Below are 104,370 nucleotides of genomic sequence, written 5' to 3' on the forward strand. Positions count from 1 at the left end.
ATACCTACATTTTTCTAGGCAAAGCTAGCAAAGAATGGTACAAAGAAGACCTTTAAAATCCTCTGAGTGCTTTTTTCCAGCATGGAGTCACCAGGTCACCACACAAGATGGTGCTGAAAAATGCAAGTGCCAGAGATCCCAGGCGCTCAGATCAGCAGAGGATGCAGAAACTCACTCAGCATCACCTTAGAGGGACAGAGAGTTTATCACTGTTCTTCTCCTTTGCTATTCATTGTGTGTTTCCATGAATGAACTTTCTGTATAAACAGCAACTGTCTTGGTTCTCAGTGAGCACAGCCTGCTGAAAAACATCCTACAGAGCTCCATTCTTACAAGGGGATGTTATTGTTCATTGTATTCCTTACACATCCCTATTTGAAAGAATGAAGTTCCATTTCATCTGTAGAAATGTTTAAATGCAACCACCTGCTTTTAAGCATACCTAGCATTAGACATAATGCCAATATTGTGACTCTCCCATTTTAATTGAATCAATTAAAAAGTATTCAAAATTTTAAAGTGTTATATCTCATTACATTGTGTTATCTTAAAAGTGGAATAATTGCACTGACCATAGACAGTCAATAATGAAACAGTAGTCATATTAGAAGTGTGTTGCAAATGCATTGAGAATATTCTGAAAAACTATAAATCTTCAGCATTTGGCAGAGATGAGTTTAAGAAATGAACTCAAATAAAGCACTCCCACTGATTTTAACAGCGTCAAATTTTGATCCAGATCTTATCAAGATTGGGTCCTGTACACATCACACACAGCTGAGCCAGAGACACAGACAGTCCTGGTCATCTTCCAGCCACATCTGAGGAAACATGACTCCTGCTTCTACAGAACAACAGGCACTCACAACAGCTTGCCTTGACTTGGTTATCTGAGTGAAAGACCTGGTTGCTACTGCTGCAGTAGGAAAGCAAACTTTGAGAATACAGTTTACTCCAAGTTTAGGAACAGCCTTCCACATAAAGGGCCTGCTTTGGAGGCTGTTTGTTATCCTGTCTTTCAGACAGCTGTTCATGAACCAAAATTTGGGAGCCTGCCTTACCATGCTGATCAGATCTGAATTAGCAACCTAAGGTTGCAAGGCCACATACAAAGGGATTTTTTCCACAAGGATTCTTAAAATTAGATCACAAGAAAAAAATGCAGCTTAGTGCTTCAAAAGCTGCAATTTGCTAAGGCCCTGAGGGCATTTTGGCAACTTCATTCAAATACTATCTACCTCTCTGTGCTGCCAAATTGGAAGATAAACTTTTTTTCCATGGGCTCCTTAATTTCAGTACAAGCTTGGTAGTAAATGTGCAGTGTGCAAAGGTCAGATAGCTCAGGTTCTCCTATGAAGGAACCACTCAGGTCAGGGCTCAGAAGAAGACAGAGACTTCTGGTGATTCCATAGAGGCTGCAGAGCTGGGGTATGTAGATGTCCAGAGTTCAGCATTCAGGTGTCAGGAAGCTTGGTTGCCTCTCAGAGCTCTGCTATTTCACCAGGCAGTTCTTGTCCTTCACACTCACTAGTGCTGGTTTCAAATTCAAGAGCATTTTGTTGTGCTCTGTACAATGAAGAGCTCCCTTTATCAGAGGGACAAACAGGGGGATATGCCCTTCTACTTTACTCAGGTTTTCCACACAACCCCATTACACCTGTGATTTAGTGCTTGTTTTATGGCAGGAGCTTAGGTGTTCTCCACATCTGTTCATCTTTCTGGGACCCTGGAAATGCCCAGGAACTAAGAAAACTCTGGAAACATAATTCCTTGCTGTATGATTCTCAACTTTCACAAACTTTCCAGTCTCATGCTACTTCTCCTCAGGTTCTATTGTGAACCTCCAATTTTTGTAGGTAATTAGGATTAACATGAAATTCATTAAGACTTTCGCTATGATAAATATGTAATACAAATGGTTCCCTTTTCCTTTCCAAATCTCTCATTTGAAAATGAATCATTCAAATCCAATTTCTGTAAGCTGCATTCCAAGTTCCTCATGCCTCTAGTATTGTTATCTAATAAAACTGCATTGGTTTTGCACCAAACCCAGACAGGAATATGTTAATAAATTTCACACACAAGAATTTCAGTTCTTAAATTGCCCTTTGTGTTCCTTTTAGCTTTTATAGTGACTATAATTCACTCTACATGAAAAGAAGATTAAAATGGCCAGTTCACACAGTGGGACTTGCTCTGGCCTGAGACAGCTTTGGAAATTATATGAGCACAGAGCAAGAGTCAGCTGTGAAGATAACAAAAAAGTGAGGCTGTATTAGAAGTGGCTGTAGCTTCTTATTGGTAAATCCCACTCCTTTTTTCTTGATAAATGAAGGCTGCTTCTTTCTATCAAATTGTCACTGCACAACCAAACAGTGACAGAGCAGCTCTGAAGCTTCCTCTGGTTCCCCCTGACTTGTCTGAAGGTTTTTTTGAAGCAAAGGGGGAGGAGGTAAACATATCCAGATCTTTACATCTTCCCTAAACACGTGTGTAATGTGCAACCCCAAGACATATGCATGCTCTCACCTAATCCGCAACATCCAGAGAATGTGTTTTTATTTTCTCCGCAACCTATTTTCCAAATGAGGGAAAATTTAAAGTTTCTAATTTTTTCCTTTTCCTCAATGAAGGATTTTCACTTTCTTAACCTCCTGGGAAGGCAGAGTCACAAAAACAGCAGCAGGGCACTGTAAATCTTTGAAACTAATAATTATTAAACACATAAATCTATGTAATACATAGACCTTCCAAACACACTGACTGGATAATATGAGAGAGAGAGAGATCCACATGTAGCAAAAGGGCCTTACCAGCTTTCCAGACACCAGGCTGGAACTGTATTTCTGTGACAAGGCTCCATTTGCCAGAACAGCTACTGGGCAGGAGCCTTGGGAAACCTTGAGCTTCCAGCTTTTCATTCCACAGTACCAGCAGCTCAGCTGGAGTCCCTGGCAGGGAGCTGCAAGCAGAAAGTGGGAACCAAACCTCCTGAGTTGCTCCAATGACCACAGCTCCCCCTCCCCTTGCCAAGCCATTGGGCCCCTGAATGGGAAAGGCCATAGCCAAGGCAATAGAGACACTCAGCTCAGGGCTCTACACCAACTGCCTGCTGGAAGCTTGGGTCAGATCTCTGTCATAGGAACAAATCTGTATCTCTACAAGGCAGATTTAGGTATTTTTGGATGGTTTTCTGTTCCTTTCTTTATCTGTGTTCCTTTAGAGTTTCTCCTCAATTCTGAATTCCCTTGATATATTAATGCACATTTCTGGGATGATATACATTGCAGTGTTTTAAATTACTGACATACAATGTGAACTTTGGCTCCATCTTAGCACAGACCTGTCCTGTGATTATGATTCTGAATGTAGATTCATATTTTGCATTTGAAGGCTATATCTTACTATATGCAATAAAGAGAAATGTCAAGAATGTGAGACTCTCTAAGCAAAACTGCACTTAGAAAGAAGAAAAGAAGAAAGCTACTCATGGGATTTTGGTAAATGTTGACAAAAAAAAGAAGTATAGAAATGTGACAGGGAGGTCTAGGATATCAAAATTCAAATACATTTGATGAGGAATTTGAGGACAAAACTGGACAAACCACCTTCATGGTTTCCTCTAACTCAAAGTATTCAATGATTAATGAGAATATCTTTTATTTTGGCCATTAAATCATTCTGATTTATGTATTTCTCTGCCTATCAGTCCTGTTACCTCAGCAGATGGAAACCAATCAAATGTCCCATGTTGCTCAGAATGGCAGCACTGGAGAAGCTGTAGATGGTGTGGCCTGGGCACTTGTCCTGTCTGTGATGGAAACATGCTGCACATGCTGCAACTGCTGCACTGTGAGCGTGCACATCAAACACAGTGAGTGACAGGTTGAGCAAATGGAACAATCATCTCCATATTTTGTTGTAGGATTCTTTTTCTAAGAAAATATGAAAGGGAAATGTGGTGGACAGGTCCAAGGAGATTGAATTTAATCTGCTTTTGAAGTTTTTTTGTGGATAACAAGAAAAAATGTGAAAGGGATTTTTGGATGGATCTCCTTCCATTTTGCAGGCTAATGGAATTTGCTGAAACAAGACCACCAGCTGCTTTGCTTATAATAGTTTGCACTAGATTTCAATATATTCATTTCCTTCTAATAGGTGCTGACACGAATCCATACTGAAGATGGGCCTTTTCCAGTGCTCCAGATGCAAACAACCCTTTACCCTAATGGTACTCCAAATTAGAAGTTACATTTTTCAATATGGAAAGTTTTGATGAATCAAATAATTCTTCAAATCAATGACTGCTGCCTTCTGAGTGAGTATAATGAAATCTTGATTAGAATTGTGTGACCTGGAATCCTGAAGAATAAATCATGAATTTCCTGTGTAGGAAGGGCAAGATAAGAAAGATATTTGATTTTTATTTTTTAAACCATTTCTAGTGTCTAGCTTTAAGCAAACATTTCTTGGAAGTTTGAGAATGTTCAGTTCCTTCTTTCCAAACTATCCATTACTTATCAGCTGGTTTCCTGAGAAAACAAATCTTACACAATCTTGCTGTATGTTTAAGTATGTGTTTGTCCATGTCTCCCCATTAATAATTGTGTGATTTATTAATATTTAGCATGATATCATACCCAACACTTTGTTGAGTAGTTATAAGTCATTGGCCAATGTCAACTAAATTTGACAGATATGGAGATCTCAAACATACTTACATTTGGTTTTAGCAAAAACTGGTTTTGCCAATTCTGCATAGTTTTGCACATAATTACTTAGCATTGTTCATACATTTCTCTTTTCTGATTCAAGACCATATTGTCCATGAAAATACCAAGGGATGGGTCTGTCCCCAAGCTGTTTTCCCAGTGAGCTATGAGCAAACCCCCCCAGAGTGTGTGACTGGAGCATCCAGTTTAGTTTTCATTTCTGCTACATTTCACTTGCAGCACCACAGATGCACAGAACCATTTAGGTTGGAAAAGATCTTTAAGCCCAACCATTAGCAGAGCACTGCCAAGTCCACCACTAAACCACATCCCCAAGCCCTGATCTTCAAATCTTTAAATACCTCTGGGGACGGTGATTCCACCACTGCCCTGGGAAGCCTGTTCCAGAGTATGACAACCCTTACAACAAAGAAATTTACCCTGATATCCAATTGAAACCTCCTCTGGCACAACCTGAGGCCAGAACCACGCTGTAACAGGAACACAGTGGGCCCCGTGTTTCTTGCTGCGATGGGAGTGAGCCCGAACTCTCAGCCCTGCGCGGGTACCGCAGGCTCCGGCAGCGAGGGCGCTGCAGATTCTCATTTTGCACATCGAGATGCTGCCACCCCCCGGCCAGACAGGGCGAGCGGCGCCCGCCTAAATCGCCGACTGCCATTTGCAGGCTGGCAAAGGCTCTCCGGGCTTCTCTTGGCACACGCAGAAGATGCCTTCAATGTACCCAGACACTGCCGGAAATGCCGCGCACTTTTACCCCGCTGCTGCGCCTTCTAGCGAGCACAAGGATCTTTGAATACCGGCCTTCCAACACTGTTACTTACTTGTCACACAGTAAATTCCTGCCTCCAGCTCTGTCCCTTCCATGCATCCTGGCCAGTAAAACTTCCACTGCCATGTCACACACACATTAAATATCCATCCCTGTGATCCACACATGATCGATCTCCCCATCCCACATTACAGTCATGATTAACCTTCTCCCACTACGTCACAGATTCAATACACCTCCTTTGCCTCCTTCACTCAGACAAAATGAATCTCCTTAGTATTGTCAATAATAATTTTCTTTATATCTTGCATAACAACGCAAGGCAATCTGACAGAGCACTCGGGCAATAATTCAATCTTAGCTTCCCACCGACATTCATTAAACTGAATATAACTTCACCAGAGCTGCCATTGAATTGTACCCTCATATCCTTGTGGGAATTGTATATTATTCCTTGGGGAATAGCAGCAACGCAGTTGAAGATGAAATAATTTGTTTTTAAAACCCCAGGATTGTATCTGATAGCACATTATTTCTTCATCTTGTTACTCACTTTGCATATCAATAATTAGCAGAAGTTATTTCCTCCATTCCCCCCACCTTTTTGTTTCATTTCATGTCTGGTAACATTAATCCATGTGAGATAAGATGCAGCAAGATTTTAATATAACTGAAATGACTGAGATCTTCACTGGAGGCAGGCAAACCCTAAGAAATTCAAATTTATTTTGGCAAACAACAAAACACTCTTCACCACGCCCTCCTGTATTTCAGCATCTGTCCTTTCCACTTGAGAACAAGCCTCCCCTGGCCCTGCTGTGCAGTTGGATGGAGCAAAGCTCAGGTGGTCTCTCTGCAAACACTGTGGCTGCTGCTCCTACTGCTGCATCTCCAGTTCAAGTTTCTCATTTGTTTTTGAAGAGAGGTCATATAATTCACCCAACCCTAATGATAAGCACAAGATTCTTCCCAGTCCATGGTGGCTCCTTATGATGGCTTTGGAAACTATTCTGTAATGCTGCTGTGCTGGGGATGGGGAGAGTTGTGATGTGCCTCAGAGGTTGTACCAGTACACAGAGAAGAGAAAACCAAGAAATGCAACTGCAGTTTTCTTCTTGCCTTGTGCTGCTTCCTCTGATCTCCCTGGCCTTTGAGGAGTTTCCTTTAGCCAGCACAAAGGACCCCATTTTCTGCAGTGGTTCTATGTTGCCTTCAGCAAGATGGCCACTGGTCATAGAGCAAGTGAGAGCCACTCTGGGACGTGAGAGCTGGCCTGAGCTCTGATCACAGAGCTGCCTCCCAGTCCCAGCAGAGCACACAGGCTAAAGAGCCATCAGTGCCTGTGCTGGGCCATGAGCAGCAACTGCCAGGCTCTGCCTTTCACTTCTTTTTCACGGGCTGTCTATTCCTGTCATGTTTGGGGACAGAGCCCAAACATTCTCCCCCCACGTCACTCTCCCGCTCCTGCACAAGTTGCCTGCTGTTAAACCTTATCCTGCTGAATACCATGTGTTTGATATTAATTACATGTCCGAGCCCCATGAAAGTCATTGAAATTTAATGAGATGCAGGGATGGAACCACTGAGCCAATGGCATTCATTAAGGGTTGCCATGGAGATCAGTTTGCCAGGCTTGACCCACATTAAGTGCCACTGGTCACCTCCCAAACAGACAAAAACATGAAATTAAAAAAAAATTGCAGCCAATTCCTGAGGGGTATGAGCACTATGGGGCTCTGACGGCCTTTACCCAGAGCAGCTGGGGCTCAGCTGAGTTCAGCACATGGCCCGTGGCCCTGCCAGGGAATGGGGCTCTAACAGAAGTCAGGAGGTGCTCGCTCCTGTGTGGCATCTACAGAGAGGAGAAATGACCCCACCAACCCACTGACACAAAGAGGCCAGGGAGCTCTTTCCAATTCCCTTCCACTCCTTAGAAATGGTGCAGCTGAACAGAGCCATCATTCTGTTCAGCTGCACCAAAATGTATTTTGTGCTGTTTCCAAAATGATGCTGCTCACAGCAAATACCAGAATTGTGACTCTGAGTCTAAGGAGATGGGGTGAGAGAGTGAGAGAGCAGGAAAGGTGCGGACATGGGTGGAGAAAAGAGGTTGTAATTCAGCATGGAAACACTAAGATAGAGAAAATTTAAAATCAAAAGCTTCAATGAGAGCCAAGGATGGCCTGCACAGGGGTAGGGAAAAGCTGGTATTACATCCTGGCTCAGCCAGAGTCACTGCGCAGCCTTGGCCAAATTGCTTACTTTCCATCTGCCTCATTCCCTCTCTGCAAAATCAGGGTCACAATATGCCCTTCTTCCCTACCCTGCTCTAGCGAGATAGAAACCAAATCAAAGTCCTGCCCAAGTGCTTTTCTAGAGCCTAGTGAATGGGGCAGCGTGACCTCTGACAGCTCTTTGTAGTCTCTCAGTATAAATAATAATATTAAACAGAATTCATTAACCAGCTCACCAATCTGCCCACTTTCCAGCCCACCAGTAATCTGTAAGAATCTGCCTATGATGCAGCTGCAGGAGTGGCTGGGTGGCAGTGGGGGCCCAGGGGGAGGCAAAGCCTGGCTGTGCAGAGGTACACACACAGCTCTGACACCCAGGCAGTGTCTTCATCTCCCAAGTAAACTAGGTCCCGTTACAGGGCAGACCCTTACAGCAGGTAATACAGTACAGCAGCAGCAGAGCTGCCTCTGATTTCCAAAATATTTTAATATTTTCTTTTTCATCCTCAGTCCAAGTACATACCAGCAAACACATGCAACTATTACATCCCAAGTTCTAGAAAGGAATCTACAAGAACATGATAGTTTAAGCCAGGTTTCAATGAAATGAAAAGTACCTTCATCACAAAGGCAAAAATGTAAGTTACAATTTATAAGGCAACTAACCCCTAAGCTCAGAGGCCATCCTTTGAAGCACAACTCAAAAACCAGAAAGAAATTGCAACAAACTTATCTGAGTACATCTGGTTCACCTAACCCATCTGCAGCCCTGGGAAAGAACCCCATTGCCAAAAATGGCTGAAACCTTATCCCCACAGCCTACGGGGGTTCAGATAATTATATCTGACATGAAAACTTGTAGCACATACAGAAAACTGGAGGGGGAAGAAAAGGTCAACTGTATAAAGATGCAATCACTGTGGAAGGGGCCGAGTTACAGCATGGTGAGCTGTTTAAACAGCCAAGATAAATAAGATACAATTAGGGTTACATTGGCTCACCCTTTTGAGATCCCATATGTGGGTGTATGAACCTTGGAAAAAAAGGGCCAAGTTATCAGGACTTGCTGTTTATTTAACTTGGCCCATTTCAAGGCTCAGCCTGTTCTAACTTCATCCCATTTTTTGCAGCAAACATCCCATTTCCAGTATTTTTGTACTTGTAAAGTGCTTTCTGATCACATCTCTCTTCTTTTTATTGTTTTCTTTGAAAAGAGAAAAGTGCTGAGAAAGGGATGAGAAGCTGAACTCAGGGCCTCCTACACCAAAGTCAGCAAACCTTATCCCTTTGTGCCAGCCAGCCTAGGGTCTTTGGTCAAAAATGAAAGCACAAGAGTTTCCAGCATGTTTAATTACCAACCACAGGGAGCCTGGTACAGCTTCACAAATGGAATAACACATTGAAACTAGCAAAGAAAAGTCAACTGAAAATACTTTGTAGAAGGGCCACAGAGTTGAAGCCCACTTCTGGAGGATGCAGAATTTCATGGGAACATGAAGTTGGCAATCAAAGACTGATTCCTGCAGAGTTCCTCAGACTCAAGCCTTGGGATCAGCAATCCCCAGCCTCTGCAGAGGTTTAGAGACTAATCTAGTATTTTACATAGCTACCACACTGAAAGGGGCTTGTGTGCAGCAGTAAGGTTAATTCAGAACACTTGTTACAGGTCTGCCCTCCTCAGTACATGTTAGAAACTGTTAGAAACTCTGGTTATAAATTTATGTAGTTGTTACTAATCTGTGTATTTGAGATGTTTCCTGCTATCACAGTGTTACCTATACCATCTCTGAAACAAACAGGAGGCTGACCCCATCACCTGCTTTAGCCCCTACATGCCACTCCTCTGATGCATTTCTGTAAATACTCAGTGTTCTCATACCCATGTGAAAGAGTACCTGGTTACATGATGGTGGGAGGAGCAGCAGGGTTAATTAATTTATACAGAGAGCTGTGTTTCATTGCAGAGCAGGTCTGCCTCCTTCTCCAGCATCCACTGGCACCTGTTCCACTCCATGGAAACTTGCTCCTTTACCAGGTCTGTGTCTCAGCATTTTAAGATGCTGCCTGGTGATTGAGTACTTTCTCCTGCCTATAAAAATGTGTTGGCTTAACACAGTGGTCTCTCTTCTGGGTGAAGGGGAAAATTCTCATTGCTTGTGCACCAATGCAATCCTGTGGGAGTCTGTGCTCACTGAAGCACAGACAGAGGACAGGCAAACTGGGGAAAGCTCCTGGAGCTCTTCAGAGGGCACTGGCTGTCCTACTCTCTGAGCTCCAAGGGGCCTCAGCCTGGGACTGCAGCTAGGTACACACCCCCATGAGACTCCTCTGTACATGGCACATCTGGGCTCACCCAGTTCATCCCACAGACCATCCCACCTGGCAGGTCCAGGTTCAAGTGGTCCTTGATAAATCAGATATTGGCCATTGCTGGGAGCAGAAAAACAGAGATAAAGGAGCTGAAAGGGTCTGTGGCAGAGGGTAGTGTAGGGTGAGGGCCATCTGGCCCTAACAGCAGCACCAACCTCCCCCCATACACCCCCCTCCTCCTCCTCTGGCAAAAAGGCCTGCTCCTTGCAGTTGTGGGGAGGGGGAAATGCCATATGGGCTTGTGGCTGGGAGACTGGAGGGACATTCAATACAGCAGAGATGAAGGTGGAGATAAAGCCAAGTATGCTGGGGAAAATTTATATATCCTCCCCACCTCCCTGCCTCCTCTGCCAGATATTTAGGAACCAACATCTCTGCTCTGTTTTACTGAACAGAAGAGACCTATCCTATTGCCAGCTGGCCCTGCCCCATGCCAGACAGGCATTTTTCTTCTGTTACGTTCCCCTCTTGTGCCCAGCACTCCCCAGAGCCATCGGCACAGGGGTGCAGCTCAGACCAAGCAGAACAGAAGTACCCAGAGGATGAACCCAGCCATGCAGCCCCTCTTCCCTTCTCCATTCATCACTGTCAAGCTGCAATAATTGAACATTTGCATCCCCAATTTCCCACAGCCATCTCCCCATGTCCCTGCAAATCAGTCCACCCATATTTACAGACACACGTGTCTGCTGGATATCTGCCTGTGCTGAGGGCTGCAGAGATGGGGGAGCAGAAGAATGAGAGTTTTCTATCCTGCTGGTGCATAACAAAATGCTCTGGCTCTGAGGCTGGCCAGCAATCCTGTGCTTTATTCCTTATGTTCTTCCATCCCATCTCACAGTATAACACATCCACATGGTACTACTGCTGTTGTTTGGAGTTTCTTCTGTTTGTTTGCATCATTTACACTTTTATCTCCTTCCCCTGTGAGCCCTCATGGAGGTGTTTTCCTTTAGTATGCAGGCCTGGTTGGCCAGTTGCCATAGCAATCCATTGCAGGCCTCATAATATTGCAGGAGGCAAGATCAAAAAGGCAGGATTGTAATATAGAAAAAAAGAAAAAAAAGAAGAGAGAGAGGGAAAGAAGACAACGGTATCTTTCCACTCTTCTGCTCTACCACACACAGGGGCACTTTGCAAGAGTCCATCATTTTAGGACTAGAGAGAAAGATGAATACAGTTTCCACAGCCACACTGCCAAAAAGCCAGATACTGACAGGGGAGAAGCCATTTAGAAGGTTGGCAGAATGCTCAGCATGCACACAGCCTCCATTCCCTACAACATTTTGTATACCACTTTTTCTCTCTCTGCTAAATTCTGCACTATTTGCCTGGTGACACAACTCCTTGCTCTAATAACAGCTAATGCCTGACCCTAGAGTTTGCAAAGGCTGACACTGTTCCTCAGTGACTGGAGGCCAAGCTAAGCCACATTCTCCCTTTATCTGACTACAGTAATCTCATTTGTTGTTTTTTCTGGATGTGTTTGAGATGCCCATTTGAATCCAGTGTATTCTATTGTACAAATAACAATCTGTACTAATCCAGACCTTTACACAGCCACCTCCAAAGTGGTCCACAGACACAGCAGCCAAATCACCATCATGAACAGCTGAGTCCCAGACAAACAAGCCTGTGCAATGAAGGAGTTCAGCACAGGAATGCAACATAGACACCAAAACATCCAATTTGACGATAGTCCCAAAACAAATATTAGTGTGCCTGGCCTTGGGGTTGCTGCAGCTCATGGCCATGTGAGCACAAAGGCTGTATTAGTGTTGTTTAGTGTCTGTTCCAACATTTGCTCCTAACCACACTTGTGCCATGGATTTGTGAGGCTATAGGTACCTAAGAGAAAGGAGAATACAGCCAGTGCTACCTGAAAAACAGTCCTGGACTCGTCACCAAGACCTGGACTCATCTCAGCCCTGCCTCCCCTGAGCCCAAAGCTGCCACCCATGTCTTCTCTCACATTTCTGCTCCATTTTGAACATTTTGATTTACTTAAAAAAATATTAAAAGGAGAGGTTTTTTTTTAATTTCACATTTTATGAGCAGCTCTAGGAGGCAAGGAGATGAAGAATCCATCCCCAGTGGAAAACACGTGGCTAACGGGCAGATTTCATTTATATGAAGCACACCACTCTCTCATAAGCTCTGCTTGGCATATTAAACTGGTGTCTACATCTCCTTCCAGTGCCAGAAATATTCATTTCCCACATCATAAAGACCCATCCATGAATAATAATATTAATAATTAAGCACCTGACTCTAGGGCTATACTTAGAGCATCATAACACTCTAATCATTTGCTTATCCCATGATAATTACACTCCTCCATCCTATTTCTATGCTTTGCCTTATTGGTTAACCATTTATTTGCTAGGGTGTCTCTTGAGACCCCACCCAAGTTTTCAGAGCCCAAGTCTCACCTTCCTAGCAAGCTGATGAGGTATGTGCTCAGTATTAGCCTCAGTGTTCCCTAAGACATGCTGCAGCCCCAAGGTTCTGACTGTCATTGTCACCAGGCTCACAAACAGGGGTGGCTCAGCAATGCAGAGCAGTATGGATGTCCCAGCAACCTGTGCTGGCACAAAGCCACACTCATTTCATCTCTTCCTGAAAGGAGGAGTAACCAAAGCAGTGGGAAGTGAGGAGGATGAATCTCTGCCCCACAGAGCCAGGCAGATCATTCTGGCCAAGCTTGCTCAGCACTAGCAAGGAGCTAGGAGCAATGCAGCTGTGTTAGCATGGCATTCTGCCTGGGCCAATTAGCTTTTCTGAGAAGTGTGGTCTCTCCTGCACAGGCTCACCTGATGTGGCCATTAGGGCCTGTTTGGCTCAGTGCTGGTTTTTTTGAGCCCATTACTGTCAAAATTATGGTGCCAGTTCTGCCATCTTTCCCATGCCATGTATAAATTCACTTGCTACTGCACTGATTTCAATTTACTAGAAATACTGTTACATGCAACTCAAGACAAGAAAAACCCTACTGCCTGCTTTGACACACACACTCCTTTGCCATGGTACTCACCTTTCATGTTTTCCCCACCAAAGCCTGCAACTGCAGCACAAACATCCAGGATTCTTGACTACCTCCTTATCCATAACATTCCTGCAAACCCCAGCCACAAATTTCTCCCATGGAGATAGAAACCTCTAGGCAGGCAAAGGTTCCTCATTACATGCAATCTCACAATATATAATGCATCATTTCTGAAGGATCTTCAGAAAGAGAGAAGGTTCATAAAAAGCCAGTGGACCGAAGTCTGTGAGACCATCAATAAGAAAACAACAAGCAGAGAAGCCAAAACAAAATAGGAAAGAATAGCTAGTACTTCAAGAGCTGAATATATAAAAAAGTTTAGGGTCAGCAAAGAGGGCTTATGAAAATAACATGAAAGCAGCAAGATCACAAAAAAGTCTGTTAATACAAAAAGGCTGGTGTGTCCGAAAAGATCTCTAATATTGGAGAAAACTACTTTTGTGATTGTTTCCAACTCCACACAACAAACACAAAACTCACAAACACTTTTATGGCTAAGTTAAATCAGAGATTGGTGCTATGGCTTGTTTCCTTTGTCTGTTAAATAAAGCACCAATAAAACCCTGTTTCTTGCTGATATCTCAAAGCCAGGGAGCAGGAACACATACTCCAAATGTGATGGGATTCTCTATACTTACTTGGGTAGAACTTTATTTATCAAAGAGTAACCAGTTACATACGGATGAAGACAAGTCAGATCCTGCAAACTTCAGCAATACAAAGAACGTCTTCTGCAAAGTCTGTTGAAATCAAGAACAGCCAAAACCACTGGATGCAGTGTAGGATGATGCATTTGAAGAGACCATGCTTTCATCAGCAATGAAACAAAGCAACAAAGGGAAGAAAAACTGATTTTTCAAGAAGTCATGAAAATAAGGGAGGCCAGTTTATAAAACCGTGACATGCTGGACTCCAGCACTGGTACCAACACCAGCATCAGAGCTTGGTACTGGTACTAACACTTCTCACCAGATTTTAGTGCCTTGAGGTACTGATATACATGGAAATGATGAACCCTGTTCATTGGTGTCATGCAGAGCACATCAGGTATCATGAAGGAAGCAAATGCCCCAGCAGCTTGTGGTTCCCATATCTCCAAAGCAAACAGGAACACGACAGCTCCTGTCTGGAGCTGTGCCTGGGGCTCAGTCTGTGCTGCAGAGCTGCACTGCTTTGTTCTACCAAGGTACACACAAACCTCCCCAGCCAAGCAGACCTTGGCTAAAGGCATTCTATGCAGATTTCCCTATTCCTTTAGGGAACACGGGGCAGTCACCTCTTGCAGCACTGCCTAAAGCACAGCAATATGCAGAGGCAGGTTCCCCTTCCTTTTTCCCCCTTTGCAACACTGCTATGCCAGCCCTCCCCTCTTTTTAGTCAGACAGCTGCACGTGAAATGCCTGGAAGGACCTCACAGGGGCTGCAGTTTCACACAGAAGCAAAGCACCACCCATCAGCTGCAGGAAGTGAAAGCCCAGAGGCAGGAGCTGAGCAGCTGCTCATTGGAAGCAGCTGATGGCAAAATCCTGCCTCCCTGCAGGGCAATTCTTCCTGGCTCTTCTTGAGCTCGGGCAGGATCCTCACCTCCTTCTGCCTGGCTTGGAATGCATCCTGTTAATAACCATTGTAACAATCACTGCACCTGCTTTTGTGCTGTGACTTCTTAGCACTGCAGTTGTACCAACTAAAAGTCATATTGCCTAACCACAATTAGTTAAATCATTAAAACTGCACGCCCTTCAAGTCAAAACCATTTAAAAAACCCCAAAAAATAACCAGAAACAGATACTTCCAATCATCATTTAAACAGTGTAACATACCCTTATCAGATAGATGATTTATGCAAACACAATTCACACCAGAACACTTGCAATACTTCCTGAAATACCTTACTTATCTGGAATATTTGCCAACAACTTGCCACAGCTTTGAGTGGTTTTTGTTGAATTTATTATCTGCCCAGCATGACTAATCTGTACACCATGTTTCTGGAGTTCCTGCTTGACTAGTAACCTCCCAGAAACAAAATCAGTCTTCATAGTAGCTGTTCACCAGTTCAGTGTGAATATTTCTGTATGTCTATAACTCTTGGAAGCACCTGCAAGTCTCCTTTTCCCAGCATCTCCATGAACTGAACTATGTTGGTCAGAATAACCACAGAAAGCCAGCAGAGGAAGCCAGCAATATCACAGGGATGATATTGTGATAATTCATACCAGATTATGTAATGAATCTGGGTCAGGCAGTGAAAACCATCAATTAGCCATCAGTGGCTACTGTCAGCAGCCATTTAAGCTCTATCTGGCACAGGGCAGTGTCCCACCAGTTATCTTAGGCTCCTTGTCTGATTCAAGCTCTGCACTAAAACTATGTTTTACATTGTTTAAACACAAACAACATTTATACACTTGTATAAGTGATACAAAAGCAGCTCTGCCCCTGCATCCTGGAGAAGGCAACCCAGAACATAACCACAAGACTTGAGAGCTGTGAGGACCTGAGGCTAAAACCCAGCTCTTGCTTTATACTTTTAATTGTCCAACAATATGCATTCATTGCAACAGCCTGCTGTCTCATGTATGCAAGACTGCAAGAGCTTCAGGGCAGAGGCCATCATCACTTTTTGTATGTTTATACAGTGCCTACAACAACACAGTAGCAACCGGAAATCTAATAATTAAGTTATTATAGTAACAATGACAGGGCTGAGCAGCAGTCATTCTGGCTGTGTCAAAGCTGCATAAATCCATTTAATGCTCACACAGATATTCTAACCTCCCTGGCCTGTTACAGAGCCCAGCTCTTGAGAGCAGAAAATCGGGAGAGAAACGAATGCACTGAAGGTTAGCAGTCCTAGTGCACAGCTGCTAGTCAGGGTGAAACAATGGGTCAGTCAAGGGAGAAAACGAGTCTGCTTCCAAATCCCACTCTGAATGCTGTGGGTTAAATTCTTGTGGCCTACAGAGTGTAGAAATGAGAATGAGTAAGATGAATGTGATTTTCTTTTCATGAATGCAGAATCTGGTAACAGAAACTTCTCAGATCTGCAAGCAAAGTCAGCCTTGGTACCCTCACCACTGCCATTGCACGACAGCTTTCCTCTCTATGATGTTAAAGCCTTTACACTTCCTTGGGGGGCTCCTTCTTTTCAGTTACAATCAATAGCATTGGGCTCCACATTGCTGTCCTCCAGAACCACAGTGTGAACACAATTAGTTTGCAGACCAAGTCAGTGAGGCAAACTCAGCCACATGGACATCTCTGAGTCTGACTGGTGCTTTAACTGCATTAATAAAAGATCCTTCAGTCTAAGGTACCACAAGTGTGTGACCCCATCACTCTCAGTGGGACTCAGGCCAGAGAGCACAGACCCTATAATCTACCTGCTCATAATTTTAAAGCAGAGCACAGCCCAGATTCATAGATAATGCAGAGATGAGAAGAGTAAAAACTTCTGTTGCTTCTTTTAGCTGGTATTGTCAATAATAGTAGTAATATGCTGTCTGTTATGCCAGAAATTCTATGAACATTTATGTCTGCTTTTTAAACAACAACTGCTCTGAAGTGATGTACTCTCAGTTAATGACAGGCACAACAGGTGGGTGGAACAGAAGGAGACAAACAATGAATAAAATAAGAACATTTTGCATTCTAAGCAGTTACCACATTTCTCTACATCTCAAGAGTTAAGGCATCCTTTCTGCAGTGCTCCTCTGAGACCTGTTCATCATTTGTATGGCAACACCTGCAGACATGTTAGAGAACTGCTTGCTGCAACATTTGGCACTGTAAGAGATATGGATTCACAGGACATGGTATTTTAAAACAAACCAGAGAGGGCACCAAACACTGGTCCCATTTGCACCTGACCTAAAAAGTCCAAAGACTAAAGCCCTACCTACCCTATTAGATGTCACACTATCCTGTCACTGGCTTTGGCTCTGGAATCTTAAAATTTCACCAGACAGGTAGGGAACAAGGCATTCAATTGAGGAGTTAAGGCAATAGAACAGATGAAATATGTCTGGGAAAGAGCTTGAGACTCCTGTGTTCTAGCTCAGGGTTTTGCCAAGACACCACACAAGGGGAAGATCATATTGTGCTTGCCTGCACTGCTTTCTCCAATCAGTCCAGTGTTTTGGCATTGAGTGCCTCTAGCAAATGGAAAAGGAGGCAAGTCCTGTCCTTTATGAAGCACCAGGGAACATTAAGCATTAATTATCAGGTCTGTGACTGTTGTTTCAATAGCTGGTCACCTATGGGAGGACCAAGTTCTCAGGATGAATCAGCAACTTATACAACACTGAAATTCAAAGACCAAAAGATCACAAGGCTCAAAGAAAGACTGTCTCCTGAAGGGGTCAGATACAGGGCCCAGTAGCCATCCAGGTAAATTCTGGTACATTCATTATGGAATCATTAGTCAGTGGCTGTTGGCCAACCTGGCCTTCCACAGTGTAAAAAGCCCAAGGCAGGATGCAGCCAGAGGTACAAAATCCATGTGCAAAAGTGCTTCTGGGAGGTGACAGGACCCTGGACACAGGTTTAGACCCTGGACACAGGTTTAGCAGGGCCTTTACTTGTTCCTCTGTGAGCCCCAGCTTCCCACACTGCCACCCACGCTGCCAGGGGGTGCCAAGAGAGGCACTCATTCCTGGCTCCTTCCACTCAGGAAGGCAAAGCACTTAGCAGAGCTGGAGGACAACAGGGCAAAGGTTGCTCCCCCTTGCAATGAGACATCTGTCTGTTCCACATCCTTACCAGGAGCCTCTCTGCAACATTTGCTATGCAAGAGAACCGCAAGGTCAGGTGGAAGGTGTGAGAAGAAAATTGGCATTCCTCCTTGAATGAACAAGCATGAAATTCCTGCAGCCATCCAGAGTGGCTGCAGGTGAAGCTGGCATACCCCTGTCACTCAGAGCTGCTTTAGCAGCTGCAAATTTAACAAGAGTAGTATTAAAATAGCCTCACTTATTTATCAAAGCAGGCAGGCTGAGCGACATTTCTATTGCAGAGCACACAGCACCAGGAGATTCCCTGACGCTGCAGCACAGCAGTGTAATGTGCATTCCAGTGCACTGCTCTCTCTGCAGCACACACAGCCTGGCTGTGCTCTCCCAGCAATCAGCTCTCCTCCCCTAGAGCTGGGGGAAGATTTGTTACAGGCTTTGGTGGTAGTAAGATCAAGTCCTAAATCCATGAGTAACAACTGATGTTAGTTGTATTCACTACAGCCTATTCATCTTGAATAATCAGCATTATATATCTTGTGCATCATTCTGTCTCTGCAGTCCTGCATCATGTTCACACCCCAGTCAGAAATGGGGGCATTATCTTTCAATTGTTGTATAAAACTGAATTATAACATCATTTTTACTTTATGGCTGAGATGTTCAGACACTTTAACATGGGATAAGTAAAGTGAAGGAAAGGCTCACATTGGTTATTTGGACTCCTGCAAAAATCTTAGCAACGTATTGGAATCTCTTTTATAGATTCCTGTCCTACCCACTACAAAGACTTCAGCTGTAAAGTATCGTGTATATTAACAAACACAACAGAACAACGAGGTCAGATGCCCTTAATTACACCAGTTTAAATCCAGAGTTACTTTGATAAAATCAATTGGATTATTGATGTTTACAATGCTATACTGGGGAGTAGAATTTGACACTTAATCTCTCTCACATGGGTTGCTGCCCTGCAGCAAACTGCAGGTCCTAGTAATCTGTTCAGATGCCCTCAATGTAATCTGTAGCAACTGCTCTGCATCCAGCAAATTAGGATAATGATCTAACACTGAGCACTAACAACAATTAAGCCAAGGCATGCACTGTTCTCTAGAGCAGTAGAACATGCCCAGATCCTCTGCAGTACATTGCACAAACCAGCTGTATATCAATAGAAGCATCAAAAGCAAGGTCCTGTCCCTGCAATACCACTGGCTTTATTCTGCCTCCCAGCATTCACTGGGCCTGATTCTGCCTGTCTCATCTAAGGTATGGGCACGATGATGCACTCTCTTCTCTCCAGCTGGACCATCAGAGCTGTCCTGGAACACACTGCTACCCACGGCTGTGGAATCATGCACACAAATGAAAATTGTGAAATGCATTCATCCACCTTTTGTGTCCCTTTCTAGTAATGTCATTTACCAAACTTTCTGAAATGTTCCTTGAATGTACATAGGCTTCATCTGTACCAAAACTGCTTTTTTTCACAATGACTATAGATTTTGAAACATAACACTTTCTTGCCTTTTTCTAAAAACAAATTATCAAAAACTCCAGTCTTTTCACTGTGACTCCAGAGAGAAAAAAATGTAAATCAAAGCCACAAAGAAAAAAAGTACATTCTAATAAAGACACTAAGTTCTACTTTAGATGCCTATGGCTTCTGATTGTCCCCATACCAGTACAAAGATGGCAGCAACATGTGTTCAACCAGAGCATACTTTAAAGCCATTCTGTGCCACAGTAAAAAGGAATACATGATGTAAATCATAATCCCAAAGACTGATGCTGAAATTGCCTCAGATGTCTCACAACTGGATATAGCTCAGCTATTACATATTAATTTGGCTAAACCCCTTGCTTTCCTAGTATTCAAACTGCAGGCAAAATGCAGGGGGATGACTTTTATGCAGGTAGGTGGGCTCCTTTTTCATCCTGGACCTCTGCTGAGTTAAAGGTTTATAAGCCACAGCAAGCTTGCCACTCTCACTATTCAAAACTGATGCCATCTTAAAATAGCACAAAGGCAGATCTCAAAGAAAATAGCACTGTTTCCTTTCCTGCAGTCAGCTGGGTATATGCCATTCTCATGTTACACAGATGGACTGAACAATGCTCTTGTCATTTATCCACAGATACCACTGCTGTACCTAAATGCTGTCACTACTTGGCTGCAGTGCCTCCATTGTAGCAGTTACCTTTTCAGCCCTTACTCATCATAAATTACTCCCTAAATGAGAATATGTTTGTTTAGTTTGTATGCAAGAGACTTGTGCTTTGAAAGAATCCTTCTCTAAGATATTTAGGTACTGGAAAAGGCTGCTCTGGGTCAGTGCAGATCTGTTTCGCTAATTATTGGAGAAGAAAAGCTTCCAGATATTCAAGTATTTATCACAAAACATAAAAAATTAACATCAACATTCTAACAAGTTCAGAAAAATAATTTCTCCTTCAAGTACTCTCAGCTTTCCTTCCCATTCCAAATCCAAGTCAGAGTGCCACAGACAGTGCAGCACAGCTCCACCTGTGTGCACAGTGGTGCCTTTGCCACACTTCTGAACGAGTGAAGTTCTGCTCAGCAGCTCAGGATTTCATTCATTCCGAGATTTCAGTGCCTCATAAACTGGATTTTTGTTTGATTGTTTGTTTGTTTTCCTTTTTGCTAAACAATCCCTTGCAAAGATGTAGATGTGTGGAGCTTCAAGGTGGGCAAATTACAAACTCCTTCCTAGCAGGCACAAGGCAGAGGTTGATGACTTGACATTATCATTATATTTCACTTCATCCTTTTTTATCCAGCTCTTGATGTTCCCAGCATTTAAAGACAATGAGCAGGTATCAAGTACTGCAGCTTCAACATTCAATTGACTTACACAGGGAATTTGATGCCCACCTTGGTTTTCCTGCCTTAGAAACTTCTCTTTACTTTGGATCCTGCTGAATTCCTTGCCAAGTGCTACATTTTGTCAAGATGTTCTGCAACACATGACTCTGGAATATTTTCTTTAGCTGTTTTAAAGATGTTACCTATCAAATATAGGTTTATAATCAACATTTAAAATCCATTATCTCCTTCCTCTTCTACTGTAAAATGCAGAGGGGGGGTTCCTTACCATCATCATACCAGTCCTTAATTTCACATGCTTCTGGATTTTTTTAAAATATTCTCTGCAATTGAAATAATTCTCCACTATTGCCCCCGTCTCCAACTTAAATAATCGTTTTTTGTGTAAGGTGCCTCATGTTTCTAAGAATAATCATTTCTCCCTGAACATTTTTAATTTTATAATGTTTTCTGAACACAGAATGCCTGAGAACAGACCCAGAACCCCCTGTGAAGGCTGGAGAGGAAATGGCCAGACCTTAACCAGGGGCAGCTCTGGCTGCTGAGACTGCTGACACTCTAAATCAGCAGTTATCAACCTTTTCCAGGTTGCAGATGCAAAAAAAATCCCATTGGCCATCCCAGGCTTTTTTAGCAAATCTAAGCACACTGTCAACAGGCTCACTTTCCTTTTGGCGCTTTCAGAACCTCTGGGAGCCTCCAGACCGCAGATTATAAATCATTAAATCAATTGTCTTAAAAAGAGGTGCAAGTTTCTCATTCAGCTCAACAAGGTGTTAACAGCACGGTGCAGCAACAGCAACCCAGGTGTCAGCACTCCCAAACTGCCTGACACAATGATGACCAACAGAGACATTAGATAATTTTGCCATTGTGCAAGGATTTGAGGATCACAGCTGGCATCAACATCTGTATTTTTCAGCCCAACCTCTGACACTGGTGTCCTAATTCAAAGCAAAAAGTTTAGCGAAATTCTGTTTCTCTTCCTATGTCCCTGATTAGCATTAATATATGTAAATTTTTATGCAAATACATGACATTTAAAGGTAAAAAACTCTGCTCTATATAATAATTACATACACTTTTAAAAGAGGTTTTTAAAGACCTATAATTATGAGATAGAAGAGAGAGCATATAACTGTTATACTTACACGTCCTACATAAGTTCAAATGGATATTGTAGCTAAGATAGATAAGAAAAGATTTATCTTCTTAAGTTCTGATTCAGCAAGACACTTTACCATGTAAGTAATTTTAAACATATAAATAAAACTGAGAAATACTGGTTCCTTTTCTAAAGAAAATTTTAGGGAAGTTTTTAATTTCCAAGAAAAAACTTTATTTCACTAATGATAAATCAGATATTTAAACAAAGAATTTTCAAAACGATCAAATTTCTTTCCCACAAAAGGAAATTTTCTTTTCATTTTTTGCCTTCAAAAGGGAAGAGACAGATCAGAAAGTTTCAGCTAATAAAAATACAATACAAAATTATACTTTTTCCATTTTCCCCCTGCAAGCACAGCAGTAAACGTGAAGCTTAACCATGCTGAAATGCTGTGCTGAAACAAAGGCTGGATGGGTTTCCTCAGATGGGCGCGTTCGGGCAGCTCCCCGCGGTGCCGCTCTGCAGCGCAGCATCCCCGGGGCACTCGGGCACTGCCGGGAGCTGCAGCCCGGCCCCTGCGCGGGGTCCCGGCTGCTGCCCCGATCCATTCGTGCCTGACCGAACCCGCGCTGGGCTCGGGGCTCGCTCCCTTCACCGGGCCGTGCCGGAGCCAATGCCCCGTGCTGGGTGTCACACGGATAACGGGGGCAGACACGGGGGCACACCAGGCCCAGCCCAGCTGCAAATAACTTCGATTTGCCTAAAAGGATCAGTAAATCCATGGCCAAATCACCAAGTAATATCCTAACAAGAAGAGAATGATGATGAGATGGATGTGCTAAAGGCAGTGGAGAGTGTGACCAGCCTTGCCCCCATCGGCCCCAAGGAGCCTCTGTGTTTATTTGGGCAGCACAGCTGGGGCACCAGGCAGCCACAGAGCCGGCAGGCTGCAGAGGCTTCAGCCAGGTCACTCATCTTCCCTTCCTGGTTTAACACCCACCAGGCTGCTCAGTTTTGCTTTAAACTTGAGCAGAGAATTAGGCCATGCCCTCCTCAAGAAACAGCACGGGAAAGAATATGAAAAACGTACACAAAATTAATCCAGGCCAGTGACAACCTGAGGATGGGGGGGAGGGAGAAGGATTTATTCATTTTCATGACAATAGCCATAGAGAAAAGAAATGCTCTCTTGCCTCTCCCCAGGGACTTGAATTGAATTCCCAGGGCTGCCAATCAGATCAAGAATTTAACACGATTTATTCTGTGGGGAGCCTGTCTGGAGCCAGTGTGTCAGCATCTGGATGATGCCCTGAGCCTGCACAAGCAGAGCAGCCAGAATCATGGATCTGCCTGGCTTGACATGCAGAGAGAGATTCTGGACACATGCACAGAGAAACAGCTTCTCCCTCGTTTATGGCAACATAAAGCTGGAGAGTCAGAGAAGCCTGTATTATTTAATTAAAACTCAAATGGTAGAACACAAGTTGCAGACCAGAAATCATTGGTAGTGCTGTAGATGACACTCCCACAACCCAGGATCTTGGCTCAGGCTCAATGACTGGCAATAGACTGCTCGAAGTGGTTCCCATTTGGAATAGTGTTTTGGTACCAAAGAGGGCAGGAGAAGAGACCCAGCACATGATGAGGCTGACTTTTCTTCTGGGACAGTTTGCAAAGAGTTAAACTGCAGCTTATGTGACTTTTAGCCACAGCTTGCAAAATTAATTCATGTTTCAGGCTGCAGAGCACCATGAACCACTCAGAGTGCCATGGGGATGATAAGCTCTTAGGTCAATTACTGCACAGATGTGCCCCAGTTTGGCTGTCTCTCATTTTAGTAATAATGCTACATATATATTCCTATATATTTAGCCTATACAGATTCATTGCAGAGAAAGCTGTAATCTATGACCCAAATATTCCCAAGTTTGTATATTTATTATACAAAGTTTGCATGGCTGTTTCTACAGAAACAAACAGGACCATATGGGTATTTCTGTCACTAGCAGTTCAATCTTTCCCTCACTGCAGTTTCATTTCTTCTACTGTGGTTAAATGCTCAACAAGAAAACATAACACTGCAAAGAATGCCAAGTCCCCTTTTGTTCTTTCCTTGGGCATTTCTAACGGTGGCATTTTCAGATGATGCTTAAAGCATGGCACAGCACATGCAAGACAGTATATTCTACCCAAAGTCCTGGAAAGACTTCCTGCCAGTCAGAGACTGTTCCGAATTTCCTCAGAAACTGAAGAGCTGAGGGAAAGGATCTCCCACTGCAAACATGAAACCCAGTCTTGGACTGCAAAACACTCATCAGAATTTCAGAGACAATTGGTTATCAAGAACTGGCTACTACAGCACACAGTGAATGACAGATGCATCATGTGCAAAAGTACCATTGGTGCTGCCTCATCTTTCCAGTGCATCAGCAAGAATACAAGAAGAATTCATACTCCATCTGTGCAGGAAACATTTCAGCTACTACCAAGGACTGCAATGAGTAGTACCAGTGATGAGAAGAGATGCCATCACTTATGTTGCTTATTTGCCTACATTGAGCTCGAATTATTTTGATAACATCTATAAATGGATGCATACCATCCATTGGGAAATCCTCATCTTTCTTTTTTAAGGGAAGAATGTTTCTCTATAGAAATTAAGAGTTGGAGGGGCAATGTTTCATTGAAAGCACCATGGAAAAGATTATGCAAATAACTGCCAGAAAGGCAGGCTGTATTTTCCTGCAACTTACAGATTGATCCAAACTGAGAACTCTGTATTATTGTTATTCACCCATTTAAGGTCCTATTTTCACTTCAGTTTCCATAGAAACCTGTTGTCCTAAATCTGCAGCACTTATAGCCTTTTAGTGTCATGGGTTCTTTCTTTACAGCTCTAATTACACCATCATCCACAAGGGGAAATGGCTGGGATGCTTTTCCCACCACAGAAACATTCAGGAAGTGCTGCTCTGTAGACAGAGGGAATATAAAACCTAATCATAAACCTTCAGACATCGTCCTTTTTGGACAATCCCCCTATGTCACAGCTGTATGTTTTATTGTTTGCGTTTTGAACACGGGCCATGGCAGAAATAAGAATTGAATTGGCAGAGAAAAAAAAAAGATTTGGGGTTTTGCCTTTTTTTCTGTCTTTTCTGGTCTATATTAAAGAGCAATTATATACAACTGAAGAAAATGGAAAAAAAACACTTGTAAATTAACTACACTGGTGTCACATGGATGTTAAATACATAAGGTTGAACAAAGCTGTCAAGGCATATGGTCCAGAAAGACCTCCCACTGCCAAAGGAATGAAGCTCTGCCCTTTTAATTTACTTCAGCTCTCAGGTCTGCATATAATTTTCTTCTCAGCATATGAGGGGTTAAGGTTCCCACCTATGCATTCCAGATAGACTCAATAAGAGTTTTTCACTGTGCTAATATAAAACACACAGAGACCTTTGTCTTCCTGCATGCTGGTAAAATGCCCGTTGTGCTATGCAGATTATTATTGTTATTATTATTTCTGGCACTGTCACTTCCAGCTATGGTGCTTCAAAGCAATGATATTAAAAACATAAAGGCAGGCAGCCCTTTGGAAATAAGGAATTGCAACAGCAATACAAAGAACTTTTTATAGCACCCATTATTGAAACATCTGGAGGAAGTATCATCTAATGGCTAGTGAAGAGAGCTAAAGAGCCAGGACTCCTATGCTCTGTTTCTAGGTCTGTCACTGTCACTGATTTCCCATAGCCCTGGGCAGGTACCTTAAAAAGTTCTATAAAAGTGGCATCGACTCAACCTTTCTCCTTTATGAGAGGTAAAGAAGTAATCCAAGATCTGCTGGAAGTTTCCTTTATTAGCAATGACAAAAGATGTGTGTACCTGCAGTCAGTTTTCTGCTGTCACTGCTGAGGTACTGCAGGGGACACAGTGGCCATTATCACCCAGAGGCAGCACTCACCTCCCACACCTGCTACTGACTCCTCCCATCTCTTCTGTCTTTACTGGGGCTGTGTTTCCACCAGTTTGCAAAAGGAACACTTCTTGTGAGCATTCCCCAGTTTTCTCCAACACCAACAATTTTGCTGTGGCCAACAACTGAAACTGTTTGAACAGACACTCAGCTTAGCCTGGGGCTCTTCCAGTGACCAGTGTAGGGACTAACATCAGTGGGTGAGGTATTATCTTTTACTAGAACAGCTCAGTTTGGGGGTTTTTTTGTATTTAGGAGGTGCTCAATGCTCAGAGTGTGCCTGCTTCAGGTGAAAAGCAGGACAGAAAACAGAAGACAAAAAAAAAAAAAAAAAAAAAAAAAAAAAGACATCTGTGGCATTATCTGTGGCATTCCTGACATCAAAAATAGTAGCATCATGTATGGGGCAATTGCAGTTCTGTTTACTGGCTCCATAGCAATCAGAAAACTGCCTAGATTTCCAAATCTTGTTCACCTGGCATCTCAAATAAAATTGTTTTAAAATAGAAGCTGTTGAGACAAAGGTAATCCTAAGGTGGCAGGTGGAGAGGATACAAAACACAACTCTGTTTTTTTGCTCTATTCATAACACAGTGTGGTCCTCACTTACAGTTTATCACTGTACAGACCTCAAGGGAAAAGAGCAGAAACACAAAAACCATGACATCCTGGCCATACACACACTGCTCCAAGCAAATGCAGCAAAAGAAACATCAGGAATATTTATTTGGCTCCTTTTGTCATTGCTGTGCTTTTGCCATAATTTCTGGGAATAATGAAGCTTCATGCTTTCCATGCTTGTCTACATCAGCAAAAAGCCACTTGCCTAAGATTTTTACAGAAACAGAACAACAAAACTAATCCCAGCAAAATCTGCACCACAACTATTTTCAGTGTTAGGGAATGTACAACATTAGTCATTTAACCACAGTGACTGCAGTTTACCAAGTGCAGGCAGCTGTTTAAAAGACAACCTACAACAAAACAAAAAATCATTCCCTACCCTTCAAAATGGTATAGAAATTCAGCTTTTGAAAAATGAGCAGATTCAAGAAATTTACATGGATGGAGTAGAGCTACATTTGTCAGGTAAATTATCTTTTTGTTTGGTATTCTACATCCTGACACTCTCCAGAAGCAAGGAGCTGCCATGTTTTACCAATATTTCCTGAACAAAAGGAGCTTCCAAGCCAAACCAGAGGTCATGCTGACCCCACTAGCTAAGGCTTTTAATCCTCACAAGCCGTGTGCAGTCTGATACAACTTTGCCCTCATCAAACTGTTACCTGTTCCAAGTGTTTGCAGATGTTTTCCAGCTGTGTCAGAGGCTACCATTATGACTTTGTTGTTAATGACACTTGAATGGCTTCCTTTAAAAATAGTTCAGGCCCACTTACACTCCAGCTCTGGGGGTGAAGCAGAATGCAGGCTCAGTGTTCCCAGCCTGCTCTGCCAATTGTTGCCATGCAAAACAAAAGCAGCTCTCACATAGGATGAGCAGGATGTGGGAACCAAATCACTGCTTGAGCACTGGCAGCCCTTGCAAAGATATTTCCAAGCTATGCCTGGTGAGAAGAAGAGGCCACCAAATAGCTTGTTTCCAATCAGCTTATGCTTCACCATTGAAGCACTGTGCTGTGGGGTACATGAGGATACATCTACAGGGATAAAATACTGGCTGGAAAGCACTCAGGAACAAAAGAACAAAACATGCCTGTTTTCTCTTGGGAAAAGCAAGAATATGGTAGTAACATTTAATGCAGGAGAGGTGATAGATAAACCAGGTACTACAGGTATAGACAATAGCTCATCCTATAGAGAGAGTGTGGGGGAACCCCTTGTCTCTTGTTGCTGGAGGGACAATTAACAAAACTGTTCTCCTTGGGGTCAATAAGTTCTGGTTTTACCCATGCTGGGTGGGGACATTAATCCCAGAATTAACACAAGCATGGGAGAGTTCTCTCCGCTTCCTTGGTCAACAAGTCAGCCTGAGCCTGAGCTCTGCACTGCACTGATCTTAGTACTGCATTCAGTGTTTGTGCCCAGGCAATGGGCAAAAGACCAGTCACAGAGACTCAGTCTTCTTTCATTTGGTCCCATTTCCTGACATGACACACTGTGGAGAACACGGCCATGGACAGGGGTTAGAGCATGCAGGAGGAGCTGTGCTGTGGGTTAGAAGTGTATGTGAAAACATCTAAGCTCACAAGAGAAACTCAGCAGGTCCAAGATGGAGTTTCTCCTTCAGAATTCAAGTTAATTATGGCTTACCTCACTTCTCCCCTCAGAAATCCCCTTTGTCCTTTCCACTGCCGTGCTATTAAGTGTATCGTGCTCAGCACTGACAGGTGACAAATGAAGCCTAAGCTGGTTCACCACACTGACCCTTCTTGGCAGCGTTTACCCAGCTGGGCCTGACCTTTTCTTGCCAGCTAAGCAAATTTCCCTTCTCTGAAATTCTGCTCACAGGGTGCTGCTTTGTGGCAAAGAACCAGAGTATAAGCTACTCACTTCCCACTACGGGGTTCAGAGGAGTCCTCTTCTAGCACCTCAGTTAAAATCATCAAGAAAGCAGATACAGCAGAATGTGAAGAATATTCTTTTGATAAATGAATTATAATGATAAGATTTTTTTTTCCAGGAGAAAGGGCCTGAGGGGAAAACGGACAATTGCTGCAATGCCATCCATCCCTCCAAGCCAAGGTAGTATGTCTCTCATTAAAATACTGAATTTTCTGTACAGCTGTCAGCAAGCACAAGTTTTCCAAATGAACTGGTCAGCAATAATCTGCTTTCATGACAATGTGCAAAGAAGGGAGCAGGAGGGGTGATTTGTGCCCAGTACAAAAATAAACCACAAAGACATCCCATGCAGCAGACACACAAAGCTGAGCTCTGCACATCAGAACGCTCCCCAGAGAAGGAGTCAAAGAATCAAAGCAAAGAAGCAGTGATACAAATAGCCTGACTTTTTCAAACACATCAAAGGCCAGAAAACAAGCCCCTCTCAACCCCAGGGACCAAGACAGAAAAGATCTAATAAAGAATTCAAATGCTATAATCACATAATCCAATAAGCTACAGTTAAACCAAAACACCTCTTTAGCAAACGTCTGTAAGTGGGACAGGAAAGGCTCCGAAATGCTCGGCATGGATGGCTCCCTTCACTTCTCCCTGTTAACACATCACCTCCTGTCACTGAGACAGATGTGAAAGGTTCATTCTTGGTTTCAAATCCCTGCACAGGAAAATGGGAAAAGGGAGAAGAGCATCTCAACAAAAACAGCCAGCACAGACTGACCAGTCACTGTGAGCTGAGCAGTATAGAATGTGTGCTGGACTGACTTGCCACAGTGAAAGATGGTTAAGGTATCTGTGTGGGAAGGATGAGAAGGGGTAGAGGTTGAGACAAAGAGAAAAAACCACCATGCCCTCCAGATTTCTGGGGACATGAGTCCCTTTCTCTATCTTCCAACAATATTCCACCCCTTGTTTTCATTTTATTCTGGATATGTTCCCTCCTCTCTTCCAGTCCCACACAGTATTTTCCTCCTTGTAATCTCTGAATCTCTCCCTCTTGTATTATCTAGGACTCCATCAGTCATTCAGCCCAAGTACCTGCTTCCCCAGGTGCGTCTCTTCCATCACCTCCCTGCCAAGTCTGGCAAACAGGGAAATGGCTCACTTCACCATTGTACAGCAGTGGCAGCTGCACTGATTATTGTGAGTCTGAGGCAGGCTGACTCTGATGCTTTCATACAGCAATCACACATGTCACAGAAAGAAGCTTTCCATTCCACTTTGGCGTCAGTCAGGAACTCTGTCCCTCCTTTGACATGCTGGGTAGGTCTATCCCCTTCTCCTTCCACGCTCAGACATGTGGGCAGGAGTAGACTTAGGGGACAATTCTGACCTCATCTGAATAAGCAGATCCAGACTCACAAACCTTTCTTTAACAGAAGGGCCATCCTTGGCCTGACTGGAGTAATCAGGAAGAACAAGTTTTGCTGACGTATGCATCCCTTAGGTATTTGCTCTTATACCAGCCCCTGAGTACAGTCAGTGAGCAGAGAGCAGTAAATCTCTCTGAAACACAGCAGGGGATGGCAGCACCAGAAAGGGTCATTTCCTCTTGCAGAGACTAGAGCAGGCAAGTGCTGTTCAGTGGGGATAAAGGCAAAGGAAAGGGGCCCCCGGCTCCTCTGATACACTTGTACATACAGATGCTTCTGCAGAATCCCAATGTTGCCTGGTGAACCTGTACTTTAGTAGAACTAACATTTGCAAATACATCAACCTTTTACTGGAAGAATTCCACTCTCAGGACTTTCTTTCCTGTGCAGCCTCCTGTCATTAGCCTCTCTTCTACAGCATAAGCCTTGTGCTAATCTCTGTTTTTTCTGAGCACAGTATTCCTATGTGATACCTTACAAAGTGCTTTGCTAAAATCTAGCTAGATGATGTCTGCTGATAAATCAAGACAGTTTCGTTTTCTTATTAAAGAAATACATTAAATCAATTGTAGACCTGTGAACAGTATAGAACTGGTAGACTCAAATGTTGCTGTCGAGTCTTAGAACACAACATGTATGCTCATGCCAGCAGCAGTTTTGGATATGATGCCTCAGTTTTCACAGCAAGTATAAAGTGTAGGCACCTACACAAAATTCTGGCAAGGCATGAGGAAGAATGCTGGAGTTCAGTGAAAAAGCACTTTTTCTTTTCTATAAGTAATCATTATGGAGAAGAGCACAACTCACTGTAGCCATTACAATTTGAAGAGTGGGAATCAACTTACTGGAAAAGGTTGGGCACTAACCCAGACATGACTCCCATCTGGAACTAGGCCAAAAAGGGTCATCAGCTCTTTTGAACTCCTTGCTTTATGCTATATGAAATCACTTTTTGTTGATGCAAAACATGACAGTACTTGCTAGGGTATTCAAGAAAAATCCATTACCTTGATGTGCCACATACACATCTCTGCCACAGAGCAGAATGTGTGAGCACGCTCGCAGCAATTGTACAGTGAATTTCAGAAAGAGGGTTATAGCAGAAATGGGAGGGAAGTGCTGAATAGTTGTATATGATCTTTTACATGGTGAGTTATCAGTTGATTTCTATAGCAAGTGCAACAGAATTAGTTCATGATAAATTCATGAGGCATGTGCTTTTGATCATGCCATGCTCTTCTCACTGCCATTTTCAGCTCCCTCTATATTCACCTTCTGGAGACATTATTCTACCTCACGTGGTGAACTAGTGCTACGGACAATAAGGACTAGTCTGCATTGGTTGCCTCTGCTGAAATGTCACATTCTGGAAGGGAAGAGGTACTTCAAGAAGTCAGAAGGCCAGGAGATGTAAGTGCAAGTAGGCTGCTTGGAGGGGCTAAATCTCTCCTAACATGCTCAAGCATGCACATTCATATAAGGAAAAAAGAGCTGATGGGGACAAGTTTTCAATCAGCTGGCTTTAGTCAAAGGTGCTCTGTACTCGACATGCACAAAAGTACTCCCAGCTTCACAAGGCACTTCCTGGGCAGATGACCTTCCCTGCTAAACTGGGAGAGATGAACTCTTTATTGAAAGAGAGAAGTCGATAGAAGTCTATAGATTTAAAAGCTCTTGTTTAAGCCTCAGATGTCATAAATTCTTCAGTCTACATTCATTCCCAGTTCATGATTACTCTGAATAAATATGACTACACCTAAGGCACTGCAGCCATGGCGTCCTGCACAGGTGGGCCATCAGATACCAACCAGACTTTGGAAAGGTTGTGCAGCCCACATAGTGGAACTGTACTGCTTTGAATAGACACCTTTGGATCAACATTAAAGATGATTAGGAGCACACTGAGCATTCCCCATTCTCAGCCTTAGATCTGCTCCCACTGAAGCCAGCAGTAATTCTGGTGAACATTACATGTGAGCTCCATGGAAGCAGGGAAGATAACTCTATTCAAGTCAAATACTGCTTTAGAGTTTGGAATTGCTCAGTATCCAGAAATAATGTTCCATAGCTGGTTTTAGGGCACAAACGCATCCCTGGGTTATTTTTACTGGGACAACTGCACAGTAGGAATAGTCAGGATGGCATTGCTACAGTGGCATGACAGTAACAGTTGCATGACAAAGTGATGCAACCTAGAGAGCAGCCCAAACCAGCATATCTACAAATCACAGTCTGCTTCTTCACCTCAGCAAATAGTGACCTCTGGGAAGATTGCTGCTTTTCAGCACAAACAGAACTTGATAGGAAGAACAGAGTCATGGAAAGATCTCTGGCATCTGAACCAACTGCTGTGGTTTGAAGAACTGTCATGAGAGCACGTTTCAGAATCAAAAGGCTGTGTCCACTATGGAGTAAGGAGCACTGGCTTGGAGCAAGCAACCACACTGGAGCATGCATGCTTTAGTGAGAGAGTACCCAGATCTGATTTGTCACAGAAAGGTCTATGTCTCATTTTCCCCATCTGTAAAACTAAACAGCCCAGACACGCAGTCAGGCAAGGAATTGCATGAGCTAAGGATTGTGTGTTAAGCTTGCACATTCTTGCTGGAAGGGATAGGCCAACCAGGAGGCGTTTCCTGACATCAAATATATGGAACACCTCCGTTGGTAAAGTGAGTCCAGGTACTCAGGTTTGGTTTAGTGTGTACAGTATAAGAATCCCTGTACTTTTAAACATCCTCAGTAACGAAGACACAATAATTAGCATAATTGTCAATTCAGCCTCTAATAATGTACAATGTGCTCATTAACCCAATTAACCCCACACAGCACAACAACCATCACAAACAACACAACTGATGCAGTGAAGGGGAATGGCTGCTTGACAGCCCTGCCACATCCCAGCACGATGAGATGACACTGGCAAGGGCTGAAGGCAACTCCCAGAGGCAGGACCCCCAGCCAGCCTGGAGATGGGGCACGCTGCCACCTGAGCTGGTGCGTCAGCCGTGTGCTCTGCTCCCTTCAGCCCTGTCCCAGGGCAATAGAGGAGTTTCTACTCCCACAAGGTTTTTCCTGATACATTTAATTAAGCAACACCCACATATGCACACCCCACTTCTCAACCCCCCCTCTTGCTGAAAGAGTCTCAGGTGGGATTCACTCGCCTGCTTTTGCTGCTGCTTAATTCAGTCAGGTTGGTAAATAATTCAGCAAGCACTCAGCCAACAAACAAACAGGCAGGCAGCACAAATGGCCAGACAGGGAGATGAAAGAATGAGAGACAGAAAGAAAAACCAAATGGGAGAGTGACAGCTTTTGCTGGAGCTCTTTTTCTACAGGCAGTACTTCAAGTTGTGCCTACTTGTTCATCCTCTGTGCTTACACTCTCATCCCATGAAGAATCAGGCAAGTTTGTGCAACTGACACTGCCATTACCTACTGACTGCTCACTGGTTGGGGCCCCACTGAATGACCACACAACCTTGTGATTAAAGTTTAGGAAAAGCTTCAGTAGTACCTTGCTTATGCTCTTCAGCTTTGAAACCCTTCAAGAAGGGGCCAGCAGCTCTTGGGCTACAGCTGGGCATGTAGGAGTCTGCATCACTGACTCAAGTCTTTTTAGGCCTCTGTTTTCCCAGCTGTAGAAGAGAAGATGAAGATCATTCCCTACTGGCATCCCAGCAGGCCTAACAAACAGAAGCAATGCTAGGGGTCTGAGAGTCCTTCAGATGAAATGCCAAGGCTTAGCAAAACCTTTAGAATTCTCTGACTGCATCAGTGAATATATCAAAAGACAGTATTATCAAGCACCAAAAATATTAATTCCAGCCTTCCATAAAAACTGATAACCATAAAAAATATATCCCAATCACAGCAAAGGTTTGGGATGATTCAAGGTAAACACTCCACTATCTGTCTATAAAAAACAAACAGTAAACCAAAACATGTGGAGTAGAATTTTCTGTGGTGCTTAACCTTACAATAATAAGGAAGCTTTAACAAATGGTATTTTGAAAATGTTTTCTACACACATAATAAATTAGCATAAGACAACCTTATTAACACAGCTAGTTTGTTTGAGCTAGATATGTGAGCACTCTGTGAGAAAATAATTTTATGAAGTGAATAAGGAAACGTCTATGCACCACAAGTTCACTAAAACAGAATCCAAATCACAAGCACTATTGGGAGCCACAGTTATAACAAGACCACCCATCTCTCAAACTGCTGGGACACCTCTAGGCCAGGACTAGTGAGAGACACAATGACAACCAGATTTAGGGGTAGCTTGCACACAATGTGCTCATTAGGTAAATGTCCTGAGTCTTGCTGACTCCTTGCTATAAGGTATTTAACAGGTTTGCATGTGAGGATTGTCCTGAAGTGGTAGTGGAAAGACGTGAATTTCAAAGGAGACAAAGCATTGTACAAACATCTCTTAGATTATCAATTCCCTCAATCTATGCTCGGAACCACATAATTACATGATAGTTGTCATGTTTCAGTATGCAGAAATGCCCTTGCAAGAGCATAAGACAAGCAGGTTGGTTTATTAACATGCTTCATGTGAACATACTCTGAGTCTCATGGAAAGGGACAAAAAAGAGCAACAGAAGGATAACCTCAGTAGGTGTGCACAGAAAGTAATTACAGCAGAATTAAATGTTTTCAGGCTGTGGAATAAAAAAGCATTTCCTCTACCAAAATAGAGAATGAGGTAGCAAGCAAGAGCCACAGCTCAATGACCAGCTGCAGAGATTTACCTGCTACACCCTGTGCAATTTAGGGTGAGAGCCCAGAAAGATGACCCAGGGAGAAACAGGTCCCTTCTGCTGGTGGGTAGGAGCAGTCAGTCAATGGTTAGAAAGCCACATGCTCCTGGAAAGAAGGCTGCCCAAATAGTGGCTGAGCCACCATTACCCTGTGGTGACTGTTAAGCCAGGTATGACAGCAGCATGGCAATGTGTGCCAGCCAACTCCCTGGCAGCTCTTTAGTTACCTACCAGCCACAGAGAAAATGGGTTAAAAGAGAAGTGGGGCTGCTGCTGACCAGGTCTGGATACTGTTCTGGAGTTCATGCCCAGATCCACTTGGGGTAAGCTCTCAAGTCATGTGAAACCTTCTTATAGCAGTTCTGCACAGGGTTAGGCAAACCCCTTCTGGTTTTGACTCAAGGAGGCTCCTATTGCCCAAATCTTGCTCTGAGATTTTGTTTCAAATACACCAAGTGTAACTATGGCCAAAATCAGCCTGGTTGCAAATCAAATGTTTAGATGGTTTCCACCCCAAATCATAAATCCCACTCTGTCATCTGGAAATGAGCCCATTCCGCTCAAACCTCAGCTTGCAGGGAAAAGCTGACTCCAGTTCACAGAAAGGGTCGCAAATCCAGTCCGTGTTCTGGGTTTGTAACCCCCGAAACAAACAAAATCGCCTTGGCTTTGGGTTCATCTGGACCTTGTTGCCAGCGTCATGGTGTCATCTAGTGGTGACAGCTTGTATGGGCACACACACTGTACCCACCTCCACAAACATCCCCACGGAGAGTAGTGCAATTGCAGTCCGGTAAATGTCTTCCAAAGTACACCACCTTTTCCAAAGGCAGAACAGCTCCATCATTTCAGTAAAAGCACCTCGAGGAGAGCTTTTTTGCAAAGGCTCCCAAATAAAGTGAAGGGCAAACTTTGCATCAGTTCTACACAACTAGAAGACAACCTCCTGGGGAAAGGTCAAGCCACAGTAACTTTGAGGGACAACAGCCAGCAGCAAATTCAGTTGTGAATATGTTTGATATTCAAAAGTAATTTTCAGTATAGAACTTGCATCTCTTGAAATGTCTCTTTTACCTACATTGTAATAATGCTCAAAAATCTTAGTAATAGATACAAGTGGAAAAAAGGCTCCAATTTCAATTTGTACTTTGAGAGCTCTCTTGCACAGGCAGCCATACCCAGGTATCAAGAAAGGGCAGCTGATTTTTGGGCTCCAAGTTTATGTCATACAAGGGGCAAGCTCAAGAACAGTGCAGCTGAAGCAGCTCCCAAAGTCACAGAACATCTTTTTCAAGAGGTCAAGTGCCTTAGGTCTCACTTCAAGCATTTCTAGACCCACCATATATTCTGTGTCAGAGTTCTGGCAACATGAGTTCCTTCTCCTCAGTGAAGCTTGGAACTGATGTACCTGCTCTTAAACCTTGTCTCGTTTTAATTCAATGAAATTTAAGCCTAGGAGTTTTACCTTTCAGCTAAAACAAAGTATGAACACAAACAGGTTTGGTTTTCCAGGCTCAGCTGATGAGTAGGAACAGAGACACCATGAGCCCTTGAGTTCCCATAACCTCAGGCACTGCACTGAGTCACTTGTCCCACAAGCTGATAAGAGCTGCATCTCAAAGGAAAGAAAGCTCTATTCAAATTGGAAGAACGATCACAGTGTCAGCAGAGAGGCAAGAAAAAATTGCCAATTTCAGCACTACCCTGGAAATGAAGTGGGTTTTCAGGTTCCTGAGGTCTATCTGAGGTTTCATCATGGATCCAGCTCAAGTGCTTCCTTGGCATGTTTGTCTTCTTACCTAGAGCTTAATCCTTCCCTCTGATCTGGTCTTTCTGTCTGCAAGCTAATGAGCTTGAAATTACTGTATATTCATGTGTCCCTCTGAGCTCTGATCTGTGACACAACCATAGCTACAGCTGGATTTGCTTCTTTCTTTGTTGTCTAGAGTTGCAGCCTAAAGGACAGGCTTGATGCAAAAAACAATGACATTCAAATGGCAGTTCACATGTGGGCTAAGAGGGAGAAAGCACTTTTCAGAACCCTGGTTTCTTTTGGGATCTATCCTGAGACACTGAATTTTAAGCTTGGTACCAGCACAGACGAGGGCTATCCTCATGGCAGAGGACTCCACACACCCCATTCCACCTTGGTCACAGACAGCACTGGGAAGAGATTTAACTACTACATGCCTGGACTCAAAATGACCACAGGAATTATCCAAAACCAATGAACTCTTTATAGCTGCACCAAAGTGCTTTCTTCTCTTGGATCTGTTTTCTTCCCCCATCCTATTACCTGCGTTCCACTTAATCTATGAAGCTGGAAGACTTCATTGTGCCAAGGTGAAGCCCAAGGCAAGTTTCTCAAAGGTAAGAGAGAATGCTCAGCTACTGTTATGTGTGGCAGGTTTTAATTTTTAGTAAGTACACCAACCTAGAAATAACAGATAACTTACATCAGAGCCTGCATATGGAGTACCTTTCACTCCAGAGCTTTCCAAAATTGTGCATGCACAGCAACACAGAAATGCAGCCACCTCTGGAGCTGATTACAGCTGCTGCTTGTCCAATACAGTGTGGTAGCAACAAGGAGAGCCACCACAATAAACCTCTGGGTTTTTGGTAAATGCACTATGGATTTCTGCACGTTTGTTATACCAGAGGACACCCATATATTTAAAGGCTTCACCTGACAGAGCCAGCAAAACACATTTCCTTTTTGTCCCTTGGAAGGTCAAAAACCTCCCCAGCAGAATACGCTGGAATACAAACAGCGAGGCTCTTGAGCAATTTCATATCTGATATTCAGGCACTCGCTAGCTCTACCACTCAGTGCGTGCCGTGACAGATGTGTCACAAGGAAAGGTCACGGCAAGGTTTTTCCTGCCAGACTTGCCCGCTTTACAGGAGCGGCAGCTTTGTGCCTGCTCGGTTGCTCTGTCCTGTGCTCCAGGCACGGTGCCTTGTTTGGGAGCGCCCTCTGCCGCCCGGCCCGCAGCCCCGCGAGCCCGCAGGGAGCGAGGCCGGGCCCGTGAGCGCGATCTCGGCTAAGGACGGGCAGCAGCCGGCGCCATTCAGCTGCACGCGCCTGTCAGAGGCCCGCGCCAGAGCCGGGCCCTGCGTTCAGCACCTGGGTCTGACTGCAAAGCACTGCCACCCACCCGGGCTGCCGAGACAAAACTCTACCTCAGCTCATCTCCCACACTTCACAAAGCTCTTGCCCAGTCCTTCTCATCTTGGATCTGAGGCAGAAAAAGCAGCATGTGCCCCTTGCACTGGAACTGCTGGGACTCTTCCTTTGCAGCCATGGGAGGCAGCTTACTCTTCACTTCCACCCAGCCCACTTCATCTAAGAGATGGGTAACTCCTGTCTCCAAAGGAAAACAGGAAAGCTGACTAGTCCAAGATCTGGGGAGCCAGAAATGCATTTGGGGGTCAGCAGGCCTCTGAAAACTGCACCGAAGGAGTTTCTATTTAGGTGGTAAGATATCAGGTATTCTAGAAGGTTCTATTAACTTACAATCAATATACCAGGCAAATTTCTTTAGTCACTCCATCATCTTCACAATTGCAAAAATCCTGATCCTACCCTTACCCCTTTCTGTTCAAGCTGGTGCAGGCAGCCAAACCTGACACCAAGACTGAAGTTTCTGACTCCCAATGCCAGAACATAATGTGATTTCCTACTTACCTAGGTTAATAATACAGTTCTTCCAATAGAGTTCTTTTAAGCACAACACCCCTAAGTATCTTTATTAGATCACTCACTCATGTCCAATCAGCTCCCACACAGGCTCAAGGAATAACTTTGCAGCATGTACAGGATGCTCTGTGCAGTGAGCTCAGGTACTGCAAAGCTGTTTGTTCTGTGCTCCAGAGTCCTGTGAAGCTTTCAGCAAGGAAATGGTTTGCAGGTGTGCATGCCAGGATGCACACATACAGCCTTCACCTGTGTGCTAACAGCAAGCATCTTAAAACTTTTGAGATGGTGCATCAAAATGTAACTTGCACTGAGGAAGAGAACTACATGAGAGTAATATATGATTTTACCTCTTCTTTTTGTCATCCAGACTCAGATTCTTCTGTGAGATGCTGCTCATATACAAGAGTAGAATTCCATGACTCTTCCCTCTTACATCTGGACAGAAGTTACCACTTCAAGTGCTCACTCCTAATCAATACATACAGCTAGAATTGTCTCCTAGATTTGCTACAATTCAGACATTTTCTCCTTTCTAAGGCAGAGCACAATTTATTTTGTCAGGCTTGTCACTGCAAAGCTGGGACTACTTGCTTAAGAACAGACTAAGACACAATCCTAGCTCTGCCAGGAAGGGTTTTTAATTCCAAAAGGTGTATATGGAGCATCAGGGTATGTAGCAGTCTTTGTGTGGGAACTTATTATTCTAACTTCCAATTCTCTTCCCCTTTTGGCTGCCATGCTTTCCTTGAGAAGAGATACCTGAATACAGTCAGGTAACCTCTCCCTTCAGTGAACTGCCAGCCTTTGTTGTTTGCCTGTGTGATTACTGTGATCACTTATCTGTGTCACCCTCCTGTTCTGCTCTCCTGTCAGACAGCAGAGCGACGTGGAACATTTCTCAGTGCCACAGTAAGCACTGAGGCTCCCATGGCTCTGCTGACCCTGCAGATGTCTGTGTTGGAGTAAAATGACTCCCAGCAACACTATCACTGCTGTTAGGCCACTGATATTGTACCAGAAATAAACACAAAGGCATCACCTACAACTACAAAGCTTTAGACACAGGGCTGCTGCAGTGACAAGGGCCCAGCAGAAAGCCAGTTCCTTCTAGGGAAGCTGTACTAGCTACTAAACCAGCTGTGCCAGGTCTGCAGGTTACCAGAGCTCATCTGCTCCTGCCAGCTAAGCAGCTTATCTAATAATCACACCATGTCACCCTACCCATCTTGCTTCTTTGGGAGCAGAACCCCTGTGGCCTCCCAAATGCAGAATCCTCACAGAAACAGATGAGGCACCAAAAAACTCAAACAAACCAACCCACAAACTCTAGGTAACAGTGTGAGGCAGAGATCCTTTGCATCCTTTGCACATGTCAGTAACAAGGTTCTATCAGAGAGCCTTCATTTAGAAAGGGTATCTGTGCATGCTCTCATTTCAGCAGATTTTAGTCCTTGTTACATGAAACAAGCAAAACTGCCAGGTCTTAACACCAAACAGCACAGGCAAAATATTTTTCAAAAACTCAAAAAATTAGTCATGCTTGAATCTGTATGTACATTCAGGACAAATTGTTTTGTTTGCTGCCGTGTTTTTTTGTTTGATTGGTTTGGTTTCTGTTGGGTTTTTTGTTTGTTTGTTTTTTGGTGGGGTTTGGTTTTTTTTGGTTTTTGTTTCTTTGTTTGTTTTGGATAGCATTCATGTGGAAGCAAAGGGAAAAGATGGACATATTTATGATACAAAGGGAAAAAAAAGAAAAGTGTCATGCAAACCATTCCATTGGCCACAATCCCTTCCCCCTTCTCCAGCATTTTCCAAAAGGAACTGTGGCTTCTCTTCCTCTGTTGACTCATTGCATCGGCTCCTCCACCGCTCCCATCCCTGCCCACATCAGCCCTGATGCTTTGCAGCGTGCGCTGGGTGCCTGCAGGGGGTACCGCGACCCCGCTACCAGCCAGATCACACAGGCGCGTTGTGCTAACGGAGGTGCATTGCTGCGCTTCCGTCTCTCACACACATCATGAGATTAGCATTTGAATGGTGCTGATCAGGTTACCAGTGGCTCTGAACCCCGGGTCCATCAGATGCAAATGAATCACTATAAATTTTGCTCCTTTCCTAAAAGCTCTTTATATGTGTGGCCAATGCAGAAAGAACTGCAGCGGGTATTGGCCCAGGAAATGCCTCTCACCATGACTGGGGATTTCTGAGAGTGGACAAACCACAGGAGCATCCTTCCCTAGATTTTTAATTTTTTTTTTTTTTTTTTAATGAGCAGTTCCCCCCCCCCCCCCCTTTTTTTTTAATATGTCTTTTCTCCCAAGGCTGCACAGGCATCAGGACATATTCTGGCATAAAGTTCAGAGACAAAATCCTTCACAGTACCTTCATGTAGGTCTTAATGCTATCTGGTTTAATTACCTGAGTAACTTCTGAAGTCCTGGCAACCTCCATGTGCTGAGAACATGTCCTTCCCTGGTGGGAGGATGAAGGTGAGGTAAGTCTGGGGAGTCTCCAACTGCACTGATTCAGTGTCTCAGAAGCACTTGCAGTATTGGGGGGGGTCTCAGTATTCTCGCCTCCTCAGTCTCCCTGGAGGAAGATACAGCACACAACCCACTTAGGAGGAATCTTCAGGGTACTGCCTTGCATGATTAAATGTAAACAGCCAAAACTCCTCCAAATCTCAGTGGACACTCAATTACAGGGGAGTTCTCCCATGTCTGTGCTGCAGGAAGGAACCCTGAGGGGAAGGGAAGGGAAGGGAAGGGAAGGGAAGGGAAGGGAAGGGAAGGGAAGGGAAGGGAAGGGAAGGGAAGGGAAGGGAAGGGAAGGGAAGGGAAGGGAAGGGAAGGGAAGGGAAGGGAAGGGAAGGGAAGGGAAGGGAAGAAGGTGCAGTCAACTTGAGAAAATGAAATCTGCAGATGTCAGGTGTGCACCTGACACTGCAGTGAGAACAGAAGTCACAGGAGCCTATAATTTCTGCTAACATAGAGATTTAACACATTCACAACATTCTGCAAGGTTCATAGCAGTACAAAATGATGCATCCAGATCTCAAATGCAGCCATTTGAGTATTTAGGACCATACTGCAAACAAGTTTGCTCTTAAGAGTAACTATACTCAATTGTCTTCAGCAGCTTTCATTTCTCTGAACAAACTTAAAAGAAACTAAGATCACATCAGCTCTCCAGACAGCCTGACTGAAGCAAGCAAGCACTGTGAAGAACACTCAAACTCATTCACTTCCTGATCCAAAACCCTGGATGGCCTTAATTGCATTCTGGCAAATTCTGGGCATTCTATGCTAGAATACACACAAATTGCTATGTGGTTTGAGATTTGCAACTAGGAGTGACTTTCTGATTACCAAAGGTCCATTTGTTATTTCTAATGTTATTATTCACCAGCTAACTACTCACTTCTAGCCCTAGATATTTTTAACATGGTACATTGATTTGGAGGTACAGGAAAGCACATGCACATAAGCACTGACTTGAATTAACAAAATATTAGAACTCCTCACCACCTCCCCTGAGAAGAAGCCTTCACATCTCCTCACTCCACCTGTTCCTCGTTAAAGGAAAGGTGTGAGGAAGTTCACCACATTTGTAGTGTCAATCAGCTCCTTTCCTATGGAGCATAAATAGGTTCAAGTAGCCGCAGGCACAGAGCACCAAAATTACTCCATGTCCCAGTTGGTTATATAATAAATCTGAATTAAATCAATAATTAAAGCAGTCCTTGCATGCTACTTCTCCCTGATGAGCCTCCAAACCTTTTTAGAAAGCCAGTGGCACTTCCCCATAATGAGAAAAGGGGCTCAGAGCCCGCTTCACTGTGAGCCACCCACTGCACGGGCAAGAGACAAGACCCACTTTAACACCCATGGCAAAAGCAGGTGTAAATTCTGAATGCAGCCCACAATGGAAAAGGGACAGGCCCTCCACTGCACCATGCACAGGACGCACCCTGAAGGCAGAGCCAAAACACGCTGCCCTGGCTGCCCCCTCTGAGGCTCCCTAAGCTGTGAGCTCCGTGACGCTCCCTTCTCTGCAGGGACCTCCTCAGTCACCCTGGCTTCGGACTGAGGAGTTCCCCCTGAGCAACTCCTGCTGCCTGGGCCCCAGGGACACACCGGGAGACTAAAACCTCACTTAAGAGGTGCTCAGAAATGCACACTCCCAAGGGGAAGCCGAGGACACAGGCATATCATCAACCTACCATCCCCTCAGACAGAGACCACCCTGATCTGCCGCAACAGCCCAGCTTCTGAGGAACCCCCCGGACTGGGCAACTACAGCCCCAAACCATGCTCCTCGAGGTCACACCGGCGTCCCAGAAGCGTGACCCTCAGACGAATGGAGCTGGGCGTTCCTCACACCACAGAGCCCCGCCTCAGGGCTGCGCCCACCGCAGGACAGAGCCCCGCCTCAGGGCCGGGCCCACCCCACGGCAAGGCCCCGCCTCAGGGCTGGGTCTCCCTCACGATACCTCCGCCCCTCAGCGCTGAGCCGTCTTCGGAGCGCTGACCCATGACCCGCTCACCCTTTATGCTTCGGGATCGTGTGTCGCGTCCCCTTCAGCCCTCAGGGCTCGTTCTCCCTCGCGACGTCTTTATCCTTCACCCCTGGAGGCTGTGTCTCCCTCAGCCCTCGGGGCCATAACCCGGTGTCGCCCTCGCCCCTCAGGGCTGGGTGCTCCTCAGGGATGAGTGCCCATAAGGGCGAGTGCTCCTCAGGGCTGGCTGTCCCTCAGGGCCATGTACCCTTCAGGGCTGGGTGCTCCTCAGGGCCGTGTACCCCTCAGGGCTGGCTGTCCCTCAGGGCCGGGTACCCCTCAGGGCGGGTGCCCCTCATGGCTGGGTGCTCCTCAGGGCCGTGTACCCCTCAGGGCGGGTGCCCCTCAGGGCTGGAAGCCCCTCAGGGATGAGTGCCCATTAGGGCGGGCTGTCCCTCAGGGCTGGCTGCCCCTCGGGGCTGCATACCCCTCTAGGCTGGCTGTCCCTCAGGGCTGTGCGCTCCTCAGGGCGGGTGTCCCTCCGGGCTGGCTCTCCCTCAGAGCTGTGCGCTCCTCAGGGCGGGTGTCCCTCAGGGCTGGCTGTCCCTCAGGGCCGGGTACCCCTCAGGGCGGGTGCCCCTCATGGCTGGAAGCCCCTCAGGGATGAGTGCCCATTAGGGCGGGCTGTCCCTCAGGGCTGGCTGCCCCACGGGGCTGCGTACCCCTCTAGGCTGGCTGTCCCTCAGGGCTGTGCGCTCCTCAGGGCGGCTGTCCCCCAGGTCTGGCTGTCCCTCAGGGCTGTGTCCCGCTCAGGGCTGAGGGGGCCCCCGTGCCCCGCGCGCCGGTGCTCGCCCTCGCGCAGCAGCCGCCAGGGGGCGCGCCGGGGCCCTGCCTAGGCCAGGCCCCCCCTTCCTTCCCTGAGGGCACGATCCGGACAGGCGGGAAAAGCACCCAAAAGGGGAAAAAAAACCCCTAAAGAGGGGACAGCCCCTGTGTTGAAGAGCCCATGTAGAAGGACAAGCATGTAGATAAGGAAAAAAACCCCAAAAGACCTATGTCCCAGCCCAGGATAGAGGCCCTTAGCAACACTGGGGAGCTTTACCTTGATCCTACATTCCAGCTCTTGCACCAAACATTTATTTTACGAATAAAAAATGTCACTTGAGACTGAAAAACAGCTGAAGAATAAATCAGATTTCTCTATTAGAAAGAAAAGGCATAATATAATGAACAGTACACAAGTGTGCAGAGTGATGTATATACAATAAAAACAGCACAGGGTGAAACATTTGCAACAGACACGAAGTCTAAGGTATTTTATTATATTTTATAGATTAAATATATCTTCAGTAGAGTCTCTTTTTAAAACACACAAAAGGAAAAAATACATTCTTCATGTACATATGAAATACTGACCATGTAGCAGGGACCATGTACAGTGCAAAATATGAATACAGCTACACAGACATCACCACCCTGGATGATTATCAAGCTCTTTCTACAGTAAAATTGGAACAAGTTAACATTTCTGTTTCCAAAGAGAAATCCATACCCTTCCCTACCATGGCATTTTGTGCGATTGTGCAGGAAAGGGTTTAATTTACTTTTTAAAGACATTATAAAATCCTTGCATTGCATGAAAAATTATCGAACTCCTCAAGCTTTACCACTTTCACACATCCACAACTGTAATACAATTTTTATTGTGATTGCAACCCAACTCCAAAAATCCAGGGAATAACAGTAATATATATAACCTGGTATAGAGAAAGGAATGAATCAGAACTGATTGTTGCAATGGTCAGGATGTACCCAACATGTACACACACATACACAGAGGGTAGAGAGCCAGGTGTGACGAGCATCTCCTGTTTGTCATGAGTTTGGAGTGAGGGCACAGGGTTGCACATTTCACTTGGGCAGTGGATCTCTAGTGTCTAGTAGGGGATGTCATTCTGGTAGTACTGGATCATGTCATATGTTCTACTCCTAAAGAAGAAAAGCAAACCAGAGGTAAGGAAAAGTTTAAAAAAACCCTGCACCAATTGTCAAGAAACATTCATCAGGATCCCACAGAGACAAAACATGGGTGAAGGAAATCAGCCGCTAATCAAAACTAGCCCTCCATCCTTTGAAGGCATTGTGAAGGCCTAGTTACTGTTATGGACAGCACAAAACATCCTGCTCTTGTTTAAACTACTTTAAAAAAGTATTTCCACACTTCCCACTGTGGCAACAGCATCAGCAGTTTGGATCCTGTGTTTGGATAAGCCACAAGCACATCACACGGCATTTGCAGTTTGTTTTAGGAGAAGGAAATGCATAATGAATGAATCAAGATCATCAGGGATGCATGGAGACAGCATTATATGGAAATAAAAGTCATCTTAATTAAGGGGAATGCCAATAATGAAAACAAAATTGCAGGGGAAATAAGAGCATTAACAGCAGCATCTCTGATGAGTGACTGAGCAAACAAATCCCAGCTTGTTACAGATAACTCAATTATCCATGGGTAGAGCTTATTCAGGTCACAGATTAACCATGCCACAGGTAGAAAAGCTCAAGCTTGTCAGAACTGGTTCTGGCCATTCACACAGCAATGTCACTGCCTTCACCCCCCAGTATCAATCTGAGATTCTGAGCAGGTGCACTAGGGAGCACTGGAACCTCCACTCTAGTGGGGCTGTATCTGAGCCAGTGAGTGGCACTGGTCTCAAGCTGACCCCACAGGGAACTACACAAGAGTTTATATTAGACTCTCCAATATATCCCACAAAGTCTGTATTATCTAGCATAATAAAAGATGCCCTTAAGATATTTAACTATTACATTTATTTAGCCTAACCAGTCTTGCTATTTTACCATCCTGGACTTAAGTCTTCCTTCCCAGCACAAAACAGAGGAGATGCTGCACATTCAGAAACAAAGCTGCTGTCCTGCACTATCAATGACTCAAAAATTTTTGGCACCTGACTGATAGAACTCTACTTTTCAGCTCTGCTCAAAGCCTGATGGTCTTCCTTTAGCCATAGGGAGAAAACATGCATAGAAGCCAAACCTGTTGCTGAGGAAACAATTCTGGATGATCTTGATGATGAAAGTTGCAGCCTCCCTTTCAGTCATGTTGGGACTGAACCTGTGTCTATATGCAGAAAATCACAATCAAATAAGAGAAAATTAGTGAGGTTTCCTTTGAACGTGGTACAAATGTGTCTTTGCACAAGCTCAGCCAGGTGTGATTTCACTTCCTGCAAGTAGCTACTTCTTGTGAAACCACTTGGTACAAATGACATAACATTCTAATAAGAAAGATTTTCCAGTTCACACATATTGCTGACTTACTTCAGCAGCTTGATTGTCTGCCCTCGGAAACAGGGCAGCCCTGTGTCCAACATCAGGGTAACCAGTGAGACCACAGCATCCATGTAAGGCCTAGAGAAAAAGAGGACAAAACCAGAACATTCAGACTCCTGCAGCCTTAGCAGGTAAAGCAGACAAGCTGAGGAGTTCAACGAGGTGGATCCCACCGTTTCCTGTAATTAAATCAACACAATAATCCTCTTACATTTGCTGGTGAAGCTACACCATTGCTTGCAATCTGTCACTTTAATTAAATGTCACTCCTTTATGCTGGACTGTCAGATACTGAGAATGCTGCAAGATGAAGTCTCAAGAAGGATTATGCAAAGTAATGCTTTAGCAAACAACACTTCTTTGGCATCAGAATGGTGAAGCAGTGCACCAAAATAGTACAAAAGGCTGAAACCAGCAACACCACACAGGAATATAGTGTCTTGTAATCTTAATTACTCTGGGTAATTCTTTGCTACATCAGCCCAGTTTTCCTTCTCCTTCCTGTCCTGTTGCTCAGAATATTTATTATCTACCAGGCTACTACTCTGCTACTTGAGTGAAACATTTGCTTTGCCACAAGAACTTGTCCAGACTGTTTCCCCTCAAGGAACCAAAATTATCTTGATTCCAAGACAGTAATTTCTTATTGTATTAACAGTGCACTAAATTGTGTGAGGAAATGTGTGAAACATCACATTTATATATTGACTATATGAAATATTAAAATATAACATAAGGACAGAAAAAATACAACAAAGATAAGATGTAAAATAGCATGATTATTACATTGTTTCAAAGTTTGCAAGACTACTGGGCACAGATTCCCTACAAATCAACATTTGTTATAAATTTCTTCTCATCTGGCTTTGGGCATGCAAGAACTTCCACTTTGAGCAGCTAAGAACACCTTACCTGACTGCCAGATAGCCTCTGACACACATCTCCATAAACCATTTGAATGGTGTTGCCTCCATTTTCCCTCCCATTATCATCACCATCTCATCAGTCAGTTTAATGTCAGGCTCCCAGCCCAGGTTTCCACCAGGTGAGCTCTCAAACATGAATCCAAAATCTGTGCACAAAAGATAAACTGCCTCATAAGCTTTGTTGGTTAATTGTGTGCTGTTAAAGCTGACAGAAGCAAGAGATGTGGATTGCATGTATTAATGTAAATACTTTAACTCCAACTGGAAAATAGATTTGGTGAAGTGTAAGAATACCAACAAAAGCATCATCCCCATGACATGAGAATACATGTAAGAATGGTGATATCAAATAAACTGCTGAAATATTTGTGCAGTTCCAGAAAAGCAAAGCTAAAGCAGAGGTTACAGCCTCACACAACTATATAAATTTACTTGTCGAGTTTAATTCATACCCTTGCAGTGCTGAAGGGAATCCCACGACATTTCTATAATTAAACACATACACACAAGTATCCATGCATGAGTACATAAACATGTGACACCCATACATATGTGTGTATATACTTTCCTGAACCTGACAAAACCTTGCAGAGCTAAATTGACACAGAAGCAGCCAACACAAACACACAACACTTGGCATGAAGGCATGAAAACCTTCCATGAATGTTTACAAACAGTGAAACCAGTATACAGATGGATCTCAAAGGGAAATGGGTTATTGTCTGTTATCAGCAACACTTAAGAGCAGAAAGCAAAGGTAAGAACTGACATTCAGAGGTGCATATGACTGACCAATATGAATGATGTGTCCCTGTTTGTCCAGCATGATGTTGCCATTGTGCCTGTCTTTAATCTGGAGCAGGAACAGGAGCAGACTATAGGCAGCCATGCTGCGGATGAAATTATAGCGGGCCTGTACAAACAGCAAGTTAAAACAAATCAGAACAAATGACAGAATTTAATAACTGTCCATCAGGAGATGAGACAAAGCTTTTTTTCTTCCATTCTTGATTAATTTGAAGCAATGTCCAATGACATTCTCCATACATCTATAGCTGCAATTACTTCTTTAGCTAACTCACTAATAGCTAAAAATGGATTATCAGCATCAGGAACTAGATACAGCATTATAGTAGTCATTATGCAATTATTTGTCATTATTTCTTATAGGTAGAATGTTTCTCAGTTGATATTTTGCTATGCTTGCCCACTGATATTTTACCTTCTGGAATGCAAGGGTAGACTCATCTCCATATTGCCTTGTAAAATAATCATACATGCCAAAGTCTGTCTGCCTGCCCAGCTGGTCACGGGATGTGCAGTCAGGAATGCACTCAATAACACCACACTGCAGGGCAAGAAAAGGAAGAGGTTTGTAAAGCATGCTCCCAAATAGACTTTGTTCATGGCTCTTGGCAGTCATACAGGTTCTCTGGGAAATGTGGGGAAGCCTACAGATCACCAAATACAGAATTTCTAGTTTATTAGTTTAAAAAAAAGTATATCCTCTCTTTTAGGATTTCCATGCAACTAAGACAAACTCTGTGACTTTCCACTGCTTTGGACAACATAGTCCCAGAAATCAAACAACTACCATTTGCAAGCATCACTGTTGCTTGCAAACTAAATTTTGCAAGCAGCAAAATTTCAGAGCCAAAAGTTTTAGAAAAGCAGGAAGCAGGAGAGGAAAGACACTTTCTATTGCTGGTACTCCAAATATTTGGCATAAGTGATGTGAGCAGTACTTCCTTGTAGAATGGCATTTTTGTGTGCTGGAAGAAAGTATTTTTGAATTTTCTACAGCATTACAGTTAATTGCTCACTTACCCCAGGAGCTGTGGCCACCACTCTGTATGGAAACACAAAAAGATCCAGGCCTACCAGCTGAAATATATTCTTGAAGAGATCAATGATTTGTAAAGCTAACATGTCCTGTCAGACAAGAAAAAAATTGCATAAACATTACAGGGGTTACAGGTCATAAATTGGATTATAAACATGCTCTGAAGAACTCTGAAGTGCGCATTAAGTTAAGCAGGTGTGCAGATGTGAGCTTGTGTATGCACTAGGGGGGAAATCAAAAAGGGAACTGATAAATGCTGTGTGAGTGGGCAGCAAGCAACACTGATGATTTAACTGCTGACCTAAGAATGAACTGCCTATCACCCTTTGATAAAAGGGCTATTAATAATTCCAGGGATAATAACCAGCATTCCCTCTTAATCAATCAAACTTCAATGTACAAGATCCCACCTTAGGAACTAAAGCTATATTACCAATAGCTCAATTGAAAAATAAATTCTGTGAAAAATTTTTACGGCTTGGTAAACCTGTGTTGACAGAATGGCCTTTACTTCCAAACCAGAATTTCTCTAGGGGTACCACACAGTTCTCCCTCTCAGTACATAACTGAGATTACCAAAGTTCCAAAGGAAAATACTTCTATATTAAAATTATTTCCTTCTTATGCATTATCACCTACAAATCTGTCTCCTCTAAGTGAAAACCCCAAGAGCTTTGTACCTGTCTGCAGTCATCGCCCACTTTAAAGATTGCAGCCTGCCAGCAAACCTTCTGACTGTCCTCATCCTCCTCTTCAGTCTCATTGATGGAGTCAGAGCGACAGCGCAGACCTGCAACAAGGGAACCAAGCCAAACCCAAACATGCACTTGAATCAGTCCATGAATTTAATTTAAACCTTCTGTCACGACAAGCCCTCTGCACTCAAACCCACAGCATTCCACTGCAGGTGCAACACAGATATTTCTGCCTTACAAAGCAATTATCATAAGATAGTTCCCTTTGTCTACTGGAATTAGAACATCTCAAACCAGTGTTTGTGATTTATCTAATAAATGTCTGCAATGCCTGAGAGAAAAAATGCAAAAATCTGGATGTTGCTACTGTCTAAAAACCCAGAAAGTGCCAGTGATTTCTATTTTAGTCTAAAGTAACTGTTATAATTTCCTCAAGAGCCCTATGTGGCTTGCTTCTTGGGACTTTAAAAAAGTTTTCATAATTTTCTTCTCTCTTCCTTTGATCCAGTTTAATTTCTCAGCTGAATCATGGCAGACAAAGTTCAACACAGAAATACTTTTTGTGCAGTGGTACAGGTCACTAAAAGCAGGCAGTTTTAAAGGCATTGCTGACTATTAATTAGTAGTATCAATGATTAAGTTGCAGCTACCTTCTTTTTCAAGCTCACTGACTCCACATCGTTTCACTTTGAATCTGGCCAGATAGGGTGCTTTTGCTGCACTAAATTACAGAAGAAACAAGATGATGATGATGAGTGCAATTAGCCAAACAAAAATTTACAGAAAAATACTTGAATGTCATTAATTAACTTTAAAAAAAAAAAATATATATATATATATATATGTAAATAAATATAACAAGAGCATAGTACCTCTGCATAGGAGTTCCTGATTTGTAATCAATATCCAGAACGATTGCTTCAGGATTGCTGGGCAAGTAACAGCCTGCAAAACAGCAGACAGCTGAGGACAAATCCACTGTGAGACAATGCAAGTTGGACAATAACTGATGTTAGTGCCCACAACTTCAGTACATAGTTTTGAATTAATGTCAGAGAGAAACTGGAGATTACAGTCTCCAGTTAATGTCAGAGAGAAACTGGAGATTACAGTGAGCCATGAAGGATGTGGCATCCTTTGCATTAGTGAGAGATTTCCAGAAACTAATAAAATACGGTTTTGAGCTAATACTGCAGAAGCTGTACCACAGAAAGGTCCAGAGAGGACATCTCTTACAACAGTCCTGAATTAGATGTGGCAGCAGCCCCAGTGGGCCGTGCCCTCATCCACCAACACATGGTACAAGGTCTGAGACCTGTTAGAGGTCAGGAAAAGCCTCCATTAAACTCCATTTTAAAGAGAAGATTCAGGCTGGGAAAATGCATGTTCAAGATTTGTGAGTACCCTCAGATAATGACATTTCAAGGGAATGGGAGAAAGGGGAGAATTAAAGGAACTGGACGTGCTTCATTCTTGAGATAACAAGACTTCTCAAAAACACCACGTCTTTTTAAAAAAGAAGGTGGTAGAAAGCAAAAGAGTTTATTTATCCTTCCTCTTCAGACACACACTTCTACTTTTATCCACTACATGCATTACCTAACTTGCTTTAGGGTAAGTTTTGATGTCCCATATAGAAATTATTGGATGGACAAAAATATTTGAATTTTTTTCAAGAAAGAAATAATCACACAAGAACAGCCACCAGCACCAAAACTGAAATCTCTACAAACAGCCACTCAGAGGGATTTCAAGATCTGCTTGCAGAAAATAAATAACCATGTTGAATGCAAAAGCCCACAATTTTATATGACTAAATGACATCTTACCAGGCTGCACTTTCACCTCAGACAGAGCACTCAAACAAGCTTTTTTTCTTTCATCTCCTTTAGGGAATGGCCTAGAAAGATGAATTGCCTTTTAATTATCTGCATATTATACATTACTCTACACACTAGCCTCAAGTTTGTTACACAAACAGAGCACAATTTCTGAAGTACAATTCTTACTTGATAATGGCTGAAACATTGGTGATTTTATTGAAGAAATCAAACTCCCGTTGGTAGAACTCCTTGGCTGGGCCAGACAATGAGCCAGTTATCTCCTCCACTAACTGCTCCAGAAGTTCCCCAATGTCAGCTGCATATGAAAAAAAGGAAGCATCTGTGTCAGAAGCTTATTTCAGAAAGGAAAATTACATGGCTGATGGAAATCAGCACCTTTGGAGAGTATTCAGAAAAAGGTACTGAGGGAAGCAGCACCCTGTCTCTCTCGGCAGACTCTATCAGGCACTGATGCAGAATGGGCCCTACCTCTATAAGTAAAAGAGAATTTCCCAGCTAAAAGAATTCTTCCTGACAAGCAAGAAGCAGGAAGAAGATTTAGATTGGACTGGGAAAAGGAAAGGAGTCAAGTCAAATTACATTTTAAAGCACTCACGATCTTTTTGATGTCCTTCCTCATCCAGGTAGATGTTGGTTTTCATGTTCCAGATGAACTGGTGAGCCAGGAGCTGAGATTTGGAAGCTGCCCACAGGATGTATTCCCTAACATAACCCATCTGCAACCACAGGCAGACCAGTAAGGATCAAAGTTCTACAACTCTCAGACTCAATATTACTGCTTCTAACAGCTATTCTTCAAACACAGAAAGTGTTAAATGGATGAAAACAAGACCTCTGCACCCTCTCATTTTGCTAAAAAGACATGAATGACAGTGTATTTTAAAAGGTACCAAACTGATCTTAAATTGTTTTCAGCTTTGTTACTGACCTATTCTGTGATTCTAATCAGCCTTTCCCCACCACTAGCCCATTTTCCATCTGTTCTTTTTGGATTTCAAATCTCTTTGAGCTCAGAGCATCTTCTACTATGTGTACAAAGCACAGTGTAACAGGGACACAGGTGTTGCCTGGCATTGCTACATGCTCCTGTAATACCAGAAATCTACACAGTGTCACAGGGACTGTACAGTCACCTACACCATGGGATGGGAACATGTTCACCTGAAAATAAAGCACTGAGCAGAGTTCACTGCCTCGCTGGCAGGTAGAATGATCTCACATTAATGAACTCTGAACTTGGCTGTCAAGCTTTACTTTGGCTTCTGCAAGATAAGGCTGAGATCTGATTTCATACATGTGATAGAGCACAAGAAACCCCTGGATGTCTTCTCTGGTTAACTCTACAGCAAAATGATTAAGGGTAATGATTTAACTTCATTTCTGGTAGTCTCATGCAGACCTCCAAAAGCTCTATTCAAAGTCCTCACCTGGGGTTTCCCATAAAAAAAACCTCTTTTCTGACAGATGAGCTACATAGCCTTTCTCAGATTTCTGTGTTCGTAAAAGAGGTGTATCCAAAACCAGCCAGCCTCTAGAGACAATAATTTTTCTTCTATGTATTACAGATAGGATAATAATAAGCAGCATTAGATTACACCTAATTTTTGATTTACTGTTTTAAATCTAAAAGCTGCATTAAAAATCTGTTTTCTTCACATGTAGCTGATTCATACTCTCACCTTGTCATACCGCAGTGCCTGAACAATCTGTGGAATGTAGAATAAAATGGCATCCTGAAAGAGAAGGGATGGCAGGGTTTTACTGTTTTGTCAGAAGGGAAGATAAGTCACATACATAGAGAAAAGCTCCTTTCAGTTAAGTGATAAACAAAATCCCACTGCCTCTTCATTTTAAACTATGTATGCAACCCTCTCAAATCTAAGTATTACTCTGTTTAGTTACTCCCTTCAAAAATATAATTAATAATCATGTACTTCATAATCCTAATAGAAGTCTGACAAGTGCTAAAAAACAGCTTTCTTCCGCCTTAGAAGAAACAACTTTGCCATTGAAAGAAGAGGCAAAAGAGATGATTTGAGAAGGGCAGTCTGAAGAATTCAGCTTGGTGTCATTTACAACAAAGCTGCAAATACATGAGCCAGGTTTACATGGGACAATCAGCTCCAAGTTTCTATCCCACTGTGTGCACATTCTGCAGTGTGCTATGCCCATTTAGTACATGCCTCTCCGTGGCAATACAATGAAACATTACAATGAAACTTGTGGCCACAGTGACCAGGGCCAGAACTTCCCCTGCAGTGTTGAAGCTTTCTTGGAACTCTTCTTACCGGAGGGAAAGATCTGAGGACTTTAACTCCGTACTGGGCTGTCAGAGGATGGGGTGGGTACATGCTGGAGAAGTAGGACAGGCCAGTGGGTGGATCTGTGGGTGCCCAGCACAGGACGTGGCTGAGCTCAGGTGCATCAGCATCGATGGTGTGCCAGGTAACCAGGTACTGAAAAAGCAGGTCAGACACATCAGGGGTTTGTAGCACTCACTGATGTGTGGGTACTACACATCAGACAGGGCAAGTGAAATATAGAACATTCTTTTTTTACAAAACTATGGCTGTTTTATCTAATGCATTTTTTTTCGTGGAATCACCTGTTGGAATCACCTCACCTCCCAGAATACCAAATGAAGTTACTAAAAGCACAATCCAGGAGTTCTTGAACAGATAGAAAAAATAAAGGATGAGTCATTTTGAGAGAGTCAAAAATGGTTCTATTTTCCTGCCATCTATTTTACAAGTGATGTACAGAACACAGCTCTGACAAGACTGTCCCTCACAGGGTAAAGTGCTCTACAGCAGATCAGCGTGATGAGCCTTCCTCACTTCCAGACCTTGGCCTCTGGATACACAGAAAAGGTTATGCTTGAAATAACTTCAGCAGCAGCCCTCATCATGGCTTGGCCCAGTGATCTTTTCACTTATTATGTCAAAGGAACAGAAATGGTGGTTGTAGTGCAAGTGATGAGTTTTGAACCCTTTTGTGTACAGTGAGAATACCCAGAAGTAAAGTGTACCACTAACTAACTGGCTACCTCCTCTTACTGCTGTGATTCTCCTCTCAGCATCCTATTTCCACAGCTGTTCTGTCATTCTCTCCTACCAGAGATATGGGCAGCACTAGCACATACACTGTGGTAAGTCAAGACAGTGTTTTCCAATATATCTGAGTGAAATGGGCCTCCTGGGGCCCTGTAACAGTAAAAATATTCACAGGTACCTTTATTGCCTCAGGAACATCACTAACAGCTCCCGGGTCCAACCGGACCAGACGGGTCACTTCTGTTCCAATAGCTTCAGTATTCTTAAACCTAGGTGTAACCAGGAACACAATAACATTACTAGAAAATGTTGATGGCTTCTTGTATTTAAGTGAAGATGAGAACAGCAGAAGGCAGAAAACTATATGCTCAATAAACAAATAGTCCAACTATGAAGTAACATACCCCAATACGCTGTGGAAAGGGGACTCTGAAACAACTGGTCCTCATCCAGTGCTTTTGTATAAACCAGTTGTATTTCAGCCCACTTCCACTAGTGGATTCTTGGCTGAAATATTCTGTCTGGGATTCTACAGCAAGCAGTGTACAGAACTCTACTTGGCAAAAACCATCACTGTCGTAAGGGGGAAAGAATTTCCTTTCCCTTCTGGAGCCAACTATGCTAATTCTCCTATAATAGTAAAGCCAATATCTAGCAAAACCACTGCATTCCAAGATACTTTTAGCACTGCTTAAATGCTATGCTTGCTAATGGGCTGAATGGTATTAAAAAACAAACCTGATTTCTTCTGAATCAAACACTGTCTAAGCGCTGGCAAAGAGTAGATGGTAGGAAAGGCAGGTGGACTTCATTAGTGACTGAGCCAAGTGAGTCCATTAAGTAATCTACTTCTTTTCAAAGGTCTCAAACAGTTGTGACAGTATGCAAGAGGCTGCAACCAGCAGCAAGTGCTATCATTATTTACTGTAAATACACAATCAACTTCTAAGGCAGCAGTAATTGCTGCAGTTGTTTCTTTTGAAATATCTCACCTGGTAGGCAGCTGCACAGCAAGATAGGGAGAAATGCTCCAAGCCAGATTCACATTATCCTTCCACTGCTTCTCACTAAGACTGATGTATTTAGACCTCCAGTTTGCTACACTGCTCTCTCCAGTTTGATCCAACTCTAGCTCAGGGGAAGACAGTGGATTGTACCATGTGATCAAGCGTTCGATCTCAGTAGCCTGAAGGAAACAGGAAAAATAAAGGGTTTTCTGGAAGAAGCAAAACACTCCCAATCTCATCCTTTAGTTTATATATCCTGCAACACTAGGAGGGTATTAGAAATTCATGCAGTTAGCTCATCCTTCTGATAACTCACCAGCAATGAGAGCAGTAATGTCCTGCGCTTCATGTAGTACTTGTGCAGCTGTGTCCCCCTGTTTGTCTTCTTGGACATTCCTGGAGAAAAGGATTAAAAAGTTTTCAGTGGCTTTTGATCAGCAGGTGAAACTGTATTTTCAAACTGCCCACAGCTGGAAACATGGACACAGAAGAACTGAATAACCACAGGGCACCTGTAACTTAGATCAGAGTGGCAGCAGAAGTCAGCACTGCAGCCACTCATCATGCAGGTGCTCTTTGAATATATGAAGCACAACAGGCTACAGAGATATTATTGTAGCCAGCAGTGCATTCACTTTAGTCTTCTAAAAAGAAGGAGCACTAGCTTTAAAACTGTACAAAAATACAGTCCATGATCTAATGTCACTCTGCTGTCTCCAAAAAGCACTAGGGGCATGTTTCCATAAAGCAAAAAATTTCCTTACGGGATTTCAATACAACTTGATCTCTTCCAGTCTTATTTCTCCTGCACAACAGAACTGAACATTCTATCAAAAAACTCAGGTGACATCAGAACTTTCCTGCTTATCACCAGTGAGACTTTTTCTGCCTTTGATTTTCAGAGTTTGGCACTGGTAGTTAAACAGCCTGCCAGAATATGAGCCTGATGTTTAAAATAAATATTGACTTTAAATATCTGAACATAAACTATGCTATAAAATTGGCTGTAATAAGCTGGTTACAATCAAAAAATACCTGATTTTTTAGATATGGTTGACATGCCACTGGACAAAGGATAAGTATTTATCCATCCTTGTGTAGCTTGTTGTCGAGATCCAACATTGATATCCAGGTTGCTCCTGGTGTCTTGATTATCTAAGAACAGAGCACAGATCTGATATAGAAACCAAAGAAATGAGACACTTTTAAAACAGCACTTAAAGGAACTCACCAGGTGGCACAAGTTGGCTGGCAGTCAGATACTTCTTGTCTGAGAACATTGCTGTCCAAAACTTGATCAATATGCTGATATCCTCACGGAGCCTCTTTTCCCCTTGTGTAGGGAACTTTGAAGGACAGCTTGAAGAAATCACACAAATAATGTAATATTGAATGCACTGCGGGGGGAAAAAACTCTCAGCAGTCAAAACCCCTCACCAGCCTAATCAAGTTGTACTTTTTATTCTGACTGAAATCTACAAGGATGAGACCACACATCACTGCATTTTATCCTCGTGGCTTTATTATGTCGGACTGCAGAGCACAAAGTTCCAATTATAACTGAAAATTAGGGCAGCAGTCTGTCAGCATCCTGGAATCACTTGAAAGTTATTATTAGGATTGAGTGACCTCCTCACATTCAGACATTCCTATCAACTAAATTTTCTTTTGTGCCTGTGTCAAATGTTGAAATAATCAGATTCAGTGTGTCTGTATTTTGAAAACAATAAAACCACATTTTCAGCCACACATACTATAACAGCAGTTCTTTAAACCTAATAAATCTAGATACAATTTTGAGCATTGAATAAACTTCAAAATAAGAAAAAAAGAGAAAAGAATAGAAACATTTCTGCTTTTTAAATCACACATAAAATCTGAAACTAATATCTAAGCCTCTTTGAGATAATTCATCAACCATACTTAAGCACAAGACAAGTTTCTGTTAAAGTGGGTAAAAAAGGAAAGGAAGAAAAATGACTAGAGGATAAAATCAGCTGCTGCTCTGAAGTATCACTGAAGGTCCAGGAAAAACACAAACACATTTTCAGTGAGTTGTTTCAAAATAAAGAGTACCTGAAATAATCAAAGGCAGTTGAATAAATCTTTTCTCTCAAAACATTTCGGATAGTTGCATTTGGAACCACATCAGCATGCAGCAAAGACAAACCCAGGGTCAGCAACCTAATAAGCAAAATAGAGAATGGAAATGTTGGCTCTCCCAAAATGGTGACCAATACCCCAACCATGCAAACCACAACTACAGCTGAAAGTGTAGCCTGAGAAGTGTCTGTTTCAGAGCTCTTAGCAACCTGTTCACATTATCACCAGTCTGCTTTAAAGCTGTGACTGCAGAACCACAGAAAGTGAAAGCCTTCAAGTCACAAAAGGTGAAAATAACTGATGAAGCAAAGACTAGATTCATTACTAGATCTATGATGTGGGCTATTCACTATATTAAATCATCCCATGAAATTTCCTGAAACACCAAAAAAGTACTTTCAAGCTGAAGTGATCAACTTCTGCTTTGAAAACAGAGCTTATATATGGACAGAGTCCCTGTAAGATCTAATTATCAAATAAGTGGGTCCTAGTTACTCCAAATGAGCTACAGCTGCCAAGTCCTTAGTTGGGCAGCAGCTGTAGCTTGTGAAGGTAACTGGAATAAAAAGGGGTGGGTCGAGAGCCCAGGAGGAGCCCCTGAGAAGACGCGAAGAACTGTGCTGCAGAGAAGAACAGCTTGGTACAGTATGGAACTTGAGAAATATGAATACGACACTTAGACTGCATCACTGCAGGCTTTTAAAGCAATCCTCAGCACCTGAAGCCAAGTTAAACATGCAGTGTTCAGCTGTTTTCTTCCATCTCCCTATAACCTTATTTCTCCCTTCTGTGACTGCAGGAGGAAAGCCCAGAGCACTCACTTGAATCGGGGCCCAATGGCCGCCACGTGCCGGTTCAAGCTGCCTTTGGCGCCCCCGATGTTCAGGGACAGGGAGCGCTGGAGGAGGCTGGAGAAGATCTCGATCTGGTCAGAGCTGCAGTATTTGGCTATTTCAAACCTCTGCACCAAAAACTGAGAAAAAGAGACAGACATACCATGCCTCCTTTGACCTTTCTGAATTTCAAAGCCCAGCCCTAGACTTCTCTGCTTCAAACACCTTTCTCCCCCTCAATGATTATGCCCATTTAAACAGAGTGGCTCTCCTGGCTGTGAGCACATGACTCCAGTCCTTCCCCAAATCACAGCAACAGGAAATACAGACTGCCACAGGTGGGACATTCAGAAAAAATACACACCTCTATCCAGATGTAATGTGGGGTGACCTCTGGTGGACAGGGCCTTGGCTGGCTCTCCTCTGAGGCTGCTAATGGATCTGCTTCTTTCTGCTCTGCAGAGAACAGCCCAACTTTCTGCTCCACTGTCATTTGCCAAGCTCCTGCCATTTCCCGCATGAACTGCAAAAAGGAAGGTGACAGTGCTTCTTGTTTCAAGAGCATCTTCTTACATGAAAAGCACAAACTTTCCCCACAGCACACACAAGAACCTACTACATCAATTCAAATTCACTGCAGTGCTGACAGAGAGGCAGAGACAAGTCTGTACATTCCACCTGAAAGAAAATGTTTCTTTCACATACTACATTACAAAAGGAAGGGAGACTCCCCCAGAATCTCAGCTAGTAACAGAGACTAAAGGCAGCAGCAGCCAGGCACTGCATTTTGCTGAGGAGACTGAACTGTTAGATCAGCCCATGACATCCATCCTCCTGCTCCATTAAAGGTTGCTGCCTCCCAGACGAGCCCAGCAGGGACAAGCACAGACCAGGTTCCTGTGACCTGCAGGACCTGGTTTGGCCCCTGGGCACATTGAAGACACTCTGGCTGATCAAGCACAACATAAAGATGGCACCTAATTCAGTTTTGCTGATCCTGCTTTCAGGAGCAGCATCCTCTGTAGTAAGAGGGCTGAGCAACCAAGGGTGCTTCTCTCTTCTCCTCACTCAGATACAAAGACATTTCCCCAAATGCCCAATGGAAAAAAATGAAACTGATGCTTAAGAAGTCAACCACTGAAACCTGCAAGCAAACTCAACTAAGTAAATTCAGATGGATGATTGTCTCCAGCGAGTGAAACACTTGGTGCTCCCTAAGCAAAGCAATTACCAGAGGCAGCTTTCTCACTGCACCATGCTGAGTTGCTTTATTACATTGATCCCATCTCACAAAATACAACTGGCTTAGCCTGTTACAGAATTAGAACATTTGCAAGCCTATGTTTTTATATAATGGTGCAATACCAGATACTAGAGGGTAATTAATGAGCAGGGACACTGATTTCTCTTTGTTTCAAAACACCATTCTATATAGTTTGTGATAGTATAGAGTCAATTAATTAACAGTTCATGCACCTCATCAGTAAAGTAAATTCTACAGCTGGGTTTCTAACAGGTTTCTTTTGCTGTAACATTTATGTTGTTGAGAAAGATCTGCTTCCCACAGTCCACCTCGTGGGGGTGGCTCAGACTTCCAACAATACAGGAACTGAGACTTCCTGGCAGGCTAAAGTGACATTGCATTTAAACATCCTTGACACAGATTCACAATATCTGTGAATCTCCCAAAATCTTCTCTCTTCCCTCTCACAGGGGCAGAGAATGAGTAATTAAATCACTTCCTACCGGCACTTCTATTCCATTCTTGGCAGCCAGCAGCCACTCCCAGCAAGCAATTGCTGTTTCCATGCCATGCTCATTGAACATTCGCAGGGGTCCCCAACACAGATGATGAAGGAGCTGGGGATCACAGTCTGAAAACAAACATTCACTCAGATTTCTCCAACAGAAAAACTGCTTTCCACACCAGCATGAAACTGGTGTCCATCATAAGTAATAATCAGTTCCTAATAATAAATAGCTTTTGGTTTAAGGAGACTTTTCCCCAGTATTAGCTTAATTGAGAAAATTCAAAACACAGTTTTGCTGCAAGTTGATGCATACTCGGTTGGTATATGGATAGATTTTGTAGTTTATTATTCTTGGCATTCACCATCAGAAAGCAGAACTCCATTTGGTTTTCATTACCTTTGCTGCTTATTAGCAGTGCAGTCAACTTAAACATGGCCTGGGTGTAGGATTCAGTATTGCTTAATTCAAGAGCAGCATTCAGGTCTTTGACCATAAGTTTATTCAGGTCAGATGTTCGTCCTGTGGCATTTGAGAACTGAATCATTCCAGAAACCTGTAAAATTGAGGGGGGGGGGTTTCAACAAAGAACAATATTTTTAGGAATCCAGTTAAGTATTGGTCACATGCTGATTAGGGAACTCCACAAACAGAGGCATCTTTTGTTACTACTTTACCAAATCTTTAGCTTTAACTGCAATCTAATCTTTAGCCTTATCTAATCTTTAGCTTTATCTGCAAGACTAACACTAGAATGATCTGTTTAATAAGCTGGGAAAATTATACTCTTTATCCTGAAGGGCTTTATAGACTATGTTTCATGTAACATAGACCCATACACCAGTACAGGTTGGAAGGACATCATTCCCTGAGAAGTGATGCCAGAGCCTCTGGACACCCCACAGTCATGGAAAACCCTGTACTTACTTCTCCTGCGTAACGGTTGCGCAAGTTGAGAGAAGCCATGAAGTTGGAGTAGTCCTTCTTCACACAAGTTGGTCTTTCAGTTAGCTGGGTTGCCTATGGCCAGACCATAACAAGGTGTTTATACTGCTCACATCAAACCATTTGTCTCTTTATCTTTTTATTCCTTCACATATGTTTTAAATTTCCTTATGCTTATATTCGTAGTAGTATCAGGATTGTTATATACACCAGGAGTGATCAAAACCAAGTAAGGATTATGTGTATTTCTTCCATGGATACAGGATCATAGAATATCCTGAGTTGGAAGGGACCGACAGGGATCACTGAGCCCAACTGCTGGTCCTGCACAGGACAAACCCAACAATCACACCACACCACTGGGAGCATTGTCCAAACACCTCCTGAACTCTTGTCAGGTTTGGTGCTGTGACCACTTCCCTGGGAAGCCTGTGCCCGTGCCCAGCCACCCTCTGAATGAAAGAACCTTTTCCTAACACCCAGCCTTAAATCCCCCCTGCCACGGCTTCATGACATTGCCTCCTGTCACTGGTCCCCAGAGAGGAGATCAGTGCACATAGGAACAAACAATACTCACGCCCAGAGTGGTGTTCTGCCTGTTGTAGCCTGCAAAGTGCAAAACACTTTCTGTAGCCATGGCCAGTCCAGTGTGCTGGGACAGCCCTGATACCCAGTTCTGGTGTTTGTTTAGGTACTCCTGAAAAAAAAAACCAATCAAACTCCAGAATACTTCATTATCCTCAAAACAAGACAGATAAGCAAGTGCTGCATCACTGCAAACCATAGGAAACTAGATTACACACAACTGTGACAAAAGACTGTCTCTACTCATCCCTTCCAGGCATTGTACCCCTGGCAATAAGATTTTCTGAATGCCCTCCTAAATACACAGAGTAAGACATCTTCTGTACTCAAAATAAATAAAGCTATAGAGATAAATTCTTGAAGGCCGTGATCTTCTCTTAAAAGAGTCACTTCTGACAATAAAACTCTTATGAAATGAAGTGGTTTGGACTATATGGAAGAAGGGAAAGTAACTAGTTGTCCTTTCACACAAGGATGGAAACCCTTGAGGCTCTTTTTTTAGGGAAGGAAATATAAACCTCAGGTAGATTTGCAGTGTCCAAGATGTGCAAAAATCAAATTTTCACAGAAGCAGGCCCATTACCTGTAGATGAGATTTTGTAACAGAGGGAGCCCATTTCATTGCCTCTTGCAGAATCATCCCACAGCGTGCAGCAAAGTCCTTGACTATACTCTAGAATAAAAAGCATCAACACAATCAGTAAAATACAGGACATCTAACAAGAGCAACTGGTCTTAAGGGTGTAATAAGTAACATAGGGAGCAAGACAGTTGTAGCAACATGACACAGTTAAAATTTTCTGTAACAGTTGAACGTGCCCTTGATTAGCAAAGAACTGTCATGCTTTAGGTAAAGTAAAATAATTTAAATTCAGAAAAACATAAATACTGAGTCATATCCTATTATAAAAATCTTACCTAGTGAAGTACTTTTAAAAAATGACCATTCAGAGTCGCTCACCAATTTATCTCCAAGCTATGAAACAAGGCATTATTTCATTCTTTGATAAATCAAGGAGGGCCACTCACCTCTCTGGCTTCATGTGTGTCAGGGACTGTTATTCTGTAGGGAGCATCAGGAATGTCATAGTATGGTTGGTCCTTGTGAATGTCCTAAATAGAAACAATTATGAACTCTCAGTAAGTCAGAATTCATCACCACTTGCCATTAACACTACAGGTAGCAAACAAGAAGCCTGATTACCAAACCTTTTTTGCTGACACTTGCTCTCAATTGGAACACCTCTAAAAGAAACTGTTTGCATTCCAGTTTGATTTTTAGAATATATAATTTCAAAAATCCAAAGCACTTTCCTCAACATTTAGTATTAAAATAAAATTCTATAAAAGCATTTCCATCTTCAAAAATTCTAGTATGTAACAGATTCAGGAAATATGGATACACACACACACAGACTGGAGAGAATATAATCTGAATTCCATAATTCACAGAAGGCCAAACAAACCACAAACCAGAAAAACACCACCGAAATTTTATTTCAAATGAGACACTTCAACAATTGCAAACCACATCTGACAACCTCTTAGCAGTAGTTTTACTACTTATGAAATAGGGTTGCAAAGATAATTCTTGCTTCACAGAATTTAAAATTAAGATTTTATCAATCTTAGTAAAAGGAAAACCATATTACAAACTCGATTAAGTATCAAATAAATGCAGAACAAAGCAAAAAAAATTCTAGGAAAGAAAAGCACTTACTGCACTAAGAGACAGAGACAATGTCTGCAGAATATCTAACATAGTCTTCAGCACAGTTCCACTCCACAGCAAGTGAGGAAATCTAGAGCAAGACAGAATTTAGAAATACAACAACCATGGAGAGCTGAGGAAGGCCCTTATTGCATCAAGGGAGCTGCTCAAAGAGCCAGATTATACATCCCTAGGTGAGCTCATACTCAATAGAAGCCACAAAGCCTCACAACAGCCTGGCTTTATCCAGAGCCAAAAGCTGAGGAGAGCCATTGCACAGGAGCTCAGACTGCATTTCTATCATGGGCACTTTGCTTTGCTCCACCCATGGCAATACTGAGCAGACACACATTTTAACCAGGGGTTTCTGAACTCAGGCTAAAAACATCACTGAATGTAAATTTACAAGGAGACAGCATGGTTTCAGCAGAAGTAGCAGCCAAGAAATCCACTTGATCAGTGTCACCAAGTGCCTAAGCAACCGCTGAACAGTCATTGTGAAAAGAGAAATGTGAAATCTGTACTCACTTGTCCACCAGCCCAGATAAGTATTTGTCTGCAACTCTCCTGATCCTCTTGTGAATGTGGTTGAAATTCACCAGCAAGAACTGAGCATGTCTCTCCAGCTCTTCCTCATTCTCCTTAGTTTTAGGCTAAAAAACATGCCAAAGAGAAGTATGAAGCTCCTAAAGGAACAGACAAAATCCCTTTCATAAACTGAAATGAGAACATTTATACAAATTCAAAATTTTAGTTGCCAGATAACCTACTTTATCAGCCATCATTGTCAGGAAAGCTTCAAACACCTTATCAGCAACAGCTATCACACACTGCATCATGCCTGAGGAATGGAGAGAAGTGACAGGTTTCATTGTAAAAATTACATTTGTTTTATAAACCAGGCTTAGCAGTTAAAAGTGTTTATGTTTACTCAGCCAATATTGAACTTGTTTCAAAACAAAACCAGTGTTCTTGGCAAGAATGAAGCGGCAGCAATCTGGTGAACATGATTCATTTTGTTATATAGCTGCTTGATTTGTTTCTGCTTTGCAGGCCTGGAGATAATTGCCTCATACCTCAAGTTGAGAGGAAACCTAGACAGGCAAATCTTACCAGATTTGTCCTTCTGAATTGCTTTATCTTCAAAATAGCAAAACATGACTTGGAAGCGATCTTGGTCAGTTGAATGCAGCACCCTAGGGAAGGAGAGTTTTTTTAAGTTGGCATGTTTGGGGCTTTGTTTATTTGTTTCAGGTTTTGTTTATTTCCGATTTTATTTGTTTCAGGAGCTTACTGATTGTTTTGTTTTAGGGTTTTTTTTGCTGTTTCATAAGTGAAAAAATGAAATATAGATAAACACAAACCTCATATACTCCAGGCGGTAAACAGAGAGGAGATAGGTGGACATGGCAAAATCCAACTTATTGATCAGTGCTGACACCTCTGGAGGAGGATCCAAGAGATTGATGATGGTGCTCCGTAGTTCATTTAATTCAGCCTAGAGACGAATACATGAACTTATCTGAAGTGGGAGTCCTGTATCAGTTTGTGTCCTCAAACATTCATCCACCTGTTCATTAATATTTCAACCTTCACAAACAATATGGCAGGATGCTTCTGCCTGCAGACTCAGACCAAACTCCCCTGACTCAGCAAGTTACAATGCTTCAAATACAGAACAGAATTAAATCTGGAATCAAGCTTCTGGCAGAAATAATTGGTACTTCCCATGCAGTTATTCCAATGAAGAAATACAATTCCTACACTAAATGCATGAAGTTTGACCAACATCAGCACTGTCCAGCTCCTGAGACCTCATGGACTAGTGCCAGTCTTTGGTGTCACAGAACTATGTATCCAGGCACAATGCAGATTTCTGTATTATTTGGGAGCCAAAGAGATTTCATCAGCCAAAAAGAGCCCTTGGGCAAAATCTGTCCTGCAAAATCTGCCCTACAAATTCTAAGGAGAGAGAAGAATACCAGTATCAAGCCAGAGCAGATGTAACATTTCTTTGAAAGCCTGAATGTGCTGTTTCCTTTCAAACTTTGTTGATTTTCTTTTTTCAATCAGTGCAAGTTTTGTCAGGTACAAAATGGATGAAAAAGCACTAAGAGACTTCCATCTCCACAAAGACTTGGTTTCTACACCTAATCAAAGTGGTGTTGCTACTCCCCCTAAACATTTGTATTAACACTCCATAAAACTGACCCCAAGTCACTTATGCACCCTGATGTGAGAAGAATAGTGTAACATAGCTGCTTTTCATTAACAGGATGCAGGTTGAAGGGTTGTGTTATTTCAATATATCACAGGTACCATGTCATTTAACACTGGCAGACACTATGGAAGGAGGTAATAGAAGAAATGAATTCCTACAGAAGTCACGGTGTCATTCTTCATGGCAGAATTGTACTGCAGAACAGATCGGAGCGGCTCTTTGCTGGGAAAGGTGAGTAATGGAGACTTGGTGGCAATTTCACACACACCTTCATACCACTCTTCTGGCCAAAGACCTGGAACAGAAGTAGAAAGAGGAAGGTAGAATGAGGGATTAAAAAAAAATCAAGCTTCACAAAGTTACCTGCATTATCAAGTTTTGCACTACTTCTAGGGCAGATTTTTCATGCTCTTAAGCACAGACACTCAAAACGCATGATCCATGTTCCAAACTTAGTAAGTGTACTTAGGTGAAGCTTCTACTTAGTAACCATTGTACCCCATGTGTCTTATCTTCCATTTCAGGAATCTGCTATCAAAACCCACAACTAAAGCTATCAGGAATAAAACTAAGTACAAATTGTATTGTGCTGAATCTGACAAGAAAACTGCAAAGATTTAAAGAAGTCCCACCAGAGAACTGTCATGTAAGCTGTTTCTTTTGAAGTCTCTATATGCCTGTAATTTTTCTTCCAGCTACTGGGAATGGTTTGCAGAGAGTTTTATTTAGATTCATCAAAAGTTGAAATGTGAGCAGCAATGCAGGGTACCTGAGCCTTCCACAGCAAACCCCATCAGCACTGAATACAACCAGAAATCGCGGAACAGCTTCTGCAGCCTGGGCTTGGCCTCCTTGATGGGCGGCAAGCGTCTAGTGAGCTACCAAGGAAATAAAAATCAACATCAGAAAATGGTGGGAGTCAGAATAAATTAATTCCACACTAAGGAATCAACTCATGTACCTTTTTTACTATGATTTACAAAGGTAATATTCTTTGTCACCTATGAAAACTAGCATTATATTACTATTGTTATATTAGAGAAATTAAGTTCTTTTTGGAGAGCGGAAAGGCTAACTTTGAGATGCCTGAAGTAAGAATTTCCTTTGTTTTATACAGGAATAACACCATGCTGATACAGTAACCTCTGAGGAGAATACATAATATTAGTATACTATGCACTGCAGGGAGGAAGAGACCACATGGTCCTTTAAACTGTCCTGAAAACAATGCCATGCAGCTTTGCTTCACTGTAAAGGAACTCCAAACCAAATAAATATTAGTCAAAACCACTTCTGGTTGCTGTTGTTTATCAGTTTTGTGGAAATACATTGAGGCACCAATTGGGGATCTTTCATTGTTTGCACCCACGCACAGAATGACATCAGTTCTGAAGAATTTACTATCTAAACAAGCAAGTAAAAGAGCATTATTTTCAACACACTTACTAAAATTCTCTGGTTCTTTTTGCACAAACAGCTGCTACCATTGGAGGAGCAGTATATCCTCTCAGCCAACATGAATTACAATTTTAGATAAATTTATATAACAAAGACCATAGTGTGTTATCCTAAAAAGAGTTAAAGCACAGGCAGTATATAAAAAGTAAGAGAAATTGTCCATTAAACCACAAGTTTTATTCAATATGACTGTATTTTACTACTGTAAACTTTATTAACAAAATGTTACATTCTAACCTAGCTTGAAGAAGTTTTCTCTAACCACAATAATTCTCTCCAGATATAAGTGCCAGCAGTACTTCAGTGAAACCTTACATAGAGCCAACTTTGGACGCATTTGTAAATCATGAGGGAGATTAGTCATTTAAAAAGAAAAAGCATGAAAAAATCTGTCTATTATAATAAAATCAGTCTGAGTTTAAGCTGGTGGACAACACTATGGGGTAAATAGCTGTTTGTGCAATGGAAATCTTTGCACCAATACAACACCAGCTGAAGAAACCCCACCACAACCACAGAGGCCTCAAACACATTTGCACTAAGATGCTCCCCCGTCCCCCATTTCAGCACAAACAGCACCTACATGGCTTTTCCTGTCATTAACAGTCAAGTTTATGTGCGTGCTTGACTTTGAAACTTTACATACACACTGATTTTTGCTCAAAGACCTTCCTCAAAAGGGAACAAGTACCTGCAATGCTATAAAAGTAGTTCAACAAACAACAGAGAATTCAGCAGAGATCACTAGGCAAGGGAGGGAATTTGGCTGACGAAGTAAGTTTAGCAGTGTTTGGTTTAGAGAATGTTTACTTTGGGAGATACACAAAAAAGCAGCGTCAAAGTTCAGATTTAAACCCTGCTGTTCCCTTTACTTCAGCTTTTCAACACATCCTTCCCCTACAGTGGCATAAAGGTAAGCTTCATTTACCTCTTCTATAATTTTGGGAAGATCTCAGCAAAGACATATATATTGCAGAGAAGGGAGAAGTTTTGCCTGTGTAAGTGCAGCTGAGCAATAACTGAAGTTTGGTGAAGATGAGAATGTAAAGTTGGGAATACAGACAGCAAATTCTGCTGTGCCAAGAGAGAAAATGTTTATCAATGGTTACTGGACAGAGTATCTCAGCCCTAAGGGCCTGACTTCTGGGGGCGGGGAAAAAAACAAATGAATTTATGGAGAAACAATAAGAAAAACACTGACTCGAGATGCTCAGTCACAGTGTAAAACCAATTCTTATTTGGATATTTATTTGGATACTTTCTGCAAAACAATGTATTCTTTTATATGGGAGGATCATCCTTAAATGGTTTTAGGATTTAAAGCAAATTAGTCTGGAGGAGAGTTTCAAAAACTCATCTGTCAGCTCAGTTATTTCAATCCTGTTACAACATGTTTGAAAATATTTTCCTTCAAGGTTTTATTCACTGATATACAGGTCAGTCAACAGGTACAGGTATGTGAATGTTTATACTTGCCACAACAACTCTCTTTCCTAATTTAAAAAGCATTTTAATCAACACCTTAGTGAGATTTTTGTTTTAATTGTATTCAGTATTTTGTCCTGTATTATATTGTAAATAACTGCCTTTTACTCAAGAAAGTGTATCAATTGAGATTAACGTTATAAATTTGTGAAATAACTTTATAGTTAAGTCTGAGTTAAACCCCAGGCCTGGCATTCAGACACCCATTCAGTTTCAGGTAACAGATCTATTGAACATCTACATTTTGATCTCTGACAGTCACAGAAGGCAACTATACTTTTTCATATATTTTTAAGAACACTTTACTGCACTCAATATTATGGTGAAAAGTCTCTCAGATCTACTTCTTGGTGGAGGGCTTTACAGCTGAGTAAATCTGATGGATTCTCTTAAAATATATACTATAGAAAATTCTTGACTTAAAAATAATTTTAAAATGCAGTAGTCCAGTACTCTGTAGATGAAGAGATTGATTAAGCTTTCCTTAGAAAAATGCAGGTTCTACTTAAATGTAATCTCAAACAAAAAAGGTGAGGTTACAAATCTAGAACTGGGATCACAGAAACCCTAGAGAAACAAAGCTCTGAAGGGAGCCCACAGAGACTTCACACCACAAAGAAAACAGAGAGCACTACGACTTCTGCAGAAAAGTGAAACAAAACATAACTAAGCCAAGAGCAGAATCAAGCCAATCCATTACAAAAGTAGCAGATGAGGACACAGAGCTGCAGAAAGGGTGCACAGACATTGAGAAACACACCCAAGTAAGGCCATGAGCAGGCCAGGAGAGACGTTTATGCCCAACTGCAGTCCCACTAATGGGGCTCAGTGCAAATACACATATTTCTACATGCCCAGATCACCCTTATTCACCAGACTGCTGCCTTGCTTTTCCAAAATACTCCTACAAAACTTCCATTTTTGTTGTAGCTACAGGATGTTTGTTTTTCAAAATTTTCAGTACATCTCAGCTTTCTGGTATGTTTCTGCAGGGGATTGGATCAGGAGTCCCTGTTCTTCCTACCAAGCTCAAATCTTCAAACTTAACTTCACATTGTATTTTCAGCACACACTGCTCACACAGTTAGTGTACAGTTTAAGTGTAACAGTTTAAAATGAAGGGTCCCACATATTCTGGGTAATGAGTTTGTAACTGTTGAAATATGCCAGTAATGACTATTTGTATGGGAGGAGGTCAACCAACTCTTTGGCAGGCTGGAGGCATTGTGTAAGCAAAACCAATTACCAGTAAAACAGACTTACCCATCTAACTGACATCTCTTCCACTAAAATACAGTGCTGTCAAATAGGGTAACTATAGATCTGCTGCTGCCACAGAAATCAGCATGAACCTAAAATCAGGGAACAGATAACTAAAATTCAATTACCCTTGACTCTCTCAACTGTTATGTTGTTTTCCAGGCTTTCACCAGTCAGAATGAAGTTCCTATTTCAATTGCTTGCCTTTGCTGTCATCATAACCTCCACATTTTGTGGAGTCAAGGATGTCACTGAGCATTTTGAAAGCCTTAAAGGTGCACAGCCACACGAAAATGGGACTTACATGCCCAACCTACCACTCGAGTTTCACAAAGAAAACACCATCACTAATGACTTGATTCCTGAAGAGGAGGAGGAAGAGGACTACCTAGACATTGATAAGATACTGGGTGAAGATGACTACAGTGATGTTATTGATGCTGCCCCACACATGGTTTCTGAAGTTCAACAAGGAAATATTCTTGAGCTATTCCAAGGCAAAACCAGAATCCAGCGCCTCAATATCCTCAATGCAAACTTTGGCTTCAACCTTTACCGCAGCGTGGCAGACAAGGCCAGCTCCTCAGACAACATTATCATGGCTCCTGTTGGTATTTCCACTGCAATGGCTATGATTTCCCTGGGTCTGAAGGATCAAACCCAGCAGGAAGTGCTATCAGTTCTTGGCTTTGAAGACTTCATTAATGCCAGCAGCAAATACGAGCTCATGACCGTTCACAACCTCTTCCGCAAGCTCACCCATCGGCTCTTCAGGCGCAACTTCGGCTTCACGCTGAGGTCTGTCAATGACCTTTACATCCATAAAGACTTTTCTGTCCTCAATGATTTCAAAACCAACATGAAAACATACTACTTTGCTGATGCCCAAGCAGCTGATTTCTCAGATCCCAGCTTCATAGCCAAAACCAATGAACGCATCTTAAAGCTGACCAAGGGATTAATAAAGGAAGCTCTTGTGAATATCAACCCTACAACACTGATGATGATTCTTAATTGTCTTTACTTTAAAGGTAAGACTCTATTATTTCAATCTTAGTGATGGATTTTCTCAGTTTGCAATGCACTGCCATATGTCATTAGAAATCCCAGACAGAATTAAAGTCTAATGTACACTAAAAAAAACCTACTGACTCCCTCATTAGGAATCTGTATTATTAGCCCATTTTTGCCTGTTTCTGTAGCACAACAATGCTCGGAAGTTATTGCATACATAGAGCAAATGCTTACTACCTCCAAAACCTTCATGACTCACAGTGAGACAGAAAAACAACATATGAATGTGGAATAGCCCCAGAAAGCATAAGCTTGGTAGAAGTATCAGATGAGGAGGTATAGATGCGCATGCATGTCATTAGTCACATTCAGTCTTGGTGTCACCAAAATGCTACAGGTCGATTTCAGTTAAAGCACTTAACATCTCTTGAAGTATTTAGGACTCATACAAATGACTGCAAAGAATTTCAGCTTGAAGGAAGAAATTTTTTAACATGATCAGAGCGTGATCTTTGTCATCAAGTCCATATAGGGGACCTAAGAGAATAACCAAAACACTGCTCTTCTACAAGTAAAACCAAACACATTCACTACATGGAATATCACAGTGAATTCAGCATGAATGGTCTGCTGATATGGGCTCCTTCATGCATTAGTAAAGGCTGAACAGTTAAAGAGGCTTGAAGTAAAGACTCTACAATATATTGTTATTATAAACACTTATTTTCAATGTCTTTACATTTACACTAAGTTATCTGCCTCAGGTTGAAAGTTTGTTAGTTTTTGAACAAGTTTTTAAAATTACATTAAATGAGCAGAGGTGGGAGGTGCCAATGAAAAAAGAAATAAGGAAAAAAGAAATCTGTTTCTGACTGTTTAAGATGAAAATCAAGTGACTTAAAAACACAGGTAAGGAAAGAAAAATCAGCCCAAAAGGGTAACAGTGTTTCCAAGTACAACACACTCCTTTCCAAAATTCATAAAGGAGTTTATTTTTCCCCAGTTATGTCTCTGCTTCCAGGAAAAAAAAGGCCTCTCTTACAGCTGCCATCTCAGCAGGTTACAGAAGCAACACTCCTATAAATGTACCATTTCCCACTCACTTGCAAGGAATTACATCCTTGAATAATGCCACTTACCCCTAAAAGAATCTGAAGCAATCATTAGCATTAAATCCAGTAATCTCTTATTCTCAGGTACCATCCAACAGGCCCTCACTTGTATACTTGACTACATCCCTGGTGATCATATCATATTAAATACAGGGTTTTACTGCCTGTTAAACCATCCTAAGAAAAGGACTATACAAAGTGAAACAGATACTTTTTTTTTCATAATTAGGTGAAATGTGAAATACCCTTTTGTTTAATTCTGAAATTTTTAAATACTTGTGCCATCTCAAAATAACAAAACCACCACAAAAATACACAGATATGGTATTGGAACTCTTGAGCCATCAAGATTAAAAAAACTTCAGGGTTTTTCTTCTGTCCTCTTAGTCCAAATTATCTTGGTGCCATCTGCTGAAGGCTGTAATTTCTAACCCTCAAAACAGATCAATTCTCTACTGCTCTCATTCTTTTGTCTTACAGTGACAGTCACCTGGGAATTCTGCTTTGAGTGGAACTGAACTTTTTAAAAGCAAGTTCTGCACCTAGGTTTCTTAGTTTCCACAATACTGCTTCTAACATGCCAAATTTTGTCCACATCTTTCCATTTGCACTGTTTGTGCCACTGCAGAAAAGCTCTGTTAAGCCCTTTGAACTAAGAAACCTGTAAGCATTTCCAGATATACAGAGATGCTCAGTACAAGTGAGACTGAGTAGTGGGATACTTGACAAACACTGTGAGGTTTCAAACTCCTTTTATATTAAAGACCATCAAGAAACTATTTATGTTGGTAAGAAGCACATTTTATCTTGTACAGATGTCCAGCCTACTCCCCATTCTGCACAGCTCTGAGTAATCATTTTTGAGCTTCCTACCAAGCAGGATCTGGTTATTTTAGCCATGACAGGTCTGGTAACTGACAAATGGAGACAACAATGGACACAACATCTCAATGGAGACATCTGCCACCACAGATGGATCCAAAAGACATCTTGGGGGAAGACTCAAAACAGAAAGTCACAGAAGTCAAAGCACGAGCTGGTTTCAGCTGGCCACACAGCTCCTGCTGGGGATCAGTATTCTACCCCAAGAAAAACACATTTGCAAAAGTAAATCTAAGAAAGATGTTCCCCAGCTCCTGTCTTTCACTAGGAAGAGCTGATAATGTCTCCCACCCCTCAGTGGATGGCAGAGCTGCTGAAGCTCCCCTGGCCCACAGCAGCCCCATGTCATTGGACAGCTGAAGTCCTGCATCTGTAAATTCTGCTCCCTGAAAAAAAGCCAGATACTGGGTATTCCTTGGAAGTGAGACTATTTGTTTGGGAATAGCATAATCCATTTTATACCCCATATCTTTCAGACTACTAACCACAGTCTGATCACTTCTCAAACTGGTCCCCATCAGCCTGACCTGTGCAGGAACTTTTAGAATGAAAGATGGACTTGAGGTCTTTCTTTTCTTATTCACAGTAAATCTGGTAAAGTCAGACTAAGGAACCAATTAAGGTTATATTGTAGGCTCTCCACACAGTCACAGTCACATTGCTCACATACTTGCTTGCCAATGATGACATAAATTCCTGAGTTTTTACAGGAAATACTGGTAACCCGACTTCCACTATAATCTTCCAGCTTTGTCTGCCCTTTAAGAAATGATGTTTATTCCAGAGCTACAGTTCTATAAAAAGACCAATAGAACATTGGATTTAAAAAACCTTCTTTCCAACAGTTAATAAATACTTCTGGTATCCAGAGTATCTCCACATAAAAAGCTTCAAACCCGGAGGGCAAAGTTTTCTGGGCTGCAAAATGTGTTGGACTGCATTATTTGGGCATAAACTTGTCAGATTTCAGCACATCTACAGAAGCCTGTTATCCCATCAAACTGGACCACAGAATTAAGCAGTCAACACCCCAATTCTTCAGGTTATGATAGAAAATGAACCATTCTGACTGGACTAAGGTAATTTAATGCCCTCAGCATATCATCTGTATGCAAAACAAATACAGCCCTTGCTTAGCTTGATACACCACTAACATTCTCCAAAGAGGTGCCTTCAGAAATGGATTCAAGCATCACAACTCAAAAAACTCAACCATCAGGTCAGCTGTTCTTCTAGAGGCAAACCCATCTGTTTAAATTTCGAGGTTCCTCACAGGGAAAAATAATACACACCAATCAAATTCTTATTTCTGGTTTGTGTTCACCTGCTTTTGTAATTCAGAACACTCAAATCAGACCAATGGTAGGTTGAAAGCCAGGAATTTCAAAGTCACTTTAAAACTTGTCTTCTAATTCACGCTTCACTGAAATCAACAATCTCCTACAATAAATCCCAATCCAGCTGACTTAAAGCTTGGTGTAAACCAATTCTGGGAACATTTCATTAAACAGCCACCTAGGGGTTTATCTGTCTTGTGCCTTGCATGAACAGGAACCTGGGAGAACAAGTTTCCAGTGGAGATGACCACGAAGCGAAGTTTCCGGCTGAACGAGAAGCAGACGGTGAAGGTGCCCATGATGCAGACCAAGGGCACCTTCCTGGCTGCTGCTGACCCCGAGCTGGACTGCAGCATCATCCAGCTGCCCTTCGTGGGCAACATCAGCATGCTCGTGGTGCTCCCACACAAACTGGCTGGCATGAAAGCCCTCGAGAAGCAGATCACACCTCAAGTGGTGGAAAAGTGGCAGAAGAGCATGACAAACAGGTACCTGCTGAAAAGCATATCTTGGTAAAGTCTTTATGTATTTTCTTGACGAGACTGATGAGGGTAAGTAAAAGCATGCAGAGGATAATATATTTTAGTAAAAAATATGGAAAAAAAACTCCAAAAATGGATTTATTGAATTAAAAATCAGGACTGGTGATCTCTCAAAATTTAAATACTGACAAGAAATCAAGGATGGTTGAGGTAGAAAATTGTAATAAAGCCTCAAAATTCTTTCTATTGAGTACTTAATGATGTAGATTTAAAGAAAACATTCTTACTGATAAAGTTTACAATAAGAAGGAAAAACAAGACTGTGAAAATAACATTATTCTGCACCAATAATCTTGGTCACAACAGTCTATGTTCTGTTCAGTACTGAGCATTTCAACAGAGCTGGGTGTAAAGGAACACATTGCAAAATCAAAGGACATCACAATTATGGGAGAGGAAAAATAATAAAGCTTCCCTTAAGAAAGATGACAACTTAGGTGTATCTGTCTTCAGACTTGATAAAAGGAGATGGTTTGATGTGCTATCCAGGAATTCAACCTATTTCTGTTGTACACAGTAAGTGACAAATCTCCAGTTTAGTACTTCAGAAAATCTGACAGCTTGACACTTGTTACAAGCATGCACTGAACTGCTCAAAGTCACACACCTTATACACATAAATAATGCAAATCATTATAAATGAAGTATCAAATTGGCAAACAAACAGTTTACACAGGGGAATTAGTTTGTTAAAGCACAGTTTTAAAAGCTCAAGTTTTCAAAGCAAAAGTACAGTCCTGTATATCTGTGTCCTGCTTGCTGAAAACAGCAAAAAATCCAAACCATACCAGGTCATACCAGTCATGCACATAAATATCTGTTCAATGATTTTTCCTTTTTGTGTTTATTTTTACAAGAACAAGAGAAGTGGTTCTGCCTAAATTTAAGCTGGAGAAGACTTATAACTTGATTGATTATCTGAGATCCATGGGAATAGAAGAACTGTTCAATGGAAACGGAGACTACTCTGGTATATCAGATGAGAAGATCACCATTGACAGGGTATTTACTCCTCATTTCACCTCCTCTCTGATTAAACTCCATCACCCAAAAACACGACAGCTCAGTAATAATAGTACACAGTAAGCTAAAACAAGATTTTTTCCTCATCTTTTCTGGAGGACAAGGAGAGAGGAGGGAGAATTGTGGGTTTGTCCTTACCTCCTTACATAATGAAGCACATGTTTAATCAGATGCAAACGCACTAAGAGTGTTGTGGTCAGCCAGGAACAGGCTTCTCCACAGAACAAACCCCAAAGGTTTTTGGTGCTGTGTAGGGTGACCAGAAGGGGTGTGGGATATGGGGCAGGGAAGGTTGTGAGCAGATCATTCATTTACTTAGGAGAGCCTCAATTTCTCTGATTTGTTTTCCTGTTTTGTTTGTCTGAACAGTTCAATCACCAAGGCACAATCACAGTGAATGAGGAGGGCACAGAGGCTGCAGCAATAACCACGGTGGGGTTCATGCCTCTCTCCACCCAGATCCGCTTCGTGGTGGATCGCCCATTCCTGTTCCTGATCTACGAGCACCGCACCAGCTGCCTCCTCTTCATGGGCAGAGTGGCCAACCCAGCCACATCTTAAAAACAGAGAACACCCTCCAACACTCTGTTACACATGGGCTGTGTAATTATATGTTAAAATACCAGTATCATAAAGGAAAATTTATTGTTGTATTAGCCAATACAAAAGTCACTGGTATAAAAAGAAAATGTATTATCTACAGGTAGTTTCTCATGAGTGGACTCACAGCAGCAGATAATTTGTCTGCAATTAGTGCCATGTACTGATACAAGTGTATTACTAGAAAAAAAAAAATCACAAAGTACCTTACACTTTGTGTTTTGCAACAGTGTGTAAAATGTAATCAATAAAGTATTTAGACTATCTGGAGTCTTGAAATCTAGCCCTAAATTTGTGCTAGGGTGTCTGTTAATAAATAGAAGTAAGGAAATCCTGAATACCTGACCAGCCATAGACACCTAAGTCTCCCCTGGGCATTTTACACAATCTAACTTGAAACGGATCAAATGTCTCCATTCTTTCTTTTGCTGGCATCATTTAATGTTCAGTGAATACACAATGTGTGTTACTGCACACAATGAGCCTCATGGACCAGTATGAGGAGTATGAGGAGACAGAAATGTCTTGGAGGAATGAAATACTAAGGGACTCACTTCTCCCTGATCTAACTTGTATCACTTCAATACTTCCTCTGATCTTCATTGGTACAAGAGGTATCAGAATTATGCCAGCCTGGTAAATGATATAAATATCCTCAGAATACCCTTTAGAGCGACAGCAGTCAGCAAAATGCTCTTTTTGCTAGCTCAGTGTCACCTAATCCTCTCTAGAAAAAAAAGTCATTTATAGCAATCACTCTATTAATATTCCAGGGCACTCTCCATTCTTGATTCAATGGATGAAACCTTTCAAGTCACTGCAAACTTTCTGAATCGTTCTGGTAACAACACAAATTCTGCTCAAATGTGCCACATTTGAAAACGAGAAGATTTACCCACACTTTGTAGAATGTCACTGCCTCCCTAATACAAGGAACAGAGCTGCACCATACATTCAAATTATTAAAGATAATGAACATACTCACCTTACTTTACATCATACCTTTTAAAAAAATGTGCCTCATAATCCAGTGAGAGTATTTTTATGACTTTCTCTAGTATCAAATACTGTATCAATCTATGTAGTACATTATAAGTTTGTCTTATGTTAGCAAAAACAAACAAGTAACCTTTAAACAAACCATTATTTTAAGAATTATGAATTTTCTTAAAGGTGTTTTTCCAATATTAAGTTTAACTTGTTGAATTAATTTTGATACTATATACTTCTGTTTGTAATTTTGCATCTACTCCAGTTATATGCTCCATACACAAAGCTTCTCAAGCTGCCAGCCAGGGAAATACTGGTATGAGCTGATGATGAATGATGAAGAGCTGACATTGAACAGGAAACTCAGATGTTTTCCCCTATTCCTGTCTTTTAAGTCCATCAGGTGATAGACAATTTTCAGCACTGGAAGTGCACAACAGAAATTAACATTCATATACACATTCTATTGTTTTATCTGTATTCAAAAAGGAAAGCATATACAAAAAAGAAAAGCATATGCAAAAGCTTAAATATTCATGCCCTAGGTTTAATTAGTCTCTCAATGATTGAATGAGCTGGAGCATCTGCAATATGGGTTTTGGGGGACTTAAGTAAAGACAATTATTCAAGGCAAAGAGGTCAAGCAGAAAAGCAAATCAGCTACTGCTCAAAACTCATGATCTTCATACATTGTGCAAGAAAGTCAAATATTTGCTTCAACAACCATAATGTAACCATTAACTCTTGCTTCAGATTCTGGCACTCTCTGACTGCATTTAAAGGTCACATTGGTAAAGAAAAATGCAGTTACCCACAGCTATTCAGAACAAATATACCATCAATAAAAAAATTGCAACAGAAAAGTACTTCCATAACTTATACATGAAGTCTCTAATAAGCACTAATCTTCTCTCAATATGCAAGGAATGGTCCTGCTTGCACTCAAATCTGACAGCTGCAAAATGCCACCCATGAGAACATCTCAATGCAGGACCAGCTGGCTTGTGCAAAACCTGAGCAACTATTGAATAAGAGTGACCCAAGACATTTATAAACACATTTCTTTGAAATTAGGAACTGGTCCTTGTGATCACTGCTGAATTTGGGGAGGGCTGATGTACAAACCAGTTGAGAGGAATGGGAAAGAAAGGAACAGTGCTCTGATCTTTAACTAGTGCTAATTTTAGACTCATCTCTGACAAACTTCACTGAAGGGGTTTGAGGGGCAGAGTATAAAATGAATGCTTTTTTCCTGCCTGTTAATGGATATGCAGTATGAACAAACTACAAGCAGACATCCCCCTACTGCAAGCATGGGATACGTTTTTCCCTTTTGTCCCAGCAGCTGTGCAGGAAAAGTTCCAGAGAATAATTCAGCTTCAGAAGGGAAACAAGCAGCATGATGCCTTTTGTCCTCCAGGAAGTTTGTCTATGGATCTTTCAGATGTGACTCTTCTTTGTAAAAGCTACAGCAGTTAGGCAAATAGACCTACTGACCTGGTAATGAGCCTTGGACATATTGAATTTTCCACTGGAGATCTAGATCTACAATTTTTTCCTGAATTAGCACTTGTACTTTGTTAAAAGAAATGTTTTTTTCCCCAGAAAAAAATGACATCCAAGAGTGAACACAGATATGCTTCAGAATAAATGAGTCTGGCACGGACATCAGTGCCCTTGCACATTTCCTAAAATGCTTTCAGCCTGACAGTCAATTCTCATTTTCAAGAGATTTGTCATTATTAAATGAATGCTCCCCTCCCTTAGAGCTAGGTGTATTACTTTACAGTAGTACTACATTTCTCCTGGATGGTAACCTCTGCACTACAGTCAATCAAAGCATTTTGCTTGAAATAGCAGCAGTATTTGATAAATGCAAGAAAAATTATTGTTTGCAGCAACTGATCCATTGGATACTCACCACAGCAATGACAGGAATGAGCACACCCAGGTTCCCTGCACTACTGGAGGCCTGAGAAGAAAAAGGAAATGCTCAAAACATCTACAAAAGCATTTCTAAAGAATTTGCTAAAAGACATATTTCAAGCATCAAACACTGCAATCACAACTCTGTATCTTGCAAAGAGATGTGCACCAGGTGGTCAGGAGATGTCTCTCCATAGGACTGAACACATCCTGGAATCTTTTAACAAAGCTTTTCAGGTTTTTCTCATGCACTACTGAAGGGATTTTTCCCCTCTTAGCACACAGTCTACAGATATTCAATAACTGCTAGGAAAATGATCTAATTAAATGGGTGGCCACAAACAAGTATCAAATGTTTACCAGAAGTTTCATTTTACTATCAAAATGAAGCCAAAAATAACAAGCCTGTAAAAAGACAGAATCTCCAAGAATTTATTTAAGCAGGAGGAGCAGCCTTTTCCATTGAAATATAAGAAGCATAAGGAAAACACCTATTTCCTTTGGCTTTTTAGGACTTTTTAAACTGCAGCTATACATGTGTGTTTGCTCTTGGCAAGTAGAGTATTACAGAATTGAAAACATTCACTGAGCATAGCACATCATTTCTCACCTTTTCTGATCAGGCAAACAGTGGTGGCACAGACACCACACTGAGACATCTCTCTGAAGTCCCATGTCCCTCCACACTAGATTTGGGAAAGGGGGAATGCCCCAGTTCCCTCCTTACAAGAGGGAGTGCTGGCCCCACAGGGATGAGGCAAGGAAGATGTGCTAACAGGGCACAGCTTTGCATGAAGTGGAATAAACCAAGAGGAAACAATTTAAAAAAGCAAAAACAAAGAAGGAAAGAAGAGAGCAATAGAGAAACAAAGCCAAATAGTCTTCAGATGAAACATTAATGGTACAACCCAACTAAAACAAATTTCAGTTATCTTTCCTGGAGAGTCAAGATAATACAAACAAAAGATTGGTCTTAAAATATTTTTGAAGGGAAGAAAATAATAGCACAGAAGATACTGTAAGGGGTAGGGACAACTGGGAAAAGTCACCATGGTTTTTTGTTAACTTCAGGACAATCCACTGCACCTAACTCACTGCCTCAGGACACTCAGAGTCAGAGCAGAGACACAAACTAACTGCAATAGCCAGAACCCAGCAGAACTACACAGTTTCTGTAGAAAATTCATTTTTCCAGTAGCCCTTTTTGTTTAAAAAATGAAAATATCAGCATATCAGCCTCTTTATGATAATACATGGCACTGAGGGTGAAAAAGATGGACTGATTTCCACTCTTGGGCATACTCAGAGAACATCCATGTCAACTATCAGCAATAGCAAAAGAAAAATAAGGTATTTTTTCTTCTCCTCACAGAAATCACTTTTGAATAGTTGAAAATAGAACAAAAAAGTCACTGAACATTTTAATGGTTATCAAGCAAATTTTAGTGTGTTGAGCAGAGACATAGGCAAAGTAATGAAGAAAAACTTGCTTTTGTTTGGGGACCACAGCATGTGCAGTCCTTACCCTCTTTATCTCTTCTTGAAATGAAGTCTTCAGAAAAGCTTTCATAACTTGTACTCTGCGTTGAGTGGAATGTTCTAGTGAGAACAGCTCTCAGGATCTTCACACTAAAGAAACACTGCCTCCTAGCTCAATCCATCTGCATTCTGTCATTTCTTCATGTGCAGAGTTGCACAGCTTTCAGTCAGTGCAGCAGTTTGTCTCTCTCACTGATTCCAGAGCATCCCTTTGCAGCTCTGACACTGTGGGCAGTCTCAGCTGAACTGCAGCTATTCCCTGTTTTATCTGGGACACTTCACAGTCAGTCAGGCACCCCAGACCTGCACTCACACCCCACCACCAGAATGCACTCTCAGGCTTAGCACAGCAAGGGTGTGTTCAGCAGTGCCACCCACACAAAGCACAGCTGCACACAATTAAAAACCAATGCATTTCTGACCTTCAGTGCTGGTCCTTTTTCACTTGCTCTCTCACTAGCTCTCTTTCCTTCGAGCCCCAGCTGAACAAAGAGCTCCAGCAAGTTCATCAGCAGCTCATCCACAAGGTGCTCCACCTGGATGTTGGCAGCGATGTTGGCCAGGGCGTTAATGACTGCTAAGGAGCAGTGCCTGGGGAGAAAGAACAGCTATGAACAAGCAATCCCTCAGGTTTTATATTGGCAGTGTTTTCTTCATAATACTGACAGTAACTGTTGTAATATGGCTACTGACATATTCCCACCCAGTTTTTTTCCTTGCTTTTTTTATGAGCAGCACATCACTTTACTAACAATTGAAATGCAATTGGTATTTAAGTGAAAAACTATTTTTAAGTTGTGCCTTTGGAGGATGTTCCATTTATGATGCTGTCATGGCCACAAGGAAAGGACTTTTAAGTACTTTCCTGTAGCAGACAAAAAGCAGCCAAAGACAGTGTTTCTGTTTTGGGAAAGCTCTTGAGCAGAAGAATCACAACTCAGATCGGTTGCTGAAGCTGAGACTGCATTGCTAAAACACACTGACAGGAACAGTCCTCTCAGTTGCTCCCATTCTGCACTGAAAGGTATCCAGCCCACCCCAAATACCAACAGAGTCAGTGACAATCTTTACTTCTAGTGGGGACAACAATGCATAACTTACATACAAAGAATTAAATTGTTAATGGTTTGCATTTAATCCCTAACAAGTACTAGCATCACATTAAAAACAAAACAAACAACACTCTCAGCTTTTCTGGGCTAAGAGATGTAGTAATTAATTACTGTAATTTAGTAATTAATTACTGTAATTACAGATAACATAAGTCATCAATGCCAATTATCTTTCACAAACACTGACTCCTTACAGAGGTAAAAATTACCAATGCTACCTGTAGTGAAAAGCATTTTCAGGAATCTCTGCATTTTGAAGGGCTATTATTTCTAAATTAACATATTTCTTTTTAACATCAAAGAACAGTATAATTCCAACCTTGTAATAAAACTTGATAATGGGAAAAAGTGAAAAACCCCAAAGCAGCCCAAAGGGTATTTGATATAGTTTTCACACATTAAGGAACACAGCTAAGTGTTACCTGTATCCATGGTCCTTATAGTCTTTTGTGGCAGAGTAAACAACTGAGCTTGCTTTAACACTGATTTGCTGAAATAGATTCCACACCTCACCATAAATGTATTGCTGCAAAACAAAACAAACAAAAAAACCCAAACAAATCCCTAAGTAAAGCTTACTGAATACTCTCTAAAGATCAGCCCTGTAAAATACTCCAAGTATTACCAAGCTCTTCAAATAGATGTGCAGCCACAGCCTGAGCAATGGTTTCAGCTTCCATGAAGCAAACAGCATAAGTGCTTTTGTGAATGCATTTAATGGATCATATTTTACCAAATTTATGATGTTTTTTAATTCTGCCTTCCTGATGGAAACCATTTTTTCAGGCTTCTGAGTTCTGGCAATTAATTTCTTGCTCAGATGCGCAAATAACATTTGGGAAAAGTCAGTTAATCTTTATATGACTAAAGAAGACAATCTTCCATTCTTTTAAATGTATGAACCTACAAGACTTTGAAAGTTAATTACCAATACCAAAAGAAAATACTCTCCACTTATTTGTGATAGGCCAAGTTTAAAAACTTAGTAACTTTTGAAAACATTGAGTTTGGTAGGCTTTATAGTATTTTTTTTTTTAAAAAGACTCTATTTTCTGCGGGGATTCATCTTCTTTACAGGGACAGCACTTTACACATTATCACAGCTTTTGTTGTCTAATATCACATAGTCTGTACAAGTGTCTGTCCACCTGTAGTGCAGAAAAAAGAAGCCTTAAAAGCCTACTGCAAATGCACCTCTAAAATATATTTCCATTTAACTAAAGGAAGGAATCATGAACTGGCATTCTCTTGGCCCTTTCTTTCCTTACATTTCCAGTGATGACCAAACAGCCAAGTTGATCAATGATGAGTACATCAAGATGAGAAGGTGGCTGGCAAAACTTCTGCTGTAAGATCTGCAGGATGGGTTCCATCATTTTGGGGGTGTCCCTCAGTGCCACTGCAATGTGCCCTAGAGCACGAATTGTGTGGTCAGGAATCAAATGAGCTTCCCTGTTAAGGAAAACAAAGAAAAATCCCAACTTGATAAATGGAACTGTTCAACAAGTTATCAAGACCTCAGTTACATTTCAGGTAAGTAACGGTTCCTATACTAAATTTAAACATCACCAGCAGCTTTTATACTGCCACTCTATACATCTCCAACATTAGAGGATATACTTGCACAAGATGATTTTCAAAATAAAAAATAACCTCTCCCAAACTCATTCTTGAGGAAGTCCACACTAACACATGAACAAGCTGTTCTAAAAACAACATTATAAAAAGCGAAAATGATGGACAAAATACTAAGACAGTCAGACCAGCTACTACAGAACCTCCCCCATGAGACTTCTTGGTTAGCGAGGCTCTTAAAAGCAGAGCAAAATACCAGAATGACAAGATGTGTCTAGCAAAAAGAAGACAGCTGAAGCCTGAAGAGAAAGCATCACTCAGCTGAGGGATCAAAATTGGCTAACATTCACCAAAGACTTGCTTATCCAATCAGCTAAAACTGAATCCATACATCTCAGTATGAAAATGGGCTCAGCTCTGCAAAGACTTGGCATGGGAAGATCTTGACCCTATGCACAAGCCCATTCATCTCAGAGACATTTAGTTCTAAAATAATGCTGCCAGTACTTGTATCTTAGAATAAGTCTCAGATTCACTGAGTGAAGGAAAAATTGGTTTTGTGATTGACTGACCACTTACTTATCATTCTCCTGAGAGATGTACAGACGGTTGGACAGACTGGCAAGAAAGGCCTCAACAATCACTGAATCTATGGTCAGGCCAGCTTTCAAGCACCTGCAGTAACAATGGACAGGAAAAACACAATGCATGAATAAATCCTATCACTTTCAACTACTGTGAACTCATGCTATCTGTATATTAGGGAAGCAGGTTTATACTGAAGAATAAGAATTGATTGCCAAGGAACACTGTAGATACATTTTGAAAAATGAGCTGAGTTTCTACTTCTGCTTTCTCCAAAAACAATAATGATGGGAATATACAATAAGGAAAATTCAGAATCCACTGGTTTGAAACTTTAATTCCTTGTCTCTAGTCACCAACTATGTCTTCCCTCCAGCTCTCTGCAGCTGTCTAAAAGGGAAGAATAATCACTGCCCACACGGGTGTGTGACAATCCTTCTGTTACATGAGGCTCAGTCAATGCAACAACCCAAGCTAAAAACAAAAAAACCCAACCTATTAAATATCTGCAAAAACACCTACCTACTGAAAATGGTGACTAGCAGACATGGGAAGCAGAACAGTAAGACTGAATAATTTTCCAGTTAGGACATAAACAGAACCAAGAGATGCCTGAAGGAAAACAAAGTCCCAACCAAACAAGGCACGAAGACTTCATGGCAGCACAGAGCAGAACCTTCTAAATGGACACTGTGCCTTTCTGCCAGGGAACCACCACATGTCCAGCATGGTGCCAGGGAAGCAGCACATGTCCAGCATGGCACCAGCCCCCTCTTACCTGCAGATGTTGTCTATGGCAATGTCACGCAGCTGCTCATACATGGATGGCTGACCCTTCTTGCAAGACATTACATTTAGAGTGGACTCTGAATGCTCATTGGTGACACTGATCTTAATGTCATTCCCACCTACTGAGAACACAGGAGTACAGAAATCAACACCACTTGATGAGCTAGACAAGCCATTATTGCATTTGACTGTTCCTAAATTATTATTCCTAAATTTAGCCACTTACTAATTTACTGTTTTGCTCTAGCATTACAATACTGCTTTTGCATCAGCAAGTGATTTGAATTGAACATTTTTCTTCAGGAAATCATCACTCAATATTAAAGTCTAAAAACAACAACAAAAACCTGCCAAATGCCAAGACAGTCACGTGGCTGGAGCAGAGGATGGGTATGGGGAGTGTGAGGAACGTGACCTCGTTCACTCTGCAGAAGAAGCAGCTTTGGACAGAGCCAGTGGCTGCCTCCCAAGTTGCAAAATAGGCTACAGGGCAGACAAGCAGCCTTTGTAGGAGAACTGGACACAACAGCCTCAACTCCAAACAAGGGAGGTTCCAACTGGGTATGTGATTCTTTTCCCTCATTATGAGGATAATTATGCACTCAAGACACAAGTGCTCAGTGTCAGCAGAAGAGACACAGCAGTCCTGCTGCTCACCCTTAGATACACTTCTACCAGAATTTCATTGGTTTTCCTCCTCCTCATCTCCAAAAAAAATTACACAATTCCATCTCCATTTCCACCTCCAGCTGCATCACCACAAAATACCAAAAAGTATGAAAAAGCCACAAAAGTTGGAAAACAATGATTCTGGAACATAGGTTTTTTCCCTTTACCTGAATGATACTGGCTGTGATATTTGTAAAGTTTCACAAGCACTGGGGAAGGTATCACAAGAAAGTCTCTCAGTGATGGATTGACAGAATGAACCACAACAGGGAACCTCTCACACAAACGACCTAGACCCTAAAAGGGGAAAGAGAAAAACAAAAACTAAGACAAAACCAACAAAACATAGCTTTAGAATAAAACAGCACTGTTTTTATTTCAGCTGCAAGCTTGCAACTTCAGCTCAATACAAACAAACAGAAAACAAAACAAATCCTACACAGTTTTGAGAGGTTCATTTTTTAGCAGAAGATTTAGATACTTTAAGCTCTAACTGTTTTGGGTTATTCCAGAGTGTGTCATATACCACTCAAGCCTTGCTGCTCTCTTCCTGGGCATTTTCACAGGAGTTCCATGAAATGAACTGCATTCTCCAAAAATAAAGGTACTGTACAAGTGCCAACATTTAGAGGAACCTGATAACTTACAACTTATGTGGTGAGAAACACCACATTTGTAAGACTGGATAAGTGCCCAATAAGAAGACAAAAATGAGAATAACCAAGGCTTAATCTAAAACCTCAGTGTTCTGCCAGTCCCAGTATTTTAATTATTTATGTAATGGACTAAGACGCTAAATAGTTCAAAAATTAAATCCTGGCTAAAAACCCCTCATGAATATTCTTCTTCAAGAAGTAGCTGAGCTAAGAAAATTCTAAAAGCAGCTCCTAGTCCTCACAGCAGATCTCTGAAAACCAAATATAGAACACAGTGATGGAAAGTAATAAAAACAGCAGATCAAGTGTTCCAGCAACCTGTAAAAATCCCCCAATTCTCATTCACTGACACAGTGACTAACTGGAGTAATTAATGACAAATACTGTAAAGACAGACCTGCAAACAGCAAATCAGCAATGGCAAGTGAGCAATTATGACTTTGCTTGAGGTTTTTGACTGCAGCTTCTCTGATAACTTGATGCACAGGTTTTCTGCACCTTAAATAAAAAAATCCAACAGAAATTTTTTTTTTATTTGTTATTAGGCCACACACAACCCAAGCCTTACTGGAATTTCTAAAATAATGGAGATGATTTATAAGCTTCAATCTTGTACTGTAAGATTTAGTGCTGCTTCTGCAAAAACAGTTTTAGAAACTTAGCACCTGCACCAAACAGCTCTGTCAAATACTGTGACTGAAAAATGACAGCATTTAAAGCTGATTTTGAGCATACTTCATACTGAACAGAAATCAAATATTGCCATGTCCAAAGAGAAAAAATCCTCCACATATTCAGCAGATATAAGATTTAGACAAGAAAGAAAATAGAGGAAAAGTAAGAAAGAGTCTCCCAGTCCTGCTAGCAATGAAGAAAAAACATTTTCTTTAAAAGAACCACTGAGAAATACTCATAACTGGATAAGAGGAATAAATAAAACAGAAACTAGAAAACAAATAGCTGCATGCAATCAAGCATTTATAGCATCCCCTGGAGATAAGTAATAGAAGTTTCTGCCTCATTTCTATAAAGAGATGTCTAACTACGCAGCCAACTAATCTGACAACCTTTCGATGGAAGTTTTACCCTTGTATTTCACTGAAATTTAATATTTCTCTGAGCACCATCTACTCCATAAGTATTTCTACAACTTAGAACACAACAAACAGACACTGCAGAGACCAAGGAGCATTTTTTTACTTTGCTCATCCTTCACAGCCCACACCATGAGATCCACACAGGCAGCGTTGGCCTGGCAGCGCAGTTTTAACGGGCTCAGCTCGTTGTGCAGTCGATCCACATCGTGGAGGATTTTCTGGAGTTCTGACTGGCTGCTGTTGAATTGCTCCAGCACAAAATCATGGATTTCCTTCACAAATGAGGTGGGAAGGTCTAAAAAAAGAAAAGGAAACAATATATACTGGAAGGATGAAAGTCAGTGTTATCAGAATAACAGCATATATAACAGTCATTGCTACATTACAAATTATATTATTTAATCCAGTTTATGTCCTGTCTAAAAGATAAATATCATAACAAAGTCCACCACTGAACAGACAATTTAAATGCCACCTATTAATCCTTTTAATGGTGGCCAAAATATTTTTTCTACTTCCATAGTACCTTTTTAAAATGGAAACATTTCAATATTTATTACCCTAAGCAGAGTTCCCCGGAAATGCAAACCCAATGCTCAAGCACTCAACACAAAGCAGACGATGCTTGGGATCCTAAATATAATGAAGGATAAATAAAAATAAATAAATACTATACCTTTCATATAGTATAGTGTGTCTCTCAGCATTTTAAACTGAGCAAGGTAAAGAGGGTCACTGAAGGTTTTGTAATAGAGCTCTGAACTACAACAGGTCTGAAAGACAAAAGAAGCAATTTCCCAGATTCAAAAGGAAGCCTTTCCATTATACAAATAAGTAAATCTCACTCCACCTCCACAAAGTAAACAAGCATATAAAACAAGCATATAAAAGAAATAACCTCACAGCTTTTCCCCTCTCTACTTTTAATAAAAGTACAGCCATTCAATGCATTTAACAAAATTCAGGTGCTGTTTGATTTAAAGAGTGTGTCTGTTTCTGTAACAATGGGGCTAAAAACAAAAAAGAAAAGGGAGGACTCAAAGCTCTCACTTTACTGAGATGGCAAAAAGAAAGAGAGGCTGAAGTTGTCTCCACTCAGGCCTACATTTTGAACAGGGCAGTGCTTGGTGGGAGGCTGAGAGCAAAGCAGAGTCATTTCTGCACACATTTCAGCACACACCCCTCTCACCACAGCCTTATGCTCTGAGGAAATGAGGCAAACTCCATAAAATGTGTGGAGGCTGTGACAGAACTGCACCCAGGGGAGGAGAGAAGAAGAAACAATCCTTGTTCTGAAATGAGGGCTCACAGGCCTAAAGAACCAAATCTGCCACCTCTGAGAGTCCATGAGCTGCAGCACTGACAAACTCATAGAAATGGCACCTAACAGAGCAGCAGTGATTTCCAAGCCACAAACTGAAAATAAAAATTGCATTTCATAGATGTGAAAAAGACAGTGTCACTGCAATATGCAAGACCTTTGTCTACAGTAAACCAGCTTTGGGCAGCCAGTGCTGTAATTTATTAGGATAACAGAGCCAATGTAGGAAAATAACTACTTCCTCCTATGTTAGTGAAAAATATCACCACTCTTCACCCTTTTTAGAGAGTCCAAGGCTAGATTTAAACCACTGAAAGAACTGTTCAGAAAGGAAATTAGTACCATTTTGCAAAGAGAAGGCATACCTTACATAGGTGAAATATTAATTTTGCAAGTAATAAGGCAAAAAATGAAGTATTAAAGTCATTAAAGGAAGAAGGTAGAACCATACCTCTGCAACTTCAGCTAGAACTGCATCTAAGGTCTTCAGAAGAGAATCCTCAACTATCTGCTTTACCTAGGGAGGGAAAAAACCAAATTAAAACAGGATGTTTCCTGTTAGTGACTCTAGATAGAAGCAGAATATAATTTAATAAAATTTTGCTTATGCACAGAAAACAAGTCACTTCACTATGAAGCCTCTGATGAAATTAAGGCTGCAACAAGAATGTTTGAGCCTCTCTGCTGTTCCAGAATAGCTGATACCACAAGCAGACAGGGCCTGCAGCTTCTGTCACTTGTGTGAATTCCCAGCAAACCCTTCAGGAAGTCTCACAGCAAAAGCCAATCTTCTATTTCAGCCACTAGCAGTATGCAGGTTACACCAGAACCAGTGGTCTGCAAGACTAAGCAGGAATAAATTGACATAAACTTATTTAAGTTTACAAATTCTGCATGGTTATTATGAGAGTTTTCCAGAATGCTATTCAAGCATGACACTAAATGTCATAAAAATAAAATTACACAAAGCTTGAGAGACAAAGGCTGTTGTTTTACTTGCAATTCTAAAAGCTTAAACTGCATCTATTTCTAGCAAATATCTAGAGCACAGTGTCACTGCAATCTTCACAAGGAGCCACCACCTACCATGTCCAACAGCTGTCGGAGCATTTCCAGTGGGATGCTAAACTCTTTATTGTTAATACCATTGAAGAGAGGAGAAACTGAAAAGCTGGAGCTGACTCTGGAGAAGTAATAATCAGGATCCAGTGCACTCCCATCAGGAAGATATGAACCTGATCAGAAAAAAAAATAATGGAAATACAAGTTTTAAGAGAGAAAGGATATTAACTGTCTTTAATGGAAACATTTCTAACACAGTCTTTACCTTGCCAGAGGTGCATTTCAGCTCATCTACTGGTAAATTAAGACAGAAAACTATGAAACAATTGTCATTAGATGTTTACTATCACAACAGAGAATTCATTACAGTAACTTGTGTCCATGTCAGTGATACTTCTGACAAACCTTTCCACACTATTGATGTGCATCTACCTGAAAACATTTGTAAATGCCCCTTAAATCAGAAGCACAGAGATGCAAAGAACAGGTTAAATCAAAACTATCTTGCAAGGTTTTCCCTTGTATGAGATGAAATGAACACATGGCACAGTGTTCATCCTAGATTAGGCACCAGTTCACCACAGCAATTTGAAAGCAAAGAGAATCAAATTATTTTTCAGATTCAAGTACTCTATTAAGCAAACAACTTGCTCAGCAAACTGCTCTTGGCTCTGTTTCCTCTTGAGAAATTACATCTCATGCCTTTCTGAAGTGCTCAGCTGGCTGTGCTAGAGCAATGCTCTTGTGATTAACAGGCTTTTAAGCAAGACTATTTAGTGACAACAAAAAAAGAGGTCCTCAGTTCTTTTTTTTAAGCTGTTAGCCTTGGCCAGAATAAAACCAAGGTCACTACTCATCTTCTTCAGAAGGCAAGACTATCATAAACTATATCAACAGAAGTAATACAAGAACTGACTGCAGCTGAAATATTTGGTAGATGTTAGTACTGAGAATAAAATCCTGAATAATAATCCTGGAATAATCATAACTCTACCAGAGACAACTAAAATAATCCAAAAGATTTTACAAAGTTGTCCACCTAAAGATTTAAGATTATTTCTGTTCTACTACAATAGTAACTCTCTAACCCACAACCTTTGGGTTTTATTTTTTTTAATTCAAACCATGCAGACCACAACATTAAAGAATACATTGCTTCAACACAGTAGACATAAGATAAACAGGTCTGCTCCTACTTGGCAATTTAAGAATTACTCTGTATGATTGAGGAAGAGATGTCTCTAGAAATAGTAATATGAAGAAAAAAGAAAAGCAATGTGGAAGAAATTCATTTAAGCCAGGGCTTGAGAGAGGAGAATGGCCCAGAAACACAGAAAGCCCAAATTGTTAAAAATGTGAAAGGGTCAGACAAAACCAGCGACACAAAACAGCTCAGGTGCAGAGCTAGTCCTCCTCATGGTTCATGAAGGAGAGTTTATTTTTAAGCCCTCCTTTGACTTAGAACTCACAGATGGAGTACTACCACAGCTCAGGAGTTTAGAGTTTGCATGTTAATTCATGAAACTTTCTCAGGTTTTGGCCTTTTATGATACAGTAACCAATGCACATCAGTGAACACTCCAGTGTCTTCTTTACTATTTCTGGCTTCAGAAAACGACTGAGTCTTCCACAATGGCCCACATCACACTCACTCCAAATGGAGAAGTGGGTTTGGATTTATACAGTGTGCCACAAGCCTCAAAATTCCAGATCCTAGATCAACAATGTAGTTGTCTACTGCAGCACAATATTAACTCTTGTTCCTCAAAGTTACTCAGCCTAATCTCCTGAAATCTTTCTGGCCTAGTTGAATTAAGCTCTTCAGTACTAGGCACTGCCTAGCAGGAAGGGAATCAAGAAACAAGTGAAAAACAACTGAGCCTGGAAATTACTGCTGGTAATAATTACTTCCTACTGTCTTTAAACCATAATTTTTTAAAAAGTCCTACCCAGCACATGCCACTGAATTCCTGTAAGAATTCTAAAAGGCAGAGGAAGGGGTCAAAAGGTTTTTTGTTTTAAATTTTCTATAAATAGCAACAAAAACCCCAAATCACAGACTGTTCCTTAAGGTAATCTACCTTCACAGTAATGAATTCCAGCAGGTCCTCCAGGAGAGCTGGGAGCGGGAAGCCCACGTTCAGGACTAACCTGAAACATTGCATAAAAGCTGTATTTTAGGAAATATTTATAAAACATTAAAAAACCTGTCAGGGAATAGATTGTACATTTTAAAATGAAACACAGCTTCAAGCAAAACTAACAGGAACTACATATTGCTGGGTCTAACAGCTCAATTCCAGCCAAATAAGGGAAGGTAAAAAATGCCAGTTCAGTGCTTTTGGCTAAAGGGAAGAGATCAGTGATGACTCCTCTACTGTATGAAACTATGCCAGTAACAAACTGTAGTTTCAAACCACAATCTGAATTCAGTCTTCCCCCAAGACAATGAGCATCTACAGTTCCTGGTGAAACCAGGAAGAGCTCCTGTACCCTCTTTGAAAGCTTCAGCCATTAAGTGCAGCTTCCCAATTTTACAGATATACATTACAATGCCTTTTAATGATAATAACACAAGGAATGGCATTTGCCAAATGCTCCATGTAAAGATTTACTAGTACAGTTTCTACTTCAACTGTCACTGCTTGTTCTGTAATTCTAGAAACTACAAAACTATTTTGAAACTTAGCTGTAGAATCACAATAAAGACATTTGTATCTGCTCAAACAATGTGTTAAGAGACTCTCTGGACATCCAGGCTTAAGTGTTAACTCCAGTGAGCCCAAGAAATCATCTCAGTGCTGACTCCAACACAGAGCAAGTCATACAAACCTGGGTGATGCTGCACACACTGCCGGCCTTTTTCTTCAGCGTTCCTTCCTGGCAAACAGTGAGCAGAGAACTGGGAAGAATTGATCTGAAATCATTAAAGGATCGACGGCGAATTCCTTCGAGCTCTTCTGGAACTCTCAGGGAATGTGGGGGAATTTTAGGAAAAAGCTTTGAAAGGAGAGCCTCCTCTGAATTGCTGTAGCGACCAAAGGCTCGAGAAATTCCTATCAGGCAGGGCACTGCATACTTGCATAAATATTCTGGGAAAGGAAAACACATATAACAGCAATTAACAGTAGAACTTCCTCTTCACGCTTTTGCTACCACTTCACTAAACTGTTTTACAACTACTGATTTGTACAAGCAGAGGAAAAACGATGAAAGCATCACAAATTACTACAATCCTGCTTCTGTATTTTCCAGTCAGCAACAAACAGAACAGAGAAGTGCTAAGGGAAGCTGAAAGACAAAACTCACTTTTCAGGATTGATTCTGATAACCAGCAAACACACACAGGAGAAGTTCAGAGGACAGGAGTTACAAATACAGTAACAATTTTATCACTACCTTTATCGTGCATTTGTGGTGTCTGGCACATTCCCAACAGGAACTGCATTACTTGTAGGACTGTATCCACGACCTAAAGTCATCAAAACAGACATAAAAAAACATCTTTGGGTAAAGAGATATCATTATCTTACAACAGATCATTATAACAAATGAAACTTGTAAACATTAACATAAGCACCTCTGTGAAGATTTCTTAATGTTGTGTTACTAAAAGATTACCTTGCCCTCACTCGGGCCACAGAGTTTCTCCTGTAAAGTCTGCAGTGAGCTGCAAGTACTACACAATGGAACTGCAGCACTCCCAACCTCAGTATCAAAACTGGAATTTTAAAACTCTGGGCTCAGCAACTGACACCCAAAAGTAACTGCAGACCTATGAATATCCTCTAGGCACTTGACTATTAACACAAGCAAATTAAAGCATCAGTGCACACACTAAAGCAATCAGCCCCTTGCTGACAGGGAGCAGCTGTGCTCTTCTCCAGACATTTGCCAGGATTGCAGTGTTGGAGATCTGGGTAATACAACAGCACAAACTCAAACCCCACCTCCTCTCGGAAAGATGCATCCCTGTAAGCCACGTCAGATAACAAGGTCACTAAGCAGAAGCTGAAGTTTTCTGCCACTGGAAGCAAACCTGCAAAGTAATGGAGAGAAAATCAGCCACTTAAGCCTTGTTAGAGAGAACCAACATAGAAAGAGCAAACTATAATAAAGCAAGAAGACACAAGTGGCTCCCATGTCATAAAGTTCTGAGGCAGATTGTAGACAAAAATGGTATTACATACAAAATTTAGAAGCACTCCAACCACCATAATTTCAGCATAAATGTTAAAACAAAAATCAGAATTAAAAACCTTCCCAGGTTTTCAACTTATCAGAAATAAACCTTAATTATGTAATACTGTATGAAAGTATTCTTACATTAAGGGAGCAAAGAATGAAGTGGTTTAAACAGCAACTAAGCATCAAAGCTAAAAGCAGAGCAACAAATCTCATGTTCCACTCTCCTACTCTAGCTACTACACAATCTTCTCCAGTTTAGTAACAAAATAAATCGAACACAGAACTATTTGGAAACTGCAATTCATCAAAAGCAGCAAAGCAGGAAAACAGGGATCTATTCAACTTCCTTTGGCTTCTAAAGAAAATCCATATTAAAAGCTGTCAAGCCAGGAGCTAAGTAAGAACATAGCAGGACTTCTCCCCTCCCCTTGAGTCATGTCCTGAACAACCTTTGCTATGTCTATCTCCTGGCTGGCATTCCATGACAAAGATCAAACCTCCAAACATCACCTCTGCCTTTCCGTCCATTGCTCTCTTCTATCCACTGCACCTTGGGAAGGCCCTTCAGGAGTCGCAGCAGGTAAGGAACCACATGATCCTTGTGCTAAAGAAAAAATATTATATTTAAAAAGGGGAAAACAGCTGAACCACATAATGTCAAGATACTTTAGAGATATGGTAAAATTTCATTAGCACACACAGAACTTGCTTCTAATGATTACTCCACAGGCTTCTTGACTATTGCAAAACTGATTTCAAAACAAGCAAATGAAAGTAACTCAATTCAGTGTCTTAAATCCGAGCCTTTCACTCCAGGCAACAGTTCATTCTCTGTCAAAGCTGGAGAAGAAAGTTCCAGAACAGTACCTAACCCTAAACACTTTATTAACTGACAGTAAGCTCCCAAATTAAATTTAAGACAGCTAGGAATTCAGAGTGCCAGTGCCAATTCAGTACATGTGAGGCATCCCAGGGCCTTACGCAAGCCACTTAACACATCCATGTAACACTTCAGCTCCCTCACCTGCAAATCAAAGCACAGCACAGCTGCCTTATATAAAAAAACCCAACCAAATGCAAAAATAAAAAAGAACAAGGTCAATAATATCCATGCAAGCTGTACCACAGCACATGGGTACTAAACAGGAGGCAATTCAGGCCTGATGCAAACCTTAGCAATATGAAAGAATTTAAAGTGAGGTCTAAGAGCATTAGACCTGGGACTCTGTGAATGCCTCCCATCCTCTACACAGAACAATACCAGGCCCAGCAGTCAAAGGGAAGAGAAGCAGCTTGTGCTGGCCCTGCTGGCAGACACAGAAGGGATGCTTGTGTACAATGCAGCCTGTGTGCCCTGTCTGTCTGTCTGTTTATCCTGCCATGAAAGGGCCTATTGCAAACCTGGCCTTCAGGAGTGCATCCCTATCAGTCAGGAGCATGTGGGGAAGAACATGCCATGACACACCTGGTTTGAGTAAATCCTGCTGGATACTCTTTCATTTCTCTGCTTTAGCCCATGATGACCAGAAAACACAGCAGCAGTCTGGCTGTGGCAGTGCCATGGCTACTGCCTATCACACCTACCAGTATTGCCTTGCTCTCCTGACAGCATCCATCTCTTATCTCTTATCTTTTTATCTACTTTTATGAAGAGGAAATACCAACTTTTCATTAATTGAACAACTAAATTTGAATTAATCCAGGATCTTTGAAAGTAAATAGGTAGCCTAAGTGGGAAAAATACCTGAAGGTCAGATTCAACTAGGAAGATTCCTAAAGCAATAACAGCATCCCTGCGACGTTCATCCAACTGGAAAATCCCATGGAAATCCACTGGACACATACAGAGCAGCTTTTGTACCTGAAAAACAGCAGAGGGAAAGAACAGTGGAACAAGATTGGAAATCAAATTGAAGCTTGTTTGAAGTGCACAGCGGTATCTCCACCTTCCAGAATACATTTGGCAACATTACCCTCCTTCAGTCATCAATCTCACTGAGAACATCCAAGGGCCAGGAAAGAGTGAGGAAAGACAGAAACCAGAAAAATACAGAAAAATCTCAAAGAGATGTCAAGCATTTCTACTATAACGTGTGTCAATTTAAAGGTTTTCTTCAACACTTGAGCAAAGTACTGAGAATGATAAAGCCTTCATTCCACTACTTCACTTTCAGATGTGCAGGAAATGTGCAGCAGGCAATTTTATTCTATTTACTCAATTCTTGTAAACAAAAAATAAGTGGATGGAGCTTTAATTACAGCTGTAACAATGCCTCCTACATATACACCACTGAACAATTAACTGTTACCAACCTGTGTATGACTCCTGCTCAAATCCTTTCAACATAACAGATTAAGTATTCAGAATTAATATTTTCACACTATTCACCTATTACTTTACTCCATACTTAACAAACACACATTTAAGGAATACATCAAACCTTGCAAATACTTTGCTCTTCAACAGAATTGCTAACAAATGGGAATGCAACAAGCATGTTGTCTTTTTACAAATTTCCTTGATGTTAATATTCCTTAATGTTAATAAATGCTATCTAGAAAGGCCCTTCATAATAAATATGATTGACTCACCTATGTTTGAATGCCAAGTCACTTCCTATTTAGATAAGTCTCTGAATATCCCACCTCAAAACTTCTAAATCAAGAAACAATGTCCCTAGAGGATTAGAAAAAATTGACTGGATGCTCAGTGGAATTCAAGGTTCTGGTCCTTTAACCGCCAGACCTTCTAATTTCAAAACCTGTAGTACAACACAAATAATCCTCTTGCTCACTTTAAAATACAGTGGAGGAAATATGAACTTTGGAAGATGACTGCTGATGCATGTGTTCCACATCAGGTAACATTTACACTAACATGAGTGAGCCACTCTGGTTAGATATGAGCTGTTACTATAATTGAACTGCTGTATTGTCAAATTGGAAAAAAAAATAAAATCCCCGGATATTTGTGAACCAAGAGCAGGGCACAGAAAAATTATTCACCATTGGCTGCCACCCCAGTGGAACATTTCCAAAACAAGAAATAAGAAGGCTGCAACAGCTGGCCCAGAACAAGCACTACAGTTTTCATCAGCACAGAGCGGTGATTTTTTCAGCTATTTAGTCACGACTGCTGCCTGAAGCAATTCAGACAGGCTGCCACTTGGTGCTGTCACGACAGCAATTCGGATATGCTGTCACTTGGTGCTGTCACGACAGCAATTTGGACATGCTGTCACTTGGTGCTGTCACGACAGCAATTCGGACATGCTGTCACTTGGTGCCAGACCCAGCACAGCAGACTGTGCATCCCTGCCCGGGAGCGGGGAGCCCCTCGCGGGGAGGGCACTGCCCTCACACGGATGGATCCCCACAGTTCTCCCCTCAGCAGAGCTTCATCTCACCCACATTTCACCCGGCACTGATTGCGTCGTCTGGATTTAACCACATACGTGGAGGAAAGCCAGCTCTAATTAGGTTGAGACTAATTATTCCCACAAGACTATATTCTACAGATTTGGGGGACACGCAGCAAGACCCAGTTCCTTGCCCCGAGGGTGCGCCGCTGACCCGAATTTTTGGGTCAAGCTGGCCCACAGGAGCATCCCTGAGGCCCAGCAGCCCCGAAGGCAGGGACAGACGAAGCGGGGCTGACAGAATCCCCCAGAGCCCACAGACAGCCCCGCCCAGGCAGGGCACAGCCCCCGGAGCATCTCCCGGCCCGCGGGCACGCATACGGCCCCCAGCCCGCTCCCCACGCGTGACAGCCCCAAGGGGCGGCCGGACAGCCCTCACGGCACGAACAGTGCCCAGAAGGGGCCACGAACGGCACCGGCCGGGCTCCTCGGGACTCCTGTGCACACAGGGGCCACTCCTCCCGCGGCACGGCCCCCCCGCCACACGCGGCTCCCACGCGTGACAGCCCTGCAGCCGGCACACACGCAGCGCCCCACGCGTGACGGCGCTCCCCACAAACGCCCCTCACCTTCTCCAGAGGCGCTGGGTTCTGCACCGCCAGCGACCGCGCCAGCGACAGCACCGTGTTGAAGTAGAAGCCGCGCGCGGTGGCCGCGCTGCTCCCGCGCCCCGCAGGCCCCGCGGAGGGAGCCGCGGCGGTCCCGGCCGTGGCAGCCGCCGTCCCGGCCGCCGCCGCCGTGGCCGCCGTGGCCGCAGCCGCCGCTGCCGCCGCCACCGCGGCCGCCATGTTGTGCGGGAACGGCGCCGGCCAGCTCGTTCCGCCCCGTCCGCGAGATCAGCGGCTCCCGCGAGAGCACGGCGCACCAATCACGGCACAAAGATGGCAGCGCCCGGCGCGGCTTCACTTCCGCCCGGTGGCCCGCCCTCCCCTGCGCGCGCCCCCCCCGCGCAGCCATCTCTCCGCATATTTCCCCCCTCCCCGCCGCAGTGGTTCCGCCCAGCAGCCGCCTGCCCACCAGCGGCGCTGCGGCGCGCTCACCCCGCCCCGCGGGGGGGAAGGCGCTCGGTGGCTGCGCCCCGCGCTTCCGCCCGGCGTTCGGTGCCGTAGGCGGAAGCAGCGGCGCGGCCACGGCCAGAGGCGGGGGCTCGGGGGGTTCCGTGAGGGGCGAGCACTGCCCGCGGACACTCTCGCGATCGGCGGCGCCATGTCGGCGCTCCCGAGGAGCTACAACCCGTTCGCGGAGGACGAGGAGGAGGATGTGGCGCCGGCGGGCCCCGGCGGGGCGGGCGGCGCGGAGCGGCAGCGGTACCTGCAGCAGGAGGTGCTGCGCCGCACGGCCGCCACCGCCGACAGCACCACCCGCTCCCTGTCGCTGCTCTACGAGTCCGAGCGCATCGGCGTGGCCGCCTCCGAGGTGGGTCGGGCCGGGAGCAGCGCGCTGCCCTGCGCTCCCGCTCCGGGAGGGGAGTCTTGTTCTCCCTGCCCCCTCGACAGTTTCCTGAAATGCCTCTTTAGCGGGGTTTTCCAGCCAGCCTGTCCCTGTGTGTTCAGGGTTTTGAGGGAAAGATCCCGGTTACAGCCGGTGTGTCTGGGCAGTGCTGAGGCTGGGACTGGGCCGTGTTTTCAGCTGCTTTCAGCAGTTCTTACTGATTTTTAGCTGACTAAAAAGTTTTTAGCAGTTCCTTTGGTTAGATGAAGGGCCTTCCCTGTTAGTTGTTTGTGATGTGCTTCAGTTCACCCTGATTAATCATTTCCTTCATTCCTCAGGCCCTGTTTCAGCACTTTATGCTCGGGCTCAGCTCCTGTCCATTGTGTCACCTGCTATAATGGGGTGTTCCTGGGGTGATGTGGTTGACTGTGTTAACCCCAGAGCATCCCCGAGCTGCAGCCAGTCCTTATGCTCAGAGGGCTCTTGGTGGGACTTCTGTGAACTTTCAGACTCATGATTGGTTTGCCCAGGAAATCACAAGTGAGGAATCAAGAATTCAGGCTTGACACAGGGCCTGTGGTAAAACTTAAAGTCTATGTTTGTGCTTTATTGAGAGGGGGGAAAAAGAGAATATTCAACTAAAATTTCCCAGACTTTAGCAAGAATATGAACACAAGTTCTTTGTTTTGCACTGGTGGTGGCTGCAGGCAACTTTTCTGCCAGCATTAATCTTTGGATTACTTTGGAATAGTGCTTGTGCTGCTGAATTAGAAAATAATGTAGTTCTGTATAGGAAAATTCCTAAATCCTACTCTGCTCAAATTAACTAAAATATTCCGTAATTCTGAAGAAATTCTGTTTGTGTTTATTTCCTTTGGTTAGTCTATTTCTAAATTATCAGAAACATCTTAGTAAGGTGAAAATAGAATCCTTTCCCAGTTAAGGTGTCATTCATAACTAGAAACTTTCCTGCTTGCTTATTCCCCTGCCATAAACCTGTGCATTTTCACCACATCACCCACCTGGTGGTCAGCCACAGATGAAAATGGCAGCTTGACAAGAGGCTAGTAGAGAAAACTCCTGGACTGTTTGGGGTAGGTGCTAAGAACCCAGCATGTCACAGGGATGAGGATTTTACAGCTGCCTAATGCCGTGGCTGACAAGCAACTGTTGATTGAAATCCCTGGAGGAAGGGGAATGAGGGAAAAAGCTGTTTGCCCTCAGAAATAACCTGCACAGGTGAAGGAATGCTGTTATTTTTGTTCAGTGTTTGTTGCTTGGTGTCTCAGTTTATCCTGGCTCTATGATCTGTTTCTCTGTCAATGTCCAATGTCAAATCTGTTCCCCCTGTCACTGCCCCCAGGAGCTCGTCCGGCAGGGAGAGGCTCTGAAGCGCACGGAGCAGATGGTGGATAAAATGGACCAGGACTTGAAAACGAGTCAAAGGCACATCAACAGCATCAAGAGTGTCTGGGGGGGCTTGGTAAACTACTTCAAAGCCAAACCCCCAGAGAGCAAGCCAGAGCAGAATGGAGCCCCTGAATACTATGCTAACAGCAGGTAAGTGACATAAACTTTTTATTTGGGACTTGTCTCTCACAGCATCTCTGAAATGTCACCAGAAAATCAGAAAATAAAACATCTGGTGGTTCTTTCAAACTCCTGACAAATCTCCTGAAGATTTGTATCCCACCTTCATGTTTTGAGTTCTAGGGAATTGTTTCCATTTTTTCCTGAGGTGGTCTACCTGCCTTTTTTCTTTAATGCCAAGGTCAATAGTAATGCTTTCTTTTTTTTTTTTTTTTACGAGGTTAAAAGAAGCAATGATGTCTAGTAAAGAACAAGAGTCAAAATACCAGGAAAGCCATCCAAATTTAAGGAAGCTAGATAATTCAGGTTTGTTAACTTTATTTTACACTGAATGCCTGTCATCTATGTGGGGCAAATTTGCAGAGTGATAAAGGCAGAGACCCTTCAGCCTGCCCAGCTGCTGACTTACCTTGCTGCCAACATCTGGAGATTGTATCCCAGCCTTCATGCTTTGAATTGTAGGGAATTGTTTCCATTAAAATCTTTATCTCCAAAGTGAAGATGTTATACCTGCTAGAGACTAAAAGGACCCAGTGCTTGTATTTGCAGAGAATGCACAGGGTGTACAGACAGGGTTTCCCTAAGTTTGCCAGAATTTTGTACGCTCAGAGGTTCTCCTTTTAACCATTATTTGTCACAGTTTTCAGATATGTTGTCCTTGTTATTTCAGACATGGATTCTAACCCTTCATGCAGAAGCTATTTCTTGATTCTCAGAGGGTGGTGTGTGGAGTTTGGCCTCATTCCTCCTCCTCTCAAATTGTTAACTTCTGTGAGGGCTTTTCCCTACTAAATAACTGCTTGTTTATCGAGTGAGCCTGGGTTATTTCACACAGTAAGGGTGGGAAAGCAGGAGGATACCGATGATGATGTGTGAATAAGGGAACGAAGGCTTTGGGAGCTCGGGGTCCGTGCAGTGCCGAGCTCTGTCCAGCAGAGGGCAGAGCGGCTCCGGTCACGGTCCCAGCCCTTGGTCCCGCTCGGGTGGGCGCTGGGGCTCGGTTTGCTTTTCTCTCCCAACTCCCTGCCAGAGCTACAGGTGGCAGCCCGAAAGAGAGTAATTGTAGCTTAAGTGTTCATCTTGGCCTACAGACAATGGTCTCGCACTACTCCTGGTTATGTGATTTCCTGGCAGCTGTGTGCAAAATAATTTTTAACAGCCTTACTAAAACTTCAAAACCTCTTCTCACATGCTTTATTATATAATGTTCTGTACTCTGTACTTTTAACAGACAATGACTTCAACAAAGCAGAGTTAGTTTCTTCAGTGCAAAGTGATGCCTACCCAAAGAACCAACAACTGCGAGCTTACCACCAGAAAATTGATACCAACTTAGGTGAGTGAGGAAACTGAAGCTGTTTGATGTCCTACAGCTGGGAATTTTTGACTCCTAAGCCAGATAGAATTAATAAGTGATATGTTGCCAACACTTTTTTGTTTAGTTAACATGTAAAATTTGATGATAATTTAAAAAATCATTTGCTTGTACTTGCATTTCAAAACTATCTGCATGGTACATTGGTTTAGACTCAATTTAAAGCAATGCACAGCTTTTGAAGTACATGTTTTGTTAAACGTTGCCAAGAATTGAAAGGCACTAAATATTTGTGGATTTGCTGCAATTTTTTTATTACTTCTCAAAGCCATTCAGCTGAGTTTCTCTTCCTTTGTTCTGTAGCACGTAGACAAAGCGCCTGTTTGCTTACATGTCACTGTGTAGCTGACCTGGAAAGAAGAGGTTGGGAAAAAATCAGAAAGGAATAAATCAAAGAAAAATAGTTGGTCATAAGAGCTAGTAGAAGCCCATTTCTTATGTTCACAAGCTGTTGAAAACTTATTGACTTCAATTAGTATTTATACCAATCAATCATGCAATGAAATTTTCACCTTTTGGTCACTTAGAAAATCTAGAAATGGGAATTTTTCCATCTCTGATAAACAACTGCTTAAATTTTCAGTGCACTGGTATCATCTCTGCATGAAGTTTAAAGAAAAACAGTTGAGGTGTAGTGAGCATACTGTGTATGCTGAGCGGAGAATATATGTACCAAATTTTCTATGAGATACATTTTTTAAAAAAGGTAAAAACTACATTACAGGCTATGTCATGTGATAAAGATCCAGTCTGGTATTAAGCATTTGCTTAACACCAAATGTAAAGTGTAAAAGAAGAGGAAGTGGCCATTTCTGGTCGTAACAGTACAACTATGAACATGCCAGTGCTTCCTCTATTTCAGAGGAACACTCACACTTGAGGAATTGTATCTAACGTTTTCTAACCCAGGCTTTTGGAGAAGGAATGCTGATAGTGTCCATGTAGATAATCTGTGTTTCAACACTTTGATTCCTGATGGTCCCTCTCTCCCCTGACAGATGAGATGTCCTCTGGGCTGAGTCGCCTGAAGAGCCTTGCTCTCGGCCTGCAGACTGAGATAGAGGAGCAGGATGATATGTTGGATCGACTCACAAAGAAAGTAGAGACACTGGATGTCAACATTAAAAACACTGATAGGAAAGTCCGACAGCTTTAAAGGATTTTTAGAATTTCTTTTGTTCAGTGTTGGTTCATTCTGAATGCCTCATCTCAACCCAATCTCTTAAAAACCTTGGGCAGTATCTGTTTCTCCTTTTTTTTCTGCTCTGTTACTGGTTCTGTTGTCATTAAAATTACATAGCCTTAAGTCAGCACAATACTTTACATTTCCTCTTAGTCTACATGGGAAAAGTGCATGTGGAGAGGAATCCCCCAGCACTGGGTCAGGGAGCCCCCTCAGTTGTGTAACCACGTTGTGTGTGTGGAGGGATTCACACTCCACAGAGCTGTAGTGTCCTTGGCTGGGAGTGTGATGAGGAAAGGAACTGCACTTTTGCCTCTGTTTTGGGGAGGGGGCAGGGGAAACAGAATGTGCTGCTTTGTTCAGAAGAAATGTTGCTAATTCTGTTTACCTACAGATATGTTAAATTCAGAAAAAATGCTGATTTCCAGCTGCAAAAATATTTTTAAGTGACTGTTCTGCAGCATTTCTGAGGCTTAAGGAATGGACTGTTCTGTGGAAGTTGTAAAATATCAAGGGTGTCATGCAGCAATGGTAATATCCTGTGTGTGTTCCCTTTCCTAAGATGATTTTGCCCAAATGGTGCATCCACAAATTGTGGTTTTTATGTTTGGGTAACTAAATGCTTTTGCTTTTACAGTCTTGTCAGTAAAGATCTCTAAGGGTATCTTCTGGTCTGCAAGAAATGTTCATTGACAGTGACCCAAAATGTTTGGGTAACAAAATCAGGACTTAAATGTGTGTGCTCTCAAAGATTCTTTTGCAGAAATGGTCACCATCTGTTTTTAATTTTCTGCTGTTTCTCACCTATTCATTTAGGTGGTTATTTGAAAAATCAGCTTCCATTTCAGAAATGGAGAGTTGATCTGATAGCACAAGCAGATTGTAGAAGACTATTCTTTAGCATTTATTTCAGATGTGATTACAGCTGGAGCAGATGCTGGGCTTTGCTAATTAATGTGATTGTTAAGAAACTCCACTATTGGCTCAGCAGGTATGAATAATTCCTGCAAATGAAGAAAAACCCAAAACCAATTTTTGAGTCTTCCAGATAGAATTTGGGCTTTCACTTTGTTTTGTCCTTTTGTAAGGGTCACTTAGAACCAAATCACAATTCTGCTCCAGCCTGAAGACATGACAGCAAGAACTTGCTGTCTGCCTTGAAAACAAGCAAGGAACTCCTGTTTGGAGAGGCCAAGGGACCTGTGTCAGTATTGGAACATCACAGGTGACAGTGTGTGGCCAGTAAGAGATTCTTATTTCTTTTGAACTAGTGCCACATTGCCTTATGAATTAAAGAAAGATTTTGGTGTTCAGGGCTGTCAAGCTTGTCCCCCTCACAGATGTCACATTCACACCCCACTCATTCCTTTTTCAAGGGATGTGTTTCCTTGAGCTCACTTGCCACAAGGTGCATCCAGTTGTTAAGGAGATAAGAGAAACTGAGCCTTTCTTGTTTTACAGTGTCTCCAGAAAGTTCACTGGTAGAAAAATAAATCACTAAAAAAGCTACACTTATTGGACATAGTATT

The 104,370-nt window shown here is 42.3% G+C and overlaps 3 protein-coding genes across 3 annotated transcripts; 2 read left to right on the forward strand and 1 right to left on the reverse strand.

Annotated features, from left to right (window-relative positions):
• Positions 1–44,037: 44,037 nt before the first annotated feature.
• Positions 44,038–98,050, reverse strand: PI4KA (phosphatidylinositol 4-kinase alpha). The gene is made up of 55 exons (XM_058037303.1): positions 97,832–98,050; positions 95,588–95,704; positions 94,354–94,447; positions 93,606–93,694; positions 93,055–93,127; positions 92,488–92,747; positions 91,737–91,806; positions 89,680–89,828; positions 89,045–89,110; positions 87,949–88,045; positions 87,376–87,567; positions 86,573–86,673; positions 85,687–85,816; positions 84,840–84,969; positions 84,056–84,151; positions 83,170–83,353; positions 82,324–82,427; positions 81,212–81,380; positions 79,246–79,296; positions 66,391–66,499; positions 65,780–65,916; positions 64,765–64,898; positions 64,514–64,596; positions 64,171–64,241; positions 63,929–64,053; positions 63,410–63,491; positions 62,719–62,802; positions 62,273–62,362; positions 61,682–61,801; positions 61,087–61,179; positions 60,559–60,715; positions 60,157–60,284; positions 58,775–58,933; positions 58,399–58,550; positions 57,551–57,658; positions 56,706–56,833; positions 56,510–56,629; positions 55,791–55,870; positions 55,460–55,653; positions 54,646–54,736; positions 53,703–53,870; positions 53,094–53,147; positions 52,010–52,130; positions 51,580–51,709; positions 51,400–51,470; positions 50,443–50,515; positions 50,221–50,291; positions 49,556–49,665; positions 48,860–48,964; positions 48,255–48,380; positions 47,825–47,945; positions 47,019–47,178; positions 46,095–46,184; positions 45,811–45,894; positions 44,038–44,738 (listed from the first exon to the last, which is right to left on the reverse strand). The coding sequence occupies exons 1-55, from the start codon at positions 98,048–98,050 to the stop codon at positions 44,687–44,689; spliced, it is 6,372 nt and encodes a 2,123-aa protein (XP_057893286.1). The 3' UTR covers positions 44,038–44,686.
• On the forward strand, positions 67,886–76,604 carry SERPIND1 (serpin family D member 1). Its single transcript, XM_058037304.1, has 5 exons — positions 67,886–67,992; positions 69,987–70,855; positions 74,384–74,657; positions 75,569–75,713; positions 76,104–76,604. Exons 2-5 carry the CDS (start codon positions 70,003–70,005, stop codon positions 76,293–76,295), a joined length of 1,464 nt encoding a protein of 487 aa, XP_057893287.1. The 5' UTR covers positions 67,886–67,992; positions 69,987–70,002; the 3' UTR covers positions 76,296–76,604.
• A 285-nt stretch (positions 98,051–98,335) lies between the features above and the next one.
• Positions 98,336–103,815, forward strand: SNAP29 (synaptosome associated protein 29). The gene is made up of 5 exons (XM_058037203.1): positions 98,336–98,678; positions 100,057–100,253; positions 100,504–100,589; positions 101,515–101,619; positions 102,657–103,815. The coding sequence occupies exons 1-5, from the start codon at positions 98,469–98,471 to the stop codon at positions 102,812–102,814; spliced, it is 756 nt and encodes a 251-aa protein (XP_057893186.1). The 5' UTR covers positions 98,336–98,468; the 3' UTR covers positions 102,815–103,815.
• Positions 103,816–104,370: the final 555 nt, after the last annotated feature.

This window comes from Melospiza georgiana, chromosome 18 (genome assembly GCF_028018845.1).
Source record: "Melospiza georgiana isolate bMelGeo1 chromosome 18, bMelGeo1.pri, whole genome shotgun sequence".
Taxonomy (NCBI): Eukaryota; Metazoa; Chordata; class Aves; order Passeriformes; family Passerellidae; genus Melospiza; species Melospiza georgiana.

Excerpts from the sequence above, each read along its gene's own strand:
- SERPIND1 (XM_058037304.1), top strand. The coding sequence starts at position 70,003 with ATGAAGTTCCTATTTCAATTGCTTGCCTTTGCTGTCATCATAACCTCC. Across the intron at positions 70,856-74,383 it reads TAATTGTCTTTACTTTAAAG|GAACCTGGGAGAACAAGTTT; the intron begins GTAAGACTCTAT and ends TTGCATGAACAG. Across the intron at positions 75,714-76,103 it reads AGAAGATCACCATTGACAGG|TTCAATCACCAAGGCACAAT; the intron begins GTATTTACTCCT and ends TTGTCTGAACAG.
- PI4KA (XM_058037303.1), bottom strand. The coding sequence starts at position 98,050 with ATGGCGGCCGCGGTGGCGGCGGCAGCGGCGGCTGCGGCCACGGCGGCC. Across the intron at positions 62,803-63,409 it reads TGTCTCTGTCTCTTAGTGCA|GACATTCACAAGGACCAACC; the intron begins GTAAGTGCTTTT and ends GTTTCTATTTAG. Across the intron at positions 53,871-54,645 it reads ATGTTCCTGAGGCAATAAAG|TACCTGGTTACCTGGCACAC; the intron begins GTACCTGTGAAT and ends CTGCTTTTTCAG.
- SNAP29 (XM_058037203.1), top strand. The coding sequence starts at position 98,469 with ATGTCGGCGCTCCCGAGGAGCTACAACCCGTTCGCGGAGGACGAGGAG. Across the intron at positions 98,679-100,056 it reads TCGGCGTGGCCGCCTCCGAG|GAGCTCGTCCGGCAGGGAGA; the intron begins GTGGGTCGGGCC and ends CACTGCCCCCAG. Across the intron at positions 101,620-102,656 it reads GAAAATTGATACCAACTTAG|ATGAGATGTCCTCTGGGCTG; the intron begins GTGAGTGAGGAA and ends CTCCCCTGACAG.